Source organism: Rhinoderma darwinii, chromosome 9, assembly GCF_050947455.1.
Source record: "Rhinoderma darwinii isolate aRhiDar2 chromosome 9, aRhiDar2.hap1, whole genome shotgun sequence".
Taxonomy (NCBI): Eukaryota; Metazoa; Chordata; class Amphibia; order Anura; family Rhinodermatidae; genus Rhinoderma; species Rhinoderma darwinii.
The window spans coordinates 86817857-86930402 of NC_134695.1; the positions used below are offsets into that span (position 1 = coordinate 86817857).

General features: G+C 44.7%; 1 protein-coding gene across 1 annotated transcript; it reads right to left on the reverse strand.

Annotated features, from left to right (window-relative positions):
* Positions 1–24341: 24341 nt before the first annotated feature.
* URI1 (URI1 prefoldin like chaperone) lies at positions 24342–72571 on the reverse strand. Its single transcript, XM_075838405.1, has 11 exons — positions 72443–72571; positions 54543–54577; positions 53686–53764; positions 52874–53009; positions 36138–36229; positions 35983–36043; positions 32542–32710; positions 30709–30946; positions 30178–30320; positions 27602–27833; positions 24342–24684 (listed from the first exon to the last, which is right to left on the reverse strand). Exons 1-11 carry the CDS (start codon positions 72554–72556, stop codon positions 24499–24501), a joined length of 1485 nt encoding a protein of 494 aa, XP_075694520.1. The 5' UTR covers positions 72557–72571; the 3' UTR covers positions 24342–24498.
* Positions 72572–112546: the final 39975 nt, after the last annotated feature.

Consider the following 112546-nt stretch of genomic DNA (forward strand, 5'->3'; position numbering starts at 1 on the left):
TGACTTTTGTCATGCACAAAATGGATTTGGTATCGTACAAAATTTATTTTGTGCCGCAAAATGGTGTAGAAAAAAAAGATTTTGTGTCACAAAAAGCAAAAACTATTATCAGTATTCTCTTTAACATCATTTTTTATAAAATAATGGATGGAAATGATTATATGTCGGCAGGACCGATGAGCAGATGACATGAGGGGCATGAGTCCACCCCGCTGCTCAACCCAAAAACTGGCCGATGGGTTCTTGTGAAATATGCGATTAGTCTGTCAGCACATGCTGGGATTTGTAGTTTCACAACAGCTGGAACAAACTTGGGGACCGCCGGTCTAGAGCAACAGAATCATAGCGGCAATTTATAGGTTATTTATTTATAGATGATAGTACTTGTCAGGGATACCAGAATTTCCCGTTTTCTCGGGGTGCTTTTATTGGGGTTGATTCCTCATTTGACATTCAACAGTCCGCGGGATACAATATTCTGCCATACACCCCCTGAACAGTTTACATTCCTATAATGCGTTTCTTCTGCGTTTTGTGAGATATAATTGTTGTTTTTTTCTGCATTAGACTGCTGTACTATGCCTGATATAAACTTATAATGCACCAGGGCGGACAGCTGCAGGGAGATGTGAGCTTCTGCAACCTGGCAGCTAACAGGAAGCAGAATTTTTAATGCAGCTCTGGGTGTGACATGAGCATACGGATGATATAACTTGTTATATCGGTGCAAGATAACTACAGCAATGGATGTCCAAATGTTCTCAACACTTTGGGTATATATTGGTATATATGTATCGACCTAGACGTATCATATAAAAGCCACATCCTGCATTGCTACTGAAAAACCCAACATATGCGCAACCCAACATATCTGCTACAATTATCCCATACAGTTTTATGTACATTTGTGTTGGAGCCTCTGTCGCAAATTCCATCAGATCTGACCAAAAAAATAACTTCTTCGTGTATTGAAAACTAAAACGGAACCCCGTCAAAATGACGGACCTCACTGTAAGTGAATGCGGTCCATCAGGCGCCAGTGGTATCCGTTGTAGGCTGCATCTGGCAGATGTGAACAGAGACTAATCAGTCCAAAGGACGCCCTAATGAGTAATTACATAATGTTTTACTTTGGAGTTTCCCTTTGAAAGATCCACAATTAAATAACATTTTACTATTTTTATATAGAAATAATCTACATTAAAAATTCTTACATTATATTACTTATCCTGTACTGATCCTGAGTTACATCCTATATTATACTCCAGAGCTGCACTCACTATTCTGCTGGGGGAGTCACTGTGTACATACATTACATTACTTATCCTGTACTGATCCTGAGTTACATCCTTTATTATACTCCAGAGCTGCACTCACTATTCTGCTGGTGGAGTCACTGTGTACATACATTATATTACTTATCCTGTACTGATCCTGAGTTACATCCTGTATTATACTCCAGAGCTGCACTCACTATTCTGCTGGGGGAGTCACTGTGTACATACATTACATTACTTATCCTTTACTGATCCTGAGTTACATCCTGTATTATACTCCAGAGCTGCACTCCCTATTCTGCTGGTGGAGTCACTGTGTACATACATTACTTATCCTGTACTGATCCTGAGTTACATCCTGTATTATACTACAGAGCTGCACACACTATTCTGCTGGTGGAGTCACTGTGTACATACATTACATTACTTATCCTGTACTAATCCTGAATTACATCCTGTATTATACTCCAGAGCTGCAATCACTATTCTGCTGGTGGAGTCACTGTGTACATACATTACATTACTTATCCTGTACTGATCCTGAGTTACATCCTGTATTATACTCCAGAGCTGCACTCACTATTCTGCTGGTGGAGTCACTGTGTACATACATTACATTACTTATCCTGTACTGATCCTGAGTTACATCCTGTATTATACTCCAGAGCTGCACTCATTATTCTGCTGGCTATCTCCCTAATAGCTTTGAAGCTATTACACAGTGACACAATCTTACATATAGGTTTTATGTACATACAACTGGTGACTTTACATTGTGGGACAGGAGTTCTATCTCTTCCCTGTGAAGCACTGAGGAACACGTCCACTCCATTATATGAAGTATAATAAATTTAGTATAATGTTCCTTAAAATATCACGCAAAACAAAATACTGTGCACCCTCTGATCCCAGAAAAGGCCAAGACGCCGACTTCGCCAGCAAAAGTTCCCTCTTTATTTGTCATTTGGGGAAGTAGGTGTCATAACGCGCCATTAAATGAGGGATTAACACGGATGCAGTAAAGGCAATTATAATCGTTTTTACACCACAGAGTTTAACAAGGGGCCCCGTAACGAGAGCGCCACTCCGCAACGATAAGGGTTTAGATCCCCAGTAGGATGTTTTTGACTTCAGGCAGGTCGTCCTATTAACGCACACGCCAAATGTACGGCAGATTAAAAGACATACGAGCAGCATTACACCGCATGTCCCCTCCGCCTCAGCCCCTCCGCACTGTAATGACCCCAAATACGACATATCTCAGAGAGATTGTATCTCTGGATCGCTTTCTCTGGCCCAGAAGTAATAGCCCGACCCCATTATAGATCACGGAGAATACCGACGACTTCAAAGGGGAATTAGCCGAATGTTCTTCTACGGAAAAGACTGTGGTGTACGATTTACCTGCAGCATATAAGAATCGCAAGACCTTGAACCATAATTGGGACCCCCCCCCAATCGCATATTGGACAGCATAGAGTTATTACGGGGGAATTTGGTCAAAAGTAATAAGGGACCATGATGCTTTGCAGTTGGGGGGTATTACTTATGTGGGGTAAGGGAAGTGACATACTTTTGTCCTAAACCACTACCCAGCATGCGCTGCTATCTTTTAAACTGGTTTTCCAGATTTATGTAAAGAAAGCTTAATCATTGCGGAATGAAAAGTTATAGTTCAATTTCTTACCATTTTCAAGATCTCTGCTTGTTGTCAGTAAATTGAAACATTTCAAGGAGTGAAAATCCCTAAAGAACATTTATCACAGCTGAGTTTATTACAAGTCTGTCCTTTCCTGTGTGAGCTCAACAGCCTGGAAACCTGACTGGCACAGCAGCATACATCTCTGTCCTGTACTGATAGTTTGCTACAAATGTATCAGTGCAGGTAAAATGTATTTATCTCACAGAGGATTGTCTAGACTGAATGGAACTGTAACATTCACTCAGCTGTGAGGAGTATTAGGTCTGTTCATGTTTTCACTTTTGGGATGTAAACAAAAATGTTTCACAGCTGAGTGTTCGTTACAATTGCATCCAATCAAGACAATTCTCTGTGAGCTAAACACTTCAGCAGCACAAATCTTTGTTTTGTCCTGATCATTTTCTACAGTGTATATGAAATGTATCACCCAGGAGTCCGCTCACAGAGTAAAGGATTGTGTAGACCGGATACAATTGTAGCAAACACTCAGCTGTGAGAAGTATTAGATCTTTACACTTTTTTAGCCTCTGGGTGTATAATGACTGTTCCTATTCACTGACAGCAAGCTGGGGTCTTGAAATTGTTGAAGAATTGTACTACAAAATTGCAGAACTTCCCATAATGCAATCATTAAGCATTAGTTAACCCATTACTATCAGTACTGCTCACATAGGACATAAAGAAGTCAGGATTACATGTTACCAGCTGGACAGGGACAGCACAGCCACCATATTGGATGACGGACATAGTTGTCATGTTCTCGTCTGCTGCCTCATCAGTGAACGACGGATCGGTGCTCTCACCCAGGAAGATGTCATTTATTTCCCAGGATGCTCATAAATAAATGACTCTGTGTCCAAACCAGTGACTCCCCGGAACTATATATTTTCCCCGTCCTCTGTTAACTGATTTATGTATCAGAGTAAAGGAAGGAAAATACTCAATTACACCAAGGGTTGTTACCCTGCGACATTTGGGGTAACCAAGATGGCGTCATAGTGTTCTTTAGCATATCCATGTGTACATAAATAGACCGATAAAGATGCTCCTCAACGTGTGCCCCCTGCAAACAGTACCTCATTTCTCAGCTTCCTGGACCCCTATGGGTATGACATGAGGGGGTAGTCTCACCTGAATGTTTAGATTTGTAATGAAGGTAAAAGGAGTCAAATTTTTGGCCAACCCCCTAAAAGCCCCAATCCCCAACATAGGTGAAGAGGACACAAGTGTAAACACACCTATGTTGGTGATCAAACCCCAGGCAGAACTACCAAAATGTATCGTGCCATATGGTGGTGGTAACATTGCAAATGTTCGCCTGGCAGGGATGTGTCCCGGCTTCTCGTCTGTAAACCTCCCAATCCTCCTGCTCTTGGGCGACGTCTCCTGCGTCATATTGTCAAGAGCAGAGTATGATCCCCAACATAGGGGGTCAAAAGCAATAACAGAATCCTTTCAATAGTCAATATAGTCCTTTTCCTGCAGTGACATATGTAAGGGGCGGGAGGTATAAGGCCAAAAACTCCCTGAAATGTTGGAAAAAAAAGTTCTGTTAGCCTATCTCGGTCCAGGGATCTGTAAACCTCTGTGGAGGAAGGAGACGTAGGAGTGTGGATGGAGGAAGACCTGTAAACATGGGTAGAAGAAGGGCTGGGAGAAGATGCACAAGTGTGAGTGGAAGAAAGGAAGGAGACGTAGAAGTGTGAGTGGAAGAAGGGACGAGGGAAGACCTGTAAGCATGGGTGGAGGATGGGACAGGAGATGTATGAGACTCCGGGTGGTAGAAGGGACGGGAGAAGACGCATGAGTGTGAGTGAAAGAAGGGACGGGAGGAGACGCATGAGTGTGAGTAGAGGAATGAACGGGAGGAGACGCATGAGTGTGAGTAGAGGAGTGGACAGGAGGAGACGCATGAGTAGAGGAGTGGACAGGAGGAGACGCATGAGTGTGAGTAGAGGAGTGGACAGGAGGAGATGCATGAGTGTGAGTAGAGGAGTGGACGGGAGGAGATGCACGAGTGCGAGTGGAAGAAAGGAAGGAGACGTAGAAGTGTGAGTGGAAGAAGGGACGAGGGAAGACCTGTAAGCATGGGTGGAGGATGGGACAGGAGATGTATGAGACTCCGGGTGGTAGAAGGGACGGGAGGAGACGCATGAGTGTGAGTAGAGGAATGAACGGGAGGAGACGCATGAGTGTGAGTAGAGGAGTGGACAGGAGGAGACGCATGAGTGTGAGTAGAGGAGTGGACAGGAGGAGACGCATGAGTGTGAGTAGAGGCGTGGACGGGAGGAGACACATGGGTGATAAATTATTTGAGTGTGTGTATATGATTTACCGATCAGAGAACAACTTCTGTTTGTCTTCGGTACCAAATCATTTCCCCAAAAAGTAACTTGTGTAGACGCCGCCGAGACAGTTGACACTTGTAAGGTCGCGGTATAATTTCCTCCACTGCAGTTAAGGGCTTATTTAAATAATGTTATCACCTGAATATTATAACTAATTAAGATCAGACTACACAGCTCATAATATTATACAAAAAATAGATAAATATACTTTAAAAAGTTTTCGGGGACATTTAAATAATCACATCACCTGGCTGTCTGCGGAGCGCTCAAAGTTCCAAGGAGCAGCTTTAAAAAATATGTATATTTCATGTAAGTGCGGGAGGATCAATTAAAGAATTAAAGTTAATGCGCTTCATTTTCATCTCACATAATGAATATATTATCCAAACCAACCAATCTGTTTTCCAGAGAAAGGCATTCATTATATTAGCAATCAAAGTGTATACACACAAAATTCTAATTTATGAGTTTTAACATCCAGGCAATAACCGCAGAACTGTATTTGGAGGGCATTACCCGTCTCCCAAATGATTCACCGCTCAAATGGAGGAAGGATTTTTATTTTTTCAGGACTGTCATTGCCGCAAGAAAAAATAAAATAAAAATTAATATTAGTAATAATAACGATGTTACAAAAAGAATATAAGATATTAATGTTTTAAGGGTCGCGCGTCGTTCGTAGAGATCAATTTACATGTATGAACTTATTTTATTTTTATGTCATTTCTATTTTTTTTATTTTTAAGCAGTTTTTTTTATTTATTTTAGATTCATTTATTATTTTGTATTTATTTATTACTTTTTTGAATTCTATTTAGTATTATTATTATTGTCAATTCAAGTCGGACTCCCTAGACCTTATGACTTTTTTTTCTCTAGTCTTCTGGCTACTCAAAGACTTTTCTGATTGTCTCCATTCATGTTGTTGCTGGTCATCCTCTTCCTTTTTCACTTCAACTATTCCAAGCCTTAAGACTTAGGCCTCTTGCACGCGGCCGTGCCCGTATTCATGGCCCGCGATTGTGGCCATTTCTTCCGTGCAAAATATGGGGCCACAGCCCATAAAATACAAAAAGTAGGACATGCTCCATAATTCCCGGCACGGTTCTACAGCACAGACACTTATCCGTAGCGATACGAAAAGGTGACCACGGCCAATAGAACTGAACGGGTTCGTAATTGCGGACTGTTTTACGGTCCGCAATTCCGGAGATTTTTCACGGTTGTGTGCATGGGGCCTTAAAGCGTACCTAATTTTTCAGAATAAGCCGTCATACGTGTGTACATGAGCAATAACACTATTTTGGGCCATTATATGACTTGTATGTGGCATTATTCAGCAGTTTTCCCCTCTGCAGTTCGTCTTTCTAACTCTCAAATCTATTGGGCGAAGCCTAACGGCTATCATGGCTTCTATACACTACACACATGGAAGAGGAGAATCCTGCTCTCCTATACCTACGCTATATACAGTCTATACACCCCTCAACATTGAAATTGCAACACCAAGAAGGAAAAGTTTTGTAATTGTGGAAATCACTGGATGGATAAACATGTTAATGATATGTAAATGGTAGAAAAATGGAAACAAAATATTCCAAACATCTTGATTTATTCTGTATAGAGTATGAGCGCCACGGGCAGAAATCCACGCGCCTTGGCGTGCTAGCAATGAGCTTATTAATGGTTGTCTGAGGAATGTTCTGCCACGCTTAATGCACTTGGGCACGAAAATCATCAAGATTGGCCGCTGGCAGCTCCCTTTGCAATTGCCGACCAATGACGTCCCAGATGTGCTCGATGAGACCCAAATCCGTAGACGCTGGAGGCGCAGCAGGCCACGGTAGCACGTTTAGGCCACGCAGGCTGCTAACAGTAGCACGAGCAACATGCGGCCTGGCGCTGTCCTGTTGAAAAACGACTTTTAGGACACTTTGGAGAGACGGCCGTACCACTTGTTACACTTGCAAATCAATGCAACGCCGAGCTGTTAGTGTACCGGAAATGACGACTAGAGGGGTCCGGCTACCGTACATTATCCCATCCCACACCATAATCCTGGGAGTAGGACCGGTGTGACGTTGCCCTGTGAGGGTCTCTTCGTGGCGTTGCCCCCATGGTCTCAAGACCAATCTTCGGCTATTCATTGCATCCGAGACAAAAAATGGGACTCGTCGCTGAAGAGGATAGACGTCCGTAGCGAGCTGCCGGAGTGATAAACCAAGGTCTCTTAGTTCAGGCATTCTGTCCCTCTTAGTTTGTGTGATGTCTCCTATTCGTCGACGGGCTAGTTATGGCCACTTGTTGCAACTTCTTTAATTCGCATAACCTTACGGCTTGTCCTTCTTGGTGTTGCAAGTATAATGTTGAGGAGTGTGCGTGAGGAGTGTGCGTGGGGTGTGTGCGCGTGCGTGTGCGCGTGTGCGTGTGTGCGTGTGTGTGTGTGTATGAGATTAAACAGCAGTAATGAGTAGTGTAGCTGAGAATCTAGCACTAGGGTGACATAGAAATCTTACCAGCTCATCTGTGTGTTTCTCTCTTCTTCCTTCCCCTGCTCCCCCCTTTATAGGCTTACATCCAGTTTGTGTTGTTGAGTCTCTCTCTCTTCCTCCTCCTCCTTAGACTGTTATAGCCAGGACGTGATGTCATACTCCCCCACCTTGTGCAGTCAGGGACGGCCAATGCTTGACAAAGATTACAGGAAGGGAGACACCTAGTGGCAGTAACTTCACACAGAATTTGCATGGATAAAAACAACTGAATTTTAAGAGAAAGACAATGACAAAGTTGCTTTATATCAGGTGTAGTATTACATCAGCAGAAGTTGTTTGAAAAGTTAATGTCCATTTAAGGGTTGAGCAACTGAAACCTGTTGGATCCTCTTTGCAGCATAGCCCTTATAGTAAATGTGCATCATGGTTTTAGGTCCAAAATCCTGTACTGATTTCATTTCACAATATACCTTAATAGTGGGTGGAACGCCCTTTGTCTGATACAGCTTCAAATCCCCTGCATAGATAGTTACATGATAAAATTCTGGCTATCTGCAGCCACCACTAGGGGGCGCTTACTGTATACCGGTTTAGTATTAAGCTCAATGTCTAATTCGTTTGCAATAAGCTTCTAATCTCCCTCTAGTGGTGACTGCAGGCAGCATGTTTTCTTTTAACGGTCTATGCAGGGAATTTGGAGCTCTGTATCACAAAAATAGAGCTCCAGCCACAATAAAGATAACTTTCTAATTAGAACTGTTTCAACCCCAACCATTTCAATATCTCTGCTTGTGGTCAGCGAATGGATACTTTGTTTATTTCCAGCTGTAAAAATCCTGTACGGACCTGAAACTTCTCACAGATGAGGGTCTGCTATAATTGTACCCAGTCTGGGCAAATAACTCTGAGCTAAACAGTGGGGGACTCCTGACTGATACATTGTAGCAAACTATCAGAACAGAATAAATTGTGTAAACTGGATAGAATTGTAACAACTGAGCTGTAAGAAGTCTGTTCACACAGTTTTTTGCAGGCAGAAAATTCTGCCTCAAAATTCAGTTTGGAATTTTGAGGCAGATTTTGATCTGCCTGCACGCCGTTTATCGCAGAGTTTTCGCTCACGCCCATTGAGCGGCACGGGTAAAAACGCAGTGGAATACGCTTTCTCTGCCTCCCACTGATGTAAATGGGAGGTCAGAGGCGTAAACGCCTGAAGATAGAGTATGTCGCTTCTTTTTCCCGCAAGCTTTTTTTTCAATGGGAGGCATTTAGGACGTTTTTTGGCACGTTTTCCGACGCGGTTGCCGCGTCCAAAAACTTTTTGTGAACTGGGCCAGGTCTGTTCAGGTTTTTAGCATTTGGATGTAAACAAGAATCTTCACATTCACTGACCATATGCAGAGATCTTGAGAATAGGGAACAGGGGATGTTTGCACAGCTGCATGGCTTGTTACAGCTCTCTCTTATAAGTCGGGCACCTGTCAGAACAGGTTTTCAGTCTATGGAAGTAACCAAGAATGATTCCATTCACTGACCGCAAGCAGTCATCTTGAAAATTCTAAAGTATGAGAAAGTTGCAGAACTTTTCATTGTACAATGATTGTTTTATTCTGCCTATCTCTACTAAATAGGACAACTTTGTTCTTTAGGGAAAAAAAACCTTTCCCAAGCAGCAGCCTAAGAGCCGGGACCGGATATACGTGTCCTATAAAACCTTTCATGACCCTTTAGGAAACATGGCCATTTTCTTATTAGTAAAACCAATATTTCGGGTCCCATTAAAAAAAACAAAAGGAATCGACCCACAAAATGTTTTACACTTCACCGTGAAGCCGTGATCGCACTGGTAATGTCGGCCGGGAAGTAGAATTAGCATTTTTATAACCCGGTTTGGTGGGACGGCCCCGCGTCGGTGATCACTGGGTCTTTTAATCCCAGTCAGGGCTTTTTTATGCCTGAGAGCACCTTATGATGCTGAAACTAACCTCAAACCCCGAGCAGCGGGAGGCAAGCAGACCTCCAAATCCAGCAATGTCATGCTTTACAGCCTCACTCTCTGCAACAGCATGAATGAAGCAAAAAATAAAAAAAAATGTGGTTGTCTTGGAAACACTGGAGTCTTGGTAATTATTACTGTAACTGTCTGCACACCCCACCTATAACAGCAATGAATAATAAATCCTAATCACTGAATGGCAGCTTTCTATTCTTTCACTGTGCTCTCTGCTGCAACCTACTGGCCAGCTGTGGGAACTGCAGCCTACAAATGGAGTAGTGTTTTTTTCTTTCTTACTTAAAAGTATAATGTAGCGATGAAAAGTACGCATGAGATACAACAGCTGCGGATCTCCAGCTGCGGAAAACTACAACTCCCAGCATGCCCAGAGAACCTGCGGCTGGTTGGAGAACACGGTTATAGAGCATAATAATTCACTTTTTCTCTCGTTTACTATAATTTGTGATACATCTGTATTTCTCTTTATCTTGACTCTTAATGCATTAAATACACAGTGACAAGAAACGTTAACTTGACTTTTTCAATGACTTTGGTTGTGATATCCCGCTGCAGCAAGTTATCAGAGTCCAGACAAACTTTACTATGCCTGAGCAAGTTTAGCTCTGCTACATATTTGTACAGTTAAGATAATGCAGTGGATTTACCTCATAATTATCAAATCACCCAGAAAAAGAGATCTCCTGGATGAGCGGTCGTCTCCCAGACATACGCACTACGTGGGATTGAACACTTCGGTCGGGGGTCGTGCCCTATAGACCACGCAGGTCACTACATCTCGTGGTGGAATCTCCCCGCTGCCTCTTCCCATAAGTGGTCAGTTCTGGTTTACCTGCAGTCTTATGGAGAAATCACATCACCAGGAAGCCTCGATATGCGGTGTTAAAAGGCTGGTCCGGTCATAGGGCTGTTTTTCATAGTGATGACCCAGCCACAGGATAGGTCATCAGTGTATGATCGGTGGGGGTCCGACACCTGGACCGATCAGCTGCTCCGGGCACCATTAGTTATACAGTGGTTGGCACCGCTCTGTGCACTGCAACTCTCAACCTATTAACTTGAATAGGAGCAGAGCTGCAGCGCGGCCGCTAAACAGTGTACGGAGCCATCGGCTTCCAGCACTGAACACTGCAAAACATCCAGTGTGCGGAGGCAGCTGATCGGTGCAGGGGCCGGGCGTTGCACCCCCACCGATCATAGATCCTGTGGATAGGTCATCAGTATGAAAAACAGCCCTGTGCCTGGACCACCCCTTTAAACTAATCACTGCTGCGTCCGTGTACCTGGCATGCTACATAGGTGGATATATCCATTATATACTGTGATCTGGTTAGTGTATATATAATGCACATATAAATAGTATCTGTAGAAATGGACTTTATGTATAGCGCTATATTCCGAATGTTGATCTCCGCGGCGTCTTTGAGGGGAGTTTGGAAAGCGAATATGTAAAGATGTAGCAGAGCTGATTTTGTGATGACTTCTGGCGATGTTTTACATAGGACTGCAGGTAAATGTATTGCGTTATCTGTGTTCAGATGTGGCCAAAACGTGAGAAGTAACTCTGCTACATGTGTGCACATCTAGATATTTATATATTGTCTTTGAAAAGTATTTGCCAGCCCCCCCCCCCCCCCCCCACAAACTTGGTCATGATCACAATCATTTACGGTGGATTTAATTAGGCTTTAAAGGGGTTATCCGTTTTAGGGGACCCTTTCTTAAAATAGAGATCAGACGACCGGGGGTGGGGTACACAGCTTGAAGAGCTTTATTTCCCCCCATAGCATCACAGGGCTGTCAGTGTAACATATGGACAAGTTGGGTCGTCCAGGGGGAGATTGGATCTCAAGGTAGCAGTTTGGTGATGGTGACCTTCTCCATAGTCCCAAATTATGGGGGGTCAGTAGCGACCCCTCTGTCAGCAACTACTTCATGGATTCCGTGTGGATAAATCTCAAAAGTTCCCAGGATATCAGACCAGAAACCTTAGGATAAGACAAAGATTTAAGGAATTTGTCCTGATGTCGAGCTCCTCATAAGAAAACACGAACACTTAGATAGTGAAGTGCAAGGCTGGGTTCACACTGTGCATTTGCGTTGCGCTTTTTTCTTTTAGTTGACGAACTCCCATTGAGAGACATTATCTGCTAAAACAAAAAACCCATTAAAAACGCACTGTGTGAACCCTTCCCAACCCCGTGTCATCTGCTTCGGTCCCGCTGTAATGAAACCGTCCGTCTGTTCCTTAGTAACGGCAGCCATATTGGCGTTCACCCAGCTTTCCCAGAAACCGATCTCCCAGGAGCGTAACTAGAAAGTGCTTGGTCCCACAGCAAACTATTACGTTCCCCAAAAACGGATACCACATGTCTGACTGTATTTCTAACAACTTGACACAAGAGGGCGATGATTTTACAATTTTTTTTTTTTTTAAGGGGGTTTTTAAGGAATAATAATGAACAGCTGGAATTGCTAATAACCTGTAAAGTAAAGAATTATAAACCTTCTCGCCGCTCCCCTTGTTGGAGCCTCACCGGTGGCGGGTAGTAATACAGCGCGCGCGCCCCTTGGTTGCCGTTAGATTGATGGAGCCTCCTATTAATGTGCTGGCGGAGAGTGAACAATTAGCCCCGGCAGGCGATCTATCCATCTCCCCCGGACGCAGCGCACGCGTTCCCATCCAGCGCAGTTTATTTAGAACGTAGGACACTTGCAATGATTTAGTGGCTGTGATGGAGGAGGCTCAACAGGAACGGGCGCCGCTCACGTATCGAGGGTTAATGTGGGTGACCAGGCAGCCATTTGTAAAACAAAAATATAGCGCCGGGCAGACCCTCACAAGCCGCGCAGGTTCACCCCTCATCATCCATTACCCTCGACCCCGCGCGTCCCCACTAATTACACGGCAGAGACACATACACAATGACCCGTAACCACCGTCCATATCCGTCTCCTGTATCCCTATTGCAGATCGGCCGGGCCGCACATTCAAAGGGTTAATAAAGTAGTCTTATGGCTTTCAGAATCATTGCATCGTGGAAAGTTCTGGTAAATTTGTAATATACTTTGCGTTTCAATTCATTTTCTTTATCTCTGCTTGCTGTCAACGAATATAAACATTCTAGTTACATCCAGACCTAATACAATTGTAAAAAAAAAAATTGTCGATGTGAGAAGTATCCAGTGTAGACAACGCTCTGTGAGCTGAACACATCAGCAGCACAAATCAGTCCCCTGTCCTGTCCGTTACAATGTATCAGAGCAGAGTCCAGGCTGTTTAGGATTGTCAAGACTGGATACAATTGTAGCAGAGCCTCAGCTGTGTGTCTAACTGACACGGGAGCGAGATAGAGGACTGGGCCTCATGCACGCGAACGTGTTTTTGTTTCCGAAATTCATCATCAAAAATGCGGACCCATTCATTTATATAGGCCCATGGACACGACCGTGGTTTACAGGGACCACGTGGGGCCACAATTACAGACTGTTAAAACTAAGAACAAGTCATTTTACGGACCGCAATTGCAGTCCAGTCCTATTGAAATAAATGCACATCTTCGGTGCGCAGGGTCAGGGACTGCGGACGGCCCGCGGATGACACCGCAAATTTTTAAAAAAGTTGCATTTAACGCCAAAAACGGGCATGGACATGTTAAATGTGGGTCACTGGAGCCAGCCAGATACTGACACATTATATTCTGTAGGAAGAAGTGGCGCGGGGCCGGCGGGGAAGGAGTTAACCAGTGCACAAGTTCATTATAACAGAACCCCCAAATCTATCGATCATCCATTCATCACAGGCCGCTGTCTGACATTTGGTTCTCGCTCAATTTCTCCAAATATTCAAAACGTACCTGCAAATAAAATCCGCTAAGTGCTCGAGTCAAGATTATCGAAGTGTTAAAGGTCGTCACTTCCTCGAAGAAGGAATCAAAGCTCGGCCAAAACATTCCCTGACGGAACTCTAATTGGTCTCGTTATTTTATTGAAATAAAAATGTTTTCTGCAGCCGCTCGGGGACGTGACGGGAGGTGACAACTTTTGTCAGTCAAACGTGGGTCAACGCCGGAGTAAATGTGATCTTAACATCCCGCCGCGTGTTTACCAGAAACCGCCACTGCCCAGACCACGACGTGTTTAGTCTTGCGAGATGCCGTTATTTCACATATTTTCCCTTAAAGGGGCATTCCAATAAATAAAAGGTTATTCTTTGTGTAATAAGTTATACAGTTCTCCAATATACTTTTTCAGTATAAATTGCTCGCTGTCAAGATCTCTGCTTGCTGTCATTCAATAGGAAATATCATTGTTTACTTCTAGTGGATATACAAAGCTTTCTATTGAATGGCAGCAAGCAGAGATCTTTAAAACATCGAGGAATTGTAACAAAGTGTTTTAGAAAATTGTAGAACTTTTCACACTACACAGAACATTTATTTGCTAAATCCGTAATATGTCTTGAGGAAAACAAAGGAGGGGCCGGTTCCTCTAGTAACGCAGGCACCTGGTTTTATTTTGAGGTGAAGTAAAAGTTCTAACAGTCTAGGTTTCAATTCTTTATTATCAAGATCTCTGCTGCTGCCAGTGAATGGGGACATTGGATGCAATTGTATAGAGGGATTAATTTGCTCATCTCGATCTACAAGTGTTAAAAAAGTTACACCCAACATAAAACAGACGTCTTGGGAGAACCAAATGTGGCTACTTGAACATTAAAGTGCATGTACATCTTTAAAGAGACTCTGTCACCAGATGATCAAATCCCTATCTCCTATTGAATGTGATCTGCGCTGCAATGTAGATAACAGCAAAGATTTTTGTTTTTTTGAAAAACGATCATTTTTGCCCAAGTTATGAGCAATTTTATATTTATGCAAATGAGCTTTTCAATGGACAACTGGGCGTGTATTGTGTTTTTACCAACTGGGCATGTATTGTGTTTTTACCAACTGGGCGTTGTGAATAGAAGTGTATGACGCTGACAAATCAACATCATACACTTCTCATCGTTCCCACCCAGCTTCTTTCACAGCAGACACAGCGTGACGTCACCCACAGGTCCTTCAACCTTGGCGTCGGACAAAAGATACATCGGCTCCAGGCGTCCAAAAGGTTAATATGCTCGTCTCTAGGGAGTTTGCTATGCTTACCTGCACATGGAGACGCTGCAGCTGATTCAACTGTACTCTGACGCCTGGAGCTGATGTGTCTTCTCTCTTCCGACGCCAAGGTTGAAGGACCTGTGGGTGACGTCACGCTGTGTGTCTGCAGTGAAAGAAGCTGGGTGGGAACGATGAGGTCATCCACAGGTCCTTCAACCTTGGCGTCGGAAGAGTGAAGACACATCAGCACCAGGCGTCAGAGGGTACAGTGCAGGGTATGTGCAGGTAAGCATAGCAAACTCCCTAGACACGAGCATATTAACCTTTTGGACGCCTGGAGCCGATGTATCTTCTTTGTCCGACGACAATGTTGAAGGACCTGTGGGTGACGTCACACTGTGTCTGCTGTGAAAGAAGCTGAGTGGGAACGATGAGAAGTGTATGATGCTGATTTGTCAGCGTCATACACTTCTATTCACAACGCCCAGTTGGTAAAAACACAATACATGCCCAGTTGGTAAAAACACAATACATGCCCAGTTGGTAAAACGAGAAAACACGCCCAGTTGTCCATTGAAAAGCTCATTTGCATAAATATAAAATTGCTCATAACTTGGGCAAAAATGATCGTTTAAAAAAAAAAAAAAAACAACCTTTGCTGTTCTCTACATTGCAGCGCCGATCACATTCAATAGGAGACAGGGATTTGATAATCTGGTGACAGAGCCTCTTTAAACATCATTTTATGTAAGTATTAATCTATATAAAAAGTGAGTCACTGTGTAAATACATTACTAATACTGTATTGTACTCCAGAGCTGCACTCACTATTCTGCTGCTGGAGTCACTGTGTACATACATTACATTACTTATCCTGTACTGATCCTGAGTTACATCCTGTATTATACTCCAGAGCTGCACTCACTAGTCTGCAAGCTTCAGAGCGGAAATCTCCCAGCATGCCCTACTTGTTCAGCGTTTGCATCCTGGGAAATGTCGTCTTTACACCAGACACTGTACAGTCAACCTGAGGTAAGACAAAAATACAGTCTGCATTATAGAAGGCTGTTCTGACGACAACTAGCAGAATAGTGAGTGCAGCTCTGGAGTATAATACAGGATGTAACCCAGGATGAGTACAAGATAAGTAATGTAATGTATGTACACAGTGACTCCACCAGCAGAATAGTGAGTGCAGCTCTGGAGTATAATACAGGCTGTAACTCAGGATCAGTACAGGATAAGTAATGTAATGTATGTACACAGTGACTCCACCAGCAGAATAGTGAGTGCAGCTCTGGAGTATAATACAGGGTGTAACTCAGGATCAGTACAGGATAAGTAATGTAATGTATGTACACAGTGACTCCACCAGCAGAATAGTGAGTGCAGCTCTGGAGTATAATACATGATATAACTCAGGATCAGTACAGGATTAGTAATGTAATGTATGTACACAGTGACTCCACCAGCAGAATAGTGAGTGCAGCTCTGGAGTATAATACAGGGTGTAACTCAGGATCAGTACAGGATAAGTAATGTAATGTATGTACACAGTGACTCCACCAGCAGAATAGTGAGTGCAGCTCTGGAGTATAACACAGGATGTAACTCAGGATCAGTACAGGATTAGTAATGTAATGTATGTACACAGTGACTCCACCAGCAGAATAGTGAGTGCAGCTCTGGAGTATAATACAGGGTGTAACTCAGGATCAGTACAGGATAAGTAATGTAATGTATGTACACAGTGACTGCACCAGCAGAATAGTGAGTGCAGCTCTGGAGTATAATACATGATATAACTCAGGATCAGTACAGGATTAGTAATGTAATGTATGTACACAGTGACTCCACCAGCAGAATAGTGAGTGCAGCTCTGGAGTATAATACAGGGTGTAACTCAGGATCAGTACAGGATAAGTAATGTAATGTATGTACACTGACTCCACCAGCAGAATAGTGAGTGCAGCTCTGGAGTATAATACAGGATGTAACTCAGGATCAGTACAGGATCAGTAATGTATGTACACAGTGACTCCACCAGCAGAATAGTGAGTGCAGCTCTGGAGTTTAATACAGGATGTAACCCAGGATGAGTACAAGATAAGTTACATAGGGTGAAAAAAAAAAAAAAAAAAAAAAAAAAAAGACAGGTCCATAAAAGTTCAACCTTAATCAACTACATGCTATTTATTTCTTGATTAAACATAACCTTTTGTCCTGGAATAATCATCTCGCCCTTTTTTAAATGCTGACATAGTATCTGCCATCACTACCTCTTGGGGTCGGGCATTCCATAGTTTGACAGCTCTTAGGCCTCGTTTACACGAACGTATTATACGCGCGTGCGACGCGCGTGCTTTGCACGCATGTCGTACGCACCTATATTAGTCAATGGGGCTGTTTAGACGATGCGTGAATTGCGCTCAGCGCGTGTGCGCAGAAAAAAACTCACGACATGTTCTATAATCGTGCGTTTTTCGCGCACTCACGCACCCATTGAAGTCAATGGGTGAGTGAAACCCACGCATGCCGCACGGAAGCACTTCCGTGCGAACTGCGTGATTCGCGCAAGAGCTGTCAAACTCCTGAATGTAAACAGAAAAGCACCACGTGCTTTTCTGTTTACAAACATCCAAACGGAGTGTCAAATTCGAGATGAGCGCACCGAACTTCACCGGGTTCGGCCAAACTCGTTTTGACCGAAACCGGTAAAAAAAGTTCGGGTACGCGACGTCAGGAGACAGTCACTGTCCACGGTGCTGAAAGCGTTAAACTGGTTCAGCACCATGGACAGTGACTTCCGCTCCGAAAATCCATGAACCTGTAAAAAAAAAAAAGACGTTCTGACTTACCGATAACTCCGGTCCGACCTCCCGGGATGACAGTTCAGTCCAAATGACAGCTGCAGCCAATCACAGGCCAAGCACAGGCTGCAGCCAATCACAGGCTGCAGCGGTCTCATGGACTGCGGCGTCATCCTGGGAGGTGGGGCCGGATGGCAAGAGAGGGACGCGTCACCAAGGCAACGGCCGGGAGCCCGGACTGGGGGAAGCAGGAAGTTCTTGGTAAGTATGAAAGTCTTTTTATATTCACAGGTTGGTGTATATTGTGATCGGCATTCACTGTCGAGGGTGCTGAAAGAGTTACTGCCGATCAGTTAGCTCTTTCAGCACCTTGGACAGTGACGGGCGTCGACTACCTCATCTCTATGATGGCGGCTGCGCGAAAATCACGCAGCCGCGCATCATGACACACGGAGCTGTCAAATGCCTTTTGCGCGTTTAAAACGCAACAAGGCTGCGTATACGCAGTGCATACGCCATACAAACGCGCGCAAAACGCAGCGTTTTTTGCGCGCGCAAAACGCACACGCTCGTGTAAATGAGGCCTAACTGTAAAGAACCCTTTCCTAGATTCACGTCTGAAACTTCTTTCTTCCACACACAACGGGTGTCCCCTGGTCCTATGTAGAGTCCTTGGAAGGAACAGATCATGTGCTAGTTCTTTGTATCGACCTCACATATACTTATACATGTGAATAAGATCCCCTCTGAGGGCATGTTCACACGCAGTGAGCGAAAACGTCCTAAAATACAGAGCTATTTTCAAGGGAAAACAGCTCCTGATTTTCAGAAGTTTTTTAAGCCACTCGCGATTTTCACGGCCGTTTATGGAGTTTTTTTTCGCTAGAGTCAATGAAAAAAAGCCCCAAGAAGTGACCTGCACTTCTTTTTCGCTGTCTTTTTTTTGCGCGTAAAAAAACCCAGCGAAAAACTAATCGGAACAGAACGCCGTTTTCCCATTGAAATCAATGTTTGGAGGCGTTCTGCTTCCGATTTTTCCTAAGGCGTCTTTTTTTTCTATCCTTTCATTGTAAGAAACACCTCTCATCCCATTTAACAATCTAGTCGCCCGCCCTTGAACCCGCTCCAGTTCTCTAGATCCTTTTTACAATTTGGAGCACAAAACTGAATTCCGTATTCTAGATGTGGCCTTACAAGGGATTCATTTGAATCATGGGTTTTTATCTCTTTTTATACACCTTAAAATCAGATTTGCTTTTGCAGCTGCTGCCTGACATTGAGTGCTGCTGCTTATCTTATTTGTAACCAGAATACCCAGGTCCTTCTCTTGTTCCGTTATCCCCAGTTTTATTCCATTTAATGTATATGAATTAATGCTATTATTGCGTCCTAAGTGCATTACTTTACATTTATCAACATTTAATTAATTTCATCTGCCATGTTTTTGCCCCATGCTGCGACTTCTCTAGATCTTTCTGTAATATTTTATAGTCAAGCTGAGTTAGAGGCTCTGTCACCACATTATAAGTGTTTTTATTTAGAAAAACGATCAATTTTGACGGAGTTATAACCTATTTTACATTTATGCTAATTACTTTAATGCCCAACTGGGCGTTTTTTAGCTTTTGACCAAGTGACCAACTGGGCGTTGTGGAGAGAAGTGTATGATGCTGACCAATCAGCGTCATACACTTCTCTCCATTCATGTACTCAGCACATAGTAATCTCCCGAGATCTCGATGTTCTGTCCCTTACTCACAGATTAACTTTACTGAAGTGTCTTGAGAGTGAATAGACATCACCTCCAGCCAGGACGCGATGTCTACTCACACTCCCGACACTTCGGTAGCGTTTGTGTGGGAGTTAATGTCAGCAAGCGTAATCTCGGGAGATGACGATGTCTGAACACATGAATGGGGAGAAGTGTATGACGCTGATTGGTCAGCATCATACACTTCTCTGTACAACACCCACTTGGCCATATAGTAAAAACACGCCCCGTTGGGCATTAAGACAGTAATTAGCATAAATCTAAAATAGGTCATAACTCGTCAAAATTTATAGTTTTTCTAAATAAAATCACTGTTCTTATCTACATTACAGCGCCAATCACATTATGTAGAAGATAGGCCACTTATAATGTGGTGACAGAGCCTCTGAGTATCCTACAAAGTTTTGTATCGTCAGCAAAAACGGACGAGATTAAAAATAATTGGGCCTAATGCCGGTCCTTGTGGTCCCCGCTGCTGACATCAGCCCATTTCGAGTATGTACCGTTTTTAACAAACTTTGTTTTCTGTCCCTTAAAAAAGGGGTTGTCCAGGCACAGGGTGGCTTTTCGTACTGATTAATTATCTACAGGATAGGTCATCAGTATATGATCGGTGGAGGTCCGACGCCCGGACCCCGCACTGATCAACTGTTCCGGCTGCCTCTGGGCACCAGATGTTATGCAGTTGCCGGTGTCTGAAGCAGATGACTCCGTACACTGCATAGCGGCCGTGCAGCAACTCTGTTCTTATTCACTTAAATAGGAGCAGAGCTGAAGTACGGCCGCTATACTGTGACCGGAGGCAGCCGGAGCAGCTGATCAGTGTGGGGTCTGGGTGTCGGACCCCTGCCGATCATATACGGATGACCTATCCTGTGGATAAGTAATCAGTATGAAAAATGGTCCCGTGGCCCGACAACCCTTTTGTGTTTCAATCATTTTATTGAAGGTTTTCAAAAGAAAAACAAACATTCGGTAAACAGTACAAATAGCAGCCGGGGGTAGTCCCCATAAATCGAATTGTAACAGGCAAATATATACCATATACTGCTACAGGTCAAGAAATAAAATGGGTGCTGGGAATATAAAAGGGAAGAAAAGGGAAAGGTAGAAGAATGAGGGTTGAGTATCCTAAAGGCCAAATATACCCTCGAGATCATCCCTAGATATCGGAGCCATGGTTGCCAGACTTGAAGGAAGAGTTCTTCCTTATCGGAGCCCATACAGTGTAATCGCTCATTCACCATAATCCAATTACAAGGTTTTTCCAAGTTGTAGCGATAGCAATTTTAGCTGCCAGAAAAAGAAAGGATATGAAATTTCTGAGAGGCCTTAGACAAGCCGGGGAGGGTCTCATGAAGTAACGTGACGAAGAGAGAGGTAAATTAATCCGGGTTATAGAGTAGAACAGATTAAAAATTCTCTGCCAAAATCGGCAAACCTTAGGGCAACCGCACCACACGTAGAGGATCTCCCGCACATCTACAGTGTCGGAAACACAACGATGTGGAGGCAGAGAACATCTTGGCCGGTCTGGAGGGAACAAGGTACCACCGGAAAAGTATTTTATAAATCGGCTTCAACCAACAAAGCGTTGATAGAAATTTTCGCAGTGCGTTCTGCCATATCCCGCCACTCCCTTACAGTAAAGGATGTGTGCAAGTCCCTCTCCCACATAGACATGTATGATAGTCTGCCCAACAGAGAGACCAAATATGAGACAGAAGGTGATGACCACTAGGATTATTTAAAGTGGAGCTAAACGTCTGACAGGTCATAGTGACACATGAGAAGTTCGGATTGGTGGGGGTCCGAGCACTGAGACCCCCACCAATCGCTAGAACGAAGCAGCTAAAGCCCTCGTGTGAGCGCTCAGCCACTTCAGGTCTGTTCGGCTTTTTCCGGAAATAAATGTGTCGGTGTACGGACTCAATATAAAGTCCTATGAGCCCGTACTCCGATACATCGGCTTTCCGGAAAAAGCCGAACAGACACGAAGCGACTGAGCGCTCACACGAGCGCTTCAGCTGCTTCGTTCTAGCGATTGGTGGGGGTCTCAGTGCTCGGACCCCCACCAATCCAAACTTCTGACATGTCACTATGACCTGTCAGAAGTTTGTCAAACGTTTAGCTCCACTTTAAGCAGAATGGTTCAAACACAGATGTACTTTGCAGAACCGAGGCAGGTCTAAACGAGGACATAAAATGGTGAATCTGGTGAGAACGAAAGATCTCAGAGTCCGGCATGTGGTGAATAGACTGATAACAACGACAGGGTTTTACGCTTAGTCGATCACAAGTGTCTCCAATGCTATATAAACCCTTATCGAGCCACCATTGAAATGCTGAGGGCTGCATGCGAGGAGCAAAAATAGGGTGAGCAAACAATGGAGCTGCAGGTACACGAATGGAACAGAACCGGTGACCCAATCGATCCCACAGCGCCAAGGAAGAAGAGAGGAGAGGACACAATACAGGCGGTCTGTGCTTGGGCTTTAACCAGAACTGGTCTACAGGAACACCCAGGGTGGCTGCCTGTTCAATACAAATCCAACGTGTTCGAGTATTGCTACCATGGAGTGAGACGAAGGGTCTCAGGCGAGCAGCAGAATAATATTTAGTGAGATTCGGTAAACCCGACCCCCAGAGGCCTTAGGAGCACAGAGAGCGTTTGTGGGACTCTACAACGTTTAGGACCGAACAACCCTTTTAACTAATTCTTTACCTACATACATATATATGGTCCCCCAGTCCCTGTGTCCGGAGCTTCAGGACAAGACTGTTGTGCGGTTCAGTATCAAATCCAAATAAATCCCATCAGCCGTACGACCAACATCCAGATTTGTACTTACCTCCTCATAGAAACGAAGCATGTTGGTCGGGCATTATACCTTTGCAGTTCATCTCTTAGAATATCCTCAAATATTTTACACACCACAGATGTCAGACTTACTGGACGGTAGTTACTCGGTTCCACCTTCTTAAATATTGGTATAACATCAGCCGTCCACCAATCCACTGATTCTGTTAAGAGAGTCTAAGAAGATGAGATGTACGCAGTGACTCCACCAGCAGAATAGTGAGTGCAGCTCTGGAGTATAATACAGGATATAACTCAGGATTAGTACAGGATAAGTAATGTTATGTATGTACACAGTGACTCCACCAGCAGAATAGTGAGTGCAGCTCTGGAGTATAATACAGGATGTAACTCAGGATCAGTACAGGATAAGTAATGTAATGTATGTACACAGTGACTCCACCAACAGAATAGCGAGTGCAGCTCTGGAGTATAATACAGGATGTAACTCAGGATCAGTACAGGATAAGTAATGTATGTACACAGTGACTCCACCAGCAGAATAGTGAGTGCAGCTCTGGAGTATAATACAGGATGTAACTCAGGATCAGTACAGGATAAGTAATGTATGTACACAGTGACTCCACCAGCAGAATAGTGAGTGCAGCTCTGGAGTATAATACAGGATGTAACTCAGGATCAGTACAGGATAAGTAATGTAATGTATGTACACAGTGACTCCACCAGCAGAATAGTGAGTGCAGCTCTGGAGTATAATACAGGATGTACACAGCAACTTTACTTTTTCTGTAGATTTTTAGATAGAAGCTGTAAAATGGTGACATGTATTGCATATTAGAGAGAGGATTTCATTCAGCCAGATCAAGCAGGCGACAACTTTTGAGTTGCATGATTTGTGTGATATTTGGCTGCAATGTTCGCTGACTTTCTGTGCTGCCCTCCACCCCCAAATTACCCTATAGTTCCTGTGCAGTTCTTCTAGGGGTGGATATGGTACTTGGCTTCTTCACTGCCTGAAGTTGGAGGGAATAGACAGGTAAACAGCTGTAGAATTGTTCTTTAAATAAGGAAAGTAATAACTATAAGAAATCTAGAGTTGCTCAATAACCGGGGAGATCTAAAAAGACGCTCCGCCTAAAAACCCATGTGAAAACACCTCGGATTATCCCCTAGATGACAGGTCCTCTATTGAAGGCACGGCTGAGGGGTGACGGGCTACCTGACTGAGGGCAGAGCTTATTATACTCAGGCCACTAAGGTGGAAATACCAATTTAATAGAGGGATGGGGGTGGGGCTTATACTTATTAAAGGGGCATTCCCCCTAAACTTCAGAGTTTGGGATTAATGAGAGCTCAATTGCTCTCGAAGTATGGGAATAAAATAGTCGCTCAAGTATGGGGTGCTGATAAGCGTATTGCCCCCCCCCCTCTGACTGCAGGCAGCTGGGGTAACCCATTAAGACCCCCCCCCCCCATTGACTGCACCTATAGGAAGGCCTGATTTACACATAGTAAGGTCAGGGCATTAACAGTTAAATATTGCCTCAAATATTGTAGGGGCAAGTTTGGGAAATATTTGTAAACTTTTTATGGAAAAAAAATTTTTTTTAAAATCGGTTAAAAAATAAATACAAATGGTGTTTTTGGAAAGGCCTCCTCATCTTCAAGGTACAGTAGGGTCGGCATTGTGCGTGGGTGTTGGCACAATGTGTCGCTTCCTGCCACACGCTCAATTATGGAAATCCCTGTTTGAGCGCAGATGCGTCCCTTTAAATCAATGCACCCAAGAAGATTCTCCTGAGCTGAACCATCCAAAAAGGATTCCAGGTCCTGGCAGTACAAATAAAAAGGCAAAAACATCTCTACATCTATTGTCTTATGAAACCATAACCCCCATCAGTGTATGCAGCAGGGAATACAGGGGGAGGGGGGAGGGTCTCCTCGCACCGCGCCGTCACTTTAAGACGCAGATGTAGACGGTGCAGACTCTACCACTCAAACTAAAGTGTGAAAATTGCATATTTATTACAAAAAGAAAAACGATCAAAGTGATTGAATTCACCTGAACGATTACAAGGAACGGAGAGAAACGAAAACTCATCACCGGGCGCAGAGCGAACGAGTAAACGGACCGCTGTGTCGTCTCCGGCGCGGGGGGCTATTTGTTCTGCTGTATTCTGGCCGCTTTGAATTTCGAGACTCTTTTTGGTGCTTCCTCGGCGGCATCGGTCGCGACTTCTTCAGATTTTCTTTCCAGGATAGTGGGCAGACCTGGGTGGGCGATGCCAGTCACTGGCACAGACATAGAGAAAGGCTCTTTTTCGATTACCATTCCCGAAAATGGCTGAAAAGGTAACAACATGATAAAGTTAAAGGAACAGAGTTACAAAAGTATCACAACCCCCAACATAATATGCAGCAGCGCGGCGTTAAGTGTTGGGTCATTTATGCCTAAATAGCATTGCCCCATAGACACGAGTTATCCTTGACGGACGCCGTAACCCAGACAACATTGGTACAGTTCCTAGACCTACATCTATTCCATATTTATGGCATCTTCACTCCAGACGGGAATAAAGCATTGGGTTATATTCACACATGGCAGATTTGGTGACGGTTGGATTCTTTTGAATGGGGTTTGGAGAAATCCCTGCACCGGCTGCCGAAACAACCCCATTCGGATGTAAGGAACAGAGATTTTCAGTCGTAGACATTTTTGCAACAAAATCTGCCAAATCTGAATAAATCCTTTATGTGACTTCGCTACAAAGCTCTTTTGGGCCGGATTCACACTGCGGTTTTTTAGTTAAACCGATAGTCCGATATCAAATACACTACATACAACTGCGTTCTGGTTTGTGGCGTTTAAGGGAATTTTTTGGTCAGCGGCGGTTTTTTCTGGTGTTTTTCCCACAGGCTTCACTATAGGACATCAAAAACACCCCAAAAAAAAAAAAGCACGTAAAAATTGTCACGAAGTGAAAAACGACACCAAAAATGCCTTAAACAACGCATGTTACAGTTTAACAGCGCTGGCATTTTTAAGAAAGATTTTTTCATTCGGTTTAAATTGCCAGAAAAATTCTGTGTGTGAACGAGGCCTTAAAGTGCCCCCAACATTATACAAAGTCATTTGTGGTCCACTAGTTCATATACTAGTCACTCATTCTCAATGAATTCAATACATTTTTTGATGATCTTCTATTTCAGTAATTCAATTCAAAAAGTGAAACTCCTATATTCTATAGACTCATTACACACAGAGGGATCTATTTCCAGCATTTTTTTCTTTTAATGTTGATGATTATGGGAACAGTTACTGAAAACCCAAAATTTAGTCTCAGAAAATTAGAATATTATATAAGCCCAATTTCAATACGAAATGTTGTCCTACTGAAAAGTATGCCCAGTATCTGCCCTCAGTACTTGGTCGGGGCTCCGACTCCGCATGAATTACTGCATCAATGTGGCGTGGCATGGAGGTGGTCAGCCTGTGGCACTGCTGAGGTGTTATCAATGCGGCGTGGCATGGAGGCGATCAGCCTGTATCACTGCTGAGGTGTTATCAATGCGGTGTGGCATGGGGGCGATCAGCCTGTGGGACTGCTGAGGTGTTATCAATGCGGCGTGGCATGGGGGCGATCAGCCTGTGGCACTGCTGAGGTGTTATCAATGCGGCGTGGCATGGGGGCGATCAGCCTGTGGCACTGCTGAGGTGTTATGGAAGCCCAGGTTGCTTTGATATCGGCCTTCAGCTCGTCTGCGTTGTTGGGTCTGGGGTCTCATCTTCCTCTTGACAATACCCTGTAGATTCTCTATGGGGTTTAGGTCGGGTGAGTTTGCTGGCCAATCAGGCGCAGTGATACTGTGGTTATTAGGTATTAGTGCTTTTGGCAGTGTGGGCAGGTGCCAAGTCCTGCTGGAAAATGAAATCATCATCTCCATAAAGCTGTCAGCAGAGGGAAGCCTGAAGTGCTGGGAAATGACCTGCTAGACGCTGCGCTGACTCTGGACTTGATATAACACAGTGACCAACACCAGCAGATGACACGGCCCCCAAACCATCACTGACTGCGGACACTTCACACTGGACCGCAGGACACTTGGACTGACGCCTCTCCACTCTCCTCCAGACTCTGGGACCGAGATTTCCCAATGAAATGCAAAATTTACTTTCATCTGAAAACAGGACTGTGGACGCTGAGCAGGAGACCCGTCCTGGTAAAGACTTAGGAAACCTTTGCGGGTGTTTTGTGCTGATTCGCTGATTAGTGTCACACCACGAGTCTACAATCATCAAGTTTTACCCAATATTCACATTTTCTGAGATACTAAATTTGGGGCTTTCAGTTACTGTTCCCATAATCATCAACATTAAAAGAAAAAAATGCTGGAACTAGATCTCACTGTGTGTAATGAATCTATAGAATATACGAGTTTCACGTATTGAATGTAATTACTGAAATAAATGTAACTATTTGATGATATTCTAATTCATTGAGTAGGACCAGTGATCCTCCAGGGAGAGACACGTGCAGAGACTTCCCTTGTCCTGGGGCCGCGGGGTAAACCATCATATTGCAAGTAGTGTCTGTGCCGAGACCAACTAGAAGACCTGTAAAGTGGGTTTTCCAGTTTTTTTGCAAATAAATTGTGATTATTGCATTTCCCCATTTTCAAGATCTCTCATTGCTGCCAGTGAATAGGTGCATTATTATTTACATCCATATGCTGTGAACAAGTCATTACGACACAGGTGCGTGGCTTGTTACAGTGTATCAGAGCTTTCATGTAACAAGTCGTGCCGCTAAGGGAACAAGACTAGATCAGGATGAGTTTTCAGCCTCTGGATGGAAAATAGTAATGATTCTATTCACTGACAGCTAGCGGAGATCTTGAATATGGAGAGGAATAGAATTTTCATATTATACTTTATTCACAGACAGACCCTTTAAAGGGGACAACACAACATTGACTAACTCCCACCCCCCCAAAGGATGCTATACACAGCCAGGACCATCAGCCCCGTCCTCTGATCAGTGGGGAGGGGTTCCCAGCGCCAGGACCCCACTACTAGGTAGAATATAGACATCCCCTGTAATGACGAGATGGTGACGGGCTATAGCCTATAACTCATCCTTTACATGTGTAGATTCATATATAGCAGCTGTTGTAAAACTACAACTCCCAGCATGTGACGGTGTGTCAGAGCCCGCTGGGAGTGTTGGTTTTACAGCAGACTTTCCATTCGGACGTCTCACCTCTAGTTGTCCAGGCACGGGGTACGTCTTCCTGTGCCCCCGGTCGTCCTCCTCGCTGGGGTCACTGAAGGCGTTGTCCTCCAGGCTGATATTTCTCATGAAACATCTTCTGTCCTCGAAGTCGTTGGATCCGTGATCGCTGGTGTCGCTGCACACGCTGTTCTCGCGGCTTCGAGACTTCATGATGGATTTCCGGGGGACGTATTCTCCGTTCACCACATCCACAAACACCCTGTAATGTGAAGCACACGACTCAGGCAGAGCTCTAGTGTCAATGGATTTTATTTGTATCCTCTCGTGGAATTCAGAACTTGGTATTTAAAAAGGGAGGGGGAAGCAAGAACTACGAACCACAGACCTTAAAGGGGAGGGGGAAGCAAGAACTACGAACCACAGACCTTAAAGGGGAGGGGGAAGCAAGAACTACGAACCACAGACCTTAAAGGGGAGGGGGAAGCAAGAACTACGAACCACAGACCTTAAAGGGGAGGGGGAAGCAAGAACTACAAACCACAGACCTTAAAGGGGAGGGGGAAGCAAGAACTACGAACCACGGACCTTAATATTGAAAGTCTATCAGTGTTCAGAAGGGTCATGGATGTAGAAAATATTTATTCAGTCATATGCCATTTACTCCATCAGTTTTTATAAATCTAAATGGGTCATATACACAGTGGAGTCCCCTTATTATGAGCAGCAGCGAATATCCAGAGTAACCGCCGTGTGCAGCACGGACAGCAGTAGACGGGCGGGCAGTGACTCAATAAGGTGCTGGTCGGTCTCCGGTATCTGGCGCTGCGCTGACTGCCGAACATCCCACATTTACTGGAGGATCCAGAGAGTCAACAAGACGATCGAGGTCCCACAGATGCTCAATTGGGTTAGTCTGGAGAATTAGGGGGCGAGGGAAGTACTTGGAGGTCTCGGTCGGGCTCTTCCAATCACTGTCGGACGTTTCTAGCCGTGTGACATGTCGCATTGTCTTGCTGGAAGATTCCATCTGCCCCAGGGAAGGCAATCAGCATGTATGGGGGACCGTGATCTGTGACGATGGATTCACACCCAAATCGGTTGAGTGGGCCCAGAGAATGCCATGAAAAAGTTCCCCGGACCATAACGCTGCCGCCACCGGCTCGTGTTCTTCCAGCAATGGCTGCCGGGTGTTTGTTCTCGGATGTTTCTCGCCTGACACGCCAACATCTATCCGTTCCGTGAAGCAGAAAACGTGACTCATCGGAGAAGGCAACTCTTTACCAATCATCGGTGGTCGAATTCCGATACCGCCGTGCATTGAAGCCTTCTTTTCTGCTGCACCTTCGTTACATTGGAGCAGTGACCGTCCATCTTCTTCGGAGCCGCATACGCAGTCGTGTTCACTGAACTTGTTTTAGACCCACGTCTGGTGGCCCCTGGTTGGTTTTCACGATGAGCTGCTCCACTGTATGGCGTCGTTCGGAACCTCGCGCACCTCCGTAGCCGACGTTCAGCGCTCACATCAACGGCTCCACAGTTTCCATGTCGGTTATTCCCAATGGTGCCATTTGTCCACTCACAATACACGGTCACCGCAGCAGCACGCGAATGGTTAACAAACTGCGCTGTGTGAGAAATACAGACACCCTCCGCCCGAAAGCCAATAATCAGCCCTAATTGCAACTCTAAAGAAATCACCCCTTTTACCCATGACAACGAGTGATCGAGTGATGTGTGATCAGACAGCCGACCGCACACCTTATATACCCACCAAGCCCACCACACGTCACTTCCTGCATGGGCCACGCGCTGCCGACATCCAAAGTAGGGGCTGCTCATAATAACGGGACTCCACTGTGTATTTGTAGCAGATTAATTTCATTCTAGAACGTTATAGGGTCCAGAGTCCCTGATCTGCTTCTGTTCATAAAACCATTGAGTAATATAATAAAATGATGGCTGCCTGGCGCCGCCACTAGGGGGCATACAAGATTTATACAGTGCCCAAAGAACTTACACCTAAATCCGTAACATCCCGCTAATCGTGGCTGCCGGCAGTAAGAATTTTCTCTCTTAAAGAGAACCGGTCAGAAGTTTTACACCCTGCGCTTTCTACAGGGTGGTGAGCGCAGCGCAACGATGCCGGTGTTGTCCTTCATGCAAGTTGCACGACAGAGAGATCGAAGTTTTGATATCCCGGGTGCAGCGACTGCAAGTGCCACACGCCCCCCCCCCCCCCCCATCTGAGTGACGTCTCTGGCATCCAATCAGGAGAAAGTCCCTCAGAGCAGAGATTTGCACTTGCGATCGCAGCGCCAGGGAAGCAAAACGTAGATCCCTCTGTCATGCAACGCACACGACCGACACCACCAGCAGTTGTGAGCGCTCAGACCTGCTGACCGGTTCTTTACAGGTGTTTTCCCATTGGAGACATTTATGGCATTTCCAGAAGGTTCTGTGTAATATTAGGATCATGTGGGGGAGGGATAATCGTGGTAGAATTATGGGATGTCTGGAAATGTCTGCCGCTCCCTCGAGAAGATCAGAAGTGAACGGTGAAAATATCCGACTACTACGCGGGAGATGTCAGACAAGATCCGTACCTGTAAATATCGGCCGGGGTCTTGATCACGGGCAGTTCTGGCGCAGAATGACCGTTCCCGTTGCTGTTTTTCCTTTTCCGTTTTGCTTCTTCTTTCTTTTCACTATATTTTAAAGTTGTATTTTTTCCGGTGTTTATTCTCACCTGATAATAAAACATTTGTATTAATGATCGTAAAAAAAGTTCTGCAACTTTCTGATATAACCTACAAGAGGGCGCTCTGATACACTGTAACAAGCCCTGCACCTGTATCAAGACTCTTCCCATTCTCTGACAGGTTTATATCCAGAGGCTGAAAAGATGTGCAATCCTAGTCCAGCTCACATAGGTGCTCAGAGAGAAAGAGCTGTAAATCACTTGAGCACTGCAGCTGTGTGAGCAGGACAAGGTCAGGATAGGGTTTCATTCATTGACAGCAAGCAGACATCTTGAAAACATTGAGTAATTGAAACAATCTATCAGAAAGTTGCAGAACGGCTCATGGTACGAGCTTGGTTTCTAGATCAGAGTTGTTGGAGTCGTCAGTTCTCACCCTTTTTGGTTCAACCGTATGAGTAAAGTTGATGGTCGCCACCGAATTTTTCCCGCTTTCCAAATCTTCTTCCTCGTCGCTGTGATTGGATAATATTGAACCGTTGACTTGAGGCACGTTCTGCGTCGGCTCGGGCTTCGTGTGGTTGCCCTGAGCTCGGCGGTCGTGATCCACGTTCAGATCGGTCTTCAGATTCTCTTTGTCGTCTTCATAATTAAATGGAAGAGTTTCACTTATTCTACAAGAACACAAAACAAGGTCATTCACTGTTGCCGGCAGTTTTAGTTTCCGGTATTACAGTTCTATATTTAAACGTCAAATTTTCAGAAGACCCTCTTAAGTTCCCCCGAAACCCATAACCCTTTTGGTGGAGTTCTCCTTTGAACCTCAATCATTTTATAAATGAAAAGTTCTAGCACATTGTGCTGTTGTAATTCCTGACCACTATCAAGACCTCTGCTTGCTGTCAGTAAAGAAACATTCCCATTTACATAAAGCGGCTTAAAACCCATCCTAAACTAGTCCAGCTCTCACAGCAAGGTATCTGCTACAATTGTATCTAGCCTAGACAATCCTCTGTGAGGCGACCGCCTTAACTCTTGGCTGATATATGGCCCTGTATACATCACGCTATGTCCCGCCATTTTATGTATACACTCAAAAAATTCCCCATCGTAAACCTCCGACAGAAGGTTGCGACGTATCCCACTGTATAGGTGTACATCGGCCATAGCCTCCCATGGTGGAGGCCATAAGGACACTCTATAGGCCCCCGGTAATGGAGCCCTATGGGTAGGCTTAGCGTGTATGTCTGTTCTTCCTGCTCCAGAAATGACCTGTGACCTCTGGAGTTAATCCCTGGACCTCAGTGATCGTCACATCATGGCTGGAGCAGGAAGAACAGGGACCGGTGAAGAAGCAGCAGGGGATTGATAGACTTAAAGAGTGTTGTCCAACTCCATAAATGTGTTTTTAAAACGGTTTACCTAAGTCTGTTAACAATGTTCCCATTCACTGACAGCAAGAACAGATTGTTTCAATTCCTATCCTCTTTCCCAAGGTATATTAGACAGTTGCAATCTTTTCACAATACAATGACTAGCATTTACATAAAGTAGAACAGCCATTGTAGTAGCTCGCGCCTCATCCGGGCAGCCATTGTAGTAGCTCGCGCCTCGTCCGGGCAGCCATTGTAGTAGCTCGCGCCTCGTCCGGGCAGCCATTGAAGTAGCTCGCGCCTCGTCCGGGCAGCCATTGAAGTAGCTCGCGCCTCGTCCGGGCAGCCATTGAAGTAGCTCGCGCCTCGTCCGGGCAGCCATTGAAGTAGCTCGCGCCTCGTCCCGACAGCCATTGAAGTAGCTCGCGCCTCGTCCCGGCAGCCATTGAAGTAGCTCGCGCCTCGACCCGGCAGCCATTGAAGTAGCTCGCGCCTCGTCCCGGCAGCCATTGAAGTAGCTCGCGCCTCGTCCCGGCAGCCATTGAAGTAGCTCGCGCCTCGTCCCGGCAGCCATTGAAGTAGCTCGCGCCTCGTCCCGGCAGCCATTGAAGTAGCTCGCGCCTCGTCCGGGCAGCCATTGAAGTAGCTCGCGCCTCGTCCCGGCAGCCATTGAAGTAGCTCGCGCCTCGTCCCGGCAGCCATTGAAGTAGCTCGCGCCTCGTCCCGGCAGCCATTGAAGTAGCTCGCGCCTCGTCCGGGCAGCCATTGAAGTAGCTCGCGCCTCGTCCCGGCAGCCATTGAAGTAGCTCGCGCCTCGTCCGGGCAGCCATTGTGCGGTGACCACGGATTTACCCAGTTTCCACATACAAACATGAGGCCAGTCACAGGACACCTACCCTTCCAGCTCTCCCTGCATCGCCTCTTGCTTCTCCAGTTCTTCCAACCTCGCCCATAGCTCTGCATTGTCTATGAAGCCATCGTTACATTCTCCTTCCCGGAAATCCACCTTGGTGCCGTCTGTGGCCTTTGGTTTAGAGTGAGGTTTATGAGCTGTGCGGTGTTTGCCTGTGTGCAAATGAATAATGATCAGTGTGGAACCTACACATCTAAAAAGTATCCCCCCCCCCCCCCCCACACAGAGTCACTGCATACATATATTGTCCTAAATTACATCCTGTATTATATTCCAGAGCTGCACTCACTATTCTGCTGGTGGAGTCACTGTGTACATACATTACATTACTTATCCTGTACTGATCCTGAGTTACATCCTGTATTATACTCCAGAGCTGCACTCACTATTCTGCTGGTGGAGTGACTGTGTACATACATTACTTATCCTGTACTGATCCGGAGTTACATCCTGTATTATACTCCAGAGCTGCACTCACTATTCTGCTGGTGGAGTCACTGTGTACATACATTACATTACTTATCCTGTACTGATCCTGAGTTATATCCTGTATTATACTCCAGAGCTGCACTCACTATTCTGCTGGTGGAGTAGAATATAGGATATAACTCAGGATCAGTACAGGATAAGTAATGTAATGTATGTACACAGTGACTCCACCAGCAGAATAGTGAGTGCAGCTCTGGAGTATAATACAGGATGTAACTCAGGATCAGTACAGGATAAGTAATGTAATGTATGTACACAGTCACTCCACCAGCAGAATAGTGAGTGCAGCTCTGGAGTATAATACAGGATGTAACTCAGGATCAGTACAGGATAAGTAATGTAATGTATGTACACAGTGACACCACAAGCAGAATAGTGAGTGCAGCTCTGGAGTACAATACAGGATATAACTCAGGATCAGTACGTAATATAATCTTACGTTACACTGTAGATAACTTCTATATGGAGACTATACATCAGTGTAATGTAAGGCTGGTTTGTATGTGGCAGTAGAGGTGCGGCTCTTTTCAGTTTTTACATTACTTCAGGTTCTGTTCCCCTCTCCCCAATACAGAAAACTGCAGCAACCGGCACATGTGAACATCCCCCCCCCCCATATCAGACATTATTCCTGGTACATTATATGATGGCATTATATTCAATGTGCACACAATGTGGAGTACTTTTCCTTTACTATTGTACAGCTCCTAGGTAACATCACATTTGACACTCCAATCACATCCAAAGCTGCTCTGAGTTTTCGGATATACCCCTTGGAGATAAGCGGAGCCTCTAGATTGAACTGCACTTCCCAGAATGCACTGCAGCAGTGCATGATTTGTCCCGATACTGAACTAGCCAGCCACCTGTGAGATCCTGCAGCCTGAGTGTTAACAGGAAACCTGCAACATTTTAAATGCAGCTTTGGATGTGACTAGAATATAAGACATGATGTAACGATCACTACTATAAAGTTGCTCAAGCAAAAAGGTGTAGATTTAACCTCTAGAACTGTGGTCGCAAAACACTACAACTCCCACTATCCTGTAGAATGATTTTGAATAGTGGAACTTTTATTTGAATATGGCAAATGGGGTAAAAAAAAAATATATATCTAGTAACTGGAAGCCAGGAGAGATCTCACAACACAGAAGTCGACTTAAGATTCAGAGGTGGTAAAAACAGAACCCAGACCGGCTTCCCCTCCCCCTCCTCCATGATTATGCAACTCGCTTATTTCTATTGCCATCTGAAATCTTTACTCTCATTACAAGGATCCCGCTCTGGTGATAGAAGATGCAACGCAGAATCTTCTCTCCGCTCCGCTATGAATTTTAATCCCTCTTAAAACAATCGGCCTTGATGGCAGAGAGCAAAAGATCAATGCGGTAAACAGCGGCGGCTGACATCAGCGAGGCGGTGCGGAGAGGAATAACCGGTCTGATGATGTACATGTAGGACACGGGCACTCTGAGTATACAAAGCTGCACGGATCAAAGTGCCACGTAGAAGGGGAAACCGATGAGACCGCAGTTTTACTAAATGTATCTGTTGCTATGAGAGACGGCAGAATACAATTTAAAGGGTGTGTAGACTTTTGCAATTTTTTTTATTCCTCCATCGCATCCTTATTTTTATTTTTTTTTACTGTATACAGCTCCTATGCAGGCCTATGTGTCTCCATGGTGACAGACGACAAACATATCCTTGTGTAGTCAGATCCTCCAGTCATGTGTCACTTTTCCATCGGCCCCCAGCTATAGATTAGGTATGTAAACTGCAGGATCAGACTACACAGGGTTTGTTTGTAGTCTGTAACCATGGAAACCGTTCTGTATAGAGGCTGTATACACAAAACGGTTGGAGATTTTTAAACCAAGACTATTTGCAAAGTTGCTTTTTATTTTAGATACATTGGAGCAATAGAAAAAAAAAACGGTGGACATGACCTATAGTACACTTAAAGGGAAAGTCTGATTTGTAACGTGAAAAGTGACAACTTTTTAACATACTTTTGTGTTTTAGCTCTTCAAATTTTTAAAATCTCTGCTTGCTGTCAATTAAATTAAAACATTCTTGCTTTCATCCAGAGGCAATAAACTTGCCCTGATCATATAGACATGACAAGTGCACAGCTCTTTACACGACAGACTCGCATACACTGTAACGAACCCTACACGTCAGTTGTATAGGATCAGGACGGCGTTGCAGTCTCTGAATGTCAACAAAAATGTTTCCATTCCCTCACAGTAAGCGGAGATCTAAAAATCGTAAGTAGCTAACCTCTCCACTATACAATGACTAAACTTTATTCACATGAAATCGTCGGATGCAGATGATTGTACAGCACAAGATCACTAGATTGTCACACGACCTCACAAGCATGAGCGCTTTCCCTGCGGCTATATTGCTTACCTAAGGGTTATGTACAGCTATTAATATGAATGCCCGGCATGTAATACTATATTTCACCTGTAGCGGCCGCTGCAGGAGAAACACTTGGCTGCAACGATCAGCTGATTGCTGGGTCAGCTAAGATTTAGAAACTGGCTGTCTAGGATTTGAAAAAACATGGCGGCTTTCTTCCAAAAACAGCACCACACCTTATACGTGGCATTACAGCTCAGCCAGATTCACTTCAATGAAGCAGAGCTGCAATACCAGACACAACCCATGGACAGGTGTGGCGCTGTTTGGGAAGAAGGCAGCCATGTTTTTCTTATTCTGTGCACTTCCTTCCAGTTCTAGTTGCACAGTTGTGTGATGTAGGTTGTGACATTGTTTATAACACGATTTGTGTTGGTTACAGGTTTACATCTACGGAGAAGGAAATGTTGCAGGGTGGCGCAGCGGGTGACTAGAGGGGAAGACGCTGACCAATGTGTTACCCAACATGAGGCGGCAGTGATACACAGGGAGGAGATCTGGTGGATACCTTTGGTGCACACTGTGTCCGTGTTCACTTCTTCCTTGATATCAAAGAAGTCGCCGGATTCCTGCGGTGGAAACGAGAGATTGGAGATGAGTAATATCAGATCTGTACAAGGAGCGGCACCCCCCCCCCTCCCCCGCGTCTTGTGTGGCCCTTACATTGCTCATTCTCTGCAGGTCCTTCGTCAACTCCACCCTGGACTGGTAGTTTTTCACGACCTGTTGAAATTCTTCCAAGGCTTCCCTGACATCTGGAAGACAAGATTCCCTCCTGTGACACCCCGTCATTCATAGAGACCCCAGAAGACAAGATTCCCTCCTGTGACACCCCGTCATTCATAGAGACCCCAGAAGACAAGATTCCCTCTTGTGACACCCCATCATTCATCGAGACCCCGGAAGACAAGATTCCCTCCTGTGACACCCCGTCATTCATAGAGACCCCGGACCGTCCACCTGCTGCTCAGTCTGGACAATAAAAGGTCACGCCAACTACACGTCCAGTGCTTTTATTCAGAGTGATGAAGGATTTTCCTTTAGGTTCTCCAGCTTGCTGGAATACTACAACTCCCAACATGCCCTGAACAGCTGCCGGCTGGGAGTTGTAGTTTTGCACCAGCTGGAGAGCCGGTCGTCTAGAAAACATAGACCTTGCTGTATAAGTGAGACCCAGGTACCACAGGGAAGAGCAGCACTGGTTTTGTTTGCAAGTGTTATTCTTAAAGGGGTTTTCCAGTTTCATGTAAAGAAAGCTTAAAGGGACTCTCCACTTGACATTACCTTTTTGTTAGAAAGGTCCCGCGACAATAAGGCTATTACAGGGTGTCCTGCTGCTGGAACATTCAGCGATCAGCTGTAATGTGTGGGGAAACCTGGCAGCAAGTGCTCAGTTTCCCTACAGCACCCCCACTGGGGAAATTAAGAATTACACGGTTCTAATTGAAATCAATGGGCTGTGTGTAATGCACAGATGTGCCGAGCCCTTCCGAATAAAAGACACGGTTTGTAGCCCCTCTGGCTAATAGATGAGGGAGGCCCTATATGGGCAACACCCATTCCTCATCATTTAAGACATCTGCTTTCCATCAGTGAATGGAAACATTTTTTACTTTTTTTTTTTTTACATAGGCTTAAAAACAATTCCTGAACTAGTCAAGCTCACAACTGAGGGTTTGCTACAATTGTATCCAGTCTAAACAATCCTTGGTCAACTAAACAGATCAACAGAACGCTCAGGACAGGACCTTTACAGGCGGTTTATTAAAGGGATTGGTCTGTTTTTTTCCTATATACTTTTTCAGTTTTGCACCATCTCGGCTTGCGGACAGTGAATAGTAACATTCTTGATAACAGCACAAATGTCCTGATTGTTTGTTACAATGTATCAGTGCAGCAAAATTGGGAGTCCAGAATGTTAAGCCCCCGGGGGATTGTCCAGACTGGATGCCATTAGCTGCGATAAGTGTTAGGTCTATATGGGTTTACAGCCTCTGGATGTGAACAAGAATGTTACTATTCACTGACAGCAAGCAGAGATGGTGCCAAACAAAACAGTATAGGAGGGGGGACAAAAACAAAAGACAATACCTTTCATAAATAGCCTGTAAAGGTCCTGCCCTGAGTTGTATGGGATAGCTGGGTGATCACCAGCGCGGCTGCTATTATAACTCCCATAGGCTTGACACCCAGCTTTTCTAGACCCCTGAACAGCACATTTGTAGCCATACAGTGAACGGGGGAGGTGTAGCTTTATGAATAGATATATTACATATACATTTGGTTTTCATGGTTGCGGATCTCTACACAGCAGCTCAGGGAAAATAAAATGTACATGGAAACCAGATTAGCGGCGCGGTTATTGGATGAGTTGGGGGTTTTGCCTGTAACTTCCTGAACGCTGCTCCCCCGACAGACCACAATGTCTCACTTCAGAAATACATTTCATTTGAGTATTTGCAGATTTTGCGTAGACGCCACTTTCCTCACAATCACGCCGCGCTAATCTCTTTAGTCAGACGCACGCAGCATTTGTTCCTACAAAGTCATCAGCGGTGCGGGAGCGTTTACGGCCCTTCAATTTGATTTTAATGCTACACAATGGAACTTTATTCTGCTTGTTTTTTCCCCTGTGTCAGGTGGACTCGAAACGGAACTATTTTATAGTTTGCATTCGGATTATTAATGTTTGGGTGAAGTTTCCGAGATGGGGGGAGGGGTCATTACACAACCTGTTGATCCCCACACATTGTACGAGGTGAGAACGCTGATCTGAGATTAGTGCAGACAAAGATAAAGCAAAAAGTAACTTTCTACTCTATTCACATCCGAAGCATAGGCAAAAATGCTGATGTTGCACTTGGAAATGTACTACACTTCACATCTGCGTCAGAGCTTCGTTCCAGAAACCATAGGTTTCCGTTTCTATCACCACTGATTTAAATGGTGACTGATCCGGTGCCAATGGTTTGTTTGTCTCCGTTATGCAGGAGTTCCGTCGTTTTGACAATCAATACCGTAGTCGACTAAACCCTTGCACAACGGAGACAAACAAACCATTGGCACCGGATCAGTCACCATTTAAATCAGTGGTGATAGAAACGGAAACCTATGGTTTCCATTTGGGTCGGTCAGGGCTCCGTTCCGATGGAAAACTCAGTTCTGGAATACTACGGCCACTGGAACCTGCCAAAATGTTGGAGGTACGGTACAGCCCCTAGACTGATGGAGGAAGCACTGGGCCATAATACAGCCGTGTGCATGAGGTCTTATCTGTACTTAGACAAAAATAAATAAATCATAAGAACTCCCACAATGCATTGCATACTGCTAAAGAATTGTGGAAGCAGCTTTAGCTGGCACTAGAGGAGTAAAACATCAAAGTTAAAGAGAATCTGCCACCAGATTTCACAATACAAACTGCATACAGAATTAAAAAGATCTTAGACCTGATGAAGCTGGTGTACTTACTTTGAAAATCCTTGTAAGAATGGCTGTATGATCCTCTCTCAAAGTTTTTCTGACTGATAATAAAATCTGCATTTTTTAGTCCAAGTATATGCATGATGTTCTCTCAATAGCCTCCCACCTAGAGCGGACAAGTTATCAGTGTCCCTCCTCTGCTACGCAATGCTCAAGTCTCACACATGCTCAGTACAAGTTCCAGTCTCCCTGGTCCCGCTATAAAAGAAAGTGGCAGATTTAGTTAGAAGATGTAATCTACACTAAAATTACTGCTGGAAGAGACTCTCACTGCAGAGCAAGGAAGACTGCAGCTTGTACTGAGCATGTGCGAGATTTCAACATGCGGGGGAGGAGGAATACGGGAGGAGATTGAGATGACATCATGAATGCACTTGGTCTCAAAATGCAAATTTTAATGTCAGGCAAGAAAACGTTTGAGAAAGGATTATACAGCCATTCTGGCATAATTTTTCAAAGTAAGTACACCAGCCTCATCAGGTCTAACCCCAATGGGGGGGGAGCTCACTTACTAATACTGCTCTATAAACGCCAACAAGCGATGCGGCGTGGTCCTGAGAAAGTATTTATTTACCTAGATGACTATAAAACATGTCCTGGTCAGTGTGCGCTATGATCTCCCAACACTGGACTGTGGCATACGAGCCTGGGAGAAAAGCGGTCAATCGCACTGCCTACATTCAGCTGCTCACATTGTAAACATTGGAGACAGAGGTGCAGTCGTCCTGGTTTTAAAATAGTATCTTACAATTAACCTAACAGTACGCCATAGACGGCCCATCATAATCCAACCCCAATTGTTCACAATAACGGTCTGCATCTTTAGCGAATAGAGAGGGGGGGGGGTCCTGATTGAGGATCGCCATTACCTCAAGTCTTAATGGGGCCTATGGTCAGAGATAGTAAAAAAAAAAAAAAAAATCAGACAACCCCTTTATCCAAAAACATTGCCCTTTAAGGTCACAGCAATGCATTACGCAACTCTGCGTGCGCTTAAATAACGCCAATGGTAAAACCAAAGCTCTAAGTCCCAGCGGCCGTACGTGAACCTACGGGCAACCGGGTCCTATTTACCATACAAAAAAAAATATAATGTTTAAAAATCCACTGACTGGAAGAGCGGATCTCTCCTCGGGCACCGGACAGTGATCTGCGGCGTTCAGAGAGAGACCTTCTCATCGGCTGTTTTCTTTCCCGTCTGGTGCACTAATTCCAGCCATTGTCCTACCGTATTAAGGACACTGTCCCCACGTACCCTGCGAGACTGGCATGTCACCGCTGATGACCCGCAAAAATGGACACTTCCAATATGCTGCCCCCCCCCCCTTATAAATGTCTATGTAAAAAAAAAATATATCCATATATATATCTTGCAATGGTCAAATTATGACTCCGGAAGATAAAGCTCCTTTTTTTTATTTTTGGAAATTTTTGATTTTTTTTTTCTCATAAGTCAGGCACTCAGGGCTTTTCGGTCTCGCCTCTCCTTAATTAACATTGCAAAAACCTAAGCGTTAATAATATCTGGCAGCGGAAAGCGCTCCCAAAATACACCCGACTCTGCAATCATCTCAATAAAGCCACAGCTGATTTTTTATATTTTCCGCTTCTCCTGGGCGCAGACAGCTGTTGCTGCGAGAGAAACGAACGGGTTACAATACGGGGAGAAGAAAAAAAAAAAAAAAAGAAGAAGAAGATGGCATTAACAAAATGAAAATTACGGTGTAAACAGTTCATAAAATCTCGCAGCCCTGATGTCGCTCTAGATCATTAAATTTCTGCAACAATTAGACCTTTTCTCACGGCGGCAAATTGGACCGGTTGCCATGGCAAATCCGAGCCCTTAAGTCATATATCTTTGATTGCAGAAAGGTCAGACTCAGACAGCCTAATAACTCAAGAAGCTGTTTGACAGATTTCATCGGTGCCTGGTCACATAACAGCACAAAACGGTGTCGGCAGTTGTTAAAAGCGGCGGGTCAGGGAAAAGGTTGAGGTTGTGGAATGTTTTTGCTTCACTGAACCCGGCAAGATAATGTGTCTAACCAGCTCCAGATCTGAAGAACATTATTTTAGGTAGGAGGTCAAATCAATAACTTTTTTTTTCTCTCTTATCCTCCCCCCCTCCCCCACCCCCACCCAAGACGACTGGAAAATATTACAACGGGAAAGTTGGCAACGGAGAAGTAAACATGATGGCGTGATGTTCGGGGTTTTTTTTTTTAATGTTTCTTAATTCTAATAATAATAAATTATTAATTATATTACAACCCATCCCCCTATACTAAACAAAGCCTTCACTGATGTGAACTTTTTGTCTCCCCCCCCATCATAAAAGATGTCAGAATGAGAATCAATATGTAGAGAGTAGACCTTTTTTTCTAATTGTTTTTTTTTCTTGAAAGAGGACCTGTCACTATGTCAAACTGGTTTACTCACCTGAATGGCGCGGTCTCCCCGATTCCATCGCTGTTTTTCATTTTTTCCTGGACCCTCCCGTTCCAGAGATACGGCCCACTGTTATGTTGGCTCCCTCTATGCTAATTTGCTGTAGTTACCCAACAGGGCAGGATCTACCCTCAAGATGCCTCGTGCTGATTGGTCAGCATCAGAGGCAGGGAAGCTAGCTCCGCCCTGTTGACTAACTCCAGCAAATTAGCAGAGGGGGAGCCAACATAACAGTGGGCCGTATCTCTGGAACGGGAGGGTCTAGGGGAAAGGGAAAAACATCGCTGGAATCAGGGCGACTGCGATATTCAGGTGAGTAAACCAGTTCAGTGACAGGTCCTATTTGGGGTATATTAAGGCGGAACTTTATTTTCCACAACTACTGGGAAATCGCGGTAAAAAAAAAAAAGAAATGTTAAACTTTCTGGATTTGTGTCAGTGGGGGGGGGGGGGTGACACCCACCGTAAAACCCAAGATTATACGGTTATTTTTCACTGTCACGTTGAACTGCTATATAGATTTTATCTGGCGGTGGAAATGATGAGGTGGATTTAGTGAATGATGGGGGCAGTCATACAAGTCAAGAGAAAGCAAAAGTTGATGACACTGGAGGAGTTTTAGCGCAGGTTACGGAGACTTGGGTGCAGCATCAGAAGCACTACAGGGGAGGCTCATGTGTCCATGGTGTTTATAGGGCACCGGTTTCTTCAGCCATTGTGAAAGTACAACTCCCAGCATGCTGGGAGTTGTAGTTTGTAACCAGCTGGAGAGCCACAGGTTGCAGACCACTGAACGACGCTCATTCCATTTCTGCCTCTCTAAAGCCTTCAATCTCATTCCCTAAATCCACAAATCAATGGCCAAATTGAAATATCGTTCCTCTTCCTGAGTGAGGTCGCCATCTCTCCGAAAAATTATGGTGAAATTCCTTTAAACCGCTATCCAATAACTCAGAAAGTCTGATAATCTGAACAGAACTGACCAGAAGTTGAAGAGTGAACCCAATTACGAAAAACCTAAAAAAAAGTGATTATTTTTTTTTGTGTTAATCCAACATCAATCGGACCTGCTAGATGCCGGATTACCGAATATTCTGGATTATTGGATGGCCATAGGACGGTCTATAAAAACACCAGTAATAATAGAGAACGTGCAGGAAGAAAACTCAACACTTGTCGCATCATTTCCTAATTTGTTCTTCTGCCTCCATTGCCGCACCGCGCTAGAAACACGTGCCGAATTAGCAGATTTTTCCGGATTATCCAATGTCATTTTAAAAGGAGTTTTACTGTAGCAGCAAATTTTGTTTTAAGTCTTTATTTTGGGCTTTCTGAAGCTTCTCGTCCTTTATCAATAACGTAGACGGCCGTGAAGTCTGAAGATCAGGTCAGCGCCGCCATTTATAGAGCCACGGCCCGGACAGATCGCACCGGAACGTGACCGCGTTCTATAAAAACCGCAATGCAAAAAACGACTTTAAAAGCGGAGCTTTAACAAAGACAAAATATCGGATTCCTCGCTCGGCATAAAGTCACGTCTTACAATAATTCGGCCGGCGTTCACGAAGCGCATCCCCAGCGCCGGCCTGCGACCTTGTGACATTATTATATATGGATCTTAATGAGCGGCCGCATTCTATTATTATTTTCCTTCCACCAGTGTCTTTTTTTTTTTTTTTTTTTTTTAAATCAATAAAAATTAGAGGCTACGGCAAATTTACATACGTTAAGCTCTACCCTCCCCCGCCCCTCCTTGCGGATCTTTAAAAAAATATCAATACTTGAGCTGCAGAAGCCTCGGCCTGTTCTAAACCGGGAGGTTATTAAATAGGCGTCTCGCGGCCGCGCGTCGCAGCTGACAGCTGTTTAGCATTACCATTTAACCTCTTCGTGGCTGGAGCGGCTTGTCCGGGTTGGGGGGGGGGTGTATATTTATGCAGAGGGGTTAGGTGGCTGGGAAGGGTCTGCAATGATCGCCGGGGGAATATGGTCACGTCTCGTCTTTGGTCTCCAATTAGCGGCTCGCCGTGGAGGTTTTCTCGTTATGCGTCCTCCGCGATCCGTCACGGGAAAGTCGTTGAAGAGTCATCTGCGATACTCAAGATCAAACCACAAGTGTCTGGCAGCAGCCGGGGAGTCTCACGAGCGTCGAGTGCGGGTATTAGAACGGCGAGGTTTAGTTTAACGTCCAAAAGAGCGCTGGACGCGGATAGTGGAGGACACAGTCGAGGAGGTCTCGTGCCGCCCGTAAAAACGCTGATCGATTCACGCCGGGGTTAACGGTAGCATTACCATAATCATTGGGGCTGGGTGTGGTGTGTGTGGGGGAGGGTGATCTGTAGGAAGCGCTGGTCAAATGGATCGGTTCCTGGGAAAGCTGGGTGACAGCATGGCCACTTTTACAGCGAGGACTGCCACCCAGCTTTCCTTGACTTCTGCAGAGCACACGTTACCTGTGTTGCTGCACAGATGAGCAGTCTGCCTCCAGGAAAAGTTGGGTGAAAGGTGAAGCATGCCGGAACTGTAATGGCAGCAATTCCGACGACCAGTATGGCTCCAATTCCAGGTCCAACATTGGCTGTCACCCGTGTATCACTAGGCGAGACTGCAATGACATCAATATGGACTTGGCACCCAGCTTTATTGGTAGTCACCCAGCTTTCCCAGGATCAGTTCTGAATTTACATCCCTGCGCCCTTAGAGAATAACGAAACCCTAAGAGATTTCCCACATCTCAGCCGCCCGCAGCCTTTATATGCAGCAGAATACGCCCGCCACTCACTTATACAACAAGGGGGGGGGGGGGGGTCAGTAACTTATGCAACAGGGGGATCACTAACTTATACAATCGGGGGTGGGGGGGTCACTAACTTATGCAACACAGCTTTTGGCCTCCACGCATGTTGTATATGGGACAGTGTCGCCTCGATGTTACCAGTGGTGATCGCCCCTTTATATGCCGATGTGTAAGAACCAGCGTCTCGCCCGCCGCCCGCGTGCTCTGGAGTGCGGCACCGGATGTGAGAGCAGATGCCGGACAGACACGCCATTAAAGCTACGAGGGTTTTGGCTGCTCTAGAAAGACAATTTCATAGGAGAGGTTTCCTGGCACGATCTTCCGCAATGATAAAGACAGCTATATGTGACATTCCGGGAGCGGGGGAGGGGACACGAGGGGCGGCCCCGCTCCCATCTGTGCAGCCAATGACTTGAAGGAAGTTTTTGGATTTATTTTGAATGAAATTGGTGCCAGCTGTTAATTCTGCACACACTGCAACAGCGCCACCTCTGGGAAAGGACGAGACACTGCGCCCGAGTCCTGAAAACGTTTCACATTTAGAAAATAACTTTTGACAGACGTCAATCAGGGAGGACGTTCTGCTGCAGATGCAGATGCAGCAGAGTAGAGTCTGTTATTTGGCACGTCTCATGGTAATAAGACGTCTGTGGAATCAGGACGAGGGGCAACTTATCTTATCCGCAATGTACAAACATACACTGCGTAACGGGACAGATCTGCCATTCAGGAGACTTAGGAAGTTGGATGACAACCCCTGTAGATGGTTATTGGTTGTAACCCAGCTTTCCCAGAAACTGATAACCAAGAAATAGCAGAGCAGATTTATCTGTATGTTTAAAAGCTGGACGACAACTAATATGGCCACCTATACCCACCTACAGGGGTTGTCACCCAGCTTTTTAAGACTCCTGAATAGCAAATTGTACTGCAGCAGTACATCCCTCAAAGATTTGCCATTCAGAAGTATGGGAAAGCCGAGTGACAACCCCGCCAGAAGCTGTAATGGAGGCCATATTGGTTGTCACCCAGCTTTCCCAGACACAGATATAACCATGAAACGGCTGGATCGCGTTTTTCTTGGTTTCTTCTGACGACCAGTATGGCTCCAATTCCAGCTCCAACATTGGTTGTCACCCGTGGGTCACTAGACGAGACTGCAGTGACATCAATATGGACTTGGCACCCAGCTTTCCCAGAAGCAGATCACTAAGAAAAAGCCGAATATCCGCTTCTTGTCTGTCTGACAACTTATGGAGCGCGGCTCAACTTGGGGGCTGTAACGGGGGCTATATTGGTTGTCACCCAGCTTTCCCAGACCCCTGAATGAGCTAAAGACGCATATAGGAGCAGATCATGCATCACTTCACTAGGCAGGACTGCAATATCAAACACTATTGACTTGGCACCCAGCTTTCCCGGAAGCAGGAATAGCCAAATATCCGCTTCTTGCTTCTGTCTGACAACCTAGAAAGCGTGGCTCAATGTGGTTTCCGTACTGGTAGTCACCCAGCTTTCCGAGAAACAGATTACATAGAATTTTTTACAACTTCCTTAGCAGACGACTCCGGGATTATTTTCTGCTCCTTACACCATCAACGATCGACAGTCATTAGCATCGTCGCAGGGCGTCTAAAAACGCCTTCTGGTCACTGCCCCCCCCCCCCCAACGATATCTCATTAACTCTTTCCCTGACAGATTATGGGGTTCCAGATTAAAGGCACTTGACTCTATATAAAGCCGGTAGAACTGATTTCACGGAGGATCGTAACCGCGTGTTTACCGCCACCGCCGATTACCCTTCCAAATGATTCCGGTGTCTTATATCAAATCAATGAACGGCGAGCGCCTCCAGATTCCTTATTTCAATGATCCTGATAATTTGCTCTTTTATAGAAAGGTCCCCCCTCCCCCCACATCTCGTCTCCCAATGATTTCTTTTCTTATGCTAAGCAGCTCGGAATACGTTTTTTTTTATTTCTTATGCCAGGATATTTATGCCGCCTTGTGAGATGTTATTGCTATTTTTGGTGAGTAAAAAAATCAAAGTCTTTTAAAGAACTTTAACAGCTTAATATGTGCGACGCGTTTGGAAAGCAGCAAAATGGAAAGGAGGTAATTACGACCCACCCATCCCCCACCCTTCACGTTTATTATTGCCAGGCAAGAAGAAAAAAAAAAAAAAACATAAAATAAGACAATGCGGAGATATTCGCAAACGTCTTCCAGATAGACCTGGGAATGCCAGGACGCGGCAGCCGCGATCTGTACCCGCAGCACAATCCCGGAGCGCTGCAAATAACTCGCCGACTGCGACACTTCACTGACGTCCTGACACCCGGCTCACCCTGAGCCTTATATCCCGGCTCACCCTGAGCCTTATATCCCGGCTCACCCTGAGCCTTATATCCCGGCTCACCCTGAGCCTTATATCCCGGCTCAAGACATTTCTTTGCTCTCCCCTGATTGTCTTCTATGGGGGTAATAGCCCTTCCTGCACCAAGGAACCTCCATGCTGATGGTCTCCAGACGTCTGTCAGTTGTATCTGTTTCTGGGAAAGCTGGGTGACAATCAATATGGCTGAAATGCAGGTCCCATCAGGGTGTTATTCGCTAGACTACTGATCAGCAAGTCTGCCTAGTAGTGCAGTGATATTGGAGCGGGGCAGATTTAGTATTCAGGACTGTTAGAAAGCTGGGTGACAACGGATATGACCATCATTACAGCAGTGACTGGGGTAGCCGCTTCCCAAGGGTCCTGAACAGAATCGGATTAATAGTGCAGCGGTACTGGAGAGAAGAGGGCAATCACCTCCATCGCTGTACAACTAGGAAGATTTGGGAAAGCTGGGTGACAACCGGCATGCCCATATTTGACTGGAGTAGCTACCTAGCTTTCCTGGCATCCTGAATGAAAAATCTGATTAATAGTGCAGAGATACTGGAGAGAGAATAGTGCGATTACGTCTATCACTGAACAACTAGACAGATTTGGTATTCAGTACTGTAGGAAAGTTGGGTGACAATCAATATGGCCGACATTACAGCTCCCAGTAGGGTACGGTTGCCTAGAATTCTGAGTAGTGAGTTTGCCCGGAAGCAGCAATATTAAAGAAGCAACTTTGGTATTCAGGACTGTAGGAAAGCTGGGTGACCACCATTACAGCTCTGGACTGGGTAGCCACCAAGCTTTCCTAGCATCCTGAATGAAAAATCTGATTAATAGTGCAGCGGTACATGGAGAGAAGAGGGCAATCACCTCCATTCACTGCACAACTAGGCAGATTCGGTATTCAGGGGTGTTGGAAAGCTGGGTGACAACCGATATGGCCACTACAATAGCTGCCACTGGTTTTCTAAAGCCTTGAATAACATCTGCCTGGTAGCACAGAGATATTGGAGAGGGGCAGATCTGGCGTTCAGGACTGTAGGAAAGCTGGGTGACCACTATCTTGGTTGTGTAGTACCGCAGCTCCTACTACACCCGGGGTGCGATCAGTGACGGGGTTCACCGGAAGCTTAGTCACTACATAATAAAAAGTTCTACAACTTTCTTATACAGTTTTTCAAAACCTCGCCAATTTGCTTGGCTTGCTGTCAGTGAACAGAAAAAAAATAATTTGTACATCCAGAGAAACCTGACCTAATACACCTGACAGCTGAAGGTTTGTTACAATTGTATTCAGTCTAAATAATGGTCTAGGACCAGCACAAATCTCTCTCCCATCCTTATAGTTTGTTACAATGTATCACAGCAGGAAAATGTATCAGTCGGGAGTTTGGACTTTCAAATGGATTGTGTGGACTGGATGCAACTGTAGCAAAACCGAACTTGAAAGAAATAGCAAGTATGTATGGATGTTCCCCACTTTTGGAATGTCCCCATTCACTGAAAGCAAGCAGTGTTTAGGATTTTTAATTGTCCCATATGTTTTTTTTTTTCCACATACAGGTATTTTTGGCATGGAGTTGCTCCTTAGGCAATTCACTGGCAGGTAATAGAGACGTTGATCTGTCAGACTGATGCAGGATCGGGAGCGGCCGGGAGCGCTGTATGCCGAGGTGGAAGACGACAAAGACAAACGTCGATCCCGGGAGGATTCAAACCCACAAGTCGTTCATCGCAGCAGAGAAACCAACTTGAAGCTGACTGAGGAGACGGCCGCGGGCGTCTGGGGATTGCGCTGCAGAACTGCGAATATTCTAACCCGAGGGTCCCCCGAGGAGTCTCCTGCACAATCGCCACAAACCCATTGAAGTCTCATTTTCTATTACATTGTAACTTACGGATAATCAATTGTGCTGCGAAAACGTCAGAGGCGGCGAGCGAGCGACACCTGACAGCAAGCGCCTACATCCCGCCACACGACATCAATACTGGAGGAGCACGGCACCCCAAAATCCAGACACCCCCAGCAATTACAAGTTGTGCAAAACTCCATCCTCCCTCACCCAGCTTTCCCAGAAACAGCTAGAACTATCATTCTAGGGGTCACCCAGCTTTCTCAAGTTCCTGAATACCAAATTTGCCTAGTCATATAGAGATGGGAATGCATTGTATATATTCATAGACGCAGCCCCCCCACACGACTGCACAACCAGAAAGATTTGGCATTTGGGAGTACGAGAAAGCTGGGTGTCGGCCCTTGAGAGCTGGAATAGCATCCAAACGGATTGTCACCCACCTTTCCCAAACTATGAATCTGACCAGCCATGCAGTGATATAGGAGAGCAGAATTGATCGCTGCTTAAGTAGACAGATCTTCCCATCAGAAGTCTAGGAAAGCTGGATGCCAGAGACACACCTTGTTCATATATGGCTAAACAGATTTTCCCATCAGGAGTATAGGAGAGCTGGGTGCCAGTGATGCCCCCCTCACTCCCATATGAGGGCATACTAGGCAGATTTACCAGTTAGAAGTCTTGGAAAGCTGGGTGCAAATGATGCACCCCTCACTCCCATATGACTGCATGAATACACAGAGTTACCAGTCAGGAGTCTAGGAAAGCTGGGTGCCACTGAAGCATCCCTCAATCCCATATGACTGAATACTAGGGAGATTTACCAGTCAGGAGTCTAGGAAAGCTGGGTGCCACTGATGCCTCCCTCACGCCACATGACGTCCTCTCAGACCTGGTTCGGGAGGTGTCGCTGCAGGAGGTTTTTCCGGTCGCAGTTGATTATCAGACGGTAAAGTCGCGGCCTTAAAATAAACCCTGCGTGATCGGTGACGTCCCAGTCTGACTGTAGTTGGGAGATAATCTGCGTATTCCCCGATGCCGGCGCCATCATCGCCTGAGCAGGATATAGATTGGGACGTGGAGCATTTACGCTCCTGATTAGCATCTCCCTCAATCAGCAGGGGAAGATGAAGCGCGGGGAGCGCCGTTCCCTCAGACGACTTCTCTCCGTGCTGCCGGTTATTACGGGTCATGTAAAGGGTGTGGAGACTTCTGCAGCGTCGTCTTATTGCTGAAATGTATCAAAAAAAGAGATTCAAAATACCTACCGTTTTGTGTATGCAACTCCTATGCAGAGCTATGTGTCTCCATGGTTAGACTATAAACAAACCCTGTGTAGTCCGATCCTGCAGTCACGTGTTACACTCTACAGACTGTTACATTATCAAGAAGGAGGGGGGACACATGACTGCTACCATGGAGACACACAGGTCTGCATAGGAGCTGAATACACAAAACGGTAGGAGATTTTAAATGTAGACGATTTGTAAACTTTCTTCATTTCTTTTTTTTATTTTTTATTTAGAATGCATTGGAGGGATGTTAAAAAAAATAAAAATATATAATGGTTGCAAAAGTATACATACCCCCTAACCTCTGGCAGGAAGACCACGCCCACCTCTGTGCAAGTACCACCCCCCACTCATTATTTCAAAGCAAAAACAATAAGGCCGTACCCGGTCTATCCACCATCTAGCCTGCAGGGCCCCCGTTCAATCACGCAGCAATTACTGGAGTTCCCCTTTAAGGCAATTTAACCCTATGAATAAAACATCCCAGTGAATTGAGGGTTGTCCTCTCCCTATAGAAAGGTTATCACGCCGTTTCGCGGTTGTCATCCAGCTTTCCCAGAGACAGAAAGAGCAGGGGTGGTCACCCAGCTTTTCCAGACCCCTGAATGGCAAATCAGCATTGTGTGTTGATAGGGGATTTGTTGCGCCATTTACTAAGGTCTAACATCCAAAGACTTGTCCCTGTATAAAGGGGTTTTCCAGTCATAATAAATCTATGGCCTATCCTCAGAATTGGGGATGAATACCGGTTTGGTGGGGTCTGACTCGCGACACCCCGCCGATCAGCTGCTTTAAAGGGGCCGCGGCACTCGTACGAATATTGCTCCTTAATTCCTAACCTGCTCGTCCTGTGAATCGCGGACACTTGCAGGGGAGGAGGCTGGACCGGTATGTTCAGTTTTTTGGCGCCGATTTTAACCGCGTCTGACTGAGCCAAAAAATGTTCAAAATCGCCTCCCATTGATTTCAATGGGAGGCAGAGGCGTTTTCTTTTCCTGGGGGGTTTTTAGCCGGAAAAAAAGCGGCATGTCCTTTCTTGCCGTGGCTCCGCCTCTGACCTCCCAATAAGAGCCTGAAAAAGCATTTTCCGCTGTGTTTTTTGCCTGCGGCCCTCAAAAAAAACAAAAAAACGCAGGCAGGTCAAAATCTGCCTCAAAATTCCTGAAGGAATTTTAAACCAGATTTTTTTTCTGCATACAAATTGCTCAGTGTGAACAGGGCCTAATAGTGTGAACCACAAATGTGTCAGTGATTCACAACACGAACAGATGGGGTACGAGCGATCGCGGCCCCTTTAAAACCGCTGATGGGCGGGGGTGCCAGGAGTCGGACCTGAGGAGATGTCATCAATCTCTTAGGACTGGACAACCCCTTTAGGGGTTCTGCCACAATCCACAGGAACGGGGATACATGTGTGATCGCTGGGGTCAGACCGCAGGGACCCCCAGCAATAAAGAGAACGGGGAACTGAAAGTCCTCCATGGGCATCTTGGGACCTCCGGGTTTTGTGTCCGGCAGCTCCATAGAAATGAAGCGCCGGTCACTCGTGGGCACAAGCGCGACCGGCGCGCCAATAATTTCTATGGAGCTGCCGGATGCAGAAACCGGAAGACCCAAGATGCGCCCGGAGGACTTCGTGGGCCTTTCGGTTCCCGGTTCACCTTATCGCTTGGGGTCCCAGCGATCACACATGTATCCCCGGTCCTGTGGATAGGGGATACATGCGCTTTGTGCCACAATCCCTTTAATGTAATTCTATTAATCCGGCATCTGACAGTCCAGAAATTCTGCCAGACTTGACCCAGCATTACAAATGTATCTAGAATCTCTCGGGTCTCTTTCCTTAGGTTCATAGGGAATCACAGTACTGACCAGACCGCAGTCCGAGAGCAAACACACACATATATATATATATATATAGGGGTATGAATATTGATATAGGGAACTCTCCCAGTTACACCCCATTGTAACCCCCGTCTAGCACAGCAGAATATTTGTCCTGACAAGACCGATCCCGCAGCGTACCTTCCTATTATACCAGAGAACCGCCCCGATACTGGTTAATGGGGAGATCGGAGACTGCCAGATTACATGCAGGCAAAAGGGGATACGACATGTCTATATAATGGATCGGCAGCAACCACAAAAATATATCACCCCATAGCGCACCGAGCTGGGAAAAAGGGTCACCCCAAACGGTGGCGGAAAATCTTCGAGTGAAGGCCTTACAGCGACGCATGACCGAAAGAAAACTGACGGGTGGCGATGAACTCCCGGTGACGAAGGAAAAAAATTCTACTTCCAACTCGTATTCCTATAAACAGAGGCCATAACAATCACAGCCCCGACATGAAATACTGGACAATTGTAATCTGTGCGCCAATCTCAACCCTAATAATGGGATTATATCTCCCAAGGAACCAGTGATAGACCGGAGGGTCCCGATTACACGTCCGTAAAAACGAGCGCCGATCAACTGGACAGCTGGTTGATCGGCGCTCGTTTGCTCTTTCACAAGGAGCAATGATCAGTAACGTATGGGGATGATCGCTCGTTACCCCGATCCCTCGTCCCCGTACATTTCCATCCTGTCGGCAGCGCATCGTTGTTTACACCGGGAGATGCGCAGCCGACAATGATAATATTTTATGCTGCATAAACGAGCCGATCAGACGATGAACGAGGGTTTGGCCGATCATTGGTCCGTGTAAAAGCGCCTTTACCTGCATTGATCTCGCACATGGCGTCTGACGTTATACGGTGCCACCCTGAACGGACGATGTGCCGTCCAATAGGACTGTACATACATCAGATAAGAGTAACCAGTCGCCGTATCAACCAGCGTCGCCCCAAACGTGACGACGTGCAAACTAATAGAACGGCAGAGGCAGCGATCACTGGTGTCTGATGTCACTAATATGACATCATCGGCTGCCGCTCCGGAAGGGACTGACGGGTTCTTAGACCATCCAATAATTGACAATATCTGATCATTCGGCACCGGTCGGATTATAGGGATTGGACTGTATATGGAAAGACGACGGATATTCCATGACAATCGGTATACGGTGCGGTGGCGTATGTCGGCGCTACACACAATAATTCATAACGGAGGCGCCTGTGTTTTTGTACTCACGTTTTTTTCTGTGATCCACTAAACCCATCGCCTGTTTTGCTGAACATTTGGCGAACCAGTTGTCCCCCAGTAATACGGTGACTTCATTGGTTTGGACGAGACGCCCGGGCATAAAAGCCAGAGGTCCAAAAGGGACCTGAGAAAAAAAAAAAAAAGGTTTAAAAAGATTTTTTTTTTACATTTTTAGTCTGTACAACGTAGTAAAAATAAATATAGTTGTTGGAAACCATCAAGAAGCAGGTTTGTCGTGGATGATGGATCTTTCCATTTACGGATATTATATATATATATAGTCAGAATATGTAGATATATTATTATATGAGGCACCGGCTAGGCTATTTCTATGTACATTAATTCACCTGTTAAAGGGGTTGTCAAGGATATGAAAAACATCCAAAAACAGCGCCACACCTGTCTTCAGGTTGTGTCTGGTATTGCAACTCAGCTTCAACTACTTTAATGGAGCCAGGCTGCAATACCAGACAACCCGTGGACAGGTGTGGCTCGGTTTTGGTACGATAGAAGTCGAGATTTTCTATTTATGGACAAGATGTTATTAGACCATCAGATCCACAACCCACATACGACAGAACTCCTTGGAGAATGTATTGTAAAGAAACAACCCATATAACATAAGCCTGCCATAATGGGATCCGTCAGCAACGACTACCCTACTTGATGATAGTTTCCATACTGCTTTGGGAGCAAATGCTATCCTACTTGTTGATGGTTTCCATTTGTGTGTTTTTTTTTTCTTCACTGCACTGAGAAATAAGTGAAGAGAATATAAGAATATAGGTTACAGCACCTACCATAATATCATAGGAAAGCTTATCAGGCAAGGTCCCCAACCGTTCTTGTAGCGCATCATAGTCTTTTTCTACCTTCTTCCTAGAGAAAACAGATCAGATGTGACACATGGGCTGGAAATGTGCAAAGTCTCCACCTCCCCAAAATCCTCAGACAAGTTACACTGCCCCGATATAAACCCCAGCTGTAGGGGACAGCCGAGACGGCGCGGTACATAATATAATATATATAGCTTTGTGATAATTTGATTATTTTCATTGCTCTTTTTATAATCCTCATTTTTGTTATTTTTGTGTCTATTTTGTGGTTCTTTTTATTGTTACTGTTCTTGTGATCGCTGCGGTTTTATGAGGATTATTTCTGCGATCTTCCTGGAGTATTATACAGATAGAATAAGCTGGTAGATCATCATTGTTGCATTTAGTTTCATCATACTATTATTTTTGCTGTTTTTTTTTGTTTTTTTTTTTAAATAGTAATATTTTTTTTCTCATCCATCGTCAGTATTTTTGTTATTCGGCGCTGTTCACATCAGGGTTGGGCGCCATGTCTGCTTCTCCTCTTTTCTACCCTGGAAACAAAAGGATCGGCATGCAAACAAACCAACATGCCCGATCCTTCTGTCCTGCGACATCTGCTGTTGCGGGAGAGAGACAGGAACCCCCCCCCCATACATGCGGTAATCGTCCGATCCCACTAAGTTCCGTGTAACATGGGCAGTTTTAATAAGACATTTTGTATCATTGTTGATGTTATTCCCATTACAATGGGAGATATAGATATTGTGAGAACTAGTGACGTCATATCCCCCCCCCCCCCACATCATATACCGCGTATACGTGAGGAGTATGTCACTTACCAGTGCTGGAGATTCTCCTGGCAGCCGCTGACCACCTGTCAAAAACCAAGAAAAAGTAACGGGTCAAAACTGTGCAAGACGTAATATCAATACATCAGCAACGTGCACGGGGGAGGGGCGGGCGATCGCACGGAGCAGGTAAATACCTGTATCTGTCAAAATAAAAGCTGCAGAACATTTGTTTTCAGAACAGTTTATCTGCATAGTGGAGGGGGAATAAATAATACAATATATAATAATAAATAATAATAAAAGTAACAAAATAAAACAAAAAATTAATAAAAATAGTGACAATAAAAATAAATAGTAATACAAAATAAAGTAAATAATAAAAAAAGTAATAAAAAGAATACAAAAAAGTGACGAAAATACAAAAAAGTGACAATAAAAATTGTGTGCTAAAAAAATATATAAATAATTATAGGGCTCAGCAAGCAGTGATATTACTCCTTAGGCGGTTTTCACACATCTCGGTCAATTCACTTTTTTTTTTTTTTGTGCGTAGCTTTTGCAAAATCATAGCAAAACTGCAACAAAATAAAAAATCTAAATATTGAACACAGCTTTAGACGCTGTTCACACCTGCATTAACGCCTCCGTCCCGTGCATCGCTATTTTTACCATCAAAACGACGGACGCCACAATCGGCCAGGCTCCATTTTAAGTCGATGGGTTCATCGGGTGCCGGTGGCATTCGTCATATGATGGATCCACTAAAGCGTTGTGGTTTCCGTTTATAGTAAGCAGACTTATACTTTGGCGCGGGCATATAATAATATTAATATATTTTTAATGTTCTTGTAAATAAAAGCGAGCAAAATTAAAAATAAAATCATAAAAGGTTAACTCTGTTATTAAAATCGAAAAAAATAAAAAAAGGCGGCATCGTATAAATATTAGCGGCGGTGGCCCTATTAGAGTGACATACGGCCTAATTACATCTTTATAGAGGAGATTCCAGATAAACACTTCCAAACAAATGAATATAATATCTGCAGCGAATGAGACTGCGCCTCCAAAAACACCAGGGCGGGGGAGGGGAGAGCTCATCTCATCTCCAAACTTTACAGCAACTGAAGTAATCTTTCTCCAAGATGTAGGAACCTTTATCTTATCTGCAAATTGCCCAATGACCCCAAAAACTTCCCTCCCTGTAGATAGTGCCCATATAGATCGTGCCATTTCCCACATAGACAGTGCCAACCTATAAAGTGCCACCCCCCTGTAGATAGCGCCATAGCACACTGGCCAGGGATTCCGCGCCTGGAGGAGCCCCCGACGTCCATATATGGACAGTGACATCAATGGCTTTCCTGAGACAGGAGTCCCCCGGCCAGAGAGCTTGCAATGCTCTGAACGGGGACTCCTTAGTTGAAAGCCCCAGACATCACTGTCCATATATGGAGTGTGAGGTCACAAGCTTCCCTGGGCTCAGAACTTAAAGTAGCACTGTGCCCAGGGAGTCCCCACGTGAATGCCAGGATCAGCTTTTAACAGCCGTCACAAGGATTGATTTCTGAAAAGCGGCAGTTAAAAACTCATCCATCGACTCTTATGACGGTCCATGAAAACGGCCAAAGATTGAACATGTTCTATTTTTTGACATCCAGTATTCACAGGCGGTTAAAAACTGCAGTGTGAATACACCTGTAGGACTTCATTGCTCTGAAGACGGGCGTTAATAAAAAAAAACAGTGCCACCATGCTCAAGGCATGTAATCGTACCGCGACATTACAATAATCTGGCATCTATGACAGGTAGCGTCAAGTTTTCCAGCTTATTGGACATTTCCATACCAAAACTTTAGTCTAAAAAATAAGAAGGAAACCTGAATCTAAAAATGTAGGCTCCCGATCCTTCAGAGCCACATGCTGTGATAACGGGAGTGCGGTGGTTAACGCCGGTTTCCTGGGGGACCCTGGGTTTGAATCGGAGAAGTAACCACGCCTGCCTGGAGTTTGTGGGTCTCGTCCGCGGACTTCAGTTTCTTTCCACATTCCAAAAACCATATTGACCAGTCGCCTTCCTACTACGAGTAAGATAAAGAAATTAGATTGTAAGCTCCAGGGGACAGGGACTGATGAGAATGATTACTGTTATGTGTAATATGATGGCGCTATATAAATAACCGGCCTCTACATCCATGTTTGGGCAATTATCGGACTAGCGGAAGTTCTAGATCGTTGGATGATCGACGATTAAAGGGCAAGATCCATTAGAACTGGATTTATTTGGGAGCTACCTACTAACAAGCGAAGGTGACCACGCTCGTCTATCGCACCCCCATGTACCCCGGCATTGGTCATCTTCTACATCACAGGTGCTGATCTGTACATAGGACCCCCAGACCTTACACCGTGCAGTAGGACACGCCCGCTAGTCCTTTGTAGGGTTTTTAATAACCCCCCCCCCCACCAACAAATTTACAGAAATGTTTGGAGTTTTCTGAACAGATCGGAAACTTTACAATTTCTACTTTGCAAAGGGAAAAAAATAAGTCGCCATTCTTCAGGGGAATGATCCATATGTGACAGCGGCGCGCTGTGCCGCGCTCCGGCCATAAATTTGCGTTGATCTTTGAAGCTGCCATTTGACTCCAGCACAAAACAATGCTCCGGTGCCCGTTTCACGTCGCAGAGCTGAGATTTATGTACGGCTGGCACAACATCTGCCGCATCCGAGAAGGTACACAATGCCGCCACAGCTAAGCAAACACCTGCCCGCCTCCTACAGCGGAGCCGGAATGATGCGCGGAGATGTCGAGGGGGGGGGGCAGGACTTTGTGTGATAAGAAGTCGCCCCTATGTGAAATATTGCGCTCTGATGAGGGGAATACAACCTTAAAGTAATCAGGCTGCGGCGGGCACCTGTGTACGGGATGGTGTATTCATCCATAAAAAATGGCGGCCGCTGGAGATTGATGCATGCCGCCGCTTATTGATAAGCGGCTTATTCCAATGTATATATCATGGCAGCAGCAAGAAGAGAGAGACATGGGGAACAGGGGCAGAGAGACAGCGGCACATCACAGATGCCAACCAAACCGTTCTCTCACCCGCCTCCCACATACACTCTCAAGGACTCAGAGAACACCCCGGGCGGCAGCGCCCCCCCCAGGAGAACAAAGGATCGGCGGGCTGAAATCCAACACGTCCGGTCCATGTTTCCTCCGAAAGCAGCGGTCAGAGAACAAGTCACGATGCCCCGTATATAATATATGGTCTAATGTCAGCTGAGAGATTAACCCCTTAGTGACCACCGATACACTTTATAAGGCGGTCACTAACGGACCTTAGGCTAGGACGCCGCCTATTCATGGTGGCCTAGTCTAAGACATGGACGGGTGTCCCGCGCAGACGGGAGTGGGAAAACCGCATGCGTGATTTGATACGGTTTTCAGCCGCGGGCCAAAAATAGCGGTAAAACCACACCGTGTGAATACACCCTAACGGTAGCGATTGAAGTTTCCGTTGAGCGCAACTTTTTAACCCCTTAGATGCCGCGGTCAATATCGACTACGGCAGTGGTTTAGAGAGGGAGAGGGCTTCCTCTGTCACCCATCGGCGGCCCGCAAATAAGATCGTGGGCCGCCATTGTAGCCGGGGGCCTAACAAAGGCTCCGAGACCTGCCCTGACTATACACCTATGAGGCCGTGCCAGGGGCATGGATCAGTGTTACACTAGTCTAAGTGTCCCAAAGCATAATATCTGCGATCAAAAGATCGCAAAGTGAAGTCCCCTACTGGGACAAAAAAAAAAATGTAATTAATTTATGTCAAATAAAAATTTATAAAAGGTGCACAGAAAATTAAAACACTATTTTTTCCCCATAAAAAGTGGTTTTATTTAGTAAAAGTGTAAAAAATAAATAAAATAAAAAAACATCTATGGTATCGCCGCAATCGTAAGGACCCAAAAAATAAAGTTAAGGCCAAGTTCACACTGGCGTTACGATCAGTTTACCTCTTTTCCGTCACAGGAAGAGCGGATCGATACAGTAAACGGAACGCAACGGTTCCGTTAGAATTGCTATGGATTTCAATGCTGATTCTTTTGTATCGGTTGCTTTCCGTTGGTCGCCGTTCGCTAGGTTTCCGTTTTTTTTTTTTGAATAGAAACAAATGTGCAGTCTGCAGAACTCTTGTTTCCGTTAAAAAAACCTGAAACCTAGCGAACGGCGACAAACGGAAAGCAGATACAAAAGAATCACCATTGAAATCAATAGCAATTCTAACGGAACCGTTGCGTTTCGTTTACTGTATCGATCCGCTCTTCCTGTGACGGAGAAGAGGTAAACTGATTTTAACGCCAGTGCGAAAGAAGCCTAACAAAATACGTTATTTAAACCGCAAATTGAACACCGTAAACAAAAAAACGGCGGAATTACTATTTTTTCCGTTGCCCCCAAATAATTTAAGTTAATCAATAATCCCATTTACTACAAAATGGCACTAATGAAAACGACGCCTCGTGCAGCAAAAAACAAGCGGACACTTGGCGACCTCGAAGGAAAAATAGAAAAAAGTTGCGGCTCTGGGAGCGCAGCGATGCAGAAACCAATCATTTTAGTTAAAAAGGGTTTATCATGCAACACTATTAAAACAGAAAAACCCTCTACATCTCCGCGGCATCGCAGCAATCGTATCGCAGAATAAAAGGGAACATGTTACTTACGCAACCGTTAACGGCGTAAATTTAGAACGGACAGAACAATGGCGGAATTGCAGGTTTTTTTTCTATTCCCCCCCCCCCCCCTGAGCGTTTCTTTATTAAGTGCCATCGGCAGGATCAGGCTTCACACTGACAGCCCGAAACCGTACTACGGCGAAGAGCGGAAATAAATTCCCTGTAACAAAAAACTCTGAACACAGTTGTCATATTGTGCGCAGCGTTCCCGAATACAGAAGCTACTACTTCTGTATTCGGGTGATTGCTAGGGAACCCCCGTGATGTCAGTAATGATGTCACAGGGATTCCCTGTACAGAGGGAGGATGGAGGGATGCAAAGACGATGCCATCTGTGACATTGTTTCATACAATGGCGGAACTACCGCTATAGCAGCCATAGTGGCGTGAGGTGGCCCGTGCCACGGCTGCATCCTTAGGACACAAATACAGTTGAATATTATGGCGGAGCAGGGAGCTAGCTCCCTGCTCTGTCTTTCACTAGGCTACAGGCCACGTTAGGCCTGCAACCTGTAAAGCGCCGGGACAAGATCCCTGCAGGAGCGATGACGTGACCGGATCACGCAAGGGTTCAGTCTCAGCGTCCCATAGGCTGCTCAACAGGTTTAGGAGCAGCTCCGTTCATTGTGGGAACGGGCTAGGGGAGTACAATTTTTGTTTCGGGGGCTGTGTGTGGCATTACCTACAAGGGGGGCTGTGTGTCAATATCTACGGTGGGTTGTGGGATCAATATTAATGGGGATCTGATAATATAGGGGGTAGATCTACAACTTGGCCGAGCTGTATTTTCTCATTGCACATAAAACTGATAAATGTTCATTGTCGGGTTGACCCCCAGCCACCAATTTTAGTCTGTTCTATCCCGGCCCCATGTGATGATTATCCCTCATGTCCAGAGGCTGCGACTAAAGCTCGGGGAGGTAAATCGTCCTCGGCGCTATAGCGGCATCATACGTTACGCAACGTACATATCGGACATCGCTGTGTGCGGGACAATTGGTGGATTCATTTTCGGGGTAAATATCAGATGATCTCCTATACACGGTCGGACATGCGTAGCGGGATCAGTTAGGCACGTGTAGATCTGCGTCATGTCTGGGGGGGGCGCTGTATACACGGTCGGACATGCGTAGCGGGATCAGTTAGGCACATGTAGATCTGCGTCATGTCTGGGGGGGGGCGCTGTATACACGGTCGGACATGCGTAGCGGGATCAGTTAGGCACGTGTAGATCTGCGTCATGTCTGGGGGGGGCGCTGTATACACGGTCGGACATGCGTAGCGGGATCAGTTAGGCACATGTAGATCTGCGTCATGTCTGGGGGGGGAGGGCGCTGTATACACGGTCGGACATGCGTAGCGGGATCAGTTAGGCACATGTAGATCTGCGTCATGTCTGGGGGGGGGGCGCTGTATACACGGTCGGACATGCGTAGCGGGATCAGTTAGGCACATGTAGATCTGCGTCATGTCTGGGGGGGGGGGCGCTGTATACACGGTCGGACATGCGTAGCGGGATCAGTTAGGCACGTGTAGATCTGCGTCATGTCTGGGGGGGGCGCTGTATACACGGTTCATACATTCGGCACATACATTGCACACGGCCGCCAGCTCATGCGTGAGGCCACGTCTCCAGTCTCGCGTCTCGGAGAGCAGCGCATTCATTAACCTCGACATGATAATCCTTTCACGGCTGCATATTAACTAGTTACATATTCATAATCATTTACATTATTTAAAGGGCCGTCTATGAGATTCGCTCGACTATATCCATTAACTGCGGTGATAAAGGTTACAGAAGATATTTTACTTAATGTTTCCAAGACGCTACTTTAATTAGCAAATATGCAAATGAAGCATATTTTTTGACAGATAGGGCCGATGCCACCAGTTCAGATGTTCCTTCTAAAAGCCGCACAAATAAAGCATTGGATGAGTCTCGTATTCCGGGCACATATTAGACGACCGCTCCTAATCCTCGAGTCCTTTCCCTGAACTTACACCGCGAGTCCTTTCCAGTGAACTTACACCGCGGCCCCCGGGACCTCCAGTGAACTTACACCGCGGCCCCAGGGACCTCCAGTGAACTTACACCGCGGCCCCCGGGACCTCCAGTGAACTTACACCGCGGCCCCCGGGACCTCCAGTGAACTTACACCGCGGCCATAAAGAAGCCCCTGGACGATTCAACCGAGCGCCTCAGACCGATAATAGCTGCGTCTATGGGGTCATAGCCATGGATTAACCCTTGGGTCCTGGGACTTCCCTTCTCAGGATTGGTAGGTTCCCGGGGACCAGATCCCGATTGATCGATACTTTTTGATCGCTCAATTTTTTTTAAAGGGAAAAATCACTTTAATGAATATACAAGGGAACTGCATAACTAGCGATTCCTCAATACAATCCTATGATGTAAGAGCAGTCTATGTAAGAGGGGGTGATCTGGTAACTTTGCAGGGGGCATATCACGCTCAGGTGCCATCCGCAGATCACAGGCGCCACTGACGGCAGTCTGTACTCTGGATGGACTTGATTGAAGAAGCTGCTGTATACCACGAACCAGCCGCCGCGAGAATTACAGTCACAGATCAGAGGCTGCCATAGACCACGTCTGTATTCTGGTCTGGACATTCTCGCTCATTACTCGGAGTCTTCCTCATCTTCTGCACATATAAAGGGACACTAAACCTACAGTCTATCGTATCTGCATTTGCAGAATATGGTCTATTGTTCCCCGTTATCAGCCATATTTGAGACTGGCATCTGTGTGTGACTGCACTTTCATGGTATGTTCACACGGCTTTTTTTCGGGCCGTAAAATCGGCAGCAGAACGCCTCCAAACATCTGCCCATTGATTTCAATGGGAAAAATTGCGTTCTGATCAGACGAGCCGCGTAAAAAAAAAAAAAAAACGTGAAAAACAGCCGCGTAAAAAAAAACGCCCGCGAGAAGGAAGTGCATGTCTCTTCTTGAGCTGTTTTTGGAGCAGTTTTTCATGGGCTATAGAAAAACAGCTCCAAAAACAGCTGGAAAAAACACGACTTTGAATAAGAAACGGTTTACTGGCCCTTTAAGAGAATAGCTGTAAGCATGAAGTCGTCATCAGATCTTGTATTAAATAAAGAAAACGAGACACGCGCCAAAAACGACGTCCGTCTCACTTCTCAAAGTCACCCTGACCTCTGCGGCAACATTAATTTAAGGTAAAAATATCGTTAACTGATCGACCGGCAAGGCAGGGGTTAATTCAATCCAGCAGCGCTGTCCAAATCCAATCCTGACAAGTCCATCTTCTCAGGGGGCGAAACTTTCGGAAACCCTATCCTGAGCAATAAGTACGAGAAAAGATAATTGATTGTCTTGTTAATTAGAAAAATTAGGAATCATCGTCAGGTCAGCGCCCCCGGAGAACGAAGCCGGACAAGACAGGAGGGAAAAAAAAACCAAATGGCTTTAAAACGCGATTACCAGCGCAGTCTATAGTGCGGTCATTCATCTTCCCGGTACCAACGCCACAATTATCAAGCGGCACCTGGGCCCGAGCGTCAAAAATCTCGGTACGCAACCAGATGATCCAGATGCATTACCGCAGCTGGCCACCAGGGGGAAGCAGCGATTACTCTAACCGGTTAAGGACTAGGCTGTTTTACAGCTAAATGACCAGAGCAAATTTCACAATTTTGCTATGCGCTTCTTTACATGACTATAACTCAGCAGGTGAATAAAGTTCATCTTTGAATTTTACACTCTTTTTAAAAGGACAGATAGGGCTTTGTTTTAGTGGCATTTGTCAGTATATATCATTTTTTTTTTTTTCACTAAAGTGGGCAAAATTGGAAAAAAATGCAAGAATTTAACAATTGCGTCGGTTTATGCTACCATTTTTCACACACGGTATGAACCACGGCCAAAATTAATCTCCTTTCACATTCTTCCACTTCTCCCGTGCATGGGGATACCAAATATGTGAGCCTTATTCACTGTGCGGGCATGTGCCAGGGCTTGGCATAAAAGGAGGCTTTTTGGCCTTTTCGGTCCAGGAATTTTGCATTTGATTTTAGAGCCGCATACTGTTTTCTGGGGGGCCTAATGCTGCTGAAACATTAGAAACACCCCATAAATGACTTCATTCACACAAGCAGACCCCACAAGGTTTCCTTCAAGGGGTTTATCATATTTTTAGACAGTCCAGTTTTCTTCTGAAAGTTTCTTGAATAAGATGGATCAAAATAAAATTACCAATTTTTTAGCAAATGCGTCAGTTTATACCAGCATTTTTCACACACGGCTTAGACCACGGCCAAAATTAATCTCCGTTCACATTCTGCCACTTCTCCCGTGCACGGGGATACCAAATATGTGTGCCTTATTTATCACATAGAGATGTAGGAGGGCGGACGATAGAAGAAGATTATTTCACAAATCGCTTTTTTTCAAAGCTGGTTTTACAAAACTCAACAGAGTTTCTATAACACTTCCAAAATATCTGCTCTTGAAGCAGAAATCCCAAAATATTCATCTAGGGGTATAATGGGAATTTATTTTTGGGGGTTTTCTAAAATAAGAAATTTCAGGTTAATGCAAATGGAGCTCTCCAGCAGATGAACTTTAGAAAACATCAAACATGACATCCACCCCCCACCCATTCCCTCCCTCACCCTTGGAGTAAAATCAGGGGAAAAATAAAAACGTAATGTAGGGCAAATATATTTTCAACAAATTAACTAAAATCTAATAATTCAGAACAGTGTGGTATTTTTTAAAACATGGCTCAATGCACAGGCCTGGTTGCGAGGGACATGAGGGACAGAAATATCGGGAATCTTTGCGGTGCCCGTCTTTTCTGCAGACGCGGCACTTTTTCTGGGGGTTGCTTCTGGTTGCTGTTGGGGGAATCCGACTGATGAAGTGTCTTTCAGTCAGTCGCGTGACATCCTCAGACTGGGGGCATTCTCGGGTGTCCTGAACATCAAAAATGAGGCCTTCAATAATTTTCTCCTGGAAATCCAGGTATGTGTCTCTGCCTCTGTTTTTTTTATACAGCACAAATGAGTTGTGGATGGCCACCTGTAACAGATAAATGGCCATTTTTTTGTACCAGGTTTTAGTTTTGCGTTTTACTAAATAGGGCTGTAAAACCTGGTCGCTTAAATCCACCCCCCCCCATGTACTTGTTATATTCGGACACGCTCACTGGTTTGTGCTTGTCCGATGTTGCCCCTCTTTCCCTCACTGCCACTGTTCCTGCGGTATGAATCGTGCTTAGCACATACACATCTTTGCGATCCCTGAACTTGACCGCCAGCAATTCTTCAGATGCATAAGCACAGGAGTCCCCCTTTACCATGCGCTTCCCCACTAATTGCTGTGGAAAACCAATTCTGTTTTTGTGCATGGTACCACATGCCCCAGTCCTTGCAGCATGCAAATGCCTAAACAGGGGCACACTGGAATAAAAATTATCACAGTACAGGTGGTACCCTTTGTGAAGCAGAGGCTGCATTATCTCCCACACAATCTTACTGCTGGTGGAAAGATCAGGGGGGCATCCAGGAACATTTATTGTGCGGTCCCGCCCTTCATAAATCCTGAAGGCGGTGGTATATCCTGACCCGCTTTCACACAATTTGTAGAGCTTAACGCCATATCTTGCCCTTTTGGAAGGTAGATATTGGCGAAAGCTAAGTCTGCCATGAAAGTTGAGGAGGGATTCGTCCACACTTACATTCTGCTCAGGGGTGTAGAGTTGCAGAAATAAATTGTTCAGGGAATTTATTAGCGGTCTTATTTTGAACAACCGATCCCGGTTTGCATCGGTACTTGGGGGGGCCTGTGCGTTGTCATTGAAGTGGAGGAACCTCATTATTGTCTCATAACGAGACCTGGGCATTACTGCAGAATATACTGGGGTGGCTTGGGCGGGTCTTGTTGACCAGTAAGACCTAATGGAGGGCTTTTTGACAATACCCATATTTAGGGTGAGCCCCAAAAAAAAATTTAATTCCTGCAAATTGGTGGGCGTCCAATCTCTGGCATGGGTGGATGAAGGTTTCTGCCTTATATATTGCGTGGCATATAAATTTGTTTCGTGGACAATCTGATTTAGGATGTCGTCCGTTATAAATAAATGGAAGTAATCCATTTGGACAAAATTTGTATTGTCCACGGTTATGCCAGGAGTGGCCGTAAATCCGTGGATTCTAGGCCCAAAAGATGGGGCAGGTGCCCATACAAGAGCCTGGACTGGAGGGACCAGGCTGTCCCGTGCTACAGCGCTACTTGGCCCTGCGCTTTCAAGTTCTGCAGTTTCAACTGCATCAGGGACAACGTCCCCTGAAGATGAACCTGAAGTGACGCTGTCATCGTCACTACCTAAAACAGGTTCCATCTCGGACGCCATCTCTGATGCGGTCTCCGACTCAGACCACAGCATGGCGTATGCCTCCTCGGCGCTAAACAACTTCCTCGCCATAACGTAACTAACACTAACACTAACTAAACAAATTTTTTATTTTTTTTTTTTTTTTTATAAAACACACAAACTAACTGCTATATATATCTACACTACCGCTAACAAAAAAATAAACCGCTATTGCTATATATATTATATATATGTGGATATATATATAATTATATACTCCCTACCTGCCTATTCTAATAGAATAAAAGAAAGAAAGGTAGATAGATAGAAAAAAAGATAGATGGATAGATAGATTGTATAGATAGATAGAAATCTATCTATACAGAGAATGTTTTAGTGTAACTGTATTTTTTGTGTAACTGTAACTGTAATCTTCTGGCAGCAATTCTCCCGAGTCTCTTCTTCTCCTCAAACTGAAACAATGTTTGAGGAGAAGAAAAGAGGCAGGAGATTTACTGCCAGAAAAGTCAAAATAAAACAAATGTGGTCGCTGTGATAGGTTTTCACAGCGACCACATGATCAGGGACCATCAGATTGGTCCCTGATACTCTGCCCAGTGCCCAGAGCTGTTGGTAACAGCGAGGGCACAGGGCTGTGTGCACGCGATCGCGTGCACACTGTTTTCTATGCAGAAATGCATGTGATCGCTGTGATTGGTTGTCACAGCGATCACATGTTCAGGGGCCAAAAGATTGACCCCTGACATTCTGCCCAGTGCCCATGGCTGTTAGCAACAGCCAGGGCATAGAGCTGTGTGCACGCGATCGCGCGTGCACAGTCTCTGAAGTGCGGCCGTATATATACTATACGCCGGACTTTAGAGACCCTGACCGCTGGCCGTATATTTACGGCCAGCGGTCGGGAACCTGCTAAACATGAGACGCAAACAATTCTTATATACAGTATCCGAAAAATCATCAATATTATTATATGTGGCAAATGCAAATACCTAAACGGACATTCAGAGGTAAACAAGGACGTTCACAATCACAGACAGCAAGCAGAGGTCTTGAAAATTGTGACAAATTGAAGCACCAGTTATGTTAAAAAGTTGCAGAACGTTCCATTATACATTAAGGGTCTCTACAGGGGGTGCAGAGGTAGCAGTCACATCCAGGCCCTGGTGATCGAGGGGGCCCCTCTGTCAATGTTATATACGGCACATGGTGGGGGGGGCTGTTGAATATGGATGTCATGGAGGGGGTTCTCACTTGGGTGGCCCCTCAATTAGTCACCCCACATTACACAGATAGTCCATGTATTTCTGTAGGGGAAGATAACAGCTCATAGGAGGTGGGGGGGGGGGGGTCCTAGAGTAAAACCCTCACGTTCAGCAAATAGGAGACTTTTACATAGATCGGGGGTTATAAAAACTGGGTAACCCATTTATAGGGGGATGTGCAAATTAAAGTATTTCCTTACATGTCAGATGTGGATAATGGAGGTCCTAACTGAGGACCCCCCCCCATCACTATAATGAAGGGGGGAGCGCTGTGCTTCTTTGCATTAAGTCTATTTGTATCCAATCAAAGATGGCGGCACGCACACCGAAGCCACCGGAGACATTTATGGGGAGGACGCCCTGATATAAATGAACATATAACAGAGACAGCTTAGACGCCCCAGTATTAGACTAGAGGGGACACATTGGTACTTGTCAGGGGAGGTTCACACCTAATAGATTTGCCGCAGGAAATATCTGCAATGAATCTGGAGAAAATCCAGACAAAATACAGCAGATTATTAAAAAATAAATAAAAACCACGGCGCTCACCTCACCAACTAATGTGCTTGCGCTCCGTCGGTGGCACTTGCCCGATCCCACGCCAGCGATGACGTCAACACATTTAACCACTGCGGCCTGTGATTGGCTGTTTACAGAAACCGGCGCAAGTAAATAACGGTTAAACAGAACTTTGCCGCTTATCTCCAGTAAGCCCCGATCCCGGTTTCTCTGGAATAATCAGGCCGCCGCCGCCGCCCCCCAAAACCTGATTATCAGCGGATTGTGCAGACAATCGTATGTGTGAGACCAGGATTAGTATAAATATCACTGGTCTGAGGGGCCCCTGCATAGAATGTGGCCCCTGCTATTCTACTGATGGGGCTTTGAGCGGAAAGAAGGGGTTCGGGTTAACTATAACTTTTGTAAATTGTCTGATCAGATGGACGCGACGGATTATGATCTTGCCAGTAGATATATATTGGGTGATTTCCCCTTTAAGAGCAGCACCGGTAACAGGAAAGCAGACCTCACTCTGGGATAAGGACTACTACTCCTAATCAGAGCGAGCTTCCTCTTTACAGGCGAGGACGAGCAGGAAGCGTCTGCAGAAAGTTCTGGGTGTTGTCAGATCTCAGCTGCGATGACCACGCGATCCCATGAGCAGAGAGAACTACCCCCGGCTACGTAATCTCCGGATACCGCGATCCACAGAACCGCCGCGTCCAAAACCGATCCTCATCTATAAACCAGAGCGGCTACAAAGAGCGTCTCTTGCTCTGGAGGACCCGGCGTTTCTATACTTTACAGCAACACATTGCTTTCAATAGGAACATTGCAATACTTCGTTTCCCCTGTGGTGGCGCTGCAGAAAAATTGAACACTTGCTGCCCGGTTCCCCCACAGATTACAGCTGATCACTTAAAGGGGTTGTCCAGGCACGGGGAGGTTTTTCATACTGATGACCTAAATGATAGAAACCCGGACCACGCACCCGTCAGGGGTCGGAAGTAGATGGTTCCGTACACCGTATAGCGGCCGTGCCGCAGAACTACGACTCCGCTCCTATTCACTTGAAGTACGGCCGCTATACTATGACCGGCGCCATCTGATTCCGGCATTGGCCACTGCATAACATCCGGTGCCCGGAGGCAGCCAGAACAGCTGATGAGCGGGTGTCGGACCCCCACGATCACATACTGACGACCTATACTGGAGGCAATTTCATGTCATGTGATCGTCGTGCGACTGCCTTGGTTTTCGTTCACTTTTATTTGGTTGTGACTGTCGTGCAGCTCTTAGGCCAGGATCACACGCGCAGTTTTTGGCTCAGGTTTTTTTTTTTGCCATAAGGAAGGAAAGAGATAAGGATCAGACTTACACATCTCCTTTCGTCTGTGTTCAATAATCCAGTTTGGCTATAAAAAAAAAAAAAAAAAAAAAAAAAAAAAAAACTGCACCAAAAAACTCCATGTGTGAACGTGGCCTTATGGATCACGTCAAAGTTGCAGTCAGACAACAGCCCAGGCGACGGGTTTAGATGTTCAACACCAATAATATTCACACAATAATAAATCATGCTGAAGATGCAATTCACTGACAACAAACTATGGAGGGTAAAGTGGCATCGCGCAGCCCGCCGCTGAGACCACAGGATTAGTAGTCTTGTACCGACCTTAGTGCTGCGCGTATAAAGACGTCTCACCCGAGTCACCGCCATCACCAGATTCTCAAACTTTGGGGGCGACGTCTCAGCACCCAATCAGATTCCACCTCTTATGAAAACCGCAATCTGATTGGTTGCCATGGGCAACTACCCCTAACCACTTTTCCTTTGCACCAGTTTAGATAAATTCCCCCTTTGTGTTCAAGTCCTCACCCTTTTCCAAATCTCTGCTTCCTGTTAATGAACGGAAACACTCTTGTTTACAACCAGAAGCTGTAAACCTGTCCTGATCCTAATTGACAGAAGTGCAGGGCTCGTTACAGTGTGTCGGAAATCGCTCCTGTAACGAAACGTGCAACCGTGTCAGCTCGACAACATAAGTCCTAGAAGCCATATAAGACATGACCCCCCCTCTATTCCAGTTGATGAGCGTGTGTAATATCACTGTCCCTGTATGGAGTACGGACACACCGGCTGTTAGGCCGGGTTCACACTGCGTTTTTTTTTAAGCATGGTTTTTTATTTTTTTTTGCTTCGGTAGATCTCTCGTCTCTCAATGGGAGTTCTTCAACCAAAACAAGATGTTAAAAAGGCAACGAAAACGCACAGTGTGAACCCAGCCGTGCCAGGGATCAGCTCATCATCCGCAGCAGTTGGGGGTTGTTGTACCTGCACGATCCCTTTAAATGAAGCATTACCTGGCACCCACTAAAGTGAACCGGCCGTCCAGATAATCCACTTTAATGGCTCTGCACCCTGGTCCATTGAGGGGGCACCAAACATCAGACCCCCCCCCCCCCCCACGGCCAATCAGGTCAGCGTTCCTTTATCCCCATACGTTCCGATCATTGCTCCGTTACAATGAAGCAAACGAGCGACACGCTGCATATTTCATCGGCGCGTTTACCAGGCAGAAAACCCGCCCTTACACCGGTCCGGATGCCCGTGCTGCCGTCAGCGCACACCGCAGGGTGAGATCTCCCAGAAAACATCCCACAACTACTCTGCTAATTAAGAAACCTGCAAAACACACAAGAACCGCCCCACAACCCCAATACTGCGATCTAAAGACATGAAAACCACAACACATCTCATTCCTGTGCGGAGTTATCAAAAGGTGGAAGTTACAGTGTGAGAATAGCCTGTGCCCCTATGACAACACTTGCTGTCCCTGTGTTACGGGCCTCAGAAACAAATCCATGAATGTAAGAGACTTGATTTGCTGCTATGAGGCCGTGTCCTCTTGACAACACTGAGTTGTCAGGGGCAGGAAGTGTTGTCATCAGGACAAGGAAGCCGTATTCATAGTCGTCTTGTAACCACAGATAACAGCCGGGGGCGGTCGTATGAACTACCACTGCCGGTCCCTGATCAATGTGGGGACGGCGAGTGGTTATTGGGGGGTCTCCGACACCCCCAGATTATTTGAGGACGTTTCGCTCCTTCCTTCTCCCTGGTGAGTGACACCTGGACATAGTAATCAGATATTTGAGTATTTTCTCTGTATACCGGGGGTTTGCGGCTCGTGTATCGGGGGCAGTCAGCAGGACGCCGCGTCCTAGGACGACGTGTAAGTCGCTCTTAACCTCCTTACAGGGAATCCGCAGAGCGCAGGTGGAGATTATTACACTCCAGTCACCACCCTGCAGCGCGTCACACAGGAACCGGGAGCAGGGGGGGGGGGGGTCTGTACTGCAGGGAGGGCACCAGCCGAGAAGGGCAGCCACCAGTCAGACCCCTCACTGAGAACAACGCCAGAACACAGGAGATACAGATGACAAGATTCCGGGAAGTTCTGCAGCTTTCTAATAAACTTGTCAAGATCTCTGCTTGCGGTCATTGAAAGGAAGCATACTTGTTTACCCACAGGGGCTGAAAACCTGTACATATCAGCACTTCGCAAAGCTGAGAGTTTGTTACAATTGCATCCAGTCTAAATAATCCTTCCTGAGATAAACAATCTGACCGGTTTCCTGCGCTGATACATTGTAGCAACTCTCAGGACGGGAGGGAGATTTGTGCTGCAGAGCAAACTGTGTCCTAATGTAACCCAAAAATAAGTCACATCAGCGATATGTGACCCCAGATAAGATGTAGGGCCGCAAGCAGCACCGGGAAATGTCACATGACCCTGGGAGAATCACCACAGATACCAATACTGGGCACGTGATGGGCGCTGAGGGTTATTGGGGTAACAGAATGCATAAGAGGGCTGAGGATATTGGGGTGACGGGTGATATATTAGTCCGGGCTGCAGATTATTGGGGTGACCGGTGATATATTAGCCCAGGCTGCAGATTATCGGGGTGACGGGTGATATATTAGCCCAGGCTGCAGATTATTGGGGTGACGGGTGATATATTAGTCCGGGCTGCAGATTATCGGGTGATAAATTAGCCCGGGCTGCAGATTATCGGGGTGACGGGTGATATATTAGTCCGGGCTGCAGATTATCGGGGTGACGGGTGATAAATTAGCCCGGGCTGCAGATTATTGGGGTGACGGGTGATAGGTTAGTCCGGGCTGCAGATTATTGGGGTGACCGGTGATATGTTAGCCCGGGCTGCAGATTATTGGGGTGACCGGTGATATATTAGCCCGGGCTGCAGATTATTGGGGTGACCGGTGATATATTAGCCCGGGCTGCAGATTGTTGGGGTGACCGGTGATATATTAGCCCGGGCTGCAGATTATCGGGGTGACGGGTGATATATTAGCCCGGGCTGCAGATTATTGGGGTGACCGGTGATATGTTAGCCCGGGCTGCAGATTATTGGGGTGACCGGTGATATATTAGCCCGGGCTGCAGATTGTTGGGGTGACCGGTGATATATTAGCCCGGGCTGCAGATTATCGGGGTGACGGGTGATATATTAGCCCGGGCTGCAGATTATTGGGGTGACGGGTGATATGTTAGCCTGGGCTGGAGATTATTGGGGTGACGGGTGAGAGGTTAGTCCGGGCTGCAGATTATTGGGGTGACGGGTGATAGGTTAGTCCGGGCTGCAGATTATTGGGGTGACCGGTGATATGTTAGCCCGGGCTGCAGATTATTGGGGTGACGGGTGATATATTAGCCCGGGCTGCAGATTATTGGGGTGACGGGTGATATATTAGCCCGGGCTGCAGATTATTGGGGTGACGGGTGATATATTAGCCCGGGCTGCAGATTATTGGGGTGACGGGTGATATATTAGCCCGGGCTGCAGATTATTGGGGTGATGGGTGATATATTAGCCCGGGCTGCAGATTATTGGGGTGACGGGTGATATATTAGCCCGGGCTGCAGATTATTGGGGTGACGGGTGAGATGTGCGGGTGGTACGCAGCTGATTCAGGTGACATGTTGGGGGTGGGTCGCCGCGCTGTAACTCGCTCCCTCTTTCCTCTCGCGCGGTTACCTTGCACTGCTCCTCCTGAAGTCGGGTCACCTCTCGGGTGTTGAGCCGCTGCCGCCCCCCATCTCTCTTCTCGTCCATGCTCCAAGGCGTCAACTCCGCCCCTGCCTCCCTCATTGGTCGACAAAGGGCAAATGCTGACGTCACGATCACGCGAGACTGCCTCAAATCCTGAACTCTCACGTGGATAAGGGGGTGTGTCCGTATCGCCATGACAACACCAAGCCATGTGACCTGACTGACCCCGCCCACCGTCACAGTACAGCTGTCAAGTGATCTTCACCCAGCATTCACACAGCGAGTGTGGAGGAGGGGCAGTTCCCCATAGCAACCAGTTATATCCTAAGATCCGTGTCTCACAGGTCCTCAGGAAAAAGAAAGCTGCAACCTAATAAGTTGCTATGGGCAACTTCTCATCATTCAAACACAATTGGTCAATGTCTATATAATACATAATCACCCCAACACCTCCCCCGCACCGCTACACTGCATATATCACAGCTCGACACCGCACCGCTACACTGCATATATCACAGCTCGACACCGCACCGCTACACTGCATATAGCACAGCTCGACACCGCACCGCTACACTGCATATATCACAGCTCGACACCGCACCGCTACACTGCATATATCACAGCCCGACACCGCACCGCTACACTGCATATATCACAGCCCGACACCGCACCGCTACACTGCATATATCACAGCCCGACACCGCACCGCTACACTGCATATATCACAGCTCGACACCGCACCGCTACACTGCATATATCACAGCCCGACACCGCACCGCTACACTGCATATATCACAGCTCGACACCGCACCGCTACACTGCATATATCACAGCCAGACATCTCCCCCGCACCGCTACACTGCATATATCACAGCTCGACACCTCCCCCGCACCGCTACACTGCATATATCACAGCTCGACACCGCACCGCTACACTGCATATATCACAGCCCGACACCGCACCGCTACACTGCATATATCACAGCCCGACACCGCACCGCTACACTGCATATATCACAGCTCGACACCGCACCGCTACACTGCATATATCACAGCTCGACACCGCACCGCTACACTGCATATATCACAGCTCGACACCGCACCGCTACACTGCATATATCACAGCTCGACACCGCACCGCTACACTGCATATATCACAGCCCGACACCGCACCGCTACACTGCATATAGCACAGCTCGACACCGCACCGCTACACTGCATATATCACAGCCCGACACCGCACCGCTACACTGCATATATCACAGCTCGACACCGCACCGCTACACTGCATATATCACAGCTCGACACCTCCCCCGCACCGCTACACTGCATATAGCACAGCTCGACACCGCACTGCTACACTGCATATATCACAGCTCGACACCGCACTGCTACACTGCATATATCACAGCTCGACACCGCACCGCTACACTGCATATATCACAGCTCGACACCGCACCGCTACACTGCATATATCACAGCTCGACACCTCCCCCGCACCGCTACACTGCATATAGCACAGCTCGACACCGCACTGCTACACTGCATATATCACAGCTCGACACCGCACCGCTACACTGCATATATCACAGCTCGACACCGCACCGCTACACTGCATATATCACAGCTCGACACCGCACCGCTACACTGCATATATCACAGCCCGACACCGCACCGCTACACTGCATATATCACAGCTCGACACCGCACCGCTACACTGCATATATCACAGCTCGACACCGCACCGCTACACTGCATATATCACAGCCCGACACCGCACCGCTACACTGCATATATCACAGCTCGACACCGCACCGCTACACTGCATATATCACAGCTCGACACCTCCCCCGCACCGCTACACTGCATATATCACAGCTCGACACCTCCCCCGCACCGCTACACTGCATATATCACAGCTCGACACCTCCCCCACACCGCTACACTGCATAGATCACTGCCCGACTCCTCCCCCGCACCGCTACACTGCATATATCACAGCTCGACACCGCACCGCTACACTGCATATATCACAGCTCGACACCGCACCGCTACACTGCATATATCACAGCTCGACACCGCACTGCTACACTGCATATATCACAGCCCGACACCTCCCCCGCACCGCTACACTGCATATATCACAGCTCGACACCGCACCGCTACACTGCATATATCACAGCTCGACACCTCCCCCGCACCGCTACACTGCATATATCACAGCTCGACACCTCCCCCGCACCGCTACACTGCATATATCACAGCCAGACACCTCCCCCGCACCGCTACACTGCATATATCACAGCCAGACACCTCCCCCGCACCGCTACACTGCATATATCACAGCCAGACACCTCCCCCGCACCGCTACACTGCATATATCACAGCCAGACACCTCCCCCGCACAGCTACACTGCATATATCACAGCCAGACACCTCCCCCGCACCGCTACACTGCATATATCGCAGCCAGACACCTCCCCCGCACCGCTACACTGCATATATCACAGCCAGACACCTCCCCCGCACCGCTACACTGCATATATCGCAGCCAGACACCTCCCCCGCACCGCTACACTGCATATATCACAGCCCGACACCTCCCCCGCACCGCTACACTGCATATCACAGCTCGACACCTCCCCCGCACCGCTACACTGCATATATCACAGCCAGACACCTCCCCCGCACCGCTACACTGCATAGATCGCAGCTCGACACCTCCCCCGCACCGCTACACTGCATATATCACAGCTCGACACCTCCCCCGCACCGCTACACTGCATATATCACAGCCAGACACCTCCCCCGCACCGCTACACTGCATATATCACAGCCAGACACCTCCCCCGCACCGCTAAACTGCATATATCACAGCTCGACACCTCCCCCGCACCGCTACACTGCATATATCACAGCTTGACACCTCCCCCGCACCGCTACACTGCATATATCACAGCCAGACACCTCCCCCGCACCGCTACACTGCATATATCGCAGCCAGACACCTCCCCCGCACCGCTACACTGCATATATCACAGCCCGACACCTCCCCCGCACCGCTACACTGCATATATCACTGCCCGACACCTCCCCCGCACCGCTACACTGCATATATCACAGCCCGACACCGCACCGCTACACTGCATATATCACAGCTCGACAACTCCCCCGCACCGCTACACTGCATATATCACAGCTCGACACCTCCCCCGCACCGCTACACTGCATATATCACAGCCAGACACCTCCCCCGCACCGCTACACTGCATATATCACAGCTCGACACCTCCCCCGCACCGCTACACTGCATATATCACAGCTCGACACCTCCCCCGCACCGCTACACTGCATATATCGCAGCCAGACACCTCCCCCGCACCGCTACACTGCATATATCACAGCCCGACACCTCCCCCGCACCGCAACACTGCATATATCACAGCTCGACACCTCCCCCGCACCGCTACACTGCATATATCGCAGCCAGACACCTCCCTGCACCGCTACACTGCATATATCACAGCCAGACATCTCCCCCGCACCGCTACACTGCATAGATCACAGCTCGACACCTCCCCCGCACCGCTACACTGCATATATCACAGCTCGACACCTCCCCCGCACCGCTACACTGCATATATCACAGCCAGACATCTCCCCCGCACCGCTACACTGCATAGATCACAGCTCGACACCTCCCCCACACCGCTACACTGCATATATCACAGCTCGACACCTCCCCCGCACCGCTACACTGCATACATCACAGCTAGACACCTCCCCCGCACCGCTACACTGCATATATCACAGCTAGACACCTCCCCCGCACCGCTACACTGCATATATCACAGCTCGACACCTCCCCCGCACCGCTACACTGCATATATCACAGCTTGACACCTCCCCCGCACCGCTACACTGCATATATCGCAGCCCGACACCTCCCGCGCACCGCTACACTGCATATATCACTGCCCGACACCTCCCCCGCACCGCTACACTGCATATATCACTGCCCGACACCGCACCGCTACACTGCATAGATCACAGCCCGACACCTCCCCCGCACCACTACACTGCATATATCACTGCCCGACACCGCACCGCTACACTGCATATATCACTGCCCGATACCTCCCCCGCACCGCTACACTGCATATATCACAGCCCGACACCTCCCCCGCGCCGCTACACTGCATATATCACTGCCCGACACCTCCCCCGCGCCGCTACAATGCATATATCACTGCCCGACACCTCCCCCGCACCGCTACACTGCATAGATCACTGCCCGACTCCTCCCCCGCACCGCTACACTGCATATATCACAGCTCGACACCTCCCCCGCATCGCTACACTGCATATATCACAGCTCGACACCTCCCCCGCACCGCTACACTGCATATATCACAGCCCGACACCTCCCCCGCACCGCTACACTGCATATATCACAGCCCGACACCTCCCCCGCACCGCTACACTGCATATATCACTGTCCGACACCTCCCCCGCACCGCTACACTGCATATATCACTGCCCGACACCGCACCGCTACACTGCATAGATCACAGCCCGACACCTCCCCCGCACCACTACACTGCATATATCACTGCCCGACACCGCACCGCTACACTGCATATATCACTGCCCGATACCTCCCCCGCACCGCTACACTGCATATATCACTGCCCGACACCTCCCCCGCGCCGCTACAATGCATATATCACTGCCCGACACCTCCCCCGCACCGCTACACTGCATATATCACTGCCCGACTCCTCCCCCACACCGCTACACTGCATATCACTGTCCGACACCTCCCCCGCGCCGCTACACTGCATATATCACTGCCTGATACCTTCCCCGCACCGCTACATTGCATAGATCACAGCCCGATACCTCCCCCGCACCGCTACACTACATATATCACTGCCCGACTCCTCCCCCGCACCGCTACACTGCATATATCACTGCCCGACACCTCCCCCGCACCGCTACACTGCATATATCACAGCCCGACACCTCCCCCGCACCGCTACACTGCATATATCACTGCCCGACACCTCCCCCGCACCGCTACACTGCATATATCACTGCCCGATACCTTCCCCGCAACGCATATATTACAGCCCGACACCTTCCCTGAGCCACTGCACTGCATATATCACTGCCCGATACTTCAGTAACGTTTGTGTGTGACTTACTCACACAGCACATCGAGATCACGCTCTGCTGTCATTTACAGCGTGATCTCGCGAGATTATGCTTGCTGTTCTGTAAGTCCCACACAAACGTTGCCGAAGTGTCGGGATTGTGAATAGACATCGCGTCCTGGCTGGTAGTGATGTCAATTCACGGTCAAGACACTTCAGTAACGTTAATGTGTGAGTAAGGGTATGTTCACACGCACTGTTTTCAGACGTAATTCTAGCGTTTTATGCCTCGAATTACGCCTAAATAAAACGGCTCCATTACGCCTACAAACATCTGCCCATTGCTTTCAATGGGTTTAACGGTTTTCATTTACCACGAGGTGTCATTTTATGTGTCGCTGTCAAAAGACGGCGCGTAAAAAGACGGCAGCGAAAAAGAAGATCATGTCACTTCTTGGGACGTTTTTGGAGCCGTTTTTCATTGACTCCATTGAAAAACAGCTCCAATAACGTCCGTAAAATACGCTGCGAAAAACGCGAGTTGTTAAAAAACGTCTGAAAATCAGGAGCGGTTTTCAGGCGAAAACAGTTCCGTAATTTCAGACGTATTTTGCGTGTGAACATAACATAAGTGACTGCACATAGTGAAAAACGCAGGATCACTATGTGCAGAGTAAATGAAAGGGGAGAAGTGTATGACGCTGATTGGTCACTGATTGGTCACTGATTGGTCACTGATTGGTCACTGATTGGTCACTGATTGGTCAGCGTCATACACTTCTCTTCACAACGACCAGTTGGTAAAAAGTAAAAAACACAGGAGTTGTCTATTAAGAAAGTCATTAGCATAAATCTAAAATTGCTCATAACTTGCTCAAAAATGATCGTTTTTCAAAATAAAAACCACTGTTCTTATCTACATTACAGCGCCGATCAGATTATGTAGGAGACAGGGCATTTATAATCTGGTGACAGAGCCTCTTTAAAGTAAAGGACAGATCGGAGGCTCAGCCAGAAGGGAAATATACTTTGAGGCTTTTATTCCCCGATTCTGACATTTCCACCACTTGTGACCCTGCACCCATCCTGCGCACCTTCCTAAATATCACTGCGCAACCGAACACAGCATCCGATCCATGTCATCTAGGACCGCGAAAAAAAGCTGTAAATTCATCTCAGTTCCCTCCACATGTTCCATCCGGGGGAGCCGCCACAACTACTCCTTCTCTGCTGCACAAAATACTTACTGGTCCATAACGCTGAAAGTTGTACAATAGCTTCTAGGACGCAGCTTCTTCCCAAAAATATATTATATAATTTGCAGATTCCAATTACTCAGGTCCATAGGGGGCAGTATTATAGTAGTTATATTCTTATATATAGGGAGCAGTATTATAGTAGTTATATTCTTGTATATAGGGGCAGTATTATAGTAGTTCTATTCTTGTACATAGGGGGCAGTATTATAGTAGTTATATTCTTGTATATAGGGGGCAGTATTAGGGCAAAGCCACACGTGGCGGAATTCCTCTTGAATTCCGCAGCGGAGCCGTTTCTCCATTGACTTCCACTTCTATTTAGTAGGGTTCGTTTAGACGATGCTTAAAATTCCTCTGCGGAGCAGAGGCTGCGGAGCGGAATTTGGTGTCCGCAGCATGCTCTGTCTGTTGCGGACCAGTGGCGGACTCATGGCGAAATTTCTACATTGACTTCAATGGAGATTCTAAATTCCGCAATGAAGTCCGCAGCTGTCATGCACATGTTATGTGTGCTGCGGATGCGTCTTGCTTTTTTGACATGACTTTTCTTCATTCTGGCTGGACCTATGTATTTCTAGGTCTACAGCCAGACTGAGGAAGTCAATGGGGCTCCCGTAATTACGGGAGCGTTGCTAGGAGACGTCAGTAAATAGTCACTGTCCAGGGTGCTGAAAGAGTTAAGCGATCGGCAGTAACTGTTTCTGCCCCCTGGACAGTGACTACCGATCCCAATATAAAGCAACCTGTAAAAAAATAGAAGTTCATACTTACCGAGAACTCCCTGCGTCTGTCTCCAGTCCGGCTTCCCAGGATGACGTTTCAGTCTAAGTGACGGCTGCAGCAAATCACAGGCTGCAGCGGTCACATGGACTGCCGCGTCATCCAGGGAGGTCGGGCTGGATGGCGAAAGAGGGACGCGTCACCAAGACAACGGCCGGTAAGTATGAAATTCGTTTACTTTCACTAGGGAAAGGGCTGTCCCTTCTCTCTATCCTGAACTGATAGGGAGAAGGGAAGCACTTTTACCGCAGTCCGCAGCAGCTAGTCCGCATCAATTTACTGCACATTTTGGGCAGATCCGCCGCAGAATCTGCAACGCAGATTCTGTGCGGCATTGATGCGGGCAGTTGCAGAGGAAAACCGCCACGTGGGGGCATGCCCTTATAGTAGTTATATTCTTGTATATAGGGGCAGTTTTATAGTAGTTATATTCTTGTATATAGGAGCAGTATTATAGTAGTTATATTCTTGTATATAGGAGGCAGTATTATAGTAGTTATATTCTTGTATATAGGAGCAGTATTATAGTAGTTATATTCTTGTATATAGGAGCAGTATTATAGTAGTTATATTCTTGTATATAGGGGGCCGTATTATAGTAGTTATATTATTGTATATAGGGAGCAGTATTATAGTAGTTATATTCTTGTATATAGGAGCCGTATTATAGTAGTTATAGTCTTGTATATAGGAGGCAGTATTATAGTAGTTATATTCTTGTATATAGGAGGCAGTATTATAGTAGTTATATTATTGTATATAGGGGCAGTATTATAGTAGTTATAGTCTTGTATATAGGGGGCAGTATTATAGTAGTTATATTCTTGTATATAGGGGCAGTATTATAGTAGTTATATTCTTGTATATATGAGCAGTATTATAGTAGTTATATTCTTGTAAATATGGGCAGTATTATAGTAGTTATATTCTTGTATATAGGGGGCAGTATTATAGTAGTTATATTCTTGTATATAGGGGACAGTATTATAGCAGTTATATTCTTGTATATAGGGGGCAGTATTAGGGCATGACCACACATGGCGGAATTCCTCCGCAACTGTCCGCATCAATGCCGCACAGAATCTGCGTTGCAGATTCTGCAGCGGATCTGCACAAAATGTGCAGAAAATTGATGCGGACTGGCCGCTGCGGACTGCAGGAAAAGTGCTTCTCTTCTCCCTATTCAGTGCAGGATAGAGAGAAGGGACAGCACTTTCCCTAGTGAAAGTCAAAGAAATTCATACTTACCGCCCGTTGTCTTGGTGACGCGTCCCTCTTTCGGCATCCGGCCCGACCTCCCTGGATGACGCTCCAGTCCATGTGACCGCTGCAGCCTGTGCTTGGCCTGTGATTGGCTGCAGCCGTCACTTACACTGAAACGTCATCCTGGGAGGCCGGACTGGAGACAGACGCAGGGAGTTCTCGGTAAGTATGAACTTATATGTTTTTTTACAGATACATGTATATTGAGATCGGTAGTCACTGTCCCGGGTGCAGAAACAGTTACTGCCGATCGCGTAACTCTTTCAGCACCCTGGACAGTGACTATTTACAGACGTCTCCTAGCAACGCTCCCGTCATTACGGGAGCCCCATTGACTTCCTCAGTCTGGCTGTAGACCTAGAAATACATAGGTCCAGCCAGAATGAAGAAATGTCATGGTAGTAAAAACAATACGCTCCGCAGCACACATAAGATCTGCGGACTTCATTGCGGAATTTTGACTCTCCATTGAAGTCAATGGAGAAATTCCGCCATGAGTCCGCAACCAGTCCGCCACTGCTCCGCAACAGACAGAGCATGCTGCGGACACCAAATTCCGCTCCGCAGCCTATGCTCCGCAGCGGAATTGTACGCATCGTGTAAACGAACACTGCTAAATTAAAGTGAAAGTCAATGGAGAAACGGCTCCGCTGCGGATTAACGCTGCGGAGTGTCCGCAGCGGAATTTAAGTGAAATTCCGCTATGTGTGAACCCGCCCTTATAGTAGTTATATTCTTGTATATAGGGGCAGTAGTATAGTAGTTATATTCTTGTATATAGGGGGCAGTATTATAGTAGTTATATTCTTGTATATATGAGCAGTATTATAGTAGTTATATTCTTGTAAATATGGGCAGTATTATAGTAGTTATATTCTTGTATATAGGGGGCAGTATTATAGTAGTTATATTCTTGTATATAGGGGACAGTATTATAGCAGTTATATTCTTGTATATAGGGGGCAATATTATAGTAGTTATATTCTTGTATATAGGAGCAGTATTATAGTAGTTATATTCTTGTATATAGGGGGCAGTATTATAGTAGTTATATTCTTGTATATAGGGGGCAGTATTATAGTAGTTATATTCTTGTATATAGGGGGCAGTATTATAGTAGTTATATTCTTGTATATAGGGAGCAGTATTATAGTAGATATATTCTTGTATATAGGGGCAATATTATAGTAGTTATATTCTTGTATATAGGGGCAGTATTATAGTAGTCATATTCTTGTATATAAGGGGCAGTATTATAGTAGTTATATTCTTGTATATAGGAGCAATATTATAGTAGTTATATTCTTGTATATAAGGGACAGTATTATAGTAGTTATATTCTTGTATGTAGGGGGCAGTATTATAGTAGTTATATTCTTGTATATAAGGGACAGTATTATAGTAGTTATATTCTTGTATATAGGGAGCAGTATTATAGTAGTTATATCCTTGTATTATAGTAGTTATATTCTTGTATATAGAGGGCAGTATTATAATAGTTATATTCTTGTATATAGGGGGCAGTATTATAGTAGTTATATTCTTGTATATAGGAGCAGTATTATAGTAGTTATAATCTTGTATGTAGGGGGCAGTATTATAGTAGTTATATTCTTGTATATAGGGGGCAGTATTATAGTAGTTATATTCTTGTATATAAGGAGCAGTGTTATAGTAGTTATATTCTTGTATATAGGGGCAGTATTATAGTAGTTATATTCTTGTATATAGGGGGCAGTATTATAGTAGTTATATTCTTGTATATAGGGGGCAGTATTATAGTAGTTATATTCTTGTATATAGGAGCAGTATTATAGTAGTTATATTCTTGTATATAAGGAGCAGTATTATAGTAGTTATATTCTTGTATATAGGGGCAGTATTATAGTAGTTATATTCTTGTATATAGGGGGCAGTATTATAGTAGTTATATTCTTGTATATAGGAGCAGTATTATAGTAGTTATATTCTTGTATATAGGGGGCAGTATTATAGTAGTTATATTCTTGTATATAGGAGCAGTATTATAGTAGTTATATTCTTGTATATAAGGAGCAGTATTATAGTAGTTATATTCTTGTATATAGGGGCAGTATTATAGTAGTTATATTCTTGTATATAGGGGGCAGTATTATAGTAGTTATATTCTTGTATATAGGGGGCAGTATTATAGTAGTTATATTCTTGTATATAGGAGCAGTATTATAGTAGTTATAATCTTGTATGTAGGGGGCAGTATTATAGTAGTTATATTCTTGTATATAGGGGGCAGTATTATAGTAGTTATATTCTTGTATATAGGGGCAGTATTATAGTAATTATATTCTTGTATATATGGAGCAGTATTATAGTAGTTATATTCTTGTATATAGGAGGCAGTATTATAGTAGTTATATTCTTGTATATAGGAGCAGTATTATAGTAGTTATAATCTTGTATATAGGGGGCAGTATTATAGTAGTTCTATTCTTGTATATAGAGGGCAGTATTATAGTAGTTCTATTCTTGTATATAGGGAGCAGTATTATAGTAGTTCTATTCTTGTATATAGTGAGCAGTATTATAGTAGTTATATTCTTGTATATAGGGGGCAGTATTATAGTAGTTATATTCTTGTATATAGGGGGCAGTATTATAGTAGTTATATTCTTGTATATAGGGGTAGTATTATAGTAGTTATATTCTTGTATATAGGGAGCAGTATTATAGTAGTTATATTCTTGTATATAGGAGCAGTATTATAGTAGTTATATTCTTGTATATAGGAGTAGTATTAGTCATATTCTTGTATATAGGAGCAGTATTATAGTAGTTATATTCTTGTATATAGGGAGCAGTATTATAGTAGTTATATTCTTGTATATAGGGGCAGTATTATAGTAGTTATATTCTTGTATATAGGGGGCAGTATTATAGTAGTTATATCCTTGTATTATAGTAGTTATATTCTTGTATATAGAGGGCAGTATTATAGTAGTTATATTCTTGTATATAGAGGCAGTATTATAGTAGTTATATTCTTGTATATAGGAGCAGTATTATAGTAGTTATATTCTTGTATATAGGGGGCAGTATTATAGTAGTTATATTTTTGTATATAGGGAGCAGTATTACAGTAGTTATATTCTTGTATATGGGGGGCAGTATTATAGTAGTTATATTCTTGTATATAGGGGGCAGTATTATAGTAGTTATATTCTTGTATATAGGGGGCAGTATTATAGTAGTTATATTCTTGTATATTGGAGCAGTATTATAGTAGTTATATTCTTGTATATAGGGGCAGTATTATAGTAGTTATATTCTTGTATAATGGGGGCAGTATTATAGTAGTTATATTCTTGTATAGAGGTGGCAGTATTATAGTAGTTATATTCTTGTATATAGGTGGCAGTATTATAGTAGTTATATTCTTGTATATAGGAGCAGTATTATAGTAGTTATATTCTTGTATATAGGAGGCAGTATTATAGTAGTTATATTCTTGTATGTAGGGGCAGTATTATAGTAGTTATATTCTTGTATGTAGGGGGCAGTATTATAGTAGTTATATTCTTGTATATAGGGGCAGTATTATAGTAGTTATATTCTTGTATATAGGGGCAGTATTATAGTAGTTATATTCTTGTATATAGGAGCAGTATTATAGTAGTTATATTCTTGTACATAGGAGGCAGTATTATAGTAGTTATATTCTTGTACATAGGGGGCAGTATTATAGTAGTTATATTCTTGTGTATAGGAGCAGTATTATAGTAGTTATATTCTTGTATATAGGAGCAGTATTATAGTAGTTATATTCTTGTATATAGGAGCAGTATTATAGTAGTTATATTCTTGTATATAGGGGCAGTATTATAGTAGTTATATTCTTGTATATAGGGGCAGTATTATAGTAGTATTAACAGACTACTCATCCACATCTTCTGAAAATATGTTCTAAACTTTTATTTATTGTCCAAAAGCAGACAACTTGAAACAATATCCTGATAATAGCCACAGAACTGTGTGGGTTTATTATAACAAATAAATGACAACATACAATTATGGTTTCGAGTTTCTGGAATGTTTCACGAAGAAGAAATTTGAATATTCTCCACCTATTCAGCGCACCGAAGTTTCCCCTAAAGGGTCGACTGTCTTATTTTCAGGTGACACAAATAACAGATGAGGTGAGATGAACACAAAAGTTGACATTCAGGATTTCAATAAAAACCGCACCATGGAAACGAGGCAGCAGTCGTACTTCTTATGTAGCCACGATTACAAACAAACTGGTGATGACGTTTGAGAAACACAATAATAAAAAATATATAAATAATAATAAAAATAAATGCTTCTTCATCTCTTGTTGATCTGCAGTCAGAACCAACTTTGTACAAAGGCAAAATATCCAATTACACAAGAGTCCATCACAGTCCCCCCAAAAAACCTCCTGACCAATCAGAACACAGCTAGCAGCACTGCCCATGTAGTCAAGGGAGTACTAAGAAGCAGGGGCACCATAGCACAATGAAAGTAGCGCCCCCTTTCTAGCAGGTCCTGACATTGGGAATATGAATGTGGATTGCAGTCTGGTGTAGTTTGGGCCGGACCACCCATCTCCCAAGCCCTATACTGGGGACATGATTCGCCCCCTTGACAGGTGGGATTCCTATAGGAACACTAGTCATCATCTATATAAAAGTAGGGTAGTGAGATTATTATATTTTTGCTGATGACTCCTACATTGGGTGGACGTAGAGAGCACAGGAGTCAATGGAGACACCAAAAGAGTGTTTCTCAGATTTCGGCTTGCTGTCAGTGAGTAGAAACATTCCGGTTCATATCCAAAGGCTGAAAACACCTCCTGACCTAATAAATTTTTAAAGCTGAGGATTTATTTTGTGAGGAATTTAAATGCCAAGTAGATTAGAAACCTGCAGAACGTTTCAGTATACAAGGATTAAGCTTTATTTACATAAAAGCGGAAGACCCCTTTAAATGGACAAATAGCGCTGGACTTCAAATCGTTGCATTAGTGACAGTCACTGCTGTAAAGAAGGACTCCTGTAGATTGTAGCGTTGTCTGAGCGGAGTCTGGCTAGAGGCACACGGACTCCGGGGACTAAGTGCCACCCTATGGTGCCCCCACATATAGAACTGTATTAGACATACTTCATGCCATATTCCATAATTACTTTTTGGTAAAATTTCGACATACCTCTGTATCAAATGGGCTCATAGACCGGATAGGTTCGGTTTTATGGCTTTGGAATAAATCTCTGCCAAAATGGCGCCCCTCGACGGTCAGAGGGCCAGGGCTCATGTACAGTGCACCAATACATACATACACTACATACAATACAGTGCTGGTATCAGAGGGAACTAGAAGGGCACCAGTTCGTGGACCATCTGGTATCCACCCCAGTGGCCTCAGGGAATTTCAGATAAAAATCCGCACTAAACTGTGGTGCAGTTTTTCACCCGGAATATCCGAGGTGAAAAACTTTTGAGCCGGCCTGCTAGCGGCTGTCACATGGGATGAAACGTCATCCCAGGAGGCCGGCCTGGAGGAGGAAACTCAGACTTCTGGGTAAGTATAAGATTTTCTTTTTGTTTGTTTTTTCTGAGTTGCGTTTTTGCGGTGGAATCGATGCGATCCCGCCGCAATAACCGCAACAAATGCCATTTGTTGCGGGTTTTACCTCCCCGTTGAATCCAACGGGGGAAATCCGCAACAGATAAGCAGCGTGTACGCGAATACAATTGACATGCTGCGGAATAAAATTCTGCACCGCAGGTCAATTTCTGAGCGGTTCTTCCGCTCAGTCTTTACGCAGCGTGTGGAGGAGATTTGTTCCATCTCATCCACTTTGCTGCTACTGTATTATGCTGCGGATTTTCCGCAACAAATTCAGTTGTGGAAAATCTGCAGTATTAACGCAAAGTGTGAACTGAGCCTGAGCCCCGCCCACCCATCCACTGCCGGTCCCTTGGCTAGAGCGGTCATGTCCTGATACAGAACGTCACCGCTCCAGCCAACGTAAAACAGAGACCATCAGCAGGAAAGATGAACGTTATATAGCCCATGTCACCGGCGCGGGTTTTATAGGGTTACTCCTTGGAGCGTTCGGATACCTGACTTGTATATTTATGCGACTATTGTTAGAAATCACTAATTCGCTTTGATTAGCTCCAGTCATTAATATTCCGTCCATAATTTCGCACGCTTCAATAAAATACCTTAAAGTTGTATAGTGATTAGATTGCAGGAATATGTGTTTTGCAATTACCTTCCTCTTGATTTTGATATGTAGATTAAGGAACGGTGGTCTCATTTAAGCGGGGGGGGGGGGGAAATGCCCTTATTAACTCAGCGGCAGACGCCGAAGATTAGCGACAAAGCCGACACTTTCCTTTCTGTATATGTTTCAATCAAGTCGATGTGGGCAAATCAGATGTGATTAGTGGAAGTTCATCGTCATCCCATCCGAACGAATAACGGGTCACCTGACATTGCGAAAACGGGATTAATAGTTCATCAGTTAATTAAACAGGAGGGTTTTCGTTTTGCTTTATTTTTGGCTGTGCAGGAATTTTACGTCCAATCATAAACACTAATTATTTTATTTTTACCTTTTTTATTCTTTGTGGAAAAATGGAAATCTATGACAGCAGCTTGATGTGTGAAGAGAGAAGATATTCCAGGGTAAGGTCTTTTAAGAATACAGGATTATTATGATTTTTTTTATTATTTATATTATTTTTATTACTAATAACAGAACTATTGATATTCTAAATATGATCAATGTTGCTTTTTAAATTATTCCATATTTAGTCTATAATTTGTATTATTTATAATTTGTTACTTTTCTATTATTATTGGTGGTTATTTATATTTATATTCAGCTTCGTTCACATCTACGTCGGGATTCCGTTCATGGGTTCCGGACCTTTCCATCAGGGAAACCCAAGAACGGAATCCAAACAAACAAACGGAAACCATAGCTTTCCATTTGTATCACCATTGATTTTAATGGTGATGGATCGGTGCAAATGGGTTTCCGTTTGTCACCGTTGTGTAGGGTTCCATAGTTTTGGCGGAATGAATAACGCGGTCGACTACGGTATGGATTCAGTCAATCTGACGGAAACTTTATAGAACGTTGAAAAACGGAAATCATTTGCACCGGATCCGTCACCATTAAAATCAATGGTGATACAAACGGAAACCCACGGTTTCCATTTGTTTCAGTTTGGGTTCCGTTCTTGGGTTCCCCTGTTGGAAAGGTCCGGAACCAATGAACGGAGTCCCGACACGGATGTGAACGAAGCTTTACAGGTGTTATTAATTCTATTACAATTATTGATCGTTCAACTAATAAAAATATTTGTTTTATTTTTTGCTTGGGATTGAGGTTTATGGCAGTTTTTATTGTATATTTGCCTTCATGTTTTACAACTCAAAACTACTTTGGGTCATTCTTAGGCCCTGTTCACACAGAGGTTTTTTTACAGGCAGGAAAAAAAAATATATATATCTTCCCCAGAATTCCTTCAGGAATTTTGATGCAGATTTTGAACTGCCTGCACTTATTTATTTGTGTCTGGTATTGCAATTCCAAAGACCAGACACAGTCCATGGAAAGAATGGGGTTGCGTCTTTGTTATATTTTTCTCATATCATACCACCCCTTTAAAAAAAAATAAAAAAATGTGTCCGGCCATCGTATGCCTTCTTTTATCTCAGCTATATGGCATGCTTGCTGGTGGTTTCCAGGTATTAATAAGTATTTAAATAACAAAGGAACATGGTATCTGCCTTGTGGACCATTATTCTACCCACTAGCCTCCTTGCTGATGGTTTCCAGGTATGAAGTTTTTTTGTTTTTGTTTTTTTTTTAAAGTAAAAAAGGAACATGGTGTGTCTTCCTTATGGACCCTGTAGCGATCAAGAGTGCCTAAGAAACCAGTGTTGTCAATAGCAACGAACGCTTACCATCTGTATCCTTCACATGACCTATAATTGGTTGCCATGGGCAACACTGCGGCTCTTACATGTCCGTGTTTTTATACATTACTTATGATTATTACGAGCCGACTTCACACAGTGTCAACCTTTTCTGCCCAAACACAAAGAAGGGCACATCATCTCCATAAACGCTGCAGAATGACCCCGCCACCTCACACTTACACCCGCACACGAGTTACTGGATCGCACTTGCTCCAGTTTAAGGTCCCCCCTTCCCCTTAACCTCACAGGGAGTCAATATATGTTAATTCACACAAGAGAAAGCCGCAGTAATTACAGGATCCCTGTCTACTAAATACGGGAAGCGCAGATCACGGGTTCGTTACAAGCAGCCGCCTGACTGTGTATACATGATCCTTATTACATGGCAGATCAATCACTTCCGCTTCCAATCCTCCGGTACGTGCGCCAATCTTCTGATGTATTGTATAATATACGTAAAAGGGTCACCTGCTGCTATAGGGGTTCTCTGCCATGTGCCCTATTAAAGAAAATGGGGAGCTGGGCAATAAGCAAAGTAGTGCCCCCCTGTTCACAATGTGTAGTCATGTTTTTTCTTTCATGAATTTCCAAATGCCTTGTCTAGTGAAAGGGTTAATTGTAAATTTCCTCATGGTCTAAGGCATTGAAGGGGTTAATCTTGCATGTTCTAGGGCAATGACAGTCAACACTATATATATCAGCAGGGGCGTAACTAGCAAACACTGGGCCCCATAGCAAACTTTTGGCTGCCCCCCCCTCCCCAGGTGCCACACATAGCCCCCTTGTAGATAGTGCCATACAGTCCCACCCCCCCCCCATAGATAGTGCCATACAAACCCCCCCCCCCCCCCACGTAGATAGTGCCATTCAGGCCCCCTTGTAGATAGTGCCCCCTCCCCTCTTCTAGACACTTCAATACAGCCCTCCCTGTAGATAGTGCCACACATCCCCCCCCATAGACCGTGCCCCCAACCAAATAAAACCCCAAAATTATACTCACCTAGGCCCCATTTCTGCAACGAACTGAGCTGCTCCACAACGCCGATGGGATCCTTGCGTAGGCCGGCGTGATCCAGTGACGTCATCACCACGGCCTGCGCAGGGATCCTGTCCCTGCGCCTGATAGGCTGCAGGCCGAACAGCCTGTAGCCTAGTAAATGGCAGAGCAGGGAGCTACATCCCTGCTCTGCCATCGAGTTAAACAGTATCTGCATCCTAAGGATGCAGATACTATTGAATGTAGCGTCGCTACCGCCGTAGCAGCCGTGCCACCGTGGTTGTGGGGGTCCGTGCCGGCTGGCGGCACATTCCCCCCTCATGCCGCAGGCCCCCATAGCAGCCGCTATGCCGGTAGTTACACCACCGTATATCAGGTTCCTACCAGAGGTCCTAGTTTGTCACCACATAAAACTGGTCCTGCCCCAAGTGCTGCTATATGCTGTTCGCCATCTTCCCAGCAGGCATCCACCCAGACAGCGGGTACACCAGTCATAATAAATCTACCCACTGATGGGTGCCCTGTATCACTTGTTTTATATCATTTTTCTTTCTCTAAATTCTGAGGAGAATTCAGAATATCAGAAAAAAAAAAAACACTGCAAAAAGGGCATTCCCTTCACAGGAGTCGTCTGGTGGCAAATGGACAACTATTCCCAAGAGAAGAATAAGGATGGGTTCATTGCATGGAGATTTTCCAACGTGCCGTAAAGCGTGTGATATATTAAGCCCTCCTGATAAACAATGCCGCCCCTCCAAGAAAGTCATGCAAGCAATTTTTGATGACAGGACAAGCTCTAGATCTGTACACGTTGATGGCGCTCGTCCCAGGCGAGACCTGATGGAGGAGTCGTCTGTGAAACGCATATTTTGCGCACTTTCTGTACGGCCTCCATTGCATTGGGTTTGGCATGTGGAGGCCACCAGGTCCTCAGCCTTTTTGCTTTTATGTGACATTTAGAGGACACCTGTCCGTGTACGGCCACAGATCACTAAACTGAATGACTGCGTCCATATACCTGATCACAAGCCCGACAGTCCCTCCTGAACTAATCAATCATCCTCCATTTTCTTCTTTCAGGTTAAAAACTTTTTTAATCTCACGTCAGACACAATTTTTAATTTCGCGTTTGACAAAATAAGTGAGAAAAAAAAAAGTTTTAATTAATCACCCAAAACCAAAATCAGTTCAAATGTTGTTTACGAGGAGTGAACAGGATTCATCAGCAGCGCCAGGAACGGTCAGGCCACTCGTGTCATTTGTCATTTCTGTCCGGATGACGCTACATTAGGTTCCTGCTCACCCTGCGTGGCTCCGCATTAACTAACCCGATCCTGTTCACTAATATTAATCATTCATCTGTTCACGGCTGGTAAACAAAGCGTCTGCCTGTACGCGGCCACGAGAACAAGAACCAGCCGGGTCCAGGAGAGGTGAACAAACGCAGATTTCAATTTTTCTATCCCGTGTGGACCCGACCTTACAATGAATGGCGCCTTGTGCAGCACCTTCTGCTGGAGCCTCGCAATAATCAAAGCAGTGCCCAGTTATAAGCGCCATACAGTATGGTTCCTAAATAACTGTGCCACTTGTCTGCCAAACACTCACCTAGATAACAATACTATAAAGTGCCAACACCAAGGAGTGAAAACATTATGCCATACAGCGCCAGATAAGGCCAAAATAATACCACCATGCTGCACCACGCAATGCCAAAGTAATACCACCATAGTGACCACATAATGAAAAAGTAATACCACCATACAGCGCCACACAATGCCAAAATACCACCATACAGCGGCACACCATGCCAAAGTAATACCACCATACAGCGCCACTTAATGCCAAAATACCACCATACAGCGCCACATAATGCCAAAATACCACCATACAGCGCCACATAATGCCAAAATACCACCATACAGCGGCACACCATGCCAAAGTAATACCACCATACAGCGGCACACCATGCCAAAGTAATACCACCATACAGCGCCACATAAGGCCAAAGTAATACCACCGTATAGCCCCATAAATACAGTAACATAATACTGCTACACAATGTCTACATAATACTACAGTACAATACCCAGATTCATTGCAAAAAGAAGTCTCCGGTACCAGGTCGTCTGAGAAGCCCACCGTTCAGTAGGGATGGCGGATGATGTGTTGTGCATTCCCACAGGTTTCACCCCCCCCCCCCCGGGCCACCCCAGAATTAAAATGCCCCCTATAGTGAACCCAGGAGAACGACCTCCAAAATGAACACAATGCTTAGAAATATAGTAAATTGTAATTCTTTTCAGTTTGTCATGTGCAGATTTTCTATAGAACGTCCCTTTAAGAATTGGCTCTTTCCCCTCCCCCCTGGTGTCCCGGTCGGCGCTATAGAACTGTTTTATGACTACACAACGCTCTCCTGGTCCACATTTAATGTGCCATTTATGCATTTAAAATAGGGACGTGGGACAGTAAAAATGACACATGCCGCACATTAACGCGCTCAGTTTATGATCAAATATCCCGAGCGAGCTGTTTGGATGTGTGACCCTCCGCGGGCACCTCTGTGGGGCGCACAGTATCACTGAGGCAGAACGCCGCCTCGAAGGCTACATTTTGCATTTTTCCAATTAAAAATTTTGGGTTACAAAATAACAGCAGCATTATCATAATCAATGAGCGGCTGGAACATCACATTATCCTGGATGAAGCCGGGGCACAGCGTCTGGGATCAGGAACACAAATCCTACAGATCGATTGGGCCAGGGACGGGGCCTCGCAAACCAGAAGCCGTCTGCAATATATATTGGAGAAAACATTTAATATGCCAGAAACATATCAGAAGTTTGGATCGGTGGTGGTCCGGGGGCTGAGACCCCCCACTGTCACTGAAACGAAGGTGCAGAAGCGCTCAGCTCCCCCAGCCAAAAAAGGGGCACCAATCACAGCCGAAGGTGAAGGGTGCGGAGCGGAGCGCTTCTGCACCTTCATTTCCGTGACGGTGGGGGTCTCAGCCCCCGGACCACCACCGATCCAAACTTCTGAGAGGTCTCTATGACATATAAAAAAAATTTTTGGGGAAGTCCTTATAGAGATAGATCCTAGAACTACAAGCCCCCAAGCGGTCTTCTTCAGGGTGGTCCGCTATCTCCTACACGGGTAACAGGTCCTGAGTGACAACCTCTAAAGCTGGGGTGGTCCTTTGTAAGCAGCGCTGCGTCTATGGCCTCCTCGAATAGCAGAGATTTCCCCATATAAAGCGTTTACTGGAATTAGTCCTTTTAGCTTCAGGAGCGCTCGGTTAGAAATAGAACGGAAGGTCCTACCAGAGGTGAGAATCATAGTGTCGACTTTAAAGGGGTTCTCCGCTTTGTCAATGGACCCTTCTAATAAGTAGAGATTGTCCAAACTGATCACAAAGTTTACCCCTACTGGGACCGCCAGCGATCAGCTGTGATCTGTGGGGAAACCAGTCAGTAAGTGTTTGATTTCCCTGCAGCACCACCACAGGAAAAATGAAGTATTACACAGTGTCCATTCATATCAATGTGATGTCTGTGTAATACAAACAGGACAGGTCCTCCGAAGAGAGAGGGACGCTCCATGTAACCGCTCTCCACTCTGGTTACGAGATGACGAACCTGAACAGAGGACCCCCTATATTAACTTAGAATTCCCTAATAGGATATATGGAAATGTGTTTTATATAGTGGAAAACCCTTTTAAATGACCATAAAAGTATACCCATAATGGAGCTTTATGAGAGAATATAAAAATGCCCTTTACTGTACATTAAAAATGTGAAAACCGTTTCTTAATATCTCACTTCTATACAGAGATAGGATTGATTGAAGTTACAGGCCCGAAGCCTGAGGCTGCACTACTGAGAGTCGGATGACAACAACATGTCCCTTCTGATTTGTCAGCTGCAATGTTGTCATGGAGACATGGTGTGGACCTAAAAATGATCAAATACATCAACAGCACAGACACTAAATAGGCAGAGGGGGGCAGGATGTAGAGATATATATATATATATATATATATATATATATATATATATATATATATATATGTATATATATAGTTGTTGGGAGGTCGCTGCACACAGGCCTCAGGGCTATTAAACATCATACATACACTATATAAGTAGTGATATGAGGATACACATGAACGATGGCGGTGTGTAGTGATCTCCCGACACCACACTGGCATAGCAACGCTGTCAATCAACTGTAGCCCCGCCCACACCGAGCTGCTCAGCAGTATAAACATTGAACAATTTATAATGTACAGGTTATACTCCTGGAGAACCCCTTTAAGAGCAATTTTGATCTTCCCTATTCCACTATATATTTCTGAGTCATAGACGTAACGGTCTCCATTAAGAAGTTGCTGCGTCACCCCCGCATAGCATCAAGTCAAAAAGCCTATTCAACATTTTTTTCCCTATATCGGTTTCTGGGAAAGCTGGGTGACAACTAATATGACCACCAAGAGACAGACACCACTGCAGTCACCCATCTTTCCTCTGGTCCTGATGGGAAATCTGCCCGTTATGCAGGGATATAGTAGCAGGGGATGCATCACTGCATTCAGGAGTCTTGGAAAGCTGGGTGATGACTCAGTGCGGCCTTGTCCTATGGATCCTCCTCCATCATATAAGGTAAATGCGGAGCGTCCTATATCCCGGGTCAGTACCGCGTCGCTCCAGCCCCCGGCATTACACTGCGCCGGGCTCCCAGTCTCCATTAGAAGGAGTGTGTATAATCGACACAGAATAATTCAAGACCAGAGGGGAATTAGCGGCCGCGCTGGAAGAGAAGTGCGCTCTCGAATTAATGAAATGAAAGTAATCTTGATTGGCCTCATTTGCTGTAGTTCAAAAGCTGCCCATCATCGCCGGGACCGTAACGAGGGATCAGCGGGCAGCGACGCGCTCACCACTTACCTACAACACACCGAGTCAAGTACATCCCGAGCCCGGCCGAAGAAACGGACACCGCCGAAGGGACCGCAATGTCAGGATGCGCTGGAAGAAAGGTCGATCGCATGATAGGATTAGATACACCGGCTCATCAGGCAGTATCACACAAGCTCAGATACACAAGGTACGCAGACTGCATCACACACACGATAGGCTTCGATACAGCAACCCAGCACACAGCATCACGCATGATGGGCTTAGATACATCAACTCAGCTGGCAGGATCACACGAGAGGCTTAGATACATCAACCCAGGAGGCAGTATCGCACAAGCTCAGATACCCAAGGTACACAGACTGAATCACACACACACACACGATAGGCTTAGATACAGCAACCCAATAGACCGCATCACACATGATGGGCTTAGATACACCAACTCAGCTGGCAGCATCACACATAAGCTTAGGTACGCAGGGTACGCAGACAGTATCACACATGACAGTCTTAGAGACAGCAGCCCAGAAGGCAGTAACACACGATAGGCTTCGATACATTGCGTCAGTGAACGGTATCACGTTAGGCTTAGATACATGGTCTCAGACAGCATCACAAATGATAGTCTTAGATACACCTGACTTTTTTTTTCCCTTAAAATAAATTTGGTAGACTAGATTCTAGGTTTTCTGTCCTTGCAGCAAAAGATCATCCATGTTTTTTTTTCATCCAATCCCGAGCAACGGCAGAAGTGTCAGACAGCTACTCACAGGTGAGGGTTTGTTACAATTATATCCAGTCTAGACAACCCTTTGTAAACTAAACACATCAGTGGCACAAATCTCACATCACTGGATAGTTTGCTACAATGTAGCAGTCCGGAGTCCTGACTTACAGAACATTGAAGAGGTTGCGCCATTCTTGCTGCCCCCTCGTCAGTCACATGACCCTCAGAATTAGACGCCGGATTCCAGTCGACACAGATATTAATATTCCTTTTCTTCGGTGGGCTGGATTGCTGGATTGCTCTGCCGGCTCCTGGTGACGACTAGTCAGATATAAACCAGGTCAGCGGCGCCATCACTTGGGGACCTTCTGCCGTCTTGTTAATTAGTGACTGACGCAGATCTTATAATCTCCAAACATCGCTGACAAGTCTATTAGCGGAAATGTTAATGTGACAGTGAGAGGAGGAGATGACAGCGGGGCCCCAGACATGCACATCCCCCGCAGGCTTTACCCTTCTGTTGATTAAAGCTCCGCACAGCCAACAATTACTCCATAGGGGTAGCAGCTCGTCCTGGGGGGACACACCGTGCAGCCAGGTGCGTGTAGCAGAGCCGGTCATGGGCGGTCTGGACACATTGCAGCCTCGTGGTGAACATCTCAGGACACTGACCGGCTTAAAGGAATTGTCCACTTACCACAATTCCTTTGCATATGAAATTACTTCACAGCCAGATATTTTCCCTGGTTAGAACAGATTATCAGGTGTCCAGGCAGTCGGGACCCCCTTTATTCTGGGTGAAGGTGCCGCAGGACAGAGGTGGACGCCCCCCCCCCCCTCATTTCTTTCCCGACACCTCCGCTTTCTCTACCAATCATTGAGGTGTAATTTTTTTTCACATTTTTTTTTTATATAACTCGAGCATAAAACTATTTGTACATTTTACAAGCAATAGAGTTCTGTCAGGGAGTCACCATAACAAAAGAAAAGGAGGTCACACACAGCCCCCCGCCCTTGTAGATGGTGGCACACAGCCCCCCCCCCCCCCCCCCGCCCTTGTAGATGGTGGCACACACAGCCCCCCACCCTTGTAGATGGTGGCACACACAGCCCCCCACCTACCCTTGTAGATGGTGGCACACACAGCCCCCCCCCCCCCCGCCCTTGTAGATGGTGGCACACAGATCCCCCCCCCCCTGGCCCTTGTAGATGGTGGCACACACAGACCCCCCCCGCCCTTGTAGATGGTGGCACACACAGCCCCCCACCCCGCCCTTGTAGATGGTGGCACACAGATCCCCCCCCTGGCCCTTGTAGATGGTGGCACACACAGCCCCCCACCCTTGTAGATGGTGGCACACACAGCCCCCCACCCTTGTAGATGGTGGCACACAGCCCCCCCCCCCACCCCCCACCCTTGTAGATGGTGGCACACACAGACCCCCCCTGGCCCTTGTAGATGGTGGCACACACAGCCCCCCCCCCCCGCCCTTGTAGATGGTGGCACACACAGCCCCTCACCCCGCCCTTGTAGATGGTGGCACACACAGCCCCCCACCCCGCCCTTGTAGATGGTGGCACACAGATCCCCCCCCTGGCCCTTGTAGATGGTGGCACACACAGCCCCCCACCCCGCCCTTGTAGATGGTGGCACACAGATCCCCCCCCTGGCCCTTGTAGATGGTGGCACACACACAGCCCCCCACCCTTGTAGATGGTGGCACACACAGACCCCCCCTGGCCCTTGTAGATGGTGGCACACCCACCCCCCCCCCCCCCCGCCCTTGTAGATGGTGGCACACACAGCCCCTCACCCCGCCCTTGTAGATGGTGGCACACACAGCCCCCCACCCCGCCCTTGTAGATGGTGGCACACAGATCCCCCCCCTGGCCCTTGTAGATGGAGGCACACACAGCCCCCCACCCCGCCCTTGTAGATGGTGGCACACAGATCCCCCCCCTGGCCCTTGTAGATGGTGGCACACACACAGCCCGCCCCCCCCCCCGCCCTTGTGGATGGTGGCACACACAGCCCCCCACCCCGCCCTTGTAGATGGTGGCACACAGATCCCCCCCCTGGCCCTTGTAGATGGAGGCACACACAGCCCCCCACCCCGCCCTTGTAGATGGTGGCACACAGATCCCCCCCCTGGCCCTTGTAGATGGTGGCACACACACAGCCCGCCCCCCCCCCCCGCCCTTGTGGATGGTGGCACACACAGCCCCCCACCCCGCCCTTGTAGATGGTGGCACACAAGGCCCCCCCCCCCCCGCCGCCCTTGTAGATGGTGGCACACAGATACCCCCTGGCCCTTGTAGATGGTGGCACACAGCTCCCCCCCCACCCTTGTAGATGGTGGCACATATGCCCAAGAGCGGTATCTTAGCGCTACAGCTCTCCGCTCTGCCTGACTCGACTCACATTTAGGCGCAGGTCTGAGTGAAGTCGATGCCGGCCCAGGAATGAACCAGTCCGGTCACCTGATCGAGGTCAGGTAACTGGACTATTCCCGGCACCGACCTCACTCAAACTTACTCAGTTGGCTGCGGCCTGCATAGTGTCAGATTGAATATATGCCCACGGCCACGTACCCTTCCCTTTGCGCATGTCCTTTTTGGCGCATACAAAGTGCAATGGTCCGAGAGAATTATAAAAAAACTTTTTGAAGACCGTACCAGCGGCGCCTCCCCCTTCTTCCAAACTAGTTGCGCCTGGGGCACATGCCCCGCCTGCCCCCCCCCCACTAGCTACGCCCCTGGTCTTGGGGGATTGCTATATAGAACATGTCTTATCTTTCCTCGGATCATTTTTCACGGACCCGATTCACCTGCTAAATTGAATGGGTCTCTGAAGACCATCAGGTGCTACTCAGATGCCGTTAAAAACGGCCCAAGTGGCACAACGGTCGTGTGCATGAAAGTGGCTCCAAATACGGAACTGAACCTTCAGTTTGATAAAATGTTTCATTTTCTGACAATTTCAAGTTTCTTTGACCCCCAAAGACAGAGAAGAGTCGGTGAGTGCAGGAGCAGGAGTGAGAACCAGCTCTTTACCGCCATCTAGAGTCCACACTGCAGATTGCAAGCAGCTCTCCATACAGCAGCTTTATTTCACCTTTCTAGACTAAAAGGATAGTTTTTACTTTTTTTTTTTTTAATTTAACTTAAATTTAATATCAAATAAAAGGACCATTCCCGGTTTTGACTTTAAAAAAAAAATTTTTTATAGACACGCCAATACGTAATTTACATTAAAATTTTTATTAAAGAGGCAACTTAGCTACATGTCCTTCACTAAAGTCCACTCCGAAATAAGAGCAAAAGTGGCAAACATTAACTTTTCTTACAGGTGATTAGAATTTGCATGAAAGTCAACTTTAAATCTAAAACGGTTACAATAAATTATAATTGGAAAACTAAATCACTGAAGTCTTAGCGATCAGTTATATTCTTGTATATAGGGGCAGTATTATAGTAGTTATATTCTTGTATATAGGAGAAGTATTATAGTAGTTATATTCTTGTATATAGGAGCAGTATTATAGTAGTTATATTCTTGTATATAGGGGCAGTATTATAGTAGTTATATTCTTGTATATAGGAGAAGTATTATAGTAGTTATATTCTTGTATATAGGAGCAGTATTATAGTAGTTATATTCTTGTATATAGGTGGCAGTATTATAGTAGTTATATTCTTGTATATAGGAGCAGTATTATAGTAGTTATATTCTTGTATACAGGGGCAGTATTATAGTAGTTATATTCTTGTATATAGGGGCAGTATTATAGTAGTTATATTCTTGTATATAGGGGGCAGTATTATAGTAGTTATATTCTTGTATATAGGAGGCAGTATTATAGTAGTTATATTCTTGTATATAGGGGGCAGTATTATAGTAGTTATATTCTTGTATATAGGGGCAGTATTATAGTAGTTATATTCTTGTATATAGAGACAGTATTATAGTAGTTATATTCTTGTATATAGGAGGCAGTATTATAGTAGTTATATTCTTGTATATAGGGGGCAGTATTATAGTAGTTATATTCTTGTATATAGGAGGCAGTATTATAGTAGTTATATTCTTGTATATAGGGGGCAGTATTATAGTAGTTATATTCTTGTATATAGGGGCAGTATTATAGTAGTTATATTCTTGTATATAGAGACAGTATTATAGTAGTTATATTCTTGTATATAGGAGGCAGTATTATAGTAGTTATATTCTTGTATATAGGGGGCAGTATTATAGTAGTTATATTCTTGTATATAGGGGGCAGTATTATAGTAGTTATATTCTTGTATATAGAGACAGTATTATAGTAGTTATATTCTTGTATATAGGAGCAGTATTATAGTAGTTATATTCTTGTATATAGGAGGCAGTATTATAGTAGTTATATTCTTGTATATAGGGGCAGTATTATAGTAGTTATATTCTTGTATATAGGGGCAGTATTATAGTAGTTATATTCTTGTATACAGGGGGCAGTATTAGGGCGGGTTCACACATGGCGGAATTTCACTTAAATTCCGCTGCGGACACTCCGCAGCGTTAATCCGCAGCGGAGCCGTTTCTCCATTGACTTTCACTTTAATTTATCAGTGTTCGTTTACACGATGCGTACAATTCCGCTGCGGAGCATAGGCTGCGGAGCGGAATTTGGTGTCCGCAGCATGCTCTGTCTGTTGCGGAGCAGTGGCGGACTCATGGCGGAATTTCTCCATTGACTTCAATGGAGATTCAAAGTTCCGCAATGAAGTCCGCAGCTGTCATGCACATGTCATGTGTGGTGCGGATGCGTCTTGCTTTTTTAACTTGACATTTCTTCATTCTGGCTGGACCTATGTATTTCTAGGTCTACAGCCAGACTGAGGAAGTCAATGGGGCTCCCGTAATGACGGGAGCGTTGCTAGGAGACGTCAGTAAATAGTCACTGTCCAGGGTGCTGAAAGAGTTAAGCGATCGGCAGTAACTGTTTCTGCACCCGGGACAGTGACTACCGATCCCAATATACATGTATCTGTAAAAAAAAATGAAGTTCGTACTTACCGAGAACTCCCTGTTTCTGTCTCCAGTCCGGCCTCCCAGGATGACGTTTCAGTGTAAGTGACGGCTGCAGCCAATCACAGGCCAAGCACAGGCTGCAGCGGTCACATGGACTGGCGCGTCATCCAGGGAGGTCGGGCTGGATGCCGAAGGAGGGACGCGTCATAAAGACAACGGGCGGTAAGTATGAATTTCTTTTACTTTCACTAGGGAAAGTGCTGTCCCTTCTCTCTATCCTGCACTGATAGGGAGAAGGGAAGTACTTTTACCGCAGTCCGCAGCAGCTAGTCCGCATCAATTTTCTGCACATTTTGTGCAGATCCGCAGCCGGAATCCGCAACCCGGATTAGGTGCGGCATCGATGCGGACAGTTGCGGAGGAATTCCGCCATGTGTGGTCATGCCCTTATAGTAGTTATATTCTTGTATATAGGGGCAGTATTATAGTAGTTATATTCTTGTATATAGAGGGCAGTATTATAGTAGATATATTCTTGTATATAGGGGCAGTATTATAGTAGTTATATTCTTGTATATAGGAGGCAGTATTATAGTAGTAATATTCTTGTATATAGGGGCAGTATTATAGTAGTTATATTCTTATATATAGGGAGCAGTATTATAGTAGTTATATTCTTGTATATAGGAGCAGTATTATAATAGTTATATTCTTATATATAGGGAGCAGTATTATAGTAGTTATATTCTTATATATAGGGAGCAGTATTATAGTAGTAATATTCTTGTATATAGGGGCAGTATTATAGTAGTTATATTCTTATATATAGGGAGCAGTATTACAGTAGTTATATTCTTGTATATAGGGGGGAGTATTATAGTAGTTATATTCTTGTATATAGGTGGCAGTATTATAGTAGTGATATTCTTGTATATAGGAGCAGTATTATAATAGTTATATTCTTGTATATAGGGGCTGTATTACAGTAGTTATATTCTTGTATATAGGGGGCAGTATTATATTAGTTATATTCTTGTATATAGGGAGCAGTGTTATAGTAGTTATATTCTTGTATATAGGGGGCAGTATTATAGTAGTTATATTCTTATATATAGGGAGCAGTATTATAGTAGTTATATTCTTGTATATAGGGGCAGTATTATTGTAGTTATATTCTTGTATATAGGAGCAGTATTATAGTAGTTATATTATTGTATATAGCGGTTATTATAGTAGTTATATTCTTGTATATAGCAGTTATTATAGTAGTTATATTCTTGTATATAGGGGCAGTATTATAGCAGTTATATTCTTGTATATAGGGGGCAGTATTCTAGTAGTTATATTCTTGTATATAGCGGTTATTATAGTAGTTATATTCTTGTATATAGCGGTTATTATAGTAGTTATATTCTTGTATATAGGGGGCAGTATTATAGTAGTTATATTCTTGTATATAGGGGCAGTATTATAGCAGTTATATTCTTGTATATAGGGGGCAGTATTATAGTAGTTATATTCTTGTATATAGGGGGGCAGTATTATAGTAGTTATATTCTTGTATATAGGGGGGCAGTATTATAGTAGTTATATTCTTGTATATAGGAGCAGTATTATAGTAGTTATATTCTTGTATATATCGGGCAGTATTATAGTAGTTATATTCTAGTATATAGGAGCAGTATTATAGTAGTTATATTCTTGTATATATCGGGCAGTATTATAGTAGTTATATTCTAGTATATAGGAGCAGTAATATAGTAGTTATATTCTTGTATATAGGAAGCAGTATTAGGGCATGACCACACATGGCGGAATTCCTCCGCAACTGTCCGCATCAATGCCGCACAGAATCTGCGTTGCAGATTCTGCAGCGGATCTGCACAAAATGTGCAGAAAATTGATGCGGACTGGCCGCTGCGGACTGCAGGAAAAGTGCTTCTCTTCTCCCTATTCAGTGCAGGATAGAGAGAAGGGACAGCACTTTCCCTAGTGAAAGTCAAAGAAATTCATACTTACCGGCCGTTGTCTTGGTGACGCGTCCCTCTTTCGGCATCCGGCCCGACCTCCCTGGATGACGCTCCAGTCCATGTGACCGCTGCAGCCTGTGCTTGGCCTGTGATTGGCTGCAGCCGTCACTTACACTGAAACGTCATCCTGGGAGGCCGGACTGGAGACAGACGCAGGGAGTTCTCGGTAAGTATGAACTTATATTTTTTTTTACAGATACATGTATATTGAGATCGGTAGTCACTGTCCCGGGTGCAGAAACAGTTACTGCCGATCGCGTAACTCTTTCAGCACCCTGGACAGTGACTATTTACAGACGTCTCCTAGCAACGCTCCCGTCATTACGGGAGCCCCATTGACTTCCTCAGTCTGGCTGTAGACCTAGAAATACATAGGTCCAGCCAGAATGAAGAAATGTCATGGTAGTAAAAACAATACGCTCCGCAGCACACATAAGATCTGCGGACTTCATTGCGGAATTTTGACTCTCCATTGAAGTCAATGGAGAAATTCCGCCATGAGTCCGCAACCAGTCCGCCACTGCTCCGCAACAGACAGAGCATGCTGCGGACACCAAATTCCGCTCCGCAGCCTATGCTCCGCAGCGGAATTGTACGCATCGTGTAAACGAACACTGCTAAATTAAAGTGAAAGTCAATGGAGAAACGGCTCCGCTGCGGATTAACGCTGCGGAGTGTCCGCAGCGGAATTTAAGTGAAATTCCGCCATGTGTGAACCCGCCCTTATAGTAGTTATATTCTTGTATATAGGGGCAGTATTATAGTAGTTATATTCTTGTATATAGCAGCAGTATTATAGTAGTTATATTCTAGTATATAGGGAGCAGTATTATAGTAGTTATATTCTTGTATATAGAGGCAGTATTATAGTAGTTATATTCATGTATATAGGGGGCAGTATTATAGTAGTTATATTCTTGTATATAGGGGGCAGTATTATAGTAGTTATATTCTTGTATATAGGAGCAGTATTATAGTAGTTATATTCTTGTATATAGGGGGCAGTATTATAGTAGTTATATTCTTGTATATAGGACAGTATTATAGTAGTTCTATTCTTGTATATAGAGGGCAGTATTATAGTAGTTCTATTCTTGTATATAGGGAGCAGTATTATAGTAGTTATATTCTTGTACATAGGGGGCAGTATTATAGTAGTTATATTCTTGTATATAGATGGCAGTATTATAGTAGTTATATTCTTGTATATAGATGGCAGTATTATAGTAGTTATATTCTTGTATATAGATGGCAGTATTATAGTAGTTATATTCTTGTATATAGGAGCAGTATTATAGTAGTTATATTCCTGTATATAGGGGGCAGTATTATAGTAGTTATATTCTTGTATATAGGGGCAGTATTATAGTAGTTATATTCTTGTATATAGGGACAGTATTATAGCAGTTATATTCTTGTATATAGGGGCAGTATTATAGCAGTTATATTCTTGTATATAGGGGCAGTATTATAGTAGTTATATTCTTGTATATAGGAAGCAGTATAATAGTAGTTACATTCTTGTACATAGGGGCAGTATTATAGTAGTTATATACTTGTATATAGGGAGCAGTATTATAGTAGTTATATTCTTGTATATAGGGGGGAGTATTGTAGTAGTTATATTCTTGTATATAGGTGGCAGTATTATAGTAATTATATTCTTGTATATAGGGGCAGTATTACAGTAGATATATTCTTATATATAGGGGGCAGTATTATAGTAGTTATATTCTTGTATATAGGTGGCAGTATTATAGTAGTTATATTCTTGTATATAGGAGCAGTATTATAGTAGTTATATTCTTGTATATAGGGGCAGTATTACAGTAGATATATTCTTATATATAGGGGGCAGTATTATAGTAGTTATATTCTTGTATATAGGTGGCAGTATTATAGTAGTTATATTCTTATATATAGGGAGCAGTATTATAGTAGTTATATTCTTGTATATAGGGGCAGTATTATTGTAGTTATATTCTTGTACATAGGGGGCAGTATTATAGTAGTTATATTCTTTTATATAGGAGCAGTATTATAGTAGTTATATTCTTGTATATAGGGGGCAGTATTATAGTAGTTATATTCTTGTATATATCGGGCAGTATTATAGTAGTTATATTCTAGTATATAGGAGCAGTATTATAGTAGTTATATTCTTGTATATATCGGGCAGTATTATAGTAGTTATATTCTAGTATATAGGGGCAGTATTATAGTAGTTATATTCTTGTATATAGGAGCAGTATTATAGTAGTTATATTCTTGTATATAGGGGGCAGTATTATAGTAGTTATATTCTTGTATATAGGGGCAGTATTATAGTAGTTATATTCTTGTATATAGGAGCAGTATTATAGTAGTTATATTCTTGTATATAGGGGGCAGTATTATAGTAGTTATATTCTTGTATATAGGGGGCAGTATTATAGTTTTTATATTCTTGTATATAGGACAGTATTATAGTAGTTATATTCTTGTATATAGGGGCAGTATTATAGTAGTTATATTCTTGTATATAGGGGCAGTATTATAGTAGTTATATTCTTGTATATAGGAGCAGTATTATAGTAGTTATATTCTTGTATATAGGAGCAGTATTATAGTGGTTATATTCTTGTATATAGGGGGCAGTATTATAATAGTTATATTCTTGTATACAGGGGGCAGTATTATAGTAGTTATATTCTTGTATATAGGGGCAGTATTATAGTAGAAATATTCTTGTATATAGGAGCAATATTATATTAGTTATATTCTTGTATATAGAAGGCAGTATTATAGTAGTTATATTCTTGTATATAGAAGGCAGTATTATAGTAGTTATATTCTTGTATATAGAAGGTAGTATTATAGTAGTTATATTCTTGTATATAGAAGGCAGTATTATAGTAGTTATATTCTTGTATATAGGGGGCAGTATTATAGTAGTTATATTCTTGTATATAGGTGGCAGTATTATAGTAGTTATATTCTTGTATATAGGTGGCAGTATTATAGTAGTTATATTCTTGTATATAGGTGGCAGTATTATAGTAGTTATATTCTTGTATATAGGAGCAGTATTATAGTAGTTATATTCTTGTATATAGGAGCAGTATTATAGTGGTTATATTCTTGTATATAGGGGGCAGTATTATAATAGTTATATTCTTGTATACAGGGGGCAGTATTATAGTAGTTATATTCTTGTATATAGGGGCAGTATTATAGTAGAAATATTCTTGTATATAGGAGCAATATTATATTAGTTATATTCTTGTATATAGAAGGCAGTATTATAGTAGTTATATTCTTGTATATAGAAGGCAGTATTATAGTAGTTATATTCTTGTATATAGAAGGTAGTATTATAGTAGTTATATTCTTGTATATAGAAGGCAGTATTATAGTAGTTATATTCTTGTATATAGGGGGCAGTATTATAGTAGTTATATTCTTGTATATAGGTGGCAGTATTATAGTAGTTATATTCTTGTATATAGGTGGCAGTATTATAGTAGTTATATTCTTGTATATAGGGGGCAGTATTATAGTAGTTATCTGCTTGTATATCGGAGCAGTATTATAGTAGTTATATTCTTGTATATAGGAGGCAGTATTATAGTAGTTATATTCTTGTATATAGGAGCAGTATTATAGTAGTTATATTCTTGTATATAGGGGCAGTATTATAGTAGTTATATTCTTGTATATAGGGGCAGTATTATAGTAGTTATATTCTTGTATATAGGAGCAGTATTATAGTAGTTATATTCTTGTATATAGGGGCAGTATTATAGTAGTTATATTCTTGTATATAGGAGCAGTATTATAGTAGTTATATTCTTGTATATAGGGAGCAGTATTATAGTAGTTATATTCTTGTATATAGGGGCAGTATTATAGTAGTTATATTCTTGTATATAGGGGGCAGTATTATAGTAGTTATATTCTTGTATATAGGGGCAGTATTATAGTAGTTATATTCTTGTATATAGGGGGCAGTATTATAGTAGTTATATTCTTGTATATAGGGGGCAGTATTATAGTAGTTATATTCTTGTATATAGGGAGCAGTATTATAGTAGTTATATTCTTGTATATAGGAGCAGTATTATAGTAGTTATATTCTTGTATATAGGAGCAGTATTATAGTAGTTATATTCTTGTATATAGGGGGCAGTATTATAGTAGTTATATTCTTGTATATAGGGGCAGTATTATAGTAGTTATATTCTTGTATATAGGGGGCAGTATTATAGTAGTTGTTACTGGTAAATATATTCATCTTAGTAACTCAGTACAATAGTTAACTGGCCTTGAGACAGTCAACACGCTATATATTGAGTTCTGCCAAATCACAAACTCTGCTCTGTTACACATACTTAGTACAACTAAGTACAGTGTGAATAGGAGATTTTTCCTAATCATTGTGGCTCTCGCCTTCAAGCTCATCTCATTCCTATGGACCCCCTGGACCCGCACTTGTGCCTAATATTTCAGGAAAAAAAAAGAAAACAAATTACATTTCTCATCAGAATTTTGTGCCTGGGAAGACAATTTGGCTTCTTTGCACGTCAGTCTTCATTCCTAATGATTCAATCTCCCCATGTATATTTTAAGAGAACTAATTAACCTTGTGAGATTTGCTGTGAAAATTAAAGTGGTTTTTATTTGACAGGAGATGTATGTATGAAGTTCACTCTAACATATGGCATGTATAAAAAAACGAAGATGATAGAAAAGTGAATTTATTGGTAGAGGGGCTGAAGATTGTGCTGGAGAGAGGTGCAAGTTACTATATACGAGACAATGCTTATATACAGGAGATACCCAGGTTATACCAGCATGCTCCATATCACTATATACAAGAAGATGTATAACTTATACCAGCTGTACATATATAATTATACACAGAAGATACCCAGGTTATACCAGCATGCTCCATATCACTATATACAAGAAGATGTATAACTTATACCAGCTGTACATATATAATTATATACAGAAGATACCCAGGTTATACCAGCATGCTCCATATCACTATATACAAGAAGATGTATAACTTATACCAGCTGTACATATATAATTATATACAGAAGATACCCAGGTTATACCAGCATGCTCCATATCGCTATATACAGAAGATGTATAACTTATACCGGCTGTACATATATAATTATATACAGAAGATACCCAGGTTATACCAGCATGCTCCATATCACTATATACAAGAAGATGTATAACTTATACCGCTGTACATATATAATTATATACAGAATATACCCAGGTTATACCAGCATGCTCCATATCACTATATACAAGAAGATGTATCACTTATACCAGCTGTACATATATAATTATATAGAGAAGATACCCAGGTTATACCAGCATGCTCCATATCACTATATACAAGAAGATGTATAACTTATACCAGCTGTACATATATAATTATATAGAGAAGATACCCAGGTTATACCAGCATGCTCCATATCTCTATATACAAGAAGATGTATAACTCATACCAGCTGTACATATATAATTATATACAGAAGATACCCAGGTTATACCAGCACACTCCATATCACTATATATAAGAAGATGTATAAGTTATACCAGCTGTGCATATATAATTATATACAGAAGATACCCAGGTTATACCAGCATGCTCCATATCACTATATACAAGAAGATGTATAACTTATACCAGCTATACATATATAATTATATACAGAAGATACCCAGGGTATATCAGCATGCTCCATATCACCATATACAAGAAGATGTATAACTTATACCCGCTGTACATATATAATTATATACAGAAGATACCCAGGTTATACCAGCATGCTCCATATCACTATATACAAGAAGATGTATAACTTATACTGGCTGTACATATATAATTATATACAGAAGAAGATGCCCAGGTTATACCAGCATGCTCCATATCACTGTATACAAGAAGATGTATAACTTATACCAGCTGTACATATATAATTATATACAGAAGATACCCAGGTTATACCAGCATGTTCATATCACTATATACAAGATGTATAACTTATACCAGCTGTACATATATAATTATATACAGAAGATACCCAGGTTATACCAGCATGCTCCATATCACTATATACAAGAAGATGTATAACTTATACCAGCTGTACATATATAATTATATACAGAAGATGCCCAGGTTATACCAGCATGCTCCATATCACTATATACAAGAAGATGTATAACTTATACCAGCTGTACATATATAATTATATACAGAAGATACCCAGGTTATACCAGAATGCTCCATATCACTATATACAAGAAGATGTATAAAACTTATACCAGCTGTACATATATAATTATATACAGAAGATACCCAGGTTATACCAGCATGCTCCATATCACTATATACAGGAAGATGTATAACTTATACCAGCTGTACATATATAATTATATACAGGAGATACCCAGGTTATACCAGCATGCTCCATATCACTATATACAAGAAGATGTATAACTTATACCAGCTGTACATATATAATTATATACAGAAGATACCCAGGTTATACCAGCATGCTCCATATCACTATATACAAGAAGATGTATAACTTATACCAGCTGTACATATATAATTCTATACAGAAGATACCCAGGTTATACCAGCATGCTCCATATCACTATATACAAGAAGATGTATAACTTATACCAGCTGTACATATATAATTATATACAGGAGATACCCAGGTTATACCAGCATGCTCCATATCACTATATACAAGAAGATGTATAACTTATACTAGCTGTACATATATAATTATATACAGAAGATACCCAGGTTATACCAGCATGCTCCATATCACTATATACAGGAAGATGTATAACTTATACCAGCTGTACATATATAATTATACACAGAAGATACACAGATTATACCAGCATGCCCCATATCACTATATACAGAAGATGTATAACTAATACCAGCTGTACATATATAATTATATACAGAAGATACCCAGGTTATACCAGCATGCTCCATATCACTATATACAAGAAGATGTGATGCTCCATATCACTATATACAAGAAGATGTGTAACTTATACCAGCTGTACATATATAATTATATACAGAAGATACCCAGGTTATACCAGCATGCTCCATATCACTATATACAAGAAGATGTATACCTTATACCAGCCGTACATATATAGTTATATACAGAAGATACCCAGGTTATACCAGCATGCTCCATATCACTATATACAAGAAGATGTGTAACTTATACCAGCTGTACATATATATATAATTATACGTTCGTTACGTCATGATATCATACCGACTCCCCAGCGTTGAGGTCAGTATAAGGTAACATCTAATAATGTATCGCTGTAATATCTATTGTAGTAACTGGGTAATGCCGGGGCTCTTCTAGAAATCGGACCATGACCGCCAGGTAGGGTCTGATCAGTGCTCTCCCTGATTTCCACGGTCAAAATCTTCATTCGTTCTTAATTATTCATCTCAGAGTTCCATTTGGACAGGTAGTGGGAGATTTCCAATATCTGGGAAGAACTCATCTAGTTGCAGTCAAAAAGGGACGCCACAGACCCGTCTTTATTCTGGAGAGAGGACCGGAGATCAGTGCCAGCTCAGGAGTAGGTGTAACGTCTATACTAGTAACCGGATGGTATATGTCGAGAACGGCTGTAGAACAGGGCCACTCCACCAGACATGTAGCATAGTGCCGACCTCGGAGTCACATCACCAACATAAATCAGATACCGTAGGGTAAGCTCTATTGAGGGTCTCTGGGCAGCGATACCATCTGGTCAGGATTTTAAAGTTCTTCGCCTGGGCGTGACGGGCCATGGGCATCTTATGTGTCAGGAGTGTGCTGATCTGTTGGGTCAAGAGGGGGGAAGTCTGAAGGGAGGGCGGTGCCGGGTCTCCCCCATATTTATGATCTAATGGACAAGGGAGCAAGAGAACCCTCAAGGGTCACCCATTGCTTACAACCCCTGTTGTGGAACCAGTCGACTACCCGTAGGAGAAGAGCAGCCCTATGGTCCAGGGCACAGTCAGGTAGACCTCCCTATTCTTAGCCCTCGTGAGGACAGATCGATGCAGTCGTGGTCGGAGAGTACCCCATATGGACCGCCGAATTGCCCCATGAAAAAAGAACCAGGGACAAGGATCGGGATGGTTTGGAAAAGGTGCAAAAAACCTTGGTAGAATATCCATTTTGACCGCATTGATGCAACCAAACCAGGGAGCGCGCGCTGCAGTAGAGGGATAGTTCAAGCTATTCAGATCGGGTATGTGCCTAGAGATATGGACTCCTAGATATGAGGACTGGGACTGCCCTGAGAACGTCCGCTGTAGACGTGTAACCTGGGGAAGAGAGATGTTGAGCGCCTCCGTTTGAGAATAATTAACTTTAAAATTTGCAAAGAGTTCAAATTCCCTAAGCAAGGACGCGAAGGTCATCATAGGGTTAGGAATAGGTTGTCTGCGTGGAGAGCCATCATATACCGTGTGTCATTACTGGTAATCCCCGATACAGGGCAAGCACGGAGGGATACCGACAGATGTACCACGGCGATGACATAAGAGGGGAGAGGGGGCATCCTGCCGTGTACCGTTCCATATGGCGAAAGTAGAGGATAGTAAACCATTGACACGAACCCTACGATTGAGCATAGAAGGGCCAGTTCCCAGTTGGGTCAACGCAGAAACATCCGGTGGAATCGGTCAAATGCTTTCTCGGCGTCAACCAAAACCAAGCACCCGGGGACGGAGCATCTACGAATATGCGATATCAATAGTCCTATTTCTACCATCTGTAATCTAAGACAGATCAGTCTGGGGTGGAGTCCTTGGTTTGGGCAGATCTGTTATTATTTGCCCCCGCTACAGGTTTTGGGTGTCATTATCAGTTAGTTACAGGGTTAGGCCCCATGCACACGGCCGTACCTGTAAATGCGGGCCACGATTGTGGGCACGGCCAACCGCTGACAGCCACCCACATTCTCAGCCCGTGCTCACATACAAAGTATAGGAGCACGGCCCGTAAACCGCAAAAGATAGGCCCGGACACCATCCCGTAAATAAACGTGAATTTGTCCGTGGACAATAGAAGTGAATGGGTTCGGAATTGCGGTCCACAATTACAGATGATTTTTGTAGATCGCATGCATGGGGCCTTAAGGGGATGTAGAGTATGAGCGGCAGAAAGTCACCTGGTAAATGAGAGGTTAATGGAGTTCTGCTGGGCAGTTCCCGCTCACTGTTGCTTCACCCGTATAATGAGCAGCAACTTTGACTCCCCCCCCCCCCCTCACGTGTAACAATGGTGAGGGGGGGGGGTCTACGCAGAACCGACCCGATTACCTCATTTAAGACTTAGTGAGTTTGATAAATATTTCAGGTCACACAATACAAATTATATTAAATATCACCAGTAAACGCATACAATTCTAATAATCCGGCACCTGTGAACCAAAGATCTTCTGGACATAAGAGATAATCCGAGCGATGAGTCGTCCACGTTTATATGACGGTGCCACCGCTGAAGTGAATGACCACCAAAAAAAACCTAACAAAGAACCTGCCCCTGTGGGGTCAGTAAAGAAGAAGCCGTGTGTATCACATATGATCAGATTAGATACAGTGGTTCAGCAGGGCGTATCACACATGATAGGATTAGATACACCCGTTAATAGAGCTAGCACTGATTTGAATAGGTGGGGGGGGTATAAATCTGTATGCAGGGAGCTCCCTCTAGTGGTGGCTGCAGGTAGGAGTAATTTTATCATCTGGTTGTGTGAAAGACCAGGAGATTTGGAACTCTATCAGGGACAAGGGAGCCCCAACCTTTAGATATTAAAAATGTACCAGCACAGAAGTTCCAATTTATTTATCTTAAATTAAATGATATGAACACTTTAACCCTGTATGTGC

Bases quoted from the DNA above. Each gene is read 5' to 3' on its own strand.
- URI1 (XM_075838405.1), bottom strand. From the start codon at position 72,556: ATGAGGGAGGCAGGGGCGGAGTTGACGCCTTGGAGCATGGACGAGAAG. The intron at 54,578-72,442 runs GTAACCGCGCGA...GGTTTTTGACAG, and splicing joins TTCAGGAGGAGCAGTGCAAG to GTGGTCAGCGGCTGCCAGGA. The intron at 36,230-52,873 runs GTGAGTACAAAA...CTTGTCTTCCAG, and splicing joins AGTGGATCACAGAAAAAAAC to ATGTCAGGGAAGCCTTGGAA.